General features: G+C 37.7%; 1 protein-coding gene across 2 annotated transcripts; it reads right to left on the bottom strand.

Annotated features, from left to right (window-relative positions):
- Positions 1-31,869: 31,869 nt before the first annotated feature.
- LOC149775530 (SH2B adapter protein 2-like) lies at positions 31,870-138,045 on the bottom strand. Of its 2 annotated transcripts, XM_089943824.1 has the most exons (7): positions 136,973-138,042; positions 93,374-93,475; positions 55,003-55,139; positions 52,277-52,329; positions 49,032-49,199; positions 42,235-42,428; positions 31,870-39,069 (listed from the first exon to the last, which is right to left on the bottom strand). In XM_089943824.1, exons 1-7 carry the CDS (start codon positions 137,693-137,695, stop codon positions 38,623-38,625), a joined length of 1,824 nt encoding a protein of 607 aa, XP_089799950.1. In that variant the 5' UTR covers positions 137,696-138,042; the 3' UTR covers positions 31,870-38,622. The 2 variants fall into 2 exon arrangements, with proteins under 2 accessions (XP_089799950.1, XP_089799951.1); XM_089943825.1 differs by lacking the exon at positions 49,032-49,199 and having other exon boundaries at positions 136,973-138,045.
- Positions 138,046-144,179: the final 6,134 nt, after the last annotated feature.

Raw genomic sequence — 144,179 nt, 5'->3', positions numbered from 1 at the left:
TCAGACTTCTTAACTCCGCTAAAATGTCCAACAGTACCGTAGCCGCTTGATTTTCACCCTCTTGTTTCTTTGCTGCTACTTCTTCTTCTTGTTGTTTTTTTCTTACCTCTTCTTGTTGCTGTTGCTGTTGCTGTAGGAGAAAAGCTTGTTCCGCTTCCTTTTGTCGTTGCATAAATTTCTCCAATTCTTCTTTCTGTCTCTGTCTAAAATTCTCCACTTGCGGTAATGAAGAATGAGACGAAGGTTCCGGAACAAATTCTTGCGAGGTAAGAAAATCCACAAAATCCCAATGTACCTCTTCTGAAAGTAAGTCCGGGTTCCCTTGGGCAGTCTCCACTGCTGGTGCACCCCAATGGATCGTTGTCTGAGTTTCCATCATGTTGAATCACTGTCGCATAGATTGACAGCACACAGGCGCTAGCGAATCTATATAGACCACATGACGTCACAGACTGCTCTCTTCGGATTGGATGCGGACTGACTGAATTTTGTAACGCGTGTTCGGATTGGTGAATGGACTCAATCCGTTTCAATCCTTCCTCTACCTATAAATAAGCGCAGTTCACTGCATTGATTCACCCGTTCTCGTCGCCTCACGATGTGGACCACAGTTGAATCATCTACCCTTGTGTCTTCCATGATGTTTAGGACGGACATGCTCATGTATGTCCGGTCCAAGTGGACTGTTGTTGATAGGACAGATACTAGTCTATGGATGAGAAGAGTTTACATAGAAAGACAAGGATGCCTCAAGAGGGTACTTGTGTATGGACCTGCAGTTAGAAGGAGTTTAAGAAGAAGAAGAAGATGTGACAGATGCCGTCTATGTTAATATTAATATTAAGATAAACCCAAAGGCCCTTTTCAGGGCCACCCACATTTCTCGAAAAGAGATAGCCTTTCGATTGCCTACCTCTTTATAAAAATTAAAAAAAAAAAAAAAATCCCATGTTCAATTCCCCTTGTCCCTAATTAGTTTTTTTTTCTAACATGTTCAATTCCCCTTTGTCCCTAGACAAACCCAAACTCTATTCCCATGTTCAATTCCCCTTGTCCCTAGACAGACCCAAACTCTATTCCCATGTTCAATTGCCTTTGTCCCTAGAATCGATACTTTTTTTTTCCATTGTTCGAATGCCTTTGACGCTAATCTCAATATTTCCTTTTTTTTCCTTTCTCCAATGTTAAATTCCATTGACGCTAATCTTACCCAGGGTTTTTTGCCCATGTTAAATTTCCATTGACGCTAATCTCGCCCAGGGTGGTTAATGTTAAATTTCCATTGACGCTAATCTCGCCCAGGGGGTGTTTGTAATGCTAATTCCCATTGACGCTAATCTCACCCCTTTCACTACTACTGCTAACATACTGGGTCTGCAATTTCTGCTCCCTCTGTTGTTGCTGCTGTTTTTTTCCTCCACGTCGAGACCTGGGCCTAATTCTTCGTTCTTCTATTTCTTTTTCTTCCCATATCAATAAGAGTGTTGTTCTCTTATGTTGAGCTCGTAAGCTCCAGCCGGAGGCTATCTTCAGACCTAGTCCGTGGATTGCGCTCAACGCCTGTTGTGGGATTAGTATCTCCGTCGCTAGCTCCATTGTTAGGTGTTACTCCTTCTGTGTTCGCTGCAGACTATGGTTAGACTGGAGACTACCCCCGGTTTTTAAAGTCAAAACGCGGACGTGAAGGAAAGCATCCCTACACGGTCTTCGAGTTGGAACGTTCAATGAGTGCCATGAGAGGGATAGAGAGAAGTTAAAGAGCATGAATCAAGATTCCTATAGCCAAACAAACCACAAAGGCATTTTTTTCTTCAAAACATAACATTTTTATTCAAAATCACTTAACACTAACAAACAACTATAACATCAAACATTTTTTTTTTTCTAATCACAAACATTCTTTTAACTAACACATTATTTTGGACAGGGCTGACAACGTTGTGAATGAAATTGTGATTTCCACTGTTGGAAGTCATTAGGCCATTGATGAACACTACGTTTCCTAGCTTGAGACAAAAGACCAGTATAATGGTCACAAAATCATCGATCTACTTTCACATCGTTTCTAGAAGAAGAACGAGGATCAAAATGAGTTACTAAATGTTCTAAGGAATAGCCCAGGCTGCGATGATGCAGAAAATACACACAATATTGTCCACACACCAAGGAATCTGTGCCTTGTAATTTCACATTATTGAATCGTGTGGTCTCAGCATTTCTTCTCATAAAGTCAATGATATCGTCTTCCAAAGGGGGCAATCCGTACGAATCGAAATATTCTACACATCCTTCTTGAGGAAAGTAGACGGCTACCCAGTGGGTTCCTGGGAGATGACTGTCGTCCGTGTTGATGACATAAGCTTGATGGTCTTGAGGTTTGCGATGAGGGAGTTCATCTTTAGCACAGACGACAGGATTCCAAGAAGCAGTGTACGAACTGTGGTTCAAAAGGTAATAAAGTTCCCAGGTATCCATTTATTTGTGTGGTTTTTTCTTCTTCACAGGTAATGATAAGTGATCAATTCGATCCTGACTTTTTGCTTGAAAATGTCTGCCAAGTAAAAGGCGTTTAGCTCCGACTTCTTACTCTGGTCAAAGAGAGATTCGATGCGACGGCACTCCACAGACGTTAATGGAAGAGAAGAATGCTTATCCAAGCCTTTATACCACTCATTCAACACGAATTCTATTTCGATGAGACCCCAAGCTTTGTCCAGATATTTGTCCAACGTTTCTTCTTGACTCAGCATCAGACATTTGTCGTGTTGAATTTGACTGGGATGATCGTTATGACATCCAAAGCACTCTTCCTTGATCAATTCTTTCATTTTATCTGCCAGGCCTGTAGCAAAACAGGAGACTAAATGGGCTTCTTGTTCTGGCCATCTTGACTTCATCATGATAACTTCTTCGTCTTTGTCTTGGGGTTCTTCTTCTTCCACGGTCTCCTCATAGTCCAAAGTTTCTCCAGAAGGTAAAGAGGGATAACAGTCTTCCATGGTTTCTAATAATCTATAATGACTTCTCTTAAACTGTTGATTTCTATGGTATTATCGAATTCGGCATACAGGATGACGTTCACCGTGTTATTTACGGGTATAGGTTCTGCAAAATGAAAATCCACACGAATCTGGCCGGATTTTATAGGGTGAAAATGCCCCTCGTCGCTGCCTTGGTCAGGAGTGAAATCAAAAGCCCACAAAGCATAGCCTCCTGCATATTTCTCATACGAAATACCGTGACTGGTGTTGGTCCCTAACTGTCCGGAGTGCTTCATACAGGGACAAGTACGACCTCAAGTAATTCCTGTCACCAAACTTAGGTTCGAAAGGCCTGGTACACAAGACCTTGCCATCGCGACTGACTTAAATCTTGGACACATTGTAATGTTGAAACTGGAAAGGATTTTCATTGTAGGTTCCGTTGAAGGCTGAATTCTTGACGATACCAATAATCAAACGTTTGGGTAGCTGTCCTTGGAACAGATGATCTTCGATCATGGATCGCTGTCCAGCAGGAATGGTGAACGTTTTCACTTCCACACGACGTATCGGATACTTAGCGGTCGTTCTGCTCAACGTGTGACTGATGTCGTTTCCCACTTTAGGCAACACTTCCACGCGACTCACGTAGAGTCTGGCTTCTTCGATTTTGGTTTTGTAAGTGGCATCAGCAGCAGCCATCAAATGGAAAGCGGCACTGCTACGATTCAGTCTCAGACGGATATCCACACCGTTCAGCAAATACTTCTCTTGCAACCACATGTCTAGATGCAAGCGATCCATCAGTTCTAAAGTGCGACTTCTAGCAATTTTCGTTCGTCGTTCTACAAATCCCGTTGTATTTTGATCATCCCGAGCAACTGTAATGCTGTTGAACTTAGTCGCTTTGTCATGTTTCCATACCACGCAAGCATCCAGATGGGTGTTCTTGGCTTCTTTTCCGTACGTCAAGAGATTTTCCAGGTATGCTCGATAGGTGTAAGTATCCATGCTGCTGTTGACTTGTTTGTTATTCAAGTACAAATCCACTTCGCTGAACAAGGAATGCATGAAATTATTGACGGGAGCTACTACATCATCATTGTCTAGGTCAATGTTGGGTGGTTCGATCACTTTCACTTTCAAGTACAGGTAACTGCTATTCAGATCGATGTAATCTTCTGGCTGACCTTTGATTTCAAACTCGATGGGAGCTGAATCCGTCAAAGAGGAGACGGGGTGAAATTCCACCCATTGAGATTCTTTCATCGTCATCATGGTGGGTGGCATGGCAAACAGATCCAGTTCCGACTTGGAACAGGCGCAAGACTCTCGGTGCATCATTTTTTTGTTGCAGTTTCTCAATAATCGAAAACGTCTAAGTCTCGAACGGTTCTTCTTTTCTTTGTCTTTCTAGCTTTAGACGTGTGAAGTCTGGTGAAAGGGTGTTTTCTTCGTCGTCTTTTTCTACCGTTTCCTTCCTGTGGCTTCAAAGCGGGAATGCCTGACTCGGTAGCATTCAGGGCATTTATAGGTGTTTCTCGTCGGCCTAAAAGGTCTTTACCCGTTTGCAGCAAGACATTTTTGCCTGCCCTCAAGAAGGCTTCTTTTGGGTTTTGTTTGTCGATGATAACATTTTGCAGAAATTCTTTGCCTTGTGTCAGTGCGGCATCTTTCAAGGCGTGCAATTCGCGTGTCACCATCGGTTTCAACACCGGAGCCACCGAACGAAAGGTCGATTTTAACATATCTCCTAAACCGTGTCCTCGCTGTCGAGCAACCCCTCGGTACACTGGATACATGACTTACAACTCGTGAGAGAACCGTTTTCGAAAATGGAGTTTCACCGTGACTTTTCCTTTGGTGAATGGAATATTTTGTCCCAGATCTCCTTTTATAGCAATGTTGACCGTGTCCAAATACGACTTACTGACAGGCAAATAATGAGGATGCACAAATTCCCGGTGGACGTGATAAGTGTTTCCACCTTCCTCGTCAGCGTTCGTGACAGAATCCACTTTGAAAGGAATGACACGCAGTAACGGTACGGAGGTGTGTCCCACCACGTTGTACTCCACCACATCGGAGTACACAAACATCAAATTCAGTCCTTGGTTCAGTTCTACCGGGGAACGAAATAACTTGCTAAAAGAATCGTTGTCGGAAATGACTGGTAATTCGTTTTCCTTGATCATGGCCATTCTCATCTCCGTGTCCCCACCCAACATGTCAAACAATTTAGGACAAAATAAAATGGACATGATTTTACGCCCCTCAGGAAATTTCGTTAGGAAGCGACGAGCTACTTTGTGGTATTCCAGGGTGACACTTTTTTTGACACTCTCCAAAGCTTTCAGAAACACGACATTAAACCTGGAAGCAATAGTGCTCACCAAATGTTGTCTACTAAAATAATAGCCTGTAGGAATGAACAAGTGATAGGTGGTCGACTTTTGAGTTTTTGTGTCAGGGGTTTTCTTATCATATTTGACGTGGGCATCCAAGTACTGTTGCAATGGCTCGTCATGAACTTCTACCGTAAAAATATTTTGATTGGGAAGGACATTGAGGACTTGAGTCGGGTGAATGATTTCTACCAAAGCCACTTCCCAATGGGCTTCGTGATCTCATTGGATGGCCTGAGGTAATTTGGCTGTGTAACAGCACAACGTGTTATTGGGAAACACCTCCATGGAACTGTCACTGGGTAAGGGTAAGTAAAATTGGTTGTTATTGTTCATAATTCCAGAGTCCTGTGGTTGTCCGAGGGGTTACTGGAAGTCAGAGGAGTGTCTCCACCCAACATGGGGTTGTTATTGTTGTTGGAGTGGTGACTGGCACTGGCACTGGACACAAGGTTCCCGTTGTTCCAGTTGGAAGAGAATTTCAGGGAGGGGTTGGGAAGCAGGTAACCGATGTAACTGCTTAATAAAATGGTCCACAATTGTTTGTCTCCTTGTTGCAAACTCAAATTGGCAATGGCTGCCCCGCTGACACAATACACCACGAAGATTTGGCAGAAAAAGACGATTTGCGTTTTAGGCACACGTTCTCCACACTACACCCACAAGGGTTGTTTTTGTAAATCTTGCAGAGAAGAACTAGGTGAAGGAGTGGTCGACGTAGCTGCGTCTGTGTGAAAGGGCATGATGGTCACTTCTTTTTATAGTCGATGACTTGCGAAGCGTCGATCCAAGAATCAAAACTGGGTGGATATCCTTTCCAACGTACTTTGACTTCTTTGACACGTCGTTTGCCCACTTTACGGGTTCTTCTGTGTTCGAGAATGCTTTCGATGTCGTACACGTCGTCTTCTTTCTTTGGTGACAAATTGTAACTCGGGCAAATTAAACGTTCCTTTGAGCACTTCAAAGTTCATGTCTTCTAATGTATAGACGGCAGCATGACGGCCATGCACTCGTCCAGTAACACGAAACAATTCGGTGGTCCAGTTAGATAAGTAACCTTTGTCGAAAGTGGGTTTGGTTTTTCCAATGCGTACCCAATCTCCTACCGCCAACACTTCACTTTTCTTGGGGACAGCCCTCGTCGGGGACGTACCAAACAGGCGATCAGACACCAGCACTTCGTTCTCGGGAGTCACCTCTTGCAGGCACGTCCAATGCTTCGATGGTAAGATTGGTTGCACGCTTGCACCAGGTGCGGTAAGATGTCGATGTACTTCAGAGTGTGGTGTTGCGTAAAATATTTTCACATGCGCTCTTTCAAGGTACGTTGAAAACGTTCCACGATACTGGCTTTGGTTTCAGGATTCTCGGTGGTAAAAAAATGAATGTCACGTTTCTTTAATTCTTTTTGGAAAGCTTGGTTCAGAAATTCGGTACCTTTGTCCGTTTGCCATCGATGAGGGTGACGACCGCTTTGTTTCAACACTCGTTGCAGGGCTCGGACTAACTCGCTGCTCGATTTGGAAGTCAAGGGCACGACCCAGGCAAATTTTTAAAAGACGTCGATGACACAAAACAAATATTTGTAGCCGCGATTGTAGCTGGCCAAATGAGAGACATCGGCTTAATCGGCTTGCCATTGACGATCGATGCCTTCCACTCGGGTGCGACTTCTGGAAAACTTGCGTCGAATGGGTTTGTGTAAAGTGTAGGTAGCTTGTTCTTGTAACAATCTTTGCACTTGAAGTAACGGAGACTTTTCAGTCGGGTTTTGGCAGCACGATACAATTTTTGAACTCCTGCGTAACCTGCAGGATGGGAGGGATCGTAGTAAATGCTGGCTAACACTTTTTCCCTTTTTTTGTTTCTTAATAAAACACCCACTCTTGTAGGATGCTACTCATTTTCTCTTGGGGTATTTTCTTGGATTGTAATGCTTTGCGTGTGCGACCGGCAATAGGTGTCGAGGAGGAGGATGTCTGAACATGGGATATCTTTTCTTGTTTCACTTCTGTCTACACCTTCACCAGAGGGCCTTTTTATCTTGCTCCCACCAGTCCTCCCAGCATGGTTCCCAAGACTCCTTTCAGCAGTGGGCCTAACAAGAGGGGTAAAATTCATCCACGTTGGACCAAACGTCTTCTTCTTTTGACGAAGGGGAATTTTCTTTTGAACCATTTGGCGAAGAACGTGACGATGTTTGCCTAAGCATTGTTTCTGGTGCTTGGCCAAAGGGATCGTGCCTTTCAACACGTTCAAACAACATTCGCACACGGTATCGATGACGGCTTTGGAGGCTGTTTGAATGAGTTTCTTTCGTAGGGGTGGAGAAGCTTTGGACAGGACAGATAACATGTCCCCATGTTTGAATAAACGAGGAGGCAGTCCTTTCCTTTTCTTTCCTTGGGGTTGTTTAGAAGAGGGATGTTTTCTGGAGGGTGACATCTTTGAGTCTTCAGGAGCACCAAAACACTGATACCCCTACTTGGTCAAACACCTTTTTTATACTGGAACGCGTCGCCACTGATTGTCTTTACGTCGTATTAACTTCAGGACAGGCATGACACGTCGTGCAGGGGTACGCAACGGACTAAATCGAGCCAGTTCTTGCTTGGACAAATCCAGAAAACTTTTTAACATGCCCGATCTTTCTTGAACTTGAATTTTGGGAGAAGGTACTTTGTGAGCAGCGGCCACTGACACTAAATTGGAGGGTCCTGCCACTGGGGAAGTTCTTGGTGTCATCAGCGGAGAAGTTCTTGGTGTAATCAACGTTTCCAAGTACTTCTCAGTTCTTGGTGCGATCAACGGAGAAGTGAATGAACCTGAGGCTACCGGAGACGCGGTCACCGCCGTTGCAGGTCGTGGTTTGCGAATGTAAGGTTGCGTATTGGCCGAAGTGCCTCTCTTGCGACTAGTTTTTTGTGGACGTTTCTTTTTTTGGGACTTTCTCTCTGCTTCTTTTTCTGGGGGCCTTTCTTTTTCCGGGTGGTGACTGGTAAGAGGAGGGTCCCGCCACTGGAGAAGTTCTTGGAGACACTGGTCTACTTGGGGACCTGGTCTTGGCTTTTTTCTTCTTCATGGAGCTTCGTTTGACTTTTTTCTTGGGGAGAACTTTGGGAGCATTAGGATCCCATCTTAAGAGAGAGCGAATGATGACCCCTCCTAGAGTACCGCTCCCTCCAGGTTTCAAAATGATTTGTTGTTTGGTTTGAGTGTCGATGCGGGGATCGGCCAGTTGGGTCAGAGCGACTTTGTTTCGATCAAAAAAGCGTTTGGTTTGATGAGGAATCTGAATGATCCCTTGCAGTAATTGACGTGCTGTCACCGTGAACCATCGTAAGGCTTCTTTGAAACTAGCTTCTAAGACACGAGCCCGTATTTGTGGATTTTTTTCTCGACTGATGCCATACAAGGCACGAATCAATTTGACAGGAAGATGCGACTGAAGGGACGTCATGTTCAAAGTGTGTGAGACAGACGAAAAGTGTGCGAGGAATTATAGATTTTTTTGGAGGGGTTAAGTCGAGGACGGAGACGTGTACAGGACAGGCCCTCTGTCTTGGCCCCAGTGGTGAAACAATTGGGTACGAAATCGCAAATCATCGAGGGTCGTAGGTTTCAAATCGACGAGTAAATAAGCGTGTGGAGTTTGAGTGGCATCGTCGTACGCCTGAGTCAGCCAAGGCATTCCTAATTGTTTAGCTAAGACATTCACTTGCGATTTATCTCGAGGGCTTTTAAACAAGACCACGTAATGCGCATTGAGACTGATGGTGCGATGAGCTTTACTTTGTTGAAACAAATTTTGGGTGATGTAAATGACATTGGCATTACGGTGATGCCCTTTGCGCGTGAACCAAAGTTTAATTTCTTCTTCGTCTTCTCCTAACATGTCGTCGAAAATGATCAAATGGGTTTGACGGGTGTCAGACACGATTCCGTCATCTTCTTTAGGATTGCCTTCCACAAACACGATGGAATCGCCTTGACTTTCTCGCAAGAGACTGTACGCCGATTGCCACTCTTTGTAACACCACACGATGCGTTGAGGTGGTCGATCGATCAAGTGATGTTTATGCTTGATCAAACGTTTGACAAATTCGGTTTTGCCTGAACCGCTAGGTCCAGCAATGAGCATGTTAAAGGGATGGCCAAGATACAAAGCCTCCCAAGTGGCACGATCTAAGTGTTCGTCGATGACTTTGACAGTGGAGGAAGAGGGAGCAGAGACAGCAGAGGTAGCCATAGTGTCAGGAATGTCACTTGTGACACGAAAACAGACAAGACAAGAGTTTATATACTTTTTTCAGAACACGTTTATTGAATGTTTTAAACATGAATACGAAAGACAAAAATACATAAAAGCCAAAGGCTTAAGTACAACGATAAAAGACACATGAACACCATCAACGTGGAATAGAAACAAGTTTCTGTACAACATGTTTTGGGTAATGTTCTGACCAGTTCTGTAGGGGGTAAGGTCACACAAGTGTCCTCCCGAAAGGGTCTTTCAGGCATGTCCACGACAGTCCTATCCTGGGTAACGGGTTCTTCTGGCACTGTCATTAACACTGATTGAAAAGTGACTTTTTTCCTTGAAGAACTCTCGTGCATACTGGGCCACTTCTTGGGTCCAAGCCTCAAAACCCCCTTTTTTCCAGGCAGGGACATCTGTCCAATGGAGGTGTAAGTCACAAGCTATACATACATCGTCATACACGTCTTCGGTAGCTAAAAGTTGACGAATTGTTTTTCCTGTAGAGGTCGAGAAGTATTCAGATGAAAACGCAAGGCTTTGAGCAAAAGGAGTCTTTCGTGACCATTTAAGGACATTTGGGTGGTAAGTACTGTTCGTAAAGAGTCCACAAGGAATCGGCTGGTAAACGAAATCCCAGAAAACAAGTCACTAAGACAAACACTATGCGTCGTCCCAAATTGATTGGATACCGTTCTTGTAATAATTGATGGTAATGATCCACGGTTTGAATATGGTCATTGAGTTCCTTCCACGGAATCTGTTCAATCACTTGTGACATAAGCCGTGGCATGGATTCCTGTTTTTATAGTCTCTATATTTCGGAAGCAATAAAGGTACTTTCTAACAAGAGATCTTAGTTCTTCAGTTGGGAATCTAAATCTTGCATACTGTAACCTACACTTCAGAGTTCTTTTAGAAGTTTCCTCTTCCGCTAAGCGGATTCCACGTAAAATATGTTGGTAATCCTTTAACTCGTCTTCCTCAATGCATTGCTCTAGGTGAATCTCGAAGTAACCAAAATGATGAACATTTCGTTCATTCACTAACTCAAAGTGTTGAACAAGGTCTGACCACTGAAACAATTTCTGACGAATCAGTCCTCTTATACCATTCAGGTACCAGTGGTTAAACATCTGGTGACGTAACGGATGTAATTGTTCTTTACGTTTGACTTGTATTTTGACCAGCTCTCGGTAAATGCGTTCTCTCAACTCCACAGGCAAAGCACGAATGTTCTCTTGTAAAGTGTCCATGAATAGGTTATACTAAATCCTCTTTCTGACACAAGAAATGTACCCTTTGCACAGACATGGTTTTAATTCATTGTCGAATCTAAATCGTGTAATCACTAATTTGCACATTACAATTCGTTCAGAAGTTTCCTCTTTCACTAAGTTGACATTGTGTAAAAGATGTTGGTAATTCGTTAACTCTTCCTCTGGAATTCGATGCAGTAATTTTCATTGTAGTACATAGAATCATCAATAGCAAACCAATCCTTTTTTAAACCAGTGGGTCGTTCATCAATGTCTGTCCAATGGAACACTTTCAATTGAATCAGTCCTTGTATAGCATTCAGGTACCAGTGGTTCAAACACCGGTGATGTAACGGATGCAATTGTTCTTTACGTTTCACTTGTATTTTGACCAGCTCTCGGTAAATGCGTTCTCTTAACTCCACAGGCAAAGCACATATGTTCTCTAGCAAAGCATCCATGAATAGGTCAGTCCGTACAATTCATAATCTTCTCCTAGAGCAAACGTAATCCACATAGTGAGTAATTTCTGACCACTGCCATTCAGGGTAACGTCCAAGAATGTCATTGAACTCTTTTGATGTAAACGGTCTAGAGTGATATAATAGGATGAATGCACACTTGACCCAGAGAAATCTAACACATTGATTTACTTTTTTCACTTTCCTTTTGTGAATTTCTCGGCACAAAAGTTCTACAGTTACCCATTGAGATTTCACTCTGGCAAGACCCTGCCAAACTTCCTTGTAAATCTTCTCTTGCAGTTCTTTAGGTAATGATTCAATATCGTTTTTGAAATGAAGTTTAAATACTGGTCTCGGTGATGTCCAACATTTGATTCCTAACCAATCTGGTTTCTTCTTCTTCAACGACGTGGTAACTTACTTCAATGTCTCGGTCCCACTAAGGGTAAGTAATGACAATTCGGTGACCATCGAGCATGTTCTACGTAGGCCGAATCTTGCGGTTCCCAGTGGTGAAGTGACACACCGCAACTGAAGCACTTGACTTTATCCCCTTCGCCCAAGTAGAAAAATCCGGCTCTGGCTAATTCTTCGGGGGTCGGTCCTCCCAGATACTTAGGCCATTTTCCTTTGAACGATTGAAGACGATTTTTAGAGTCACAGCATTCCGACAAACGTACAGGGAACGAATATTCGTCTTTCACAGGTTCGTTTTGATGAGGGTAGGGTGACATGGACAGGAGTTTGCTCAGGGCTGGATGACATCCGTAGGGGGGTAGACGTGAAGGTGGACATTCACCTTTAAAACGAAACCCAGTAAAGTGTCCAAGAGGACGAGCGGCATCGCTTTCGCATCCCCCAGGTTTGACACGCACAGCATCACTTTCCATGATAGGGGTAGTGACACTAAAGTTCCCATGATGCTTTACGGCATCACTAAAGTCACAACGTACAACATCGTTCCCATCGCAAGGCTCACAATCACATTCTACTTCAGAGGCCCCAAACTTGAATTGTGCCTGTCTGAACTTGTTTTGTGTTTCTCTGAAAGTATTCATCTTGTTCGCTTGGTCTTGGTAGTCACAATGAACAAGCGATCTTGACCATAGCCCCTTTTTATATTAGTCGCAATGCAGTCTTAAGCTTGTTCATCGTTCCTTTTTTATGTCTAGTTTTGGAAGGTACCGTCTCTAAGGTACTGTCATAATTGTACCGTAGTGTAATGGGTGGAAAGGCCATAGAAAGGTAAGGGCAGTGCGGAGACCATCGAGTATGTTTCAGAATAGCTGAATCTTTATAGATACATAGATCCATTCGTAACTTCAGTCCGCAAGCGAAACACTGTACTTCGTATCCCAATCCAGACTTAGGTCCCAAGTAGACAAATCCTGTTCTAGCTAAAACATTCGAAGAAGGTAATCGTTCCCTATACGTAGGCCATGCTTGAAACGTGTCCAATCGATGGGCACAATCACAATAATCAGGTAAGAAGACCGGAAAATGGTAGGGTTTGAATTTGGAGTTCTCACTGGATTTCTCACTCGATTCTTGCTGTGGCAAAGTCATACTTCTGGTGGGTGAGTATCCTCTTACAAACAATGTTTTATACCAACATGTCCATACGGTAAAGTGAAATGATTGGGAAGTCGCACTCACTTCTGGTACACGATTTGATAGACTTTTTCCAAGGATCGACTGACGATGTGGTGAGTGGGTAAACGTACAATCTTGTTGGGCCGATAGGTGGTCACTTTAAAGTGTTCATCTTCTCTAGACTGCAAGGCTTCTTTCAATACGTCAAAGTTCACCACTCGACTGGTACGATAATTCAGAGTCAATCCTTTCACTTTACACTTCGTGTGCACTTCTCCTTGTTTGTCCCGGTATTCGTAGCCGTAATTTTAAGGACCGCCACTGGCGAAGCTTAGAATCTTGTCGTCGGGGTGCTCGTCTGTCCAGGCTCCTAAACGGTCTCCTTCGCTGTCAGGGTGCTGTTGACTCGGGTGATCGATGTAAATGCAACTGTCAGTGTCAAAGTACAGGACACGTTCCCCTAACAGTTCTAAAGCTTCGTACAATTTTAAGCGAGCATGAGCTGTCACGTAAGCCGCAATGATGACATTTCCAAATTCGTCGGCTTCTACAAAGTCCAGATCTTCTTCGCAATTCACTAAGATCAAATCCTCTCGAACGACGTCCACGTGTTTCATAAATTTGGTTTTGTCGTGAATCATCTGGAAGAAGCGGGAAGGTTCTGTCAAATATTCCGTCTTGGGTAAACACGGTCGTTGTGCCATTTTACCTCACAAGTAATTTAGCATCACTTTGGCAAACGATCGCCTGCCTTCGTTAATCTCGATGTGATCTAAAGTAATGCCTTCTTGTGCCGGTATTTCTCTTTGAATTGTATTTGGTCTTCGGGAGTGTGACACCAAGAATTATAGCCGCTGGCTTCTTGCTTTAGTTTCAAAAAGGCATCCACGTAGTCTGCGAAAATGCCTTTCTGCGTGGGGTCACCCTTATGGTATTGTTGTGTCTTGGGAAAGTGACAAATTTCATACACTTCTAACAGTCGGTATCCCATGTCCAGAGCTTTAAACAATTCTACGCTGACCCAGGTTCCCGTCAAGGCCCGTTCTTCCTGGTGTGATGACAAGGTTGGTCTTGGTTGCACGTTTAAGCACAAGTACGGCACAAGGGAAACATCAGTTTGTCTTGGCAATGGTGAGGTAAGACGGGATGGTACAAATCCGTGGGAGGCAAAACTTTGCACTTGATCAAGCCTTCATATTGTCGAATGTTCCTTCCTCCGTACAAACTATCACTCGGGTTCAGGGGGCCCATGAACTGGTAACTTTCCACCATGCGTTTAAACACGGGATCGGTTTTCAAACGGTGATCGTACTCGTGTTCCCTCATTTCCACCACTTGGTATCCTTCCTGTTCTGACTTTAGGCGTCGCTGACAAGTGGCCTGGTACAAGTCTTCCATGGTTCGTTGTAAAAACTGATTTTTAGTGCCACGGCCAAGGTAACAGACGAGACATCCGTGAAATAAGCAACCGTTAAACTCGTACACGATCTTGGGGTTTTCTAAGTCCCAGCCATCGACCGATTGGGTTCCGATGGTCTTTTCGCCTCCTTCGTTGCGGGCATGCTGAATTCATTTGTCTTCCTTGTCGCACAAGTAATGTAACCAGCGTAGGGCTTTGACCGAGTATTGACGTTTGACATAGTTTGTCGTTTGAGGACTGATGACAGCCACGGTGTTTTCAGGCATGAATCGTTGCCGGTACACTAAGGAACACGCTTTGGCAATGGTGCAAGCTTCTTTCAAAGGATCGACCCCTCCGTGTTCCATGAACAGTTCTCGAAATTTTCCACAGCATCGACGTAAAATGTCCACGTCAGAACGACAATACTTTAACATTTCTTCCTGAAAGTCGAAAGGGTAGGAGGCATGGACCCGGTACCAAGTGTAGAAAGCTTCTTGTTGTTCGGTACGCATGTTGTCGGGGTCGTAATAGTGAGCCTCAGGCAAATGGGGTAGATCGGCGTGTTGATTGGCTTCGGTATTGAAAAAGTGTGGAAAGTACCCTTTAGCCATTTCTGTCATTCCAAACGTTTTAGGCATTCGACTCGAAGGCATGGCCAAGTAACTCATCGAATCTTTAAAGTGCACTTGTCCCACTTGCATGAAAATGATTTTGGCTCCGTTCAAAGTGACTTTAGGACGATCGGTACCATTCCGTATAGTATCTGAGAAGAAATTTTCCATCGTATCCGGAGAAATTGTGAGCCATCACTGTGGCATGACGATGACAATCTCCGTAACGTTCGATGTCCTCTTGGCTCCACGTCTTGTCGATGGAATCTAAGACCCATCGGGCGAAATCGGCTAGCGTGTTCGGTCCCCGAAAGATTTTTTCACGCCCTCCAAAAATCTTGCTGCAGTGAGGGCAATGACTGAAAATAGGTTCTTGAATGCACTTCTCACACGCTCGATGAGCCACGCAGAAATTAGGATTGTGAATGCCGGTCTCTTGCATGCATTCGAAATCGAAAAAGATGAAATTGCCTTTCTTCTTGTGACCGTCCTCTTTCTCTGGTTGGGTTTGGTATTTTTGCACGTAGCATTGGTGTTCCAAGTCCACAATGTGGTGACAAATGTGACATTTTTTCTTTCCTCGACATACGTGTGCCTTGACGGTATTGGTACATATGCCTTGTCCACACTAGGACACAATCTCAGGAGTTGACAAGGACATTTCTGCTGTGAACCTTGCGTCTTCAGATGTTGTTGGTAACAGGCAGGGCTGACAAACGTGCGCAGACAAGCAGGACAATGCACCCGTTCTTGTCCTTTGTTCAGACAGGGTGGAGAGGCCAAACATCCTGAGCATTTCGATCCACAATGTTTGTGTTGCTCTCGATTGTTATAGCCATAGTTACATTTCTCACAGTAATAACCTTATCCCAGGAATGCGGTGATACTGGTAATGGTATCGAAATGTTCATCGTGATGATAAAGGTGAATGTATTTTCCATCCTTAAAGTCTTTCCCTCGAAACAACAGAGGCCCACGCACTTCTTGAGGGTGCACTTTCCAGGTGTAGCGTGGACCTAGGATATATTGCAATTTTTGCATCTCAGAAATGCCACAGGGTTTGTCTTTAGGCAAACCGGATTGTTGTAACAGGAGTTCTGCTTCGTTTCGTTGTTTGGCTCGGTCCGATTGTCGAATAGTTTTCCAGGCTCTTTTCCACTCTGCCGTGTGGTTTTTGTCGACATAGGTTCGTCCCACCACGATAGCCCTGGCTAAACACATCTGGTCTTGAGAATTGTGAATTTGGACGAGGCTACGCTCAATGCTGCGAAGACCGTTCACCAATAACACCTTTTTGCGTTGTCCGGTCCCTTGAGGAGGAGAGACGTGGGTCATGTCCAGTGTGGCTTTTCCATCGGTGATGTCAAACTGGTCATTAGATTGTTGTACGTGTTGAATCTTGTCCATGACTTTGGAAGCGGTCAGTTCTGCAGGGTTGCTAAACTCAATCCAAGCAGGGGATTTAAAACCGTCGTGTTGTATGGAAAGTCTCAAGCGATCGTCTTCTTTTGGTTGACATTGTCGCTTGAGTGTGGTGAGCAAAGAATCCCCCATCTCGGTGATGAACCCTTCTGCTTTCTCTAACGGTACTTCGGACTTGAAATCTTTAAACTTCACCGTGTATTTGTAAGCCGTAGTTCTAAATTTTCTAGAGGGACGCTTTTCCGTCTCTTGAATGGAATAGTACTTTTCAGGGTTGAGTAAGGGTGGTGAACTTTGTTTAGAGGGTTTGGATTCTGGTTCACTCATGTCCTCTTCAAAATCACTGACATGAATTTGTGCCAAGACTTCAGCCCTGGTACGAGGCGATAGATCACGTTTCTGCCTCTTACTTTCTTCTTTCTTCTCAAATGAATTGGATCGTTTAATCTTGATAGCAAAAAGTCAAATGACTAAAGTTTAAACACCATGGACTAATTTAAAGTCATAGCAGACCAGCGTATATAAAGGGTATGTGTCTTGTCCTTTCACTATTCATTTCACTCTCAAACCGAGCGCAACGATGGAAGAGAATACACAAATCGAACGTTTCATCAGAGCGTTGCGAGGGGTCATTAGAAAATTTCTTCAGACCAGTCGTCGGACTACTCATCTTCCTTTCGAGATAAAAGTCAAGATACTTGCTATATCTCTCAGAAGAAAGGGCATTGGTCTGCAGAGTGTCCAGACCGTCAAAAAAGAAAAAAAGGGGCTAGAAGAGACAAAAGGCAAGATACATGTTATCATTGTCAAGAAAAAGGACATTGGTCTCCAGATTGCCCAAAGAAACCAGAGGGGTCAGAAGAAGAGAGGGATTCTTCAGAGGAAGAAGAAGAGGAAGAAGAAGAAGAGGAAGAAGAGGAGGAAGAAAGCAGACAGGTAAAGAAAAAGAAACAGGAGAAGAAAAGAAGGGAAGAAAGTGAGAAGGAGGAGGAGGAAAATACTGTGATTGTGAAGAAATTTTAAAAACAGAGAGAGTAAACAATGAGACAGAAGAAGTGTATGAACTTTTTAAAGTGTTATGTTGTGAATTGTGAATTGAATTGTAAAATTTGTACCAGAATAGAAAGTCTATAAAACGTAAGTGTCTTTGGGTTTTGATTTTAAAATAAGGACCTACACTCACACACTCATACACACGTACTATAGGGGTAAAATGTTTTTCTTTTTTTAGTTATTGGCAATTGAAAGTCTATCTCTTTTCGAGAGACGTGGGTGGCCCTGAAAATGGCCTTTTTTTGGTGTAGGGGTGAGTTTAAGCAATCAAGAAGTCAATGAACTTTTTTAAAGTGTTCTGTTGTGAATTGTGAATTGGATTGTAACAATGGATAAAAGAATAAATTAATGATACAAGGTAAATGTCTTTGAGTTTTGATTTTAAAATAAGAAGCTACACTCACGCACTCATACACAGACACGTACTATAGGGGTAAAATGTTTTTTTGTTTTTTTGAGTTATTGGCAAATTGAAATTGTATTTCTTTTCGAGAAATATGGGTGGCCCTGAAAAGGGCCTTTTTTATTTTGGTGTAAGGGGTGAGTTTAAGCAATCAACTTTAACTGTCTTAAGCCTTTGCCACGGCCAAGGCCTACTTCTGGACTGCGTACTGTTGATGATAATGATGGTGATTTGGTTGAAATCACTAAGGGTGGCACGGTAGACTTAATCACAGGGTTGGAGTGTTTAGCTCGGGAAGGTCGTATTCTCTTCGGTCGTAATAAAGAAGTCTGATACATTTGTTTCAGACTTCTTAACTCCGCTAAAATGTCTAACAGTACCGTGACCGTTTGATTTTCACACCTTTGTTTCTTTGCTGCTTCTTCTTCTTCTTCTTGTTTTTTTCTTACCTTTTCTTCTTGCTGCTGTTGCTGTAGGAGAAAAGCTTGTTCCGCTTCCTTTTGCTGTTGTATAAATTTCTCCAATTCTTCTTTCTGTCTCTGTCTAAAATTCTCCACGTGCGGTAATGAAGGAGAAGGTAACGAAGGTTCCGGAACAAATTCTTGCGAGGTAAGAAAATCCACAAAATCCCAATTCACCTCTTCTGAAAGTAAGTCCGGGTTTCCTTGGGTAGTCTCCACGGCTGGTGCACACCAATTTATCGTTTTCTGAGTTTCCGTCATGTTGAAAAAGTGTCGCATGAATTGACTGCGCACAGGCGCCAGCGAATCTATATAGACCACGTGACGTCACAGACTGCTCTCATCGGATTGGATGCGGGCTGACTGAATTCTGTAACGCGTGTTTGGATTGGTCAACGAACGAAATCCGTTTCAATCCTTCCTCTCGCTATAAATAAGTGCAGTTCACTGCATTCCTTCACCTGTTCTCGGCACGACAACATGTGGACCGACGTACTATCTTCAACGCTTGTGTCTTCTATGATGTTCCGGACGGACATACCAATGTATGTCCGATCCAACTGGACAGTTATCCACAGGACAGACACCAGCCTGTGGATGCGAAGAATCTATCAAGGATGCCTCAAAAGAGTCTTAATATAAGGTCCTGCAGTCAGGCGCAGCCTAAGGACAAGAAGAAGACCAATGCGGTGCCCTTTATGTTAATATACCCTTAATATTAAAATAAACCCAAAGGCCCTTTTCAGGTCCACTCCTATATCTCGAAAAGACCTTGACTTTCATTGCCTACCCCTTTTTATTTTAAAAAAATAAAATAAATAGAGACCCCCTCCCTGTTTCAATTTTCCCCTGTTCCATTTCCATAGGTTCAACAGGTCGGGACCTTATTAAAATAGGGTCCCGACCCTGTTCCATTTGACGCTCAACAGTCCCAAATTCCCATGTTAAATTCCCCTTGAGGCTATATCGTCCAGGGGTTTCCGTAATGTTAAATTTCCCATTGAGGCTATATGGTCCCAGGATGGTTTTTAATGATAATTCCCATTGAGGCTATATCGTCCCTATTCACTACTCATATACTTCGTCTGTGCCTTTGTTCACTGACTCCTTTGTTTGAATTTATTCACTTTCACGTGTTGTTTCTCATCTTCTTCCTCACTTTCGTCTCTTCTTCTTTTCTTCTCTTTTTCTCTTTCTGTGCATGTCGGGGTTCTTCCTTTTTGAAGGTACCTCTTTTTATTCCTGTTCGGGACCCCTCTCTTCCTCTTGCTCCCGTTGTTTCTTAGAGCAGTCTGAAGACCAATGTCCTTTTTCTTGACAATGATAACAGGAATCACGAATTTGTACATCATCAGTACTTACCCGTCAGTAAGTCGTTTTTTTGACATTGTCAACATTGCTAAAAATGAGATCTGAGACAAAATATTACATTCTCCAAAGCGAAAGTCACAGTGAAACTTTATTTTCGAAAACGATTATCTAACGAATTGTAAGTCATGCGTACAGTGTACCGATGCGTCGCTCGACAACGAGGACATGGTTTAGGATGTTTACTGAAATCGGCCTTTCGTTCGGTGGCCCGGGTTTTGAAATCGATGGTGACACGATGATTGCACGCTTTGAAAGATGTCGCATTCATGCAAAGCAAATAATTTCTCCAAATTGTCATCATCGACAAACAGAACCCCAAAGAAGCTTTCTTAAGGGCAAGCAAAAATGTCTTGCTTCAAACGGGAAAAGTCATTTTGGGCCAACGAGAAACTCCTATAAATGCCCTGGACTCTACCAAGTCAGGCATTCATGCTTTCCTGACACCACAGCAAGGACAAGGCAGAAAGAAGACACCTTTCCAGAGGCCTTCAAACCACCAGCGCTAGAAAGACCAAGAAAAGAAGAACCGACCGAGACTTAGACGTTTTTGATTATTAGTTTTTGATTATTAACAAACAGAGGGAAAAAGAAAGAAAGAAAATGATGCACCGAGAGTCTTGCGCCTGTTCCAAGACGGAACCGGATCTGTTTGCCATGCCACCAACATGATGACGATGCAAGAATCAAAATGTGTCGAACATTATCTCGTCTCCTCTGTCAAGGATTCAGGATCAGCTCCCATCGAGTTTGAAATCAAAGGACAGCCCGAAGATAACATCGATCTGAATAGCAGTTACTTGTACTTGAAAGTGAGAGTGATCGACACATCGATGTACGGTCCCGATATAAAGGAAGAAGACAAAGTAAACCCCGTCAACAATTTCATGCATTCCTTGTTCAGTGGAGTGGATTTGTACTTGAGTAACAAACTGGTCAGTAGCAGCATGGACACATATCCTTACCGAGCATACCTGGAAAATCTCTTGACGTACGGAAAAGAAGCCAAGAACACCCATCAGGATGCTTGTGTGGTATGGAAACCTGACACAGCAGGCAAATTCAACGATACCGATCTGAATACAGATAAAGAACCAGACCACAAAGTGGGATTCAAAGGACCCACACAAATTTGGAACTGATGGTTCGTTTGCATTTAGACATGTGTTTGCAAGAGAAGTATTTGCTGAACGGGGTGGATGTCCACTTGAGACTAAATCGTAGCAGTGCCGCTTTCCATTTGATAGCTGAGTCTGCCTATTACGAAAAAATCATTCATGAAGCCAGAGTCGACGTACATCGTGTGGAAGTGTTAGGTAAATTGGGAAACGACATCAGTCACACTTTGAGCAGAACGACCGCCAAGTATCCGATACAACGCGTAGAAGTGAAAACTTTTACCATTCCCGCTGCATATCAATCAATGATCGAAGATCATCTGTTCCATGGACAGTTTCCCAAACATTTGATCATTCGTATCGTAAAAAATACAGCCTTCAATGGAACCTTCCAGGAAAATCCTTTTGAGTTTCAGCACTTCAACGCGTCCAAGATCAAGCCAGTCGAGATGGCAAAACCTTGTGTACCAGGCCTTTCGAACCTGACTTTAATGACGAGAAGAAGAATTGCTTGAGATCGTACTTGTCCTTGTTTAATTCCCTTTGTCGCCAAACGTTCCCACGAACTTTTTGACTGTTATTTCCATAGTGGCTAAAGTATCCCCTTTAACTACTTTCATCCATTGAGTATACATATATTTGGAAACGCCAGCATCTTTACAGAAACAATATTTGTCTGTCTTAGCACGTGAATGTCAATATTTATATTTGGCATTATGAGAAAAATAAGAACAACGGTATCTCTGACACTGTTTCTTTATGACTTATAGATGACCGTTGCTTAAATTTACAGTAAGATTAACTTATTATTTTCTTCATAACATTGGCATCGACCCTTTTCTCATTTATGTCACCTTTACTTAAGCTTTTACTTTCTCTTTATCTGCTTTCTTTTCTGATAATAATATACCTAGATGAAATTGTAATATCTGTAGTTCCACTGATAATAACAAGACTGCAAAGCTGGGTGTATTTATTTACATTTTGCAAAGACAACGTGTCTTTATCGAGGCCCCGTATATTAGCATTAAACAATCTACCGGACCCCAGGGCCGACAAGGGGGTGGGGGGTGGGGCAGCCATAGATATATCCCCGGGGCCAGGGATGAACAACACTTATTAATAATATAACAGAAAAAGTTTGTTTCAACAAGAACTAGGAGAGGCCCGGGTATTTTTACCCCAGGGCCCGTGACCGCTCTCTACGGCCCTGCCGGCTCCACTTACGTACTGCAATCTGTCAGTCTTTTTTGTCCGATAACAGTTTCAGTCAAACGCTGCCCACTATCAGGCAGAGCTGTTTCATTTATTACGTATTACCCCTGGGATTCAAAGATTATCTGACCATAAACCAGGCAAATTTCACTAAATATCATGTGCAGGTTCAAACCGTTATAACTTCACGGTCTTTCACCCAGTTTTCATAAAATGTTCACTTTTATAGGAACTTCGACGAGTTGATTGATTCATATTTATATAGGGAGTTTTTTATTTATGAAAGGGTAAATATTTTCTTGTAATAAAAAAAACATCCGATTTTCTAAAATATTTCTTTAATACTTGAGAATGATATAGGAAATATATCAATACTTCTGAAGATGTAAAATCTTCTTGTGCGGCTTACATCTCTCTCTCTCTCTCTCTCTCTCTCTCTCACTCTCTCCGCAACTTTATTTGTATCTCGTCTCTTTCCGCAACTGCAACATTACTTTTTTCCACTAGCATTTGTTTTACTTGAAGAACAAGCGTTCTTAAGTAATTTCATTCTTGTATTTTAATTTCAATTCCATAGCTTTTAAGTTAGAACCAGATATAGACTTACTAACCAAGTCCAAAGTACTTTTATCCACACAAAAAATGATTTTCCACCGAATATTGGACCAAGATATTTTTCTATTTCTTGCTTTGTTAAAGAAGCCTATTCCTCAGAAAGATCATATTTTCTGGCAAGCTGAAGTTATTCCCCCTTTCTCAGGGAGTCTAACCGATCCTAAGTAGGATTTGAAATAAAGTTCTCCACTTTAGATGACACTGCAAAAACTTCTTGGTTTCACTAAAGGTTTCTAAAATGTGAAATAATACCTGGGACTTAGAAAATTTCAAACAAGGTGAATTTAAATTTTAAAGACAAATTCGTATCCCAAGGACGAGCCTCCAATTTTCTACTATGACTTTATGCTCGTAAAATAAGTAAAAGAAAAGAGTGAGAACCAACAAGTCTGTAAAAGTCATCAAGTAATTTATTTTCCAAAGAAAACAAAGTGAAATATGTAAAACAAATGTATAGTATTACAAAATAAATCCCAAATAATCCTAGAATTCCAAACATATGTCCCAATGATTAAAGTTCTGAACACACTTTAGTGGCATTCTAAAATAAATCCAATGCTGGAAGTGATGACGTTCCTGTGATGGCATATGTCATAGTGATGTGCCAACAGTTTTTTGTTGAATCACAATAATACAATCCAAGAATATATCCTTATTTGACATTTCACTATAAATCCATGTCTCTATTTCCAAGAATGTTATTTGTGAGCACTAAATAAATTTCAACCCAAAGAAATACTGGAAACAACAATAATACAATGATTCTGCTCGATCTTACAGCATGAATAAATAATATCTAGGAAAACAAGGTTATATAGTCCTCTACATTACCTCAGGTCAAGATTAACATTTTCTAACAAAAACACTATTATCTAATGGAAAATTTCATTCTTGAAGGTTCCAAATGTTTACTAGATAAAATCTTAGGCATAATTAGAAGGTCTGTTTCTAAAATTATAATATAAAATATGGTCTACAACAGGACTCTGCATTTCATGGCAGATCTCCAAAGTTCTGGACTCAGTCTGAGATAAACATGTTGTTTAAAAAGTAAAATCAATGATTCTGGGATAGAATTAAAAGGGGATAAAATTGGCAGAATCACCAATATGTGATATAGAACATTCAGCATGAATGGTTCAGAATTTTCCATAATAAAATCAGACTGGGTTTTGTTTGACCCAACAAATGTATTCCTTTCAATACATGACCATGACCTTGACCTCTTAGAAATAACAGCATTCAGAATAGGTCTGACTTCATTATGTTGCTTATTTTTTCAATTTGAAGCAATCAGAAATAACGTCCCTTTTTTCTTGCAATAGGAAAGCGTAGGAAGAGATAACGTTTTCTCTTCAGTTTTATTAGAAACTTGATTCCTAAAAGTTGTGGCAGATTGAGATTTTGTAAAAATTCAAATGAGGCTGTAATGGCTTTTTACCAAACGACTATTGAGTGGAAGACTTACTGACTCTATTTCTGTACATACTTGCTTCAGTTCTTTTGTGTCAAGCAGAAGATTGATCGCCTCAACTTTAAGGTTCACCGTACAATATGTCCCAAAACCTATATTCAAAGGACAAAAACACAAAGATTCCATAACCATTAAAGGCTCTGCTTTCTATTAAATTTTGTGGTTTGTGAGGGTTGTTATTGTTTGGGTGGGGTGCTCCCAATATTGAATTTAAACTATTATAGAAATCCAATCCAGGCTCGATTTTGGTTGGAAGTTAAATTAGTGAAAGATGGATGTAAAGCTCTGAGCTCCCAGTCAGCGATGCCGAAGGTTAGAAGGTTAAATACACAAAAAGCTTGAAGTTCAATGAATAACAATTAAATAATCAAATGAATCAAATTCCCAAGTACACTCTTTCCGCTCGATCCTTTAATAGTCTATTGCATCACTTGATTAGCAGTGAGATCGATTTCCACATGTTCTCTTATTCTACTCATCTGTGGTATTCTTCTGTCTCATATTTCTCCAAATTCCTTCTGCTCGTCCTCGACTTCTCTATACTTCTTCCCCTCCTCCACTTTCTCTTCCCGACTCCTTTCATCCTCCTCCACCTTCTCTCCACTGACTAGACTTGTGTCGACATCGACTGTTTCAATTAATCTCACTTTCGTCTCCAACTCTTGAAGAATCGGGACTCAATCGAACCCGATGTTCTGTGTCCCGTTTTCCAAATTCGCAATTCAAGCAGGTGTAAATTGTACATAAAGCATAAATAAATGCACTAGTTTACTACGACGTAATCTAACAGAGAATTGCAAAATTAATTCTGAACACAAGCTAATAATCCACATAATTCCGCCTCGCATCCAATAATTCTCTAGGTAGGCTCAAGCCCATTTCTCAAATACGCATGTAAATGAAACACTACAAAGGTAATTCTACATACTAAAAGATGGTAGTAATCAAGTATATATATATATATATATATATATATATATATATATATATATATATATATATATATATATATATATATATATATATATATATATATATATATATATATAATTACAAATATGATGCCGTAATATTCTGCAAAAATTGAGCAAATACCATATTGGCCTTTTGAAGCTTTTTCTTTCCTATAATCTGCCTCTAAGTTTTATATCCAAATTATGAGTGGCTCTGTCAGAGTAACCTTATTGCTTAGTAATCTTCCCAGGCGAAGCTAAATTTTTATTTAAGTTCGGAAAGTTATTCTTCTGATCGGCATTGTAATCACACCCTCTATCTCAATTCCGATTGGATATCGCTGTGAACCGATCCAATTAAACTTAACGGACAATGTCCCTCTCATTGTCTGTCAATGTGGATACAGAAAAGAACACGCCTCCTTCACCCCGCGGGCTTATCTCTGATATTAGGACTAAGCTGTAACACATAGGTGTCATACCACAAGCCTTTGTCAAATGATGTGAGCGGTCGCCTTCTGCACCTCAAGTTTCCGGTCTCTGGAGGGTCACGTTAACAATGCGTAAGTTTTATACTAGCCCGCGGAAATTTTAAACATAAAACACACGGCTGCAGTAAAAAAGTATCATCCCTAGTGAATAAATTTACATTACAATATCATGTAACAAAAAATAAAAAAAACTGACAAACGATTAAATTGAGAAAAATATATATTAAATCAGCTTTAATTAAATCAAATATACATAACACCCCCCCAAAAAAAAAGAAAATGAAAGATTTATACATAAAGCTTTCTTTTAACCACATACTAATTATACGTGAGGTTTAAAAGAACTCATATAAATTACACTGTACATGAAATAAATATTGTTATACACGGGAAATGCGTCTGCTATTAAAGTATCTTTTCCCTTGATGTGCCTGATGTCAAAGTTATATTCCTGTAACAAGCTCCACCTTATTAGTCTTTGATTTTTATTTTTCATTTTGCCGATGAATATAAGGGGGTTGTGGTCACTAATTACAATAATAGAGGAAGGAGCTGAACTATGGTAAACTTCAAAATGTTGTAATGCAAATATCAAAGCCAAACATTCCTTCTCCATTGTTGAATAATTCCTTTGGTGCTTCTTTAATTTCTTGGAAAAATAGCACACTGGATGATCAATACCACTTTCATCTTCTTGAATAAAAACTGCTCCAACCCAAACATCACTTGCATCAATGAACAGTTTAAACGTTTGGCTAAAATTTTGAGCTGTAAGAACTGGTGTGCTTTTAAGTATGGCTTTAAACTTGTCAAAAGCCTCCTGACATGTTTCAGTCCAAATGAACTTGTTTTTCTTACTCAATAAATTTGTCAGAGGTTCAGCAATTATAGAAAAATTGGAACAAAATTTTCGATAGTATCCGGCTATACTTTAAAATCGCATCAGTTGTTTTTTATTAACAGTCACGGGAAATTCAGAGATAGCCTTGACCTTAGCATCTATAGGTTTAACTTGTCCAAGTCCCACGATGTGTCCTAGGAAAGTTACACTAGCACGGCAGAACTCACTTTTAGATAAATTAATTTTCAAACATGCATGAGTGAGTCTGTCAAAGAATTTTCAAATTGTTGCAAAATGTTCTTTCCAGGTGTCGTTGTAGATGATGACATCATCGATGTAAGCATCACAATTGTCTAGACCAGAGGTAATCATATTCATGAGACGTTGAAATGTACTTGGCGACCCTTTCATCCCAAACGGCATTACTTTATATTGGTAGAGTCCATCTGGAGTCACGAATGCCAAAATTTCCTTTGCTCTTTCCGCAAGTGGAATCTGCCAAAATTCTTTCAGAAGGTCAAATTTGGTGACATACTTAGCATTCCCGATCTTATCAATACAGTCATCGATTCTTGGTAATGGAAGTGATTCTGTTTTTGTCACACTGTTCATCTTCCTATAATCAGTACACGTACAAAGTTTTGTCTGGCTTTGGAACAAGTATGCATGCTGAACTCCAGTCTCTTCTACTGGGCTCTATAAAATCATTCTCCAGCAATTTCCTTTTTCAAGTATTCTTGTTTGAGAGGTTCATCCTGTACGGGTGTTGGTTGATAGGTTTGTAATTTACAATTTCAACGTCATGGGAAATTTTGTTTGTCCTTGTAGGTACATCTGGAAATAAGTGCTCATATTCAAATAATAACTGTTTAAGTTCATTCCTTTCTTGCTCTTGCCAATGTGAAAGTTTCTGGTCCAGAACTTTCATAATTTCTGAATTCTTAAGATTTGTCACTCCAACATCAGTATAATCCAATAATATTCCTTCACTTAAATCTTCACTGAGTGGGATAGGTACAACTAAATTAACTGCATGTTTAACTGGCTATCTGTTTTAATATAATGGAACTCCTATAATTTATTTGGATCTCGGAGGCATTAATATTATAATTTAACTCACTCATTTTCTTCTTAACTTTGTAAGGGCCGTACTATTTAAATTGAAGAAATATCTGAAGAATGAGTAAGAGAAACAGAATTCCATTATTACAAAACTCAAAAGTTCTCCCCACTATAGTTCTGACAAGCCATAAATTTACTTCTGAATTCAATTGCTGAATGCCCAATTCAAGCAATATAGGCTGGAAAGTTCCAGACCTAAAATTTGACTCTCGACCCGAATCTATAGATTTGGGAAGGCCAAATTGAGCAAAAGACTTTATCAAAGCTTTTACTATTATTTTAGATTTTATATTCCTCAAGGGAATTGCCTCTGGAAACTTTGTTGATGCACACATAATAGTCAACAGGAATTGGTTACCTGACTTGGTCTTAGGTAAGGGACCAACACCATCTACCATAATTCTACTGAATGGTTCGTCAAAGGCAGGAATAGGTTGTAGATGAGCCTTGGGAATTTTCTTATTTGGTTTTCCTACCATTTGACAGGGATGACAAGATCTACAATATTTACAAACATCACTTTTGACTTTTGGCCAATAAAAGTGAGTTAAGATCTTGTGATAAGTTTTATTAATCCCTAAATTACCAGCCAATGGAGATTCATGGGCCAGACTAAGTATTTCCTGTCTGTAAGGTTTTGGAACTACAATTTGATAGTTCACTCACCATTTGTCATCAGCAGGTACCTCGAGAGGTCTAGATTTTCTCATAAGAATTCAATTTTTAATGAAATAACAGACAGGAACTTCAGTAGCTTCAGTTTCACTAATGACCTTCTGAAACAAACAGGAGATCATATGATCTTTTTCCTGTTAAACGACAAGTGATTGTTGTTTATCACCCTGATTAGGATAAAGAGAATGAATCGTTAAAAGAGGATCACTGTGATCAATACCTTCTGATTGATGCAAACAAGGAGTGAAAGTGACTTCATCAAAAGCCTGACCAATACATGTGTCAGCTAAAAGAATACTTTCCTTATCAACATCATTCTCACAAGCTTTCTTTTTCAATTGGATTGACTTTCTGATCCAAGCAAGGCTTGTCAGTTACAAGTGGATTAACCACAACCTTGTCTCCTGCTAGGTTGTTGTTTAGTAATAAATGAATGCCCTTAACAGATAAAACAGACTGTTCCGACTGTCACGGGTTCTGATGACAAATTTACACAATGGAGAGGAACATTAACAAAGACGCACTCTACTCCCTGAATAACGCTCTCATTAGAAGAAGACTTCTCAGAAAAAGACAAAGTACCAGACAATAAAAGACTGAGAAGCTCCTGTTTCTCTTAAAATTTTAATAGGGATAGGATTGGCCGAATCACCCAAGAGTGATACAGAACCATTCAATATGAATGGTTCATAATTCTGCATAATCAAATCAGATTGGGGTTTATTTTAAGAGAAACAGGAGCTTCTCAGAGTATTTTATTGTCTGGTACTTTGTCTTTTTCTGAGAAGTGGAATCTGTCAAAATTCTTTCAGAAAGATCATATTTTCTGACAAGTTGAATCAAATCATATTTTTTGAAAAGATCTAATTGTTCCTGGGTAGGATTTGAAAGAAAGATTTCTACTTTTGATGACATGTCAGAAAAGCTTGCCGATTTCACTAAGATTTAAAAAACTGGAGAATTCAAATCTCAAAAAAAGTTTTCTGAAATATTCTATCCAAAATTCAAAATTATCCCAGATGTGCACCCAATTTTTTATGTCCCTTGTTTAGTCTTGAATAAACAGTAACACAGAAAGGGTGAAAACGACAAGCTTTTAAAAATACAGTAATTTACTTCCCTGGAAAAATTCTGTAAAAATGAAAAAATATGAACTTACGGTTTTGTAGAATCAAATACAAAAATGATCCAAAAATAATCAGAGAAAAAAATTTTAGTAGTCCTAATAACATTTTTTTTTACTGATTTCATGTTCGAATCCCGAAGAAGAATCCAAGTTGGAAGACGACGATATATGCTACAATCGGCAGTGTTGAAATCTACAGTTCCATGTAGAAATAAGAATTATCACTGGTTTCTGATAGCTGAATAATTTTTTTTTTAAAAACTGTCCTTGTTCCACAGTATTACAGGAGCACATGCATTTTCCAGAAAAATAACACAATTAATTCATTTGAATCCAAGTAATTCGAAATAACTCTAAACCAAGTAATTTGAAATAACTCCAAACAGCACAACATACAACAGTGTAACAGCCCAACTTCTACTGATTAATTCTCCAAAACATGGGTTATATGGGCTTTCTAAAACATAAACAATGGTCACGTGATCATCTTCTAGAAGTTTATAGAAGCAAATACTAGTTACAGATCACGTTTACCCAGTGTGACCCTGACGAAAACCAATCATTTTTACTCTAAGAAATAAAAAATATATCTTAAAAGACAAGGTCCCATCATGACCTTGGAAACCAATTATTTTAAAATAAAATAGAACTTATTTATGAAGGTTGCTACAAAATTTGAAACAAGGTCAGGATTTAGATCAACACTTCGTGTTTATAAACTAACAGTCAAGATCAAACTATATTCTAAAAAAAGTATCGTTTCTAGTGAATAAATTTACTTTACAATATCACGTAATGAAAAATAATTTTTTAAAAAACTGACAAATAATTAAATTGAAATATATATTAAATCAGATATAATTAAATCAAATATATACAGAGAGAGAGAGAGAGAGAGATAGAATGTTTTTTTTTGGTTTAATGCCATTTTTCAGCAGAAGATAGGCTATATATGATGGCCAGTATAAATAGTGGAGGAAGAACAAGGGAAAACCCCTGAAAGAACCACCAACCCACAGGAAGCTACTGGCAAGCTTTCTCACATACCCACATTGGCCAAACTGGGATCTCGAACCCACACAGACAGAGGTGAGATGGCAGTGATCTGTAACTTTGAGCGCTTTAGACCACTTGGCCGCTTGAGGCTCCTGCCAGGATGCATTGTGTCAAAGTTGGTCCAATTCTTTTCAGTAGTATATAGGGATAATGTGTGCATGTTTTTCTCCTTTCAATAATGGCAGGCATATCAGATAGTGGAACAGTTTCACTGGTACATATTTAAAAGGGCTTATAGCTAGGACACTTTCTGTCCAAAAACTGATCAAAGCCTGTTAAATACATTTTGAGTAAATTAAAAGTTTTTATATTTTTAACAACAAGAGTTACATATCCGAAGGCAGATTGACAGCATTTTTATAAATCAAGAAACCTTCAGGCCAGAATGCATTCTCTAAAATGTGGTAAAACTTCTGTTCAAAGTTTGGGGGTGGATTGGCATCACTAATATAAATTTGTTTTTTGTGAAAGAATTTGTTAACGGGTTTTTCCTGTCTTTATTCTTTGCCAGGATGGTTTTTGTTAAGTTTGATTGTAATGAATTCAATTAAGGGTTTTTCATTTTTTATTTTATGCTAGGATGCCATCTGAAAAGTTTGATCAAATTCTGCTTTCAGAAGAGGTAAACGAAAAGTTTTTCAATTTTAGCAACAGTGGCTGTATACCATTGAAACCCTCAAAATGCTTTCAAATTGGGTAAAACTCTACCGAATGGTTATTTTGAAGATGTTTCAAGTTTTTACATTTTTAGTAATGGTGGCTATATTTGATGGTGAAGCAGCTAGCTGTACAAACTTGAAAGGCCTCTATGCCAGGATACTTTCGATAAAATTAAGCCAAATTTTGTTAAGTGTTATTTGAGAAATCATTTGAAGGCTTTTATATTTTTTATTAACTTTCTCCATATTTGGCAAATTATTATCATTTGCATGTCTGAATGGTCTTCAAACCATAACTCTGCCAAGTTTGATCACTTTTATTTCATACGATTCAAAAGGTATTATCTTTGACCTTGGCCTTGAAGATAGGACCTCTTATGTTGAACACATGCAAGTAAGGACCTGTGTCTACAAAGTCTTGATAATATATCATCTATGGCTTTAGATTTAAACAGCGAAAAACAAAATGTTACGTAAACAAAAACTGAAAGGACCTTCAACACAGAGTCCCTAAAGTATATTGCACCAAATTTCAGCAATGTATCTCCAATGGTCTAAAAGTTACATAGTAGACCAGGAAAAATGCTCAATAGATAACCTGAAATTTGTTGTTGGATCGTGACTTCGATGATAGAACTCCAGAGACGGCACAAAGAACACCCTACAGTAATGATTCAAAAGTACTGAAAGTTGCATCCATTTATCCCCTATGACGTATAAATAAATGTCCATTCATTATTGACAAGTGTGACGGATAAAAGGAAATATTAAAAAAAATAAGCAACATGAACATGTAATATTTGTGAGTGGCTTTGCTTTCACTACAAATGCTGAACAAAAATCTGGTGCAAGATAATTTATTGTACAACAAATTTACATCATAACAATCTTCATCATGATAAATATTAGCAGACAATCTCATGCAGTAGCTATATGATATCTAACTGCCAAAGTCAAGGTTACCCAAGGAAATGAACATCAATGTCACCTTGGCAACCTAAGCAATTATGGTACTCAGTAATTAATAATACTCGAATACCTTGTACATGCATATAAAAAAAAACAATCAGCAAATAATGAAATGGACAATTACAACTAATAATAAAAATGACAGCAATGTTGATAACCATACTGTGACACAGCATGTTTCACAATATTATGGGTATATTTCTTTGTCTTTGAAGCAATAACCACGTAAGGATAGTCCTTATCACATGCTCATTCATGCATGAAAAAACATTGAAAAAGGTACATTAAAAAAAAAAAATGAGCTGAAATATGCATTTAAACAAGTGAATGTGAAGTCAAGATCATATCGCTAGTGCTTAAAAATGTCACTAGCATAAATTGTGTAAATACCCCCCTCAAATTAGTCTAATTACAGCTCTCTTTACATCTGTAAGAACAGCTCAGATAATATTTTGTGAAACTGGGAAACACTGAAATGGCCATGGTTCTGATTATTATATGAACTAAGTTTGCCTAATTTGTACATTTATCTACTATATTATCAGCAAACAGTTTCATCTTAGCATTACCAACAGTAATTGTACTTGTGTAAATCTTTCAAGGGTGATTGTACAACAAATGATATTTTCTGATGTGGGAATTTACTTGACTGTAGTTTCATTTAACTTTTTTATATCTGGAAATTTTTTATCAATTTTTTGTTGTTTATTTAAAGCTGCATTTCATATCAAAACCTATTTTAACCAGTATATGAGCATGTTTTTGACAGCACCTAATAATGTAAAATGATGGTGATGCCACCAAATCCAACCAGATCACCCAGTTCGCTTTAATATTTTGAACACTCTTATGGTCTAAAAATAGTATTACTTGCATGCTGTGACATATTGGTTTTGATAACAAGACTGGCTTTTCAAAAACTGTAAATATGAACTGCATTCAGAGACCTGTCTTGATTATAATTTGTATTGGGACAACTACATTTATATAGGACAACCAGAATATATGTCAGATGACTGTCTTGATTATTTTTATTGGGACAACTACATTTATAGCAGTAGATTAAAATTTTGGTCAGATAACCGTCTTGATTATTTTTATTGGGACAACTTCATTTATATTGGAAGATTAAAATTTTTTGGTCAGATGACCGTCTTTATTATTTTTATTGGGACAACTACATTTGCATAGGTAGATTAAAATTTTGGTCAGATGACTGTCTTGATTTTTTTATTAGGACAACTACACTTATATTGGAAGATCAAAATTTAGGTCAAATGACTGTCTTTACTTTCATGACGACAACTATGTTTATACAGGTAGACCAGAAATTAGGTCAGATGACTGCCTTATTTTTTGTGTGACAACTACATGTATATTGGAAGACCAGAATTTAGGTCACACAGATATAATCTCTTGTACTGACACCTGGACATTGAACACACACCTCTTTGCAGTTGATTATAGGTAAGAAATCTTCAGTTGTAGAGCCACAATCTTGTCCTTGCTGGTTTGCTCACATCATGATATTAGCGCACCAAAAAAAAAAGTACTGGGAAGCCTTATCTAAATACTGAATCATCTTTCAAGCATTTCAGGTCCCTGCTACAGTACTCCATTTATTGTTGACTATTGTGTGCCTTTTCAAAATATTTTTACTACTAATCATTAGGAAAATACAAAATAATATGTATTTATTTCAATTTTAAATTTTTGCAAAAAACTTAATGCTATTGCAGCATTAATGGTATGGCCAAGTTACAAATACAAGAATATATTTGCAAAAATTATGTTATCTTTCTTGAACAGTATTACTAAACAACTTAAAATGAATTGAAACTGAACTTTTATGACTGAACATGCAAAGTGTTCAAGAGAGGGTGTTAAATCCTAAAGATTATAATTACTTATTAATGCAAGCTAAATTTGGCAGTATCATGTAGAACTCTTACAAATGACACAATCTCAAGTTTCATGACTGTAAATGCATTATTATTTAAAATGTGGATGTGAATGAAGGAAACATTACAACACAGATGCATAACTGAAGATGTACTCAAAATGTAGGCAAGAGAATTAAGCAAGAGGCTCAAGTAAGCCTGGTACTGCACACCTGGTTTTCACAACTTAATAGCTGAACATTATGAAGTATCATACTGAACTTAAAATCATATCAACTGTACCTACTTGTATTTTACCACATCCTGAAAAAAATCTGTAATCTATATAACTGCATAATTAATATGTACGGACTCTTGCTCGTAATCAAAGTCATCCAAGATCTTGATCTTAATCTGTCACACACAAATATAGATAGAGATTGGATACAAAATAGTCTTTTGATCTATACAGGTAAAAATTTCAGCCAAATGGATGCAAGACATCTCATTATTATATGCTAATTTCAAGTATTATACAATATTTCTATGACAATAATAATCTAACCTTAAGGTGGGTCAAGCTCTGACTTGAGTTCTGTCCTCAGAGTAGTAGATACATTATTACATCTTTAATATGTGTAGCTATTGCTATTAATATGTGTATATATTGCTACGAATCAAACTCATCCAACATTTTGATAATATAAGACTAATTGACAAGTCTGATCAGAAATGTAGCTGCTAGATTGCTGACTCCCTCAGCCAATCAAATATAAAGTCACATCAAATAATGCACATGAATCTACTCATAATCCTACTTGACCAAGAGTTTGACAATATAAGCCTGTTAACCAAATTTTATGAAAATCCCCATAAAAAGTATAGTCTCTAGAGACAGAAAAAATGTTATCCCTATATTAGCTGCAAGACCACCTCATCAATGTAAGCATAGGTTTCATTAAAATAATAATAATCAATCAACATTTTGATGACATGAGCCTACTTATCAAGTCTGATTAATCTTGAGGTCATAAATACAGTCTCTCAAGTGGTAAGAAACTAATTCACTCATAAGCAAGGCCATTTCATTAATATCCATAGATCTTGCTCATAAACAATAAACAAAAAACATGATACTGGACAAAGATTGTTCAGAGGTTTGCCTTCCAGAGTGTTAATAAGCACAGCTTATCATCAGTTATGCCTTCTGGAGAGTTAATAAGCACAGCCTATCATCAGAGTTATGTCTTCTAGAGTGTTAATAAGTACAGCTTATCAGTTATGCCTTCTGGAGAGTTAATAAGCACATCCTATCATCAGGTATGCTTCCAGAGTGTTAATAAGCACAGCTTATCATCAGTTATGCCTTCTGGAGAGTTAATGAGCACAGCCTATCATCAGAGTTATGTCTTCTAGAGAGTTAATAAGCACAGCTTATCATCAGAGTTATACCTTCCAGAGTGTTAATAAGCACAGCCTATCTTCAGTTATGCCTTCCAGAGAGTTAATAAGCACAGCCATTTATCAGTTATGCCTTCTGGATAAACACAGCCTGTATAAATAGGTAGAAAAGAAGGCAATGAACTAAATAATGTGCTACTAAAGCAAATAGCATTACTACATCTATTAACTACCAAGTTATTTCATCTACCCAATCTTATGCAATTTGATTTGCTTACTTATTATTTTTAAAAACATTAGATAAATTCAAAATTTAAAGGTGATGCAATATATTCAGTTTAATTTTCCTGTATTTCCTAAAATAAATCCAACAGATTTTGGGGAAAAATTATTGACTCTGTCAAGAAATTAAAGGAATTTTCAAGGATAATACTACTTCAAAATTCACAAGTTTTTCATGGCAACTCCTCAAGTTCATGGATGTTATACAGCTGTATGAACCAAGGATTAGACATATGTTCTCAAGATTGTCAACAAGCAATTGTTAATGGACAGATAACTCTAGAGGGTTAGAAAGCAACTGTTAATGGGCAGATAACTCATGAGGATTAACAAGCAACTGTTAACACATTAACCCCTAGCAACGACTTAACGGGGCAGGAGGTAGTAGCCTACTGCCGAGCTCTGTAGCATCATGGTCATGCATGATACACTAAAGTGGGTGGTATTATAGAAAGGTAGACAGATGTAGCTCTACAATGATACCAAATAATCTGGAATATCTAGTTGCACTACAAAATACAGATAAAAAACCTCATTTTTTGGACCCGACTTTTTTCTACCCAAAATTTGCCCGTGATTGGAATTCGATTTTGTGTCCAGATTTTAGACTTTTTGGTCTCAGAACTAAGGCAAACCAGTATGAACTGCAAACAGATAGATGCGCCTTTGCAAAAAGTAGGATAAGATGGGCATTTGGAATAAAGAGTGGTCTCCATACAAAAATAATGGCTCCATTTAGCAAAAAAAAAAGAAAGAAAAAAAAAAGAACTCCAACTTTTACCCTTCTGTTCATGCGCGAGTCAAATAGCCAATGAAAAATGATGTTTCTAACACAACTAGGCTGTATGTTATTGAAAGATCACTGTGGATTTGGTGTTTTCAAATCTATTCAGAAATAGCTTTCAAAATGTGTTTCCGAGTCGATTTTCAGGCGAAAATGAAAAAAGCTCCAGGGGTTAATGTGTTAATAGGCAGATACCTCTAGAAGGTGCAGATAACTCTAGAAGGTCAAAAGGCAATTGTTAATGGGCACATGCTGCATAACAGATGCCACATGATGGATTCAGGGCCATACCATAATCTCGCATGGCTTTGCATTCAGCTAAGCTGAAAATCATTCATGCTCCCCACATCATCCACCAATTAAAAATGTATTATCCAACAGTCCAGTTTTTAAATGAACTTTGTACATAAATATATCACTGTGTAGAAAACACAAATGTAGAGCAGAATCTTATGTTGTTTAGCACATAACCTATCAGAAAGGTGATTAGTACAAGACCAATCAGTAAAGATATTAGCGAAGGAGATCTGGTACTGTCAGCAGTAAGAATACAAGACCTATCAGACCTAAAGATTCAAGTACAAAACTTACCAATAAAGATATAAGTATGAGACCTATCAGTCAGTCTTTAGTGTAAGACCTGACAGTCAGTCTACAAGTACAAGAATTGTCAGTCTATAGGTAAGAGACTACCAGTCAGTCTATATGTATGAGACCTGTCAATCAGTCTATGAGATCTATCAGTCAATCTAAAGGTATTAGACCTGTCAGGCAGTCTTTCAGTATAAGACCTATCAGGCAGTCTATAAGTATGAGACCTATCAGTCAGTATATAGGTATGAGACCTATCAGTCAGTCTTTCAGTATGAGACCTGTCAGTCAGTCTATATCTATGAGACCTGTCAGTCTGTCTGTAAGTATGAGACCTGTCAGTCAGTCTATAAGTATGAGACCTATCAGTCAGTCTATAGGTATGAGACCTATCAGTCAGACTATTCAATCTAATTTAGTCTAAAGATACTTACAAACAGACTGATTTAATAGAAATAGAAAGCTGAATGACATTGGAACAAAATTGTATGGATTAGAAGTATATCTGTACCCACTCCAACCAAATCTGCTACAAAATCTTCCTACACTAATAAAAACATAGAGAATAAACTCTAACAAAAGTTCTATATGACACAAAATATCACAGACTTTTCTCTTAGATAAACTATTTCAAACCAGCTATTCAAATGGATATGAAACATCATTAATAACCCAAACTTCAGATTTTAAATAGCTCATGATTATAACGCTGTACCTTCTGAAAATGTTACCATAACACTCAGGCTGCATGACAATTACTATAACATATCAATAACAACCAATCTTCATAGTCATTACTGCATCATACCATTAACAATCCACACCAGTTCTTAAATAACTCTTAATTTAAACACTTTATCTTCTAAAAATGTAACCATAACAATCAGACCTTCATGGTTGTTACTAAGACATGACCTGTAACTGTTGTATTTGATGGACCCATTAAATACCAGTTAAATGCACAATGTTGAGCTAACACAAAAGACTAGCAGCTAGATTACTGAAAAGGATGACCATCAAGATGATAATTGAGCACTTGTCATTGGACCAGCCATGTGGACTGAAATCTTAGCTTGTTTTCCAGTCCAAGCTGCAATAATGAAGACCCTGAAAGATGCAATTCATTACATTTTGTAAAATCCTATTTAGCTTTTCATTATGTTTTATTTATATTATTATGGGATATCACTAAATATTGCAGAGTATATTAAAATTTCATTCATAATTTACAATTAAAATAACCTCCTTTTCTCTATTTTCTAATAATAGCTTTTTCCATATTCAGTCTAGATAAAACTGCCTGACTTAGTTGAACATTATCACAATAAAAATACTTACGGCCATTAAACATCATTTCAATTCATATATTCTGATTGCTTCTGAATATAATATACCTATATATATTAAATAAAAAGGCCTCTGTATATCTTTATTTCTTTATCATACAAGTTTACCTATGCAACCAGAATATGCCACAGAACACTGTCATTCATTAAAGTTAGGTTAGTGCAAATATGATTATAAATGTATACAGAAGAGAAATGTTATGTTTTTCAAAAGAGACCTGTAATTCACTCAAACTATAAACAAAGATACTCAGGACAGATCGGCATCTAACTGTAACTCTAATCTCCATAGTCATGGAGATGAACTCTGACTCATATATGTGTCCTCGGTGATGAAGATATTATACAAATGAATAATGATTTTCAATAGCACGTCCATGTAAACCTTGCTGACTTCCTTGACCTTGCTCTCGCATCACATTTTCAATGGATTCTGTTCTAGCTCTTACTGACCCACTTATCACAACAATATCACGATTTTCTATATTTTGGTGGCCAGTGGAATGACCCTGACCTTGTCCTGGACTGTGGTGACCTTGACCTCTTGACACAAGATTTGGATGTGAGTTTGATCTTTCTTCAAAACTGAGCCTTGGTGATCCCTGAAGTTGTGGAGTAGACTGTATGTCCATAGATACAACATAGTCTGTGAGGGTCACATCAGATGAACCTCCCGATTCCAGAGGAATGGGGTGGGTACGGAAATGCTCCAACATGTCAAAAATTGAATTAAACCACAAATGCTGTACTCTACATTGTCCATCATTATTAATCGTCATACGAAGGTGCTAAAAGAAAAGAAATAAATATTATATGTGTGACTAAGGTATAACAGCTATGAATGATGCATCTATTTCTATTCTCTAATCAAAAGCATTACCCTGCCTTTTCAAACATCATTTATCCATACTGACCAGCATCTCAAGATTTTATCATATTTGAAATCTATAATATAAAGATTTTAATGGCAGAGTAGTCCCTTGCTTTAACAAACAATTGTATGTCCATATGAATCATTCATTATAATAAGGTATTCATTTTAACAAAGTATTCTCTCAATGAGAAAATCTTTCTAATGAACATTACCCATAAAACAACCAAATTCAAAGTTCTCTTATTTTCTGCTATGGTTGGGCCAATGGTTATTATTATTCACACAAACTTTAAACCAGACATAAGCAGAACATCTGATCTAGAAGTCACTAAATGTAAGTCCATAAACAACTTTAAGCATTTTGTTTGATATAGAAAACGTTTTTTTAACTAATTTAAAGAACATAAACACAAGTGTTATGTTTTGACATTTTATAAAAAGTATTATCAAATTCTTACATTGCAAATTTAAATGAGGATGAATTGTTGTAATTTTACTCTGTTTAGACTGTAATAAACAAGTACCATATTTTCCGGCCTTTAAGTTGATACTTTTTTTTACTTGAAAGTCAGGTCTTTGTCTTATATTCTGAATTGACTTATATATGGATTATGTCATTGTAACTGCATCAACTTATATAGGGATTATGGTACCCAGTATGCTATTAAAATTGCTCTATAATCGGCATAATGGAAAACAGGTCACATAGAAGTACAAGTTCTTGCTAAATTACTATGTCAATAAAATCTTATGAACTAATATGACTGTGTCTATATTTATAAGTTTTGTCATTATTTAGTTTGCATTCTGTGTTTATTTTCTTATTTCTCAAATATGAAATAAAAGAAAACAATTAATGGTAAAAAAATTCAACGGGCTGCATAGCACACTTATGGTCTATACTCTACAGTGTACTGTACTAATTCAAAGCATACTGTTTGTTCTTAAAAGAGATATGAAATAATTTTGTTTTATTCATCCTTTTTAACCATTCCTCCTGATCACGTTTTAGCAACTGGTCCATTGATATTTGATTTTCCAGTATACTGTTGGACACACATGAGTGATTGTCGGCATAGCTTTTTCATTGATCTGATTGATCCTACAAAGGGATGTAATCCATATTAACTCCAGCATTCTATGATTATTCATAAAATACCATAGATTATGCTTTCTACTGAATCCCATAAATCATGTGTTTATAACTGTATCTGACAAAGTTTCTCAAATAAATATGGTTTAAACTAAACTAAAATCAGATTTATAGATGAAGTATTCATGGATCATCAATGATCCATTTTTAGTTTTGCATTTCAGTTTAAAGCAAATTGTAATGTCAACATGTCATCTATATTCATTCTTAACCAGCTGCCATTTCGGTGTCTGTCTTTGATTATACCAGTAGTTGATAAATTGGTCTTTGGTTTCCAACAACAATCAAAGCCAGTTGCTGCAATTGTTTAAACCCTGATATTGGCTTTGGCTACCGATACTAGTTACCATATTGCCAGTACCCCATTGTTCTTTATCATTATTCTGCATCAATTATGCTACCCATTTTTAATATCAAGTGGATTAAGAACCACAGGAAATGATGCCCACTCCCTTCTCTGGATGTAAATAATGAATTCAGCCATGGGCATTGTTTTCATTGCTACAGTACTGGCACATTTTATTGAGTTAGGTATGTTTTGATCAATCTCTTCAGTCACAATCATTCATATAAATATCCCCATACAAATCATACAACTTATCTCACAATGCCTCTCGTCAAATCACGCAAGTCTTACGCAGTGGCTTTTAAGTTGGAAGTTGTAAAGTACATGGAACAGAAAGGTGGGAATATGGCTGCTCACAGGAAATACAGTGTACGTGAATAATGTGTCTGGGATTGGCGTAAAGCTAAGGTTGCATTATGCGCTACAAAAAAAACCACAAAGAATGCAAATCGTGGCTGCAAAGCAAGATGGATTAATACTGAGGATAAATAAGAATATGTCTTGACACAACGCGCTGCGTGTCGTGGAATAAACTCTGTTGATCTCAGACTCAAGGCAAAAGAAATCACAACTGAATTAGGAATTGAAAGTTTCAGTGGAAGTGTGTCATGGTGTTTTAGGTTCATGCAATGAAGAGTACTTAGTACAAGACAATGCACTACTATGGCACAGAAACTGCCAGTAGATTTTCTAGAAAAATTTACCAATTTCCATGAGTACGTCCAAGACAAGATTAAGACTGACAATTTGGAAAAGACCGCCATTTTTCATTCCGATATGGAAGACAAAGACTTTGAGGGATTTTCAGATATTGGAGATGATTAAGTGAACTCTTATTCATTATTTTCTTAATTAAAATGTGGAACAGTTCTACTAAGGTAATAAAATGAATTACAACATCGATGTACTTTCAATTATAATTGACATGTTAAATAATATGTATTATAAAACTGTTCATTTGAGTAAATTTGATACTGCATTTCACATAAAAGTTTAATAAAAAGTATTTTTATTTATTTTTTGTTTGTAACTTTTCTGCTTTTTTTGTCTTAATTTTCTTCAAATTTCTGATTTCCCTATGGGTATCCTCATTTCCCTATTGTTAGCCTCACTAAGTTTATCTCATCTGTTGAATCTTGCACTCAAGACTGGTTTCAACTGGAATAATCAGGTTAAAGCTTTAGACCTTTAATTAACATGTACATAGCATGCACAGCCATGTGGCTCTTGTTGCAATGGATATCACAATTAAAACAAGCATAATATAGCAGTGCCTAGTACAGGAGTAAAATCACAAGCATGTTAGCATCAGTGATTTAATTTCACAATTGCCTGTAATATGGAATATCATACAGTGATACCATTAATATTCATGAAACCATAAGTTACTAGTATAAAATATGAAGCCATGTTATTGACCTGGCCTCATCTTATACTCTGAATTGATTTATATATGGACGAAGGATGGAAAATTAAAAAAATTAGTGAATTCGACTAATACTCCGCATCGACTTATGGGCCAGACAATACAGTAATAATGGAAACATCTCTCTTCAATTGGACTGTTAAATTAAACCAACCTTTGCTCTCCCTTGGAAGTTAAATGTTAGAACATATTCCCCTTTCCTTGTTTCACTCTGCCGAACAAGGAACACACCATGCCCTGCAGGTCCTGACTGCAGAACAAGATGGGCAGCCTCAAGTCGACCCAGTGTGCCATGGAACCATGGATATTCATGAAGAAGCTGGTCAATCTGCGGCTCATCTTGATGATCTGAAATATAAAAAAAAGCATTTTTTAAATTCTAAGAACTTGATGTGTCATAATCACTTAAAGCAAAAATAAAATTTTGTAACAGCACCAGAGTTTGGGCCTTCATTTCACTCTTCTCCTACTTGAATCTTATATTAGCCTGGGTTGTTGTTGATGTAGGTTTTAACGCAATTTTTCAGCACACGATAGGCTATACATGGCGGCCAGTATTAATGGTGGAGGAAGAACCCATGAAATCCACGGAAAGAACCACCGACCCTTGATAAGCTACTGTCAAGCTTTCTCACATACCCACATTGGCTGAATCCGAGACTCAAACCCATGCAGACAGAGGTGAGATGGCAGTGATCCGTAACGGAGAGAGCGTTAGACCACTTGGCCACTCAGGGCCACATATTAGCCTGGGTAAATATCACACAAATTGACCTTTAGTAAAGAACCATGCATTCAGTCTTCTCCTGCTTGAATCTTATATTAGACTGGGTAAATATCACACAAATTAACCTTTAGTAAAGAACCACGAATTCACTCTTCTCCTACTTGAATCTTATACAGTAAAACCTGGATTGAGAGACCACTGCTATGAGACCATCTGTTTTGAGAGACCAGAATCTCCATGCAAAGATTTATTGATTACACAGTGTTATGTCCTGTTTGGTGAGACCACCTGTCTTGTGAGACCATTATTTTCTGGCAGATGGGGTGGCCTTTCACTGTATTAGCATAGGTAAATATCACACAAATTAACTTTTATTAAAAGTACTATGCATTCACTCTTCTCCTACTTGAATCTTATATTAGCCTGGGTAAACATCACACAAATTAACCTTAAGTAAAGTAACATGCATTCACTCTGTCCAACAGTCACAACAAGGCACTGAAATTCTGGGTCTGGGAAAACATAAAGAAAGAAAAGACTACAACATTAACCCCTTTGTTTACGAATAAACAAATAGCAAATCTGGGACCATGTTCAGCAAACAGTTTACATCATACATTATTATATTATGTCATTCCGAATTTCTTGAAAATTTATTTTGTCCAATCTTAAAAAGAATTGCCGATTTATAGTGCTCTCAGCAGAGATTCAGGATGAAAAGTCTTGGACTCATCAAATCTGGGACTGGTGGGTCCCCGTCTATTTCTTAGAGTCTCTGGCATAAACTTGCAAGACCTTAACTTTCAAAAGGAATTAAAGGAAAACGAAAAATGACACAATCATTTTATTACATATCTGGATTAAATTCTCAGCCTGATAAGATCAGGTTAAAAAGAAAATACTTTTTTGGCACATTACTTGCTGGACAGTAATTCAATATTTTTTGACCAGGTAGTTGTGGCTTCCTCTTATACTCTGAATCAACTTGTATGTCATTCAAATCACTTTAAATAAACTTTTTTTCAAGGTACAAAAAATAAATGTGACAATGTTTTTTATTATCATTTTGGGGAAGAGATTGTATCTGAAAAATATAGGACATGACACTGAGATGGATTTTAATATAATTGCAAGAATGTAAATATTTAAATTTATGTACATCAGATGTAATTACACTACAGCAACATGTACAGGTAAAATATGTTGTTTAAATTTGATTACATATATGTACAATAGAATAGACAAGTTAGAAAATGAATAACACTGACAAAGACAGGTATTCCATTGCATTTTTCTTCTTGTACCTCGTGATTAAAATAAAATACACTCCAATATGAGAAAGTGAGACTTCCATCCTTCTTCATGCTATTTTGTACCTTACTGCTCCAGTTTAGTTGAATTCTTTGTCAAAAAGTCAAAACAGTAATAAAATAGTAAATGGTAACTATAAAATAACATACTATACTCCTTCAGTTTCTAAGATATATAATTTATATTTAAATATTTACATTTATATTCAATAAAGACTCCATTAAGTTTAACTGGGTTCCTCCAGACTGAACAAAAAGAAATTCCATACTTTTCCAAAACTTTTCCAGGGCTACTTTACAAAACTCAAGGACCACAATATCTATGAAATTAAACTGTTTATCAATCATAATTGTGTTTTTTAAACAAGTTTTTAATCAGTGCTCAGCGCTATATGAAATTAGCAGTTATCAATTTTTTTTAACTCCACTGTTAGAAACTCCATGGCTTTTCCAAAACTTTGCATGGTTATGAAAAATTCCATGTCTTTTCAAGATCCTTAAAATTATGTTTTGAAATTCCAAAACTTTTCCAGCCTTCCGGTAACCATGGCTACCCAGGGTTAAAAACCAAGAATAATCATTCAGAATACTGTTTTTTTCTTTGCAAGTACAATGACTGCTCCATTCCTCACAAATAATATTACCCATTATTTGTAAGTGCACATACACTCCCTGTAGTTAGGGGGCATTTGGTTTGATCTTTGCTCATGCTAGTTGTTACTTTGAATTGCGTATTTTGTTTTAAAATACCATGCTGCACTAAACCATTTGCAAACTAGTTTTTCCAAAAAATAGTTTCTTTACTTTTTCCTGTTCTGTGACTTAACAAGTGTATGCATGTCATTCTGGTTATCAAAATCTTCAAGAACAGGATGTTCCATTCTTTTAATACATGTATTCAAGTGAAATAATTTTGTGTTACATTACCTACTTGTGTTGCTGTGCAATAAAACACCAAACATCATAAAATAATAACTAAAACCTATTTATACCCCCTCTGCCTCAGTGATAGTTCCAGATTACATGGTGTTATTTTCAGAATGCAGAGATCTCAGGTCAAACTCCATCACTATATGATTCAGACCTGCCAACCCTGATGAGTCCATCTCAGAAAGGCAGTTGATTCTTTTCCGTAAGATTGACCAGTTTTCAGTAAGGTGTAACAAAATATCAATAACTGCTATTGCAAAGCTGCAAAACGTAATTAAAAGTTCAACACATGGGTGATAAACATTATGTCATACAAAAAAATTGGCATGTGATGTCCAATAAACATAATTGTGTCCTTTCCCTCCAGCTTTTATTCACAAGAATCTGAATACTCCTTTTTATTCTTCTGTGTTGATTATTAACACTTTTCTAGAAGCTTATTTTCCCTTTCGTCTTAAGGTGGTGCTCTACAATTTCATATTTTGCATAGGGTTACAATTTTAAAGAGAATTTCCCTGGGTTTCCTTACTGGTTATACTGGTTACTTAAAAAAGACATTGTATATCTTAGGTATTGTTCAAAGAAGCTTAAATTCCCTTTATTTTGGTGTATAATTGATGGGTGTAATATGGGTTATAGAGTATACAGCTTGGCCTTACTCCAGATGTGCATCTTTCAAAAACTGCTAGCTCCACTTGGTCATTTTCACTTCCTGGACTTCAGATGTAAATTGTTAAAAAAAAGAGCCAATAACTTTTTTTTACATTTTATATATGTAGTAATTCATCCATTGCACTTTCAAAAGCTGGTATGGTCTAATTGGGCAAAATTCATTTTCTCTGTTTTAATAGGTGCTAAAGATAGTGTACTTTAGACTAAAAATTCAGGCTGATTTTTTTACCATAAGGAAGCAGTCATTTTAGTTACCATCTTGTACACATTAGATCATATACAATTTCCGTAAGTACAATATCCAAAGAAATGTCTGCCACATTACATCAAAGCATTGAGGTGTGCCATCATTCTGTCCACTGTGCATGTTTCCAATGCAAACAACTTCAATTTACATACGTCACTCTCTCAAAAGTACATAATAACTGCTAAGCGCCACCTAAACATGCATAGCCTTCTGGACACCATTTTAAAAATTCTATAATCAAAAGTTTGATCAGGCAGACGCTTCGCATGAACAAACAGGTGCAGTTAAAAGCATTGAATCAAATAAAGGAGGTGGAATAAAAGAAAAATTAAAAGGCACAAAAATCCTACAAACTTAAAATCTAGTGACCTCAGTCGTATGTTGGGTGAACTCACTTCATTTGATCAACTGAACACTGTTATAAATGTTCTTATGTATGTAACATAAACTACCGTAAATTAATCGACTCTTTCATAACTGTGATCAAACATAGCATGGTGACCAAGGGAAATGAATACTTTGTAAAATAAACAGCTTGATTTCACAGATACGGACCATTGTGGGCAAGCAAGTTTCAGAGAATTCTTGAACTGGCACTTAGAGTTATCTTCAAAGATGATAAGAAGTTTGATTATTACTTGCAATGAAATCATGGCATCAATATTTTATTAATTGAAAAATACAGAACTGGAGTTTTGCCATAGACAATAGTCTCACAAAATAAATGTCGTGTGTTTTTGAAAAGAAAGTCACAAAGAAAAACAAAATATACAGGTAACTATTCAAAAAGATGGCCAAGATAGGCTGATTGTTTGTAATGCTTGAAGAAAGATATGCCATATTCAGCAAAGTGTACAAGTTTTGTGTATGAATACACAAATGACCATCAGTTATGCAGTATTGGCTGCAACTACAACTGTTCTGTAGTAATGACAACAGAAGGTGACTGTAACTGTTATGTAGTACTGACAATTAACAGTGACTATAACTGTTATGTGGTACTGAGAATTAACTGTGACTCTAACAGTTATGTAGTATTGAGAACTGACAGTGACTATAACTGTTATGTAGTATTGAGAATTGACAGTGACTATAACTGTTATGTAGTATTGAGAATTTTCTGTGATAACTGTTATGGAGTACTGAGAATTTTCTGCGACTATAACTGTTATGTAGTATTGAGAATCGACAGTGACTATAACTGTTATGTAGTATTGAGAATTTTCTGTGACCATTAACTGTTATGTAGTATTGAGAATTGACAGTGACTATAACTGTTATGTAGTACTGAGAATTGACAGTGACTATAACTGTTATGTAGTATTGAGAATTGACAGTGATTATAACTGTTTTGAAGTATTGAGAATTGACTGACTGTAACTGTTATGTAGTACTGAGAACTGGCTGTGACCACAACTGTTATGCAGTATTTAGAATTGACTGTGTGTGTGTGTGTGTGTGTGTGTGGGTGTGATTTGGATTTTTAACATAGCTTTAAAAAATTTTCAGTCATATTGCTAAGATGTCTGCAGTGTGACAGTTTATAGTGATGTCTAGCACTGGGGCATCATGCCGCAGACAAGTAGCATGATGTCCCACCCAGTCACATTATCCTGACACCAGGCCGACCAGTCCTAACACTAATCTCTTAATGCTGAGCGCCAAGCAAGGCAGCTGTTAGTACCATTTCTGTAAGTCTTTGGTATGACTTGGCCGGGGATCAAACCCACAACCTCCCACATACGAGGCAGACACTCTAACCACTAGACTGTCTCGTAAAAAGGTGTCCTAATGGCACACAGCTATTGGGTCATGTTCTTTATGCAGAGGATTTATTTAATCAATATTCTGCCTTTAAAGCTCTGCAATTCCATTATACTGTCATGTCCAACATTTTTATTGAAGTGTTCCTGGAGCAGTATTGATGGAATCTCCAGTTTTCATATTCTCTAGACTTCCAAATTTATTAAAGAGCTTGACAGATCATCAGATCCTTGTGGAAGTTAGGTAGCATCTTTAAATAACTCTTCATTTGGCTTCCAGCTGGTATTACCACTGGGGCCAGCAGAGTGGCTGCTCTTTTTGAGGGCTGGATCCAACAGGTTTTTCACAACTTATGTTAGGATTGTTACTGTTGCAGTATTGTAATGCCCACTGGTTTCTTCCTCTCTCTCTCTGGTCCAGTTCTGGCAAGCAGTGATCATTTTTTTTTTATTTGGAACAATCTCACACTGACTACTTGCATCAACTACATCAATCTAAAGTTGTGTGACTGCTAGAATAGGTATGTATGGCATCAAGCCTGTAAACTTGATTTAGACCAGTGGTCACAGAATGTCTGTACGGAGGAACTTGTTGAAGGCTTACTTTCACCAGCCAAGTCACATTCACATACTAGGTAGGAGATGCTGGATGCATTAAGAGTTGCTGTGGTGCCAGGGACGCTCAGGTCTTTCTTACATTTTACCCAGTGTATTTCCTTCTCTGTCTGGAGCAGAAGTGGTCATTACCCTGGTTATCTGCACATAAGATTTTCTCCTTACATGTCACTCCCATGTCCAACTGACCACATCTGGAGCAAACTGGATTCCTCTTTGTCATCTTTGTGTTGGCAAGTCTACATTTCAGGCCCTATCACTTACTGTCAATCACAATATTTTAGTAAGTATTTCACATAGTTCATTTAGCAAATTCATGACTTGACAAAATTGTTGGAGGTATTTTTAGTGGTTTTATGCTAAATGGCATGATTTGCTGCTGAATTCTTTTGGATGTTAAAAATATTATGGACAAAACATCACATTTTTTGTTAAAAACAACCTATATGGTCCATTTAGACACTTTGTTACCATAGCATGGTACTAATAAAATGGTTGGAACTAATATGTAATCCCAGCCCCAGAACCTTCATTCAGAATGTCTGCATTTATAAGAGATGGAATATGGTCTTTACGTTACAAAACTTTAACATGAATAATTACAAATTCACTGAATTTGCTATTTTGTTTGCTAAAATTATGTGATTGACAGTATCTGTCATGCAAAAATTCCACCAAAATCATTACCATATCTTGGACTGGCAAAGTCGCCCACTGGCGGGTTGACTGGCAAGTGAGATGTAACAGCCCCACTTAGGTTGGGTGAGTGACCACTGGGCCGTGGTGGTATTTCTGGGGGATTACTTCCCAGGCTCCCTTGTGAGGAACTCCGCTGCTGGGCTAATGAAGGAGAGTCTGAAGCATTGATAATAATTAATTAATTAATTACTAATATAATAATTAATCATGCACAACCTAGCAGTCATTAAAAGCTAAAATGGTGCTTATGTGAATCATTATGTATTTATGTATGTATGCATGCATGCATGTATGTGTGTGTGTGTGTGCATGCATGCATGTGTGTGTCTATGCATGTATGTGTGTATGTATGTATGTATGTATGTATGTATGTAGCAGGTAATGGAAAAGATGGGAGATGGATAATATTCAATAATGAAAAGACATTTGTACTAAACAATGCTCAAGAACTAAATGTAAAATAATTACCTCTGCAAATGAGGAACAACATACTGTTTACAACAGCCAAAAGTGACAGACATTGAGTGATGACAGAAAGAATGAATGCAGTCTTCAACTGGATCAATAGTGGAATTAATTTGTCAATCTACCAACACATCAACCATTAAATCAGTCTGCTTTGTTGTACAATTAGATATATTTTGTTTTAGTTTTGATAAATTTTGATCTTAAAGCTTGTAAAATTTATACCGAGGTAACTTTATGGATCACAATGACATTGGGCCAATTGCTACAATATAAATACTTGGCTCTAAATTTCTATTTTGACTTAAACCACAAGCTCGCTGTAAACAGTTACAGAAAAGCCTCATTAAGTTCTTACCTTTCTTTCTTGATAAAGTTACTGATGACTAAAAATATTTGCATCCGAACCAAAACTTGTTCCTGAGGTTTCATGACCATGGAGTCAGGAGTGAATGTGAAAACTAGTTTTCGTTGCCTGATATCTGACGGTTTTGTAATCTGACTTCTTACATGAAGATTTTTGTTCTTTCTCTTACAGTCAAGTCAGCACAATCTTCAAACAGTAGTGAAGTCAGAGTGACAACCTGTTTGAAAAGTATTAAAACTTTTCAAGACAGATTTGTACAAAAAGACAAGGATCAACAAGATCGCAATCTCTTCAGGTGCCAACCTGAAAAACAAACCTAAAACAACCACCTCTAAATATTCTCCAAATGTAATGCGAGTGAATTTTGGTTTTGACAACTGATATCACAATAAAGGGCTAGCAAACCACTTGAATCAAATTACCAGAGAATATCTCTGCAGAATGCTATGAATTTACTATTTTTGTGGGTACTGATATTTATGGGTACCATTTGATGTGCTTACTAAATTTTGTAGATTTTATGGTTGCTAAAAACCACAAATTTGACCCCCTCCCATACATGCCGATCCCTGGTGTGGAAAAAGTGTAATCCAGGTGGACAAAAAGTGTAATCCAAGCAGAAAAAGAATAATCCACATATAACATAATAAAATTCAATGAGCATTATGTACAAAATGATTTGTTTACCCCTTCTGGTCTTTTAACATCAGTTATGGCTACAAATTTTCATATATAGCACTTTGAGCTTTAAAAAGCAACAGTCTCTCATACTGCATTTCAAAACACTTTGTACCAGCTGAGATTATGAATGTTTTGCACACCAGCAGTGAACCAAGTGCTGGGTTACAGAACCTGGATCTGAATTCAGTTTTATTTTTGTTAACAATACTGAAAAATCTCTTATAGTCAGCATCAGAATGGTCAAGAACCAATATTCCTTTCATAACCTGACAATGATGAGCAAATATTTATCTTCCAGGTATTGTTCTTTTAGCTGGGAAATAAGGTGCCATTGCACATCAACTCTGTCCACATGAAGTACATTGTCAGGTAGAATGCCAACTTGACTTCAGCAGCTCTCTTTCTAATTTATCAGCAGCCTTTATTGCAGCAAGGTGCATAATATGACAGGGACAACCAGATATGTACAATGATGGAGACATTTTTCAAAATATAGAATGCAACTCCTTTATGAACTCCAGTCATCACTGATGCATTATAAACTGAATACCCCGTACAGTTCTGCTGTTAATTCGGGTAATGAAAAAAGAGCACTCTGACTTTGCCCTTTTCATTGTCAATGTCTCTTATACAGACTGGTTACAACTTTTTGTCATCATAATCACTGCTCCTGTCTGTTACAATACTAAATGACCTCATTTTCATGGCTTCTGCAATTTTAAGCAAATTATCTTCTGCTAAACACTTAACAATATTAGATGATTTTGTTCTTGCAGATGCATATTTTTCTGCAATTTTGGAATCAGGAAACATCCATTAAAACAAAGGACCAACATAGTCTTCTACCTTCTACTGCTAGGGGTTGTCCATGTTCTAATAAGAACTTGGTAAATAACACCTCTGCATTTATTAGTTCTGCTTTAAAAAAGAAGTTACAAGAAACCTTAGTACTGGAGTTAGTAAAATGAGCTAATTCAAGGTTTCTTTGTTTTACCATCATGACCAATATTAAAATCCTTTCCACATAGCCTGCAATGGGCATGAAGCTGCCCTAGAATAGAACGCTGTATTGTGTAATTCATGTATTCATCTTTGAATCGGTGTTTCGTCTTTTTCTAATCCATCTGTGAAATTATTTGAAAAACATTTTTGCTCTAACACATGCATCTACTAGAATAAATCTGATTTGACTTTTAGCACCAAATACCTACAGACTGGTTCTGTATCAGATATGAATTATAACAAAGAATCTGCAAGCAAAGATTAAAAATTAGAAAACCAGTCTGTTCTCTCCTAACTAAGCCAAACAGCTGCTATAAAACAGAAACCAAGGTCAAAAGTTCGAAAGTAAAACCAGCAAGTTTCTTGGAAATAGGGCAGCTGCTATAAATAGAACATAATACTGTTATGAAAGTGCATACAAGGATATTGACAAGCGTACTCAAATGTCGTAGTTACATAGAAGCCATCTTTTCTTGAATAAAGTCAGAAAGATTAATGGGATGTTAATAAAAACAACAAAACAAATTAATTCTTTTGGGATGGGGACATACCAAAAGTGTGTAATCTGAATACATTTACGTGTAAGGTGTAATTTAGTGAAATAAAGCGTAATGATTATGCCAAAAGCGTAATGGTTGGCATGTATGCCCTCCTATTATAAAAATTATCAGTACCTCAACAGGTTTGTATATAACTGAAAATAATGAAATTGACATACCTATTTTGTTCCTTTCTACAGATCCAGATGGTGCTGTGGGCAGCCTGGGTCTCCTGAAAGAAGAAAGCAATGGTTACAATAACAAAGGTTCTTTGGAACTTTGTGCCTGATTTGTGAATGACTCTTACCATCACATGCCATGATTGTGCAGAATACTTATGGCTGATGGGCAGTGACTTTGTGTCTCAGTCATTTAAAACAACTGTTCAAAATATCTCACAGCCAATGTGGGCATGTGAGAAAGCTTGCCAGTAGCTTCTCGTGGGTCGGTGGTTCTTTCCGGGGTTTTCCGGGTTCTTCCTCCACCATTAATACTGGCCGCCATGTATAGCCCTATCGTGCTGAAAAATGGCGTTAAACCCCACAACAACAACAACAAAATATCTCAGGAATCTGCATTGAAACAAGGTGACATATATAACAGCAACTTCAGTGTCTTTGGTATCCTACATCATTTTCACTAAACACTGGCTATGGTTAATTAGAAACAAAACTTCCTTCTATAGGATCATCCTGATAAATATGCTCAATCTGGGGTGAGACTTGGCTTCCAATTTTGCTGTAAGCAATGATTTCTGAAAACAAACATAGCACACACAATACACCAAATACATGCCAACCCCCCAACCCCACAAGAGGTATAAGCATAATTATCACTATTATAAGTGGCAAAAAAGTGTAATTTGGACATAATAAGCATAATCTATATATTACATGCCATAATTACAGCATGTATGAAAAAGATACATTTTTATGACTAACCTGGTACTGTAGCTAGTCAAAATTCTAGTCACAAAGGGCAAAATCCATATAGATTAGAACCAGAATACAAATACAATATATACTGAAAAACTGTTTATATTCAGCACTCACTTCAACTAGTCTACATGTGTAACTTTCACTGAATGATCATGAGCTGGAATTCTGCAATGATCATTGTCAGGTGTTCAGAGTGCTGTATTACATTACTCTCAATGATCATTGTCAGGTGTTCAGAGTGCTGTAATACATTACTCTTAATGATCATGGTCAGGTGCTCAGAGTGCTGTAATACATTACTCTCAATGATCATGGTCAGGTGCTCAGAGTGCTGTAATACATTACTCTCAATGATCATGGTCAGGTGCTCAGAGTGCTGTATTACATTACTCTCAATGATCATGGTCAGGTGCTCAGAGTGCTGTAATACATTACTCTCATGGATCATGGTCACATGTTCAGAGTGCTGTAATACATTACTCTCAATGATCATGGTCAGGTGCTCAGAGTGCTGTAATACATTACTCTCAATGATCATGGTCAGGTGCTCAGAGTGCTGTAATACATTACTCTCATGGATCATGGTCACATGTTCAGAGTGCTGTAATACATTACTCTCAATGATCATGGTCAGGTGCTCAGAGTGCTGTAATACATTACTCTCAATGATCATGGTCAGGTGCTCAGAGTGCTGTAATACATTACTCTCAATGATCATGGTCAGGTGCTCAGAGTGCTGTAATACATTACTCTCAATGATCATGGTCAGGTGCTCAGAGTGCTGTAATACATTACTCTCAATGATTATGGTCAGGTGCTCAGAGTGCTGTATTACATTACTCTCATTTCTTCTTTTAAAGTTTGTAATGCAGTGTTGATTTATCACTTTTTCTGATCTGACATGCTTTGAAGTTTGAAAAAATCCATCTACTCTAACATTTTCCATCATATAACATCGCAACTCACACCATAAACATTTCACTTAACATCTAGTGACGTTTTCTTTAAAAATATAGACTGGTTCACAGTCATCAATAAAATGAATCTCTTAGGCAAAGTTCGCTCTTGAAGTAACCCGTCTGTTTTATTCTAAATAGGTCATCAACAGTTGTTATAAATATCAAATAAGGAAAGTAAGCTTTTCTTATGCAGTAGTTCCCTTTTTATAAATATTCTCAAATTTGTGAGTGTAATTAATGAGATGATAATAAAATGACAAAAACAATTTTGATGAAAAAAGCGTAATGATTATGTCAAAGCAGCATGGTTGGCATGTGTGTGTGTTGCGTGTATGTGTGTAATGGCGTGTCAAGACAATACTGTCAATATGTCTTTAAAAGTTAAGTTCTGAATATGTATATTATCATTAGCTACGGATATACCAAATTCAGTTTGATTAGAGACATAAGAAATCAACCCAAAGTTTCAATATGGTATGTATAATTTGAAAGATGTTAATTATTTGATCAGTTTATTCATTTGGAGGGTAATCAAAATGTGCTTCATAATCTTTGGTGAAAAAAAAAAAAATCATTTCATGTTGCATTTCCAACCAATTAATGATTCCAGTATTCATGTATATCATCTGGACATTTTCAATGATATTGTGAAAACCAATTAAAGATCAGGATAATTTTGCTCACATATTGTCAATGCTTATAGTTGTCATTTATAATTTGGTGCATATCTTTACAGAAGCATGTAGGATGTGCCTACCGAACCCATTTGATATGGGCATTAGAAGTATCTTTCCAGGAACAAGGTGCAGAAGGCAAAAGTATTATGGTGAAGTCCCCTAGTGGGATACAATAAAAAAATGCAATCTTGAAATATAAGAATATACTGTCTTTATCAGACAGGTGTCCTGTATAAAGAAAAGTATTGATCTGAGGACAGTCATTGGAGATTCCAGATACTAGTCATCTGTTTATGGGTGTCTTTTACAACAGGCGTCACTTTATACTTACATAGGTCCCACTTGGTCATTTTCCACAGGATCTAATTGTGGACATTCAGGGCCGATACAACTCCCTAACTCTGTTAACCATGATCTCATCTCATTACGGTTTGGTGCTTCTATCACATGTTCAATGTTTCCTTGACCCTGAAAATAACACAAAGTCTTCAGTGAATCGATTTTAATTCATATTCTGGACCCGTAATCTGCCGGTACATGATGCAATGGCAGATCTGGGCTTGAGCAGTTTGTAGCTGGACTCTTCTTAAAAGTGAGTAAATATGGTACATAACACAGTGATCCCTTAACATAAAGTCTGCCACTGTATCACCCTGTTCATCTTATAGCACTGGTATCAGGTATGGTCCTAGATTCTGTTTTGTTTAAATGTTCTTGTTGTCACCACTACATGAAAGTGATCACATTATGCTAGTTATAAGTTAAACAGAACCAATGATAATACGATTTCACATCATTAAATACCTTATTTTGTATTTTTTTTTTAAATGTTTTATTATGATAAGCCCTAGTTTGAAACATTCCTCAAAACAAGGATACCTCACATAAAATATGGGTCACTTTCATGGTTTGAAACATATATTAATAGAAAGTTGTTGTTGTTGCTGTTATAGGGTTTAACGCCATTGTTTCAGCACAAGATATGTTATACATGGTGGCCAGAATAAATAGTGGAGGAAGAACCTGGGCAAACCACAGAAAGAAGCACCAACCCACAAGAAGCTACAGCAAGCTTTCTCACATAACCACATTGGCCGAGCCCAATGCTTTAATACAAGGTTACCTCACTCATAATGAATCATATGGGTCACATTCATGATTTGGGATATACCTTAATACAAGGTTACCTCACTTATAATGAATAATATGGGTCACATTCATGATTTGGGATATACCTTAATACAAGGTTACCTCACTCATAATGATTAATATGGGTCACATTCATGATTTGGGATATACCTTAATACAAGGTTACCTCACTTATAATGAATAATATGGGTCACATTCATGATTTGGGATATACCTTAATACAAGGTTACCTCACTCATAATGATTAATATGGGTCACATTCATGATTTGGGATATACCTTAATACAAGGTTACCTCACTCATAATGAATCATATGGGTCACATTCATGATTTGGGATATACCTTAATACAAAGTTACCTCACTTATAATGAATAATATGGGTCACATTCATGATTTGGGATATACCTTAATACAAGGTTACCTCACTCATAATGATTAATATGGGTCACATTCATGATTTGGGATATACCTTAATTAAAGGTTACCTCACTTATAATGAATAATATGGGTCACATTCATGATTTGGGATATACCTTAATACAAGGTTATCTCACTTATAAAATGAATCACATTCATGGCTTGGAACATCTCTCAATACAAGGTTACCTCATTTATAATATGGTAACTTTCATAGTTTGGAACTTCCCTAATTATAGGTTAAGTCACTCATAATATGGATCGCATTCATAGTTTGGAATATCCCTAATAAAAGGTTATGTCGCTTATAATATGGTCGCATTCATGGTTTTTAATGTCCTTAAAGGAAGCACAAGTCACTCATAATATGGGACGCATTCATCGTTTGGAACATCCTTAATAGAAGGTTAAGTCGCTTATAATGTGGTCGCATTCATGGTTTGTAATGTCCTTAATGGAAGCCTATGTCACTAATAACATGGGTCGCATTCATGGTTTGGAACAACTTAATAGAAGGTTACTGTATATACTCGCATATAAACCTGTTTGCGAATAAGCCAACCCACCAAATCGATGAGGTATAAAATCTAAACAGTGCAATACAAGCCAAGCCAAAAGTCCGAGACGACATCACAAGATGCACCCAGTAAGTTCTAACTGCATTTATTTAGGCAAACTTACATTAGCAAAAATTACCCATATAACCAGTGGCATAACTACTGTGGTAACAGGTACATGGGGGCCAGTGATGCTGATGGTAAGGGTTGATGAACCTGCCCACCCACCCAGGAAAAAAAATGAAAATAAAGTTACAGTAGAAGGGGGGAGTTCAAATAGTATGCTGTGGGGCCCGTGGTGAGATAGTTATGCCACTGCGTATAACTGTCAAGGTTTGAATGCACAATTATTACACAGAAAGAAATTAACTGAATTTTCTATTCTTCTTATTGTTTTTGCCTATTTCAGATTTGTGCAAAACTTAACCGGACGATGACAAGAACTGAGCATTCGCAGGTTGTTTAAATACTAGCTCCCCTTTTGACTTGATTATTGTTTGTACTGCATTAGACATTTTATATCAGTGTACTAGGAATTACATTTTGATTCTGTCTTGAAAGTGTTCATACCTCATTAAATATTATCCCAGTACGACAACAATGAACAACAATAGGGTTTGATTCAATGTTTGCAATAAGGCAAGTGAGCATATTTATATAGTGGCACTACCGCATGTACATTATAGGACACATGGTACTAATTATATGGAAGAACTGTGAACCAGTCTAGAAATGGGTTAAGAAATATTTACGGGTTTGGTGGTCCATAATTGGTTAATAATGAAAATTAAAATTTTAGTAAAAATATCTTTTGAGAGCTTATCCTATATGTAATTTTTAAAAAATATAAACAAATTTCTACTGATGCAATTTTAGCATTCTTACAGGCTCGCCTCTGGAGTACTCAATAACAAAAGTAGCACCTGATTCATTTGGTGCAGAATCAATAATGTGTTTCATGCACATGGATGTAAACAAAATGCCGTGGGTCATATGGTGTTCTCCACACATAAGCTTGCACCAAGGTTAGATGTGCATGGAGAATTATAGGTCTCATCATCAGCACCCAGAAATTTTAAGTTATTGAATTTTGAATATGATGGTGTTTCCATATGTTTACTACTGGAGTTGAATTAGTACCGTGTGTCCTATATGTGACCTATACCATAATAGGAGCTTGCTGTTTCCATGGTTACCATGTGTATCCAGAATATCATTTTGGTGGTTTTTGCATATGACAATCATAATGGAGTCTTTTTTTAATGGTTTGCATGTGATTTTGGATGTAAACAAAATGCCGTGGGTCATTTGGTGTTCTTCACACATAAGCTTGCACCAAGGTTAGATGTGCATGGATAATTCATGCACATGGATGTAAAGAAAATGCCGTGGGTCATATGGTGTTCTCCACACATAAGCTTGCACCAAGGTTAGATGTGCATGGAGAATTATAGGTCTCATCATCAGCACCCAGAAATTTTAAGTTATTGAATTTTGAATATGATGGTGTTTCCATATGTCTACTATTGGAGTTGAATTAGTACCGTGTGTCCTATAAGTTTGAAGACGTGCTGAATGAAGTACATTTCGCTGAATGAAGTACATCCTTTGGATTCGAATCATGGGTGCCACTGCACTAAACTTTAATGATAAATCCAAAATAAAATAATGAAGTTTCAGAAATAAAGCTTCAAAAATTATGTAAATAGCATAAAAAATGAGCTGTAGTTTACTCTAAGTGACCTTACACCCAGTTTTCCAAAAATACAGTAATCAAGCTAATATGGAGTGAAAGGCAATTACACATCAAAGTACAGGTATAGTTGCCTGTCAAAATTCACTCTTAACCCAAGCTGGTTTCAACATGATGGAAACTAAGACGATGAATTGGGGTGCACCAGCAGAGGAGACAAGAAGCGATGGTATTGCAACAGCTACCAAAGTCAACACAGTCTTACTTCCAGAAGAGACCTATTTTAATTGGGATTTACTCAATTTCCTTTCTTCTTCGCAAGAATTTGTTCCTGTACCAGCACCTTCACGACCTTCCCCTTCCTTACCACACATTGAGGATTTTAAACAGAGACAGAAAGATAAACTGGAGAAATTTTACAGCAGCAGAAAGAAGCAGAACAAGCTATTCTCCTTCAACAGCAACAGCAAGAAGAAGAGGCAAGAAGGAAACAACAGGAAGATGAAGCAGCAGAGAAGAAGCAAGGTCTAAGGCAGAAGGAGGACAGTGAAAGTCAGAGAGAGTACTCTTAGATATTTTAGCAGAGTTAAGGAGCCTGAAACAAATATATCAGACTTTTTTATTACGACCCAGGAGGAAAAGACCTTCCTGAGCCAAACAGACCAAACCTGTTATTACACCTGACATACCCACCCTAGTGATTTCTATCAAATCAACATCAGGAACAAGTCCAGAAGTAGGCCTTGGTCATGGCAAAGGGATAAGGCAGTTAAAGCTGATTATGTCCTGTTCCTGATCCTGATGAACGACAAGAACAAGTGCATTGCCCTGCTTATCAGCGCACTTTTTTCACCAACAAAATCTAAAGATGCAAGGTTATTTTCCGCACTTTTTCAATACCAAAACTCACGACTACGACCCCAACAACATGCGCACCAAACGAGAAGCTTTCTACGCTTGGTACCAGGCTTACGCCTTGGACCCCTTCGACTCTCAGGAATAAATGTTAAAGTATTGTCGTTCCGACGTGGACAATTTCGAGAACTGATCATGGAACATGGAGGTATCGATCATTTGAAAGAAGCCTGCACCATTGCCAAAGCGTGTTCCTTAGTGTACTGCCAAAGATTCATATCTGAAAACACACTGGATGTCATCAGCCCTCAAACGACCAACTTTGTCAAATGAACAATACTTGGTAAAAGCCCTACGCTGGCTACATTACTTGTGCAACAAGGAAGACAAATGGATCCAACATGCCCACAACGGAGGAGGCGAAAAGACCATCAGAACGTATTTGGTGGAAGGCTGGGACTTAGAAAACCCTCAGATCATGTGCGAGTTTAACGGATGCTTATTTCACGAATGTCCCCTTTACTACACTCAACATGGTACCAAAAATCAGTTTTTACAATGGACCTTGAAGATCTGTACAAGGCCACAGGTCAGCAGCAGTTGAAGTTAGAAGAGCAAGGATACCAAGTTGTAGAAATTTGGGAACACAAGTACGATCACCATTTGAAAACCGATCCTGAGTTTAAACGCATCATGGAAAGTTACAAGTTGGTGGATCCTTTGAACCCACGAGACAGTTTGTATGGAGGATGGACGAATGCCACCTGTTTGCTGTACCACACTGATGAAGAGAAAGGAAATGAAATCAAATACTTGGACACATGTTCACTGTATCCATATGTGTGCAAATATTTTCACTTTCCCGCAGGGCACCTGCAATTGCTGATGGAACACATCAACTTGGACAACATTCGACAATATGAAGGCTTGATTAAACGTAAAGTCTTGCCTCCCATGGATTTGTACCATCCCGTTTTACCTCACCATTGCCAAGGAAAACTGATGTTTCCCTTGTGCCGAAACATGCAACCAAGAAGAACCTTGTCAGCACACACAGGAAGAAAGCGCTGACGGAAACGTGGGTCAGCATGGAATTGTTCGAATCTCTAGACCTGGGATACCAACTGTTAAAAGTGCACAAATTTACCACTTTCCCAAGACAGAACAGTACCACAAGGGTGACAAGACACAGAAAAGCATGTTTGCAGACTAAGTGGATATGTTTTTGAAACTGAAGCAAGAAGCAAGCGGCTATCCTTCCTGGTGCCACACTCCTGAAGATGAAAAGAAATTTAAAGAGAAAAACTAGAAGCAAGAAGGCATCGTTTTAGACCACATGGAGAAAAATGAAGGAAAGTGATTGTTTGCCAAAGTGATGTTAAATTGCAACAATCATGTTTACCCAAGACGGAGTGTTTATCCAAACCTTCCTGGTACTTCCATACGATTAACGACAAAACCAAATACGTGAAACATGTGGACATCATTTGTGAGGACTTTATCAATTACGAGTAAGAAATGGACTTTGTACAAGCCAACAAATCTGGAAATGTCATCATTGCAGCTTACATGACACCTCATGCTTGCTTAAAATTGTACAAAGTTTTAGAACTGTTAGGAGATCGTGTCCTGTATTTTGACATGGACAGTTGCATCTAAATCGATCGCCTGGGTCACTGTTACCCTAAAGTCGGAGACCATTTAGGAGCCTGGACAGATGAGCACCCTGATGACAAGATCCTAAGATTTGCTACTGGGGGTCCTAAATATTACAGCTATGAATACCGTGACCCACAAGGAGAAGTGCACACTGAGTGTAAAGTGAAAGGATTGACTCACAATTATCAGACCAGTCAAGCTGTGAACTTTGGCGTACTGAAAGAAGCCTTGCAATCTGGACAGGATGGAAACTTTAAAATGTCCACCCATGAACCGCACAAGATTGTACATTTACTCACACACCAAATCGTCAGTTGACCTTTGGAAAAAGTGTATCAAATCGTGTACCAGAAGCGAGTGCGGCTTCCCAACCACTTCACTTTACCGTACGGACATATCGATATTGGTCAGATATAAAAAGATACAATGCCCAAGACTGATAGTTCATTGTAACTACCAAGACAAAGCAAGAAAGATGAATACTTTTAAACAGACATCATTCAAGTTCGGTGACTCTCAAGTGAAGTGCGATGCTGTGCCTTGCAATGAGAACAATGCCGTATGCTGTGACCTCAGCAATTCAGTACCACATCATGGGAACTTTGCTATGACTACTACAATACCTACCATGGAATGTGATGCTGTGTGTGTCAAACCTGATGGATGCGAAAGCAATGCCACTTGTTATCATGGACTCTTTACTGGTTTTCACTGTCAATTTCATCCTCCATGTGAAACCATGCAGCTACCTCCCTACATATGTCATGTAATCCTAAGTAAACTCCCGCAGATTTCACCATACCCTCATCAAAACGAAGCTGTGAAAGACGAATATTCGTTTCCTGTGCGTTTGCCTGAATACTGTGACTTTAAAAGTCAATTTCAAACGTTCCAAGGAAAATGGCCTAAATGTCTGGGTGGACCTACCTCCAAAGAATTAGCCAGAGCTGGATTTATCTACTTGGGCACAGGGAATCAAGTCAAGTGCTTCAGTTGCAGTGTGTCACTTCATTAGTGGGAGCAGAAAGATTCGGCTTACTTAGAACATGCCTTATGGTCGTCGCAATGTCACTACCTGCCTTTAGGGGGACCCTAGTCACTGAAGTGGCATACCATGTCGTTTAAGAAACCAGCTTGGCTAGCTAGGAGTCAAATGTTGGACAACACTGATACAAGTATTTTAACTCCATTTAAAAAATATTATTCAAGGATTACCAAATGAATTGCAAGAGAAGATCTACAAGATAGTCTGGCAGGGACTTGCCAGAGCAAAATCTCAAATGGTGACTGTAGAAAACGTGTCAAGAAATTCACAAGAGGAAAGTGACAAAAGTCACCAAACGCATCAGATTTCTCAGGATTAAGTCTGCATTCATCCAATTATTCCACTTTAGACCATTTACATTAGAAGATTTTTTTGGAATTCTTGACCCTAACCTTGAACGGCAGTGGTCAGAAATTACTCACTATGTCCATTACTTTCGCTCCAGGAGAAGATTTTAAATAAAATAAGGACAATTAAAAGTGACCCCATGTGGATATAAGTACTTACTGACATGATCATGGATACTTTACAAGAAAACATTTGTGGTTTGTCGGTAGAGTTTAGAGGACGCATTTACAGAGAACTGGTCAAAATACAAGTGAAATGCAAAGAATAACTGCATCCATCATGTCACTGATGTTTAAACAACCAGTACCTGAATGCTATAAGAGGACTGATTCAGATGAAAGTGTTCCAGTGGTCAGACATTGTTAAACTGGGCATTGGTGAGAAGGATTGGTTTGTTGTGACTCATTCTTTTTACTACAAGGTAGACATACTGCAAAGAATTCCTATCTGATTACCAAACTCTTTTATACAATGTAAACTTAGTTCAAGTACATGCTCTTTGACTTCTCTCTATTCCTCAACCTCAAATCAAACTACCATAGCGTTCCAACCCAATAAACAATCATATGGATGTTTTCTATTGCGTTTGCACTTTTACCATATAAAGTGAAACAGTCTCCAGTCCATTGTTGACTCATCCTCCTATGAAGATGTGTTCAAGACTAGCTAAGCTGAATGAAGCTTGCGTAAATTTACCCAAACCTGAAGAGATAGAGAATGTCAGGATGTTAAATGTGACCGAAGACCTGATAGAAGAGCTCTTCAGAGAGGAAATCAAGAAAAAGAAAGAAGAATGGACAGAGAAGCACAGACTTTAGAAGCAGAGAGAGCAGCAGCAGCAGCAGCAACAGCAGGAATTAGAGGATCTGTCGACTGCCGTGTAGATATGAAAGAGTTCTTCTCTTTCTGAAGAAGCAGACCCTATCCTGTAGTAAAGCCTGTCTCCAGATGGGGATGCAATCTTGGACAATAAAAGACCATAACTCCCTGTCCACAAAATACAGCCCTTTTCAGGGTTACCCTAATACTCTTGAAAAGAGATACTAGTTCAATTGCCAATTGTATGTTATTAAGTTAAAAAGACAGAAGTGTGTCTATAAGCACTTCGTTTCCATAGCCTGTCAAAATATAGTCTGCATATGTTTGTAATTAGCGTTTGTAAGCAAAAAGTGAGTGTTTTTTTAGATTCTGTGTGTTACATGTTTTTTGTGATAATATGGGTCTTGTAAGTTTTGGTAACGAGATGTTTTCCTTCATGTTCAAGCTTGACACATATAAAGGAAGCGCACATCAGTCTGGCTACCCATCGTCAATTGATCAACTGTGAAGAAATGAGCAGCATTCTCACCAAGCTTCTGGAACTTCAGATGCACCTGGAGTACACCCGGTGCCTGCTGGATGAACTGACCATGGAGGCAATCCAGGAAAGTGCCAGGGTTGAATAAGAGAAGAAAAAAGAAAGACAAGGAAGAAAGGATCCTACCTCACCTCATGCTGAGACCACTGTGTGAGGTAAAACCTATGGTCAGTACACCTCCACAGAGAGTACCAGCACCACAGTCACATACATCAACCACAACCTCTGCCGCCAGTACCAAGAGCCATGATCACCCAGATGTAAAACTGGGAGGAGTTGTGAGAGCAACATCATCCCCACGTGTGGCATAGGAGATGGAGGGAAGCCTTCACTATTCCAGAGATGGAAGATTGGGCTTCTGAGGCCAATCAAGCTTCCTCTGCACTCCCAACCACAACTGTGATTTGGGAGTAGGCGATGTGTGCGTGGAGCCCAGCCTGGGAGGTGTCATCACTAACAGGTGCATCTGAAGTTCCAAAAACAACAGCCCTTTTCCCAGCTAAAAAGATCTCTAGAAAAGAGAGACTGATCAATTGCGAATTTGTATGAATGTGAAGTAATGTGATAATAAACACTCACTCCTTTACTGATGTGATAGTGTATGTATGTGTGAGCATGTTTTTTGCGGATAGTAGAGTGTGTGTTTGTATGCATTCACATACATTATTGTGATAGTAGTTGTGTTTTTTTCTTCCCTTCACTCCTGTGTGTGGATAGTAGATTTGGGATTTGTGAATAGCAGATATTGTTTTTTCCCCCCCTTCCCTTCTGTGTAGATAGTAGATATTGTGTTTGTAGGTTTGTGTTGATAGTAGATATTGTGGGTTATTTTTTCCTCCTCCCCTGTATGGATAGTATATTTATGATTGTTTTTTCCTCTCCTCATATGTGGATAGTATATTTGGGGGTTTGTGGATAGAATATAATTGTTTTTTTCTTCTTCCCATATGTGGATAGTAGATACGGGGTTTGTATGAGTTATAGTAAGTTGTGTGCATAGTAAATAATGTGAAGTGAGTGCAAGGGATGTTTTCCTTCACGTCCACCGTGTTTGACACATAAAGTCAAGCATCCTTTATTCGCACCATTCTACACAGAATAAACCAAGATGGCAATGAACCAACTTGACAAAATGAAGAAATTGCAGGAAGTTGTGGATACCACAGACGTGGTAGAAGGGTTACTGAACAGAATAGAGAATGGTGGCTATAGTCACACATGTTGAAAATGGAAAGGAATAATTTAAAAAAGGCAAAAGAAAAACTAAGAGAAATGATAAAAGAAGAAAAGGAAGCTACAGAAGACAAAGAGAGGATGACAGCATGGAATGCTAAGATTGAAAAAGAAGAGGAGAATGAACAGAGAAAAAGAAGAATAGTGGAGAAGGAAGAAGAGGAGGACAATAAAAAAGGAGAAGACAAAGAGTGTAGGGCTGAAAATAAGATGGGTAGAGGAATAGAAGAAATTAGAAGAACAAGAAGAAGAAAACCAAGGGCCCTTCTTCAGAGCCACTCATATGCCTTGAAAAGATTAGCTTTCCTACCAAAAATTTGTTTTGGTCAGTAGTATAGTTGTGTGTGTGATAGATTGATGTCCATCAATCTATGTCTGTATGTATGTATGTTCTAAGTGCTATATACGTCTATGTCCTGCGAAGTGTTCTAGGATTTTTTCCTGCTCTTTGGCCTAATTGAGGTCAGCCCTTGCCTCATTGTTACCAATCTTCAGTAGCGTGACGTCACCTTAACTGTTCCATTCCTATTGCCCCATACAACAACTTCACTTTCCCTTGTTTGTAAACAGCCCCAATATTCGCCAAGTTAAATTCCCATTGTCCGTAAACGTGCCCAGGGGGATCTGAAAAACCTTGTTTGTAAATGTGCCCACAACCTTTCTGACTGGGATTTCCATTATATGTGAACAGACTCCCTTCACTACTGTCCCTAACAGAGGTTAAGTCACTTATAATATAGGTCATAGTCACAGTTTGGAATGTTCCTAATAGAAGGCTAAGTCGCTTATAATATGGTTGCATTCATGGTTCAAATGAACAAACTGATAGAGTTGAAGCACACTTAACTGTCAAAACTATGCATTAACTTTTAATTGTACACAACTGAAAACCACCTACATGTAGATCTTGTTTAGTTCAAGTTGCTGATTTCACCCCAATGAGGGTTGACATAAGGGCCAACTGCCTATTAAAAAGTCCATATTTTGGCACCAACATGTGTTTGCAAGACTGCCTATTAAAAAGTCCATATTCTGGCACCCCCAACATGTGTTTGCAACACTACATTTCCAAACAAACGGATCCTCAGATATGTGACTTGCAGGTTGTTAGTGTCATTATTTATATGAAAATGATTACACATCATATTACTCATGTCATCTCTGACAATAACATCAAAGCTGTTATTGAACAGGAATCCAACATTAGCAAAGTGAGACCAAACGAGTTGGGTTGCAAGCACAAATGAGTTATTTAAAATTAAATATAACTGAGCTATCAAGCTCATTAATTACAAATTTCCAGGGAACCTTGGTGAGCAAATACTGTGTTATGGAGACAGAAAAATAGGCACTTTCAATAGGAAACTGTTTAGGATGTAACCTGTTGCTCATGGACATCACAGGCTCAGACTAGATCTTAACCTATCAACATATTATGTTCAACTGAAATAACATAATGTTTGTTTTAAAGAATTTTGCAAAAGAAAAATTATGTGACACATGGTCTGAATTTTACTAATTAAGCTGAACTTTTCCAACCCCTGACACATGTCAAACCTGTTCATGTTCACATAAAAAGTAAAGTCTGGCCTATGTTTACAGTAATTCTGTGCCATTTTCTAGGAAGCACTTTTGAAAGGATTAAAAATATATTCATGTACAAAGGAATGCATGCATTAGATATGGGTCAATGGAATGCATACATAGTTCACTGTGATCTCAACCTAAAGGTACCCACACCAAAACTGCCTACCCTTCTGCACATGAGATTCTCATGTGAGATCTAACTCAGGTTAGTCTCATGTGCAATTTAACATGCAAATTAGGTAGAACTCACATGAGCAAATAGATTGTAATAAGAAAATCACATGTGCAGGAATTGTTAACAAGAGCAATATCTTGCTCACGTGAGCAAAAACAACAAAAAACAACTATAGTATTTAGTTTTTATTGAATACAAGAATTAAACAGAGTAAGATCAATATTCAAATCTAGTAATCATAAGCATATAATTTGAGTTCGATTAGTGATCTTTTAAAAAGGTAAGACAACTAGAGTATGTATGTATGTATGTATGTATGTACCTGTTATATTAATACATCACATTTATTCTAAACACTTTAAGGTCATAATGAAAGATACTGCTGGAAATTTGCTTGACATGAAGACCATTCTTCACTGTTCCAGAAAATTCGAAGCAAACAAAACGTGTAATTGACATTCCTGCTTCTGAATTTCATTATCTGCCAGTCTGCAACAATATTTTCACTTGGAGATTGTTCTCTTCGAATCAATGCACTTCCTGTTGACCAATGAATTTAAGTTAGCAGGCTCAGTTTTGAACTGTTGAAAAATGAAACCTGAAATGGAAATGAAAAGTTGGTAGAAGTGTTTTTTCTTCTGATCATAGCATTTGAGACATTATGTAAGGTTGATTTTAAAAGATTCGTTTTACAAGGTAAAGGCAAAATACATAATTGTAGTTTGGATTAGATGGCACTTTAACACACTGTGAAAATAGGAGCCAACTGTTTTCCCAAGGACACACTTATGCAGCCAACCCAGTCTGAAAATTCATCCTTTGGACTAAGAGTCAAATAGCTCTACCAATAGAATTACCATAGTTCAGTAGCAAACATATGAACTGCACTGTTAATGAGATACCTGCAAGTCATGTTGCATATTCCAAATTTGACTACTTCTGGATAAAGATGCCAATGTGTACCCGGGTATTCTCCCATAGATAATAACCTGGGTAATAAAACAAACAATTGGGTACCCGTTAAAAGAAAAGTGTTCACAGGGGCTCATATGGTTGCTTACAATTTACTTGTCATACGTGGTCTGTATAATAATACAATCCTTTCTCAAGTGACCTATTTAAGAATCAACGCTGATATTTCAAGCCTGACCATCCTAACTTCATGCCTGTCCATGGCTCATGTGCCAATCTTCTCACGACTTAAAACACTCTTGTTTTCAGATCCTGGTGACATTATCTGGGTCAAATAAATTTAAGCACAATATGAATGTCTGGTTTAACATGGCTACTGTAACATGCACTTCTTATACCACCTTGTTAGGACAAAAAAATGAATGAAATGGACAACTATACAGATTGAAATATAAAGATAAAAAAAAGTTTGCTACTTAATAACAGTTTTGAAAAAATCAAATAAAAATTGATGCATTTGTAACTTCTGCATGAATTTTACATCAAACAGTTCCAAGAAAACAGACAGGTTCTTGAATGTGAAACCATTTGCCCTAGATTCATTCTATTATGATACTACACACATAGCATTCCAGCTTAAATAGAAAATAAATGGCACCAGATATCATTTTTAAAAAAAGAAGAAAAAACAACAACAAAAATAACCCGGGATGTATCAATGCAATTGATGGATGTTATGTAACTGAAAAATGTTAGAGAAAAGAGATTTTGTTAAACTTAAAAACATGTTGCACTGGACTGTCGTTATGGGATGAACCATATGGCAGGTTGAGGATAATACAACAATCAACATTTATGGACTTTATGACGATTCACGAAAGTTACTGTAGACATGTACACTAGTCAAAATGACTGTTATGCACAAATAATTTATCAATTTCTTTTGTGTCTATTCTCATCCATACTACTAATCCACACGAGTTCAGCTGATTTGTGACAAAAATTATAACTGCATACACATTTTTCATACAGTTTTCTGTAATAATGGCATGTAATTTATACTTGTGCTCAGATTATGATTTTTGCCACTTATGTTAGTAATAATTATGCTTACAGCTCTTTTTGGGGTTGGAACATGTGAACCTACAGCAAAGCATTTAATACAATTTCCTTTTGATTGTATACTCTGGTAACCATTCATTAGGAATGATGGGTACACATTAGAAATTTCCAAAAAATTGACATCTCTACTTCTGGAACAGTCATCTGGAAGATTTCTCCAAAACTTTTAGGATACATTTTTCCAAAATATGTACATTTGCAATATATAAAGAAATTCAAAATCTGGTTTCCAATTTTTATATGTAAAAACAAAAATGTATTGGGGGTCAAATTTTAGAGCCTGAAATGCATATGTTATCATGTGTATTACATCAAAAGATTTGAAGCGTCTTATAGTTATACATACCCTTTACTGGAGTTGGAATTTCCTCTAGCATGGCAATGCAGTTTTGTCTGACTTCTTCCTGTTGCTGTCAATGTTTTGCACTTCTTTCAATTGCTAACTTTGTTGTGTTCATTAAATTTTGTGACCTTCATGAAATTTAATCTGTAAAAAGATAAAAATTAGTATAATTGATCTTTTTTTTAAATCTATGCAGAACAGAAAGAATGCACTGAAATGAGAAAACGATTTGGTTGGCAAAGGAGTCCTAGTCTACAAGTGTATATAAGCATTAAGAAAAGCTGTAATCCTTATCCAATTAAATCTCTATTTTAAATTTACCAATCAAAATATTTGACAGACAGGGCAAATATCTTTTAGGAATAAAATCATGAATTAAGCTACTGCATCTGGTTCTCACTCGTGTATGCTTATCTTCATCCACCCAGTCAGCAATAAAATAATATGAAGAACATTTATGTTTGTACATATTGTTTCAATCGGTAACGCAAGTGCTCCTCACTGAGGCGTGCGCATTATTATTGGGGGTGGGGGTAAGAGCCAGACATGGTTGCACAGTTGAATTGTGGAAGGCTTAAATATTCAATGATAGTGTGGTGTAGGTATCATTTTTAGAAACAGGAGGCTGAATTATTATCTTTAAATAAAATCTGAAACAAACCCTTGGCTCAATTTTAAACGACCATGCAAATTTATGCTTATGCTTATAATGTCAATGATTCAGGCTATCCACTTTGATCATTCTATATGTGAAAATTGTAAAAAGAAATGAGAAAAAGTAACTTACCTCTTTCTCGGCAAAGAACCAATCTTTCATACTCCTTGAATCTTCCCTAACAGCACGTCGACGTCTTCTGTTTCGTACTGGGCATTAACATCAGTACCGACGTGGACATCTTTAGATGTTGGTGTTGGTTTCTATATTTTAATAATGTCCACACTCTTGCTGTCAGAATGTTTTAAGAGCAAACATGTTGCAGGAGAATATTAAATAACTTTCTTCATAAACAGCGTGGCCCTTGCTAAGAGAACATGGCCCGCGCGTAAATTTCTGTCTGATCGGATTAAAAGTGCTATTCTACATGTACACTGTAGGTCAACATCCAGCTTCTGTTGAGTTTATCTGAGGCACCATAAAGGGTACATTATTATTAAACACGTTGTTGTACGCATAGGGGCTTGTATCATTGATTACAATATAAAAGTCAGTCATACATTTAGTATAAAAATAATACTTTTATTATTTTATACTACTGTATGACTGACATTTAAATTGTAAGCAACGATGCGAGCCCTTCTGGTTTTACACTCCTTTGTACACATGTACTCGGGTATTTCTTAATGTTATATTTTATTTATCAAATAAATGCTATTTATTATCTTATGTTTCATAAAAACTGAGCTATAAGTGAATTCATATCATTAATAAGTTAATTAATATAGACCAAGTTAATTTTGATGTTTTTACAGTAGCTTGTGCCGAGCCATGCCCCATAGGACACTCTAACTGTTCTAACAAGCCGATTCTTCCACCGTGTTATATAACCTGGGTCACAAAAAAGTTAACGGAAACGTCAGCGATTTGTTTTGTGATTATTTCAATAGGAAATTTCTTTTATAAACTTTGAAATGACACGATCAGAACATTTAAAAGGCTGCAAATAAGCAAAATTTTCCAATGCCAAGAATATACACGTGTAAAACAGTGCGAAACAGCTACACAACCAAACACGACTGGATTAGGTAGTTTCTTACGGATTTATTAAATTTTATGTACAGTACATGTTTTTTTTCTTTTTATATACTGATAATGTACATATGCATAGGAAACGGGGTTGGGGTGAAACCTCGATAATAATTTGTCTAATACGTAACCTGTTCGACTGTTCAGTTGGCGTTTGAATTTTGGCGGACACACGACAAAATGTTTAATGTTACCCTGTGTATTTCTTTGATGCCAGGCATTCAACGTCGGTGGACAATGTTTTATTAAACACGTTAATATTATTAATCTTTTATGGTTTCTGCGTGGATTAAACATAGGTCGTTTTATAGAATATGGGGAGGGGGGCGTCAAGCGTACGTACGCGGGGGGGGGGGTGCGTAAAAAAAAAGTATGCATGCGTGGGGGGGGGGGGGTCAAGTTTTGCCAGTTTTTGTGTACGTACTAAATGGACGACCCCTAAGCCGAATTACACAATTCAGTAAGTATAAGATTGTATTGACTTTTTGTGCGAATGTTAGGCATGGAAGAAAACGACGTAGTTTATGTAATTCTCCAATTTTTCTGGAAAGTGACTTGAGAGTTTATTAGGCCAAAAAGAACTGTGCATCGGTGGTTTTTTTTTTCCAGATATGTGGCTATGTATTTGTTTTACAATTTTATGGTGGGGTTTTATAAGTTTGTGAATAAAGGAGCTGCATCATATGTTTATGGAACATAGGATTCATTTTAGGGCAAAAGTTTTATTTCCTTTTTATATTTGTAAACTGTGTATTTTGGGGAGAGAAACATTTCACCTTTTTACGGATTACTTTATTAAACATTAACCACGATCAGTATGCAAGTTATTAACTCTATTCTTTGACAGCTGTTAAAGTTTAATGGGTAGTCTGGTTATACGAGACCTTAATTCTGAATTGTTTCATTTTATGAACAGTGAAATGAACCTTAATATGTTCAAATACAAGGAGCCTGTTGGGTCAAAATAAGATTAAAACTCACTGTGAGAAAATAAGTTGAAGATGTTTTAAAATTTAAAAAATACAACAAAGCAACATGAACAAGTGCAAAATAGAAATTATGTCTATTTGACAATAATTGAGATGCTTGACATTCAACATTTACACAAAATATTTAAGTCCAAATTGCTCATGTGATAACTCACATGAGAAAATCCAACTTTGAATAAATTTGAAATAAGTGTTTAATCAGAATCAAAGTCCAAGTTTCTCATGTGATAACTCATGTGAGAAATTAGAACTCTGCCTTATTTTCAAACATGGTTGTATGTAATGGAAAAGAATGTTTTCAAAGTTCTACTTTCTCATGTGAAAATTTAGATTCTCACGTGAGCAAAATCTGCTCACGTGAGAATCAGGTTAGTTTTTCCTTGGCTCACAAGATCTAACAAACTGCACACATGAGCCTGCAAAATCTACCCAATTTGCATACATTTCTAACAAGGTTCTCATGTGCAGCGTATGAGCAGCTCATGTGAACTGGTGAGATTTTTCTGTACGGGAAAATACCCAAAAACCTTGCTCCATGTCGTGATGACAGTATAAAGGAATTAACACGTGCAAAGTATGCCATTTTTACTACAGGATTCAAAAGTATGTAGCAAAAACAACTTCATCTGCTATTTCACCTATAATGCTGACCTTGTTTTTGGTATGAATATTTTGCTTTACATGTTATGATGGATGATGCATCATGAGTGATAAATGTCTAGAAGCATGTACTTTTAACTGTCAAAAATGTACATAACATGCAACCATGTCCGCAAGCATATACTTTTAACTGTCAAAAATGTACATAACATGCAACCATGTCCCCAGGCATGTACTTTTAATTGTCAAAAATGTACATAACATGCAACCATGTCCCCAAGCATGTACTTTTAGTTGTCAAACATGTACATAACATGCAACCATGTCCCCAAGCATGTACTTTTAATTGTCAAAAATGTACATAAAGCAGCAGAGGGGGCGAATCGGACATTTTGTCCAATCGTTATTTTGCTTAATTATTACTTTCTGCAACTCAACGATCTAGTGTCGTCAGCGCCTGGTAAAAAAAAAACGACGACGTCGTTGGGGGATCGTCCAAACGTCATTTGGTTTAATTAACACCTTCTGCGCGTCGATCCCCAGCGTCGTCAGCGTCCGGTAAGCACATCGACGACCGCGTCGATGTCATCGCCCCCTCTGCTGCTATGATCTTACAAACAGAGTGATCACTAACTCCTCCTCTTGCAGATCAATTAGGTTATTTGACTGATCGGTAATTCTAAAATTAATTCTCGTTAAAAACCGATCATGGCATCGCATATAGACCGGATTAATCGGACTCTCAACGATTAAAAATCCCGGAGGGGCTGTTGGTGAAAACGAATAAAGGATATACCCCTGTTGAGCTTGATTTGATTGCTTGGTATTTACCTGGTAACTCCCTTCGATAACATCACACACTAGATTAATCGCTATCACCGATGCGATATTTACGTTGTACGGGGCGATATGCCTACCACCATCTCCGTTATCGTGTTTGAGGATATTAGTTGATGGACCGAGAAAATCATTAAGAGATTTTCTTAGTTCTGGTGCGTTGTATCCTGAAAACTTTAAATCGGGTAAATCGGCTTCTGTGATATTATACTCGGTTAGGAGTTTTTGTTTATTACCATCGCTGTTATCGGATATTGTTTTAACGATTCGTTCATTGATATATTCCATGTCTGATATGAGTTGATTTAACACCTCAACGTGTTTTCGTGCTTTTGTTTGCCGTAGCTGTTCTAGTTGTGAATGGTAAATATAATTAATCTCGGCAAACGCATTAGTGATATCATCTAAATTAACTGTTAATACGACGATCGATTCAGGGGTTTTGTCATACTGAAAATACCACTGCATGGTGTCCATGTCTTGAAATATAAACCTGCTGGGTAATGACGTGTTTTTCATAATAGACAAATTATCTCGATACCCGGGATTAATCTCATGATACGATTTCTCATTCGTGTGCAAGTCCGCGGGTGGATTCTCAGGCCAACCTAGTATGGTTCTTATTGAACTGTTATAAATATCAACCATATACCCCGGTGTGTTTATTTCAATCGTTGACGATAACGTCGGTTCATGAACCGTAATAGCGATTTTTGATTCTTTTCCTGTGATCGATTTTATCCTGCGTTGAAATTCTTTATTGATTTGTTCTATTTGGTATGACCCAGTTGGTATTGTAACCTCATTCCAGTCTGGGGTCCCATCGGGCTTATTTGTCCATGCAAAAACCAGCGAGTTATTAGGTTGTTGTCCGTTAAATGCGTCTGCTCGAATATTAGGCCAACTGTGATATACTCGCAATTTTGCCAGCGCTATTTCCTTTACTGGAACCGGCGATGGGAAGTTCACACTGAATTCGGGTTTCGTTGATGTTATCGATATCATATTTGTTTGTACCGGAGTGGTGTTCTCCGCGATCCGCTGAAGTAATTGAGACCCTTCGGGGTTCAGCGACATTATTATTATTCGTTGTTTTTAGTGTCTAATTTTAACAACCAGGTGGTTTTGGCTTCCAGTTGAAAATCCTCGATTTTTGACATCGCGGAGCTATACAACTGGACCATCGTGGAGAATTCAACATCGGATACGAACAAATTATCAATCGATAACGAGATCAACCCGGATAATTTCGAGTACGCGTCGGATACTATTTGATGTTTTACTGTATACTCGTTGAGTTTTTTCTGAAAACACGATGATATCTTCCTAGTGATTGCGTTGGCGACTCCAGCAATTGTTGTCATTGCGGAGACAGCGATTGGAACAGCGATCGGGGCTATCGTGGTCACCGTGGATAAAATAACACCGGCGCCAGCTACTATACCCGACACCGAGTACACGACCGCGTCGATGGCGGTTATTTTACGACGGTATTTTTTTATTTTTGCACGGTATTGTTCGGAAAGCGTTTTCAAATTCGCGGAAAATTCTTTTGCGGTATCGAATCGATATTGATGTGACGTCGGTGATACCTCTGATTCAATTTCCTTGGTGGTCATTTTTATTTTAAAAGAGCTAGTGTTTTTAATTACTTAGATTCGCTACAAATTCCACATACCATGTAATGTCTGCCCTAAATATACTGCTATCAACGGCCTTAATCACAAACCGTTCAGTTGCGTCCTTGTCTATAATTGTTGATATTGTATTGTTAAACCCGGATGAACTCGACGATGATATACTAAACTGCATCGCCGAAATCAATGTCAATCGATAAATACCCTTAACAGTTGCGGTGATATCTACTGTATTCTGTGTAGGAGTCCAATCGAATGATCCATGCTGAATTGTGTATACTGTGTTGATGATATTCTCATGAGGGATTTTTATTCTTTCGGATTGCTCTGTTTTCAATAGTGATTGTCTAAACGCTTCAACAATAATTTTGATTTTTTCTATTTCCTGTCTATACGCAGTGATATCATTTATAGTTATTGTGATTTCATCCGGTTTGATATTTTTTTTACCAAAGAATTTATCAACGGCGTTATCAATCTTGTTAACATTTTTTCGTAACAAGGATAAATTGGCTGACATCGCCGTAAACTCCAAAATAGCATTTCTTATTGTTTCAAGATTTGGTTCGGTTATCGTCGTGGTTCCAAAAAAACTACTGATAATGAATTGCATACCGGTGACAGATACTTGTACCCCCTCGAACTGAATTGCTTGTATGTTAAATTTATTATACAAATTTTTTAACGAATCCGACATGGTTATATAATTGTCGCCAAGTGTACTTATTTTTCCATTTATCGTCAAGATGGATTCACCCGGTTTGATTCGTCCGTCGCTGGTATACAGCGCGATAGTGTCCTCGGCGGCATCACGCTGTCGTATTAAAACGTCATTCAGTGACACATTACTGGATTTCAATTTACCCTGGCGGTCTTGAAATACAACTATTTCATCTGGGTCAACACTGGTTAAATTCAACGTATCAGCGATTTCATCCTCAATTAGTTTTTTTATGTCATCGGTGGCGGGCGTTTCCGTGGGCTTTTTCAGCGCCGAAACCGGTCGTCCCCAAATATCAATCATTATTATTGTAAATGTTATTCTCTAAAATCCGTTGAGCTTCTACGACTCCACTAGTGTATTCGTTTACAACCACATGAGGTGGTTTTCGCGATGATGAAATCGCCGCAAGTACGTTCAATACCTCGCGGCCACATATCGGTGGGTCACTTAATTGCTGTGTTGGCAGCGTGGAATAAAAAACCCGGGCTGAACACGCCCGGGCTGAACACGCCCGGATATACCGCATGAATTCGTTTGGTGGGGCTAACCCGTATGAATCAAAATAGACGATCGCACGCGGATCAATTGCGTATGCAACCCAATGAGTTCCCGCTCCGGAGGACCCATCGAGGTTAATTATGCCGGTTTCAGTATTCCTTGGGGCCGCCGGTAATTGATCCCTCATAAAAACACCTCTGAAGTTTTTTATCGCTAGCGCGTTTGCGGCATCTATTAAATCAAAATTAGACATGGGAGTCATTAACTCCCGAGTCAATAAACGGTTCCCGGTAGTCTTAGACCCTTTCCCGAGTACCATGAATACGGGGTTCCCGGTAGTCTTAGACCCTTTCCGGCCACGGGTCGTTTTTTTTTGTAGCCTTTCCCGGTTGCCTTCTTTAATGCCATTCCCGCCGCGGTACCAACGGCTCCTAACGCCGCCGCCTTAGCCACTGCTGGTGCGGCCGCGGCAATCAATGCCGGAATCGCAGCTAACAGCGGAAATATCCCACCGGTCTTTTCCATGTTTTTAATTGCTGCGGCTGAAAAATCTATTTGAACACCCTTTTTATTCTTCATCGCATCATTGAAATGTTTTATTTGACGCGCCGTCAACGATATCTTATGATTACCACCCGCCATCTGTGACGGCTTCAGCGTTATTGTGGTTCCGCATTGTTTAGCCGACTTTGATCGTAATTTCTTGACTTGACCATCAGTCAACTCTACACTGACGACACTATACGACATTTTATTGTAAACGCGTTTATGCTTTCAATTACATGTTTTCCACTGGCGCATCAACGATTCTCATTCGTCCACCAACACCTTCTAGCAGCATTGATTTATCGCTGAGAATGACAGCAACCGCTCTATAATTAACACCACCCGGGGCTATACGGGCTCTGAAGTGTATATCAACGACGGACTGTCTCGTTAAATCAAGATGTTCCAGCGAAAAATAATAAATCGGATACAGGTTTTTAAAATCAAGTTGTGATATTTGCAAACCGGTGTCGACGTTTTGATCACGGCTCATATACGACAGCAATCGATGGTATACACGTGCGACATGGTTGTCACCGTAATTAAGCTGTATATCCTCGGATGGTTCCTGTTGTCCGTTTATTCTCAGCGAAACATCCCTGACTCCTAATTGATCAAATATCATATGGCTGCGTTCTTGACTGCCCAATCGTTCCCTATTCTGTAGCGCTATGAATATATGACGCGGGGCTGAAACACCCTGTTTTGATGCTAGGTGCCATGTAAACGTATCGGCGACGTTATCCTCTTTAGCATCAGTTGTTACCGTTAGCCAACTCAACAGCGATTTTCCCCCCTGTTCCATAAATGCTAACAATCGTGCTTCCGTGGTAACTGATGGAGTCAGCACCGGCATCCACAATGCCATTTTAGTTAAAATGACTTTACCGGCAGCGACGCCAGCAGCATGCCATATTGCATTGTTATCATCGCCCCTTCGCGTCAGCGCGATTGTATGCTTAGCCCCATAGACAACTTTTCTGACATTTCTGCAGAATCCAAATATGTGATGGAGTGGAATCGCGCATGAAAACTGTCGGCGTGGTCCTTGCAACATTCCTACTCGTGCTGCGAATCCTAGATTGTAATCATTGTTGGTGCTTTTTATAATATTGAAATTAGCGCCTGGTTTTGCTCTGCGGTCTGGATTGGCTGCTTCAGCTTGTGGGTCAAATGCGGTATCTTTTTCCACTAGCACGTTGATGTACTGAAGATGATCAGCGTTATTGGTGGTGTCCTTCGAAAACATCATAGATGGGCCCGCCGATCTTGTATAATCATCCGAGTATCTCGCCAACCCAATTATCGTTGTTGCAACATCAACCTCGCGTTCTATTGATTCAATTTCTCGCCCGTCAATAAGATATCTGGCGCTCTCAAATAACGCCATGATACCGTTGTTGACGAAGCCAACTCGAACACGATGGTCATCTGCGTATGGTGCATTATCGGCGGCATTTGTCACGAGTTCTCCCTCGATTTCGATAAACGCTTCACACGGCAGAAAATATTTACTGGTATCTTGGACTTGAAGTTCAATTCGCGATCGTAGGTCAGGTTGCGCTGCATAATAAGAATAATATTGATAATCACGGACAGAATCATCCCTGTGCACTGGGGCGTCCATATCAAACGCGGGATCAGCGGTACGCGCAAACATTTTATTATTTATCATGTTGATGTTTTCAATTGCGATTTTTTCGTCGTAAATTCTTTGAATTTAAACCACTTCCCGCTATCGCGTTCATGAGCGCGTTGGTTGCCGCATCGGCGGATGGCTCAGCCATTGATGGCTTCGTCGCCAACGACTGAGTCGTCGCCAACGACTCTAGTTTTTCTTCCACGGCGTTATTTATTACTTTACTGACATTTGCAGGCATCACTGTCGTTGATGGCATTACCGGTGGTTTCTGTTTTTTTCTCCTGGATTTCACCAATGACATTAGTTTGTCTCGTGCGGCAGAAAACGCCCTTCCGGCAACATCTCCAATAGCGCCGATTCCCTTATCACGAATAACATCAATAGCCTTCATTCCTAATTGTTTGGCTAACGGCGCCACTTTTGGAGCCATTCTTGTAAATAACCCCGCAATGGTGCTACCGAGACCATCTCCATAGTACGCGCGGTAAACAGGCAATCGCGAGTTTACCACGTAGACGAGTACTGGTTTATCGTGGTTGTAGTGTATGATCATCCTTATTAAAAACACCAGTTTTCCAATTAATCATCCACGAGTTCGTCTATGAGCGTTCGATATGCATTAATGTCCATAATACCGCCTGCAAATAACCGCTTGCAAATATCAGCGGCTTCATTGATTATTTCCGGAGAGTTATTTCCGGCTCGTTTTCCTCCGATTAGTACCTCTAGCCGTGATATATCACTGAGAACACTACCAGGACAGGTAACGCCGTAGGATTCTTTACCAACAGAGTATCCTTTTCCTTTTTTTGGTGTTATACTCTTAACTTCCTTGTGGAATTCATCGTAATCGGGATCACCACGATGTGGTAATGCTTCTTTATGTTTACTCGCTAAATACACTATTCTTGCCCAGTCCTTTAACGACTTTATATTTTTCTCGTAACCGCTATTGATATGCTTCTTATCTCGTATGCTCTTAGCAAAATTGTTGGCAGCAAAATTAATTAATTCTTCCCTGCTGCTGAAGCCTCTAATTTCATCTATTGTGCTCTTCTTGAGTACAATACGGGGTATATTCCCCTCTTTTTCTTCCGGTATTTCTTCTTCTGGTATTTCCTCTTCTGGTATTTCTTCTTCCGGTTCTTTCGCAGTAGCACCTAGTTCTTCCTCGTCGGCCATTGTAACATAAGGTTCTTGTGGTTCGGTTATAGCGAGTGGTGGTGGCCTCCGTGTTGTAGCAGCCGCTATTTTTGCAGGAAGTGTTTCTAAAGACCTTTTTGTTTGTTCGGTCTGAGCCGCTATCTTTTCAAGCGCATCGAGGACGGGCACAGTTGCCGCCGTAACATCTTTGGTCGCTTTAGTTACCGGGGCAAAGAGTTGTTCGCTTCCAACAGTAAAATCGGTTTGTAGTTGCTGCCGCGTTTGAAGTTGTTCTCGGACCCTGTCTCGTAACGGTATAAACTTTTTAAGCGCTGCTAGCCGCTCTCTGGCTAGCCGAGTAGTAAGTGATTCGCCTACCATTATTGCAATTGCGAAGCAATTTCTAATTTCTCGCCGAGTGTGCCATCGGAGGCTCCGTCTATAATCCTTCTAATGTTTTTGATCTTACTAGAAATCTCCCGGCGTCGTTCATAAACACGTCCGAGTTTTTTTCGTATTATTTCAACGGCAGTAAATAGTCCAATGAATGCATTTGCGTCATTGTGGTACAAGTTTTCATTAATCGTATGTTGTAATCGTTTTATAAAAAAATACTCGCGGGCCAGGGTAAAACGCCCCCGTTTCGACTGTTCGTTAATAATCTCATAATCGGATAATATTTTTTCACTGTCAAGACCATCAGATAATTCAATTCCTTGATTTTTTAATTTTGAAATCTCGGCTAATATATTATTGATGTCTTCGATATTCATTATTCTTATAAAACATCTTGTTTTTAAATAAAAAAAAATGAAAACCCCGTGTATCAATTCCGAGGTGTTCATACTTTGTTTTCTTCCGGAACGGACAATTTATTGTCAGCGCCGGTGGCCTTGTCAGCGCCATAGGCGCCGGTGACTTTGTCACTCGCTGATATTTACATATGAAAATCGAATTCTGTGTCCGGTCCTTTTTGAGATCGCTGTTTGATATACTCGTTCTGCAACAAATCGTACTGAGGCCCTACAAATGTCGAAATATTTTCCTGCCGCATGCATGGAGTGAAATGTTTTTTCCTCGTGCGTTGATGTATTAAACGATTTGACACCTCTTGCTTGATTTGAACACTTACCAGTTTGGCCTTTTTTAATATTTTCGCTCTGAGAGATAGCTTGCAGATTACACAGTCTGTTATCTTGACAATTAGAATTAATGTGATCAATAACGAGGCCATCTTTGATCAATCTGTTAAACGCTTCATATACCACCCTGTGAACAAAATACGTCTTCTTTCCAGCACTAAATTGCAAATACCCCCGATTATTCACGGTACCAACCGGCTTCTTCAGTTTGCGGTTTCTAACAATGCCGTCGCGAGACGCCTCGTAACTGACGAGCACAGGATGCGGCTGAAATTCTTGGTCCATTTGTATAATAATACTACTTGTCTAATTTATTATTTGGTTTAATTATGAATCTTTCAACGTAGTCTTGTGGGGTTTTGATGACGAAGTCTGCGGTAGGGTCAATGACGGCGTTTTTAATTCGCTTGTCATAATAGCGTTTTAGTTCCCTGTATCGCTTTCCGCCACAATTGATACACAACTGCGATTTTCCTCTTACACCGACGTGGCAAACCAAGCACGGGAGAGGGCCAAGAGAACCATTACGAACGCTTTGTAAATGGTATCCGCAGAATTCACCTCTACATGATTTATTGCACGGGGTTGTTGACCCAATCATCAACCATTTGCAGTGATTCATTATACTATATTCTTTCATTTAAATACTTGTTTTAATTATATGGATGAGTTTGAGAGATTGGCAGTAATTAAGCCCTGGAAAAATATTAAGTTCAATCTCGATAGAATCCTCAAGGACACACCAAAAGCGTTAATAAACGATAAAACCCTGTTGAGTAAAATACGCGATTGTATCAATGAATTCAAGCGTGATGGCGCATCTCACAGTTGGTCAACATTTCGAATTGATGGCATTGTTGATGCTACCATGAACGACAACCGCGCAGCAACGATAATATCACAACTTGACGGTAAAAGATATTTCTTCAGAGTAAATTTCATTGTCCGGGTGAAATCAGGCGATTGGATCATACGTGATAAATTTGAACCGGTTCTCAGCGACAAGAAAACAGTCATTGTCAGCCGCGACTCCAAGCCGGGGTTGTTAACCGGAATTGACAGACCATACTATGAACGAGCCTATCCTGAAACAGCAGTTGTTTATGGAATATACCCGTTAAATAAGAAACCTGATATCGGAAAACTAAAACCGATGAAACAGTCAACGGGGATAAATTGTGTAGCAGAACGAATAATAGAGCATTTTACAAATGCGTGTCGAGGAAACAAATTGACTGATTTACGACGCAGCAAAATCAACCAGTGGGAACTAACCGTAAAAGAGCGAGGAGCAACCATCAGCGACATAGCGAGATTAGAAACATCGCTGAGATTTCCAATAACCGTTACAACGATAACCGGTGAAGTATTATACGAATCAAAGTATAAATCGAAGGGAGCCCCAATCAAAATTATTGATCATAACGAACACGCATGGACGCCCGCGATCACAATATTTCCACGGGATAGAACAGTAAAGTATATACCCGAAGAATTCCTGGGAGAACAATTCTCCAAGGACGGTTTTCTCGCGGAGAGGAAACTATTTGATGCTATTGCCTACTTGTGTAAAAACGACCCTGTATCAGTGTGGTTACTTCGCAGCGCTGAAAACGATGCGGATACCTTTGATCAGTTTGTAAGACCAAACGGCGAATTATATCGTACTGAAGCATTTCACAACAGGATGAAAAAAACCGCCATGGAATTTGAAGAGCATGATGAACAACTGCTAACAAATTGTTTTACGATTCCATCGATTGTAGCTCATGTTGCAGCAAGGAAAAATGCGTGGAGACCAACGCGCAAGGAATTTTTACCAGATGTACAATCCAGTTGTTTGGAATACTATCACGGTGGACTATGGAACACTGAATACAACCGCGACGCTATGATCTCGGTTGATATGGTTGCCTGTTATCCAGCGAGTTTTCTCGGGTATGGATCCGCCGCTGAGTATTTCAAACGATTTGGACACCCCAGACATGAAATGACTCGTGTTGCTATTAATGGACCACTGCCTGATTTTGATTTAACGGGATTCGCTCGCATAGTATCTTTTGAATTCGCGGCAGGACTCCATCGCTGTTGCTATATTTGGATCGGTAGACACATGTCTGAAAAGAAGTGGCTGCCAATAGCGCTGCTACGGTATATGATTGATTGTAGCATGCTAGTTTCGTTGATTGTCAGTGACGCGATTATATCATACCGGGCGCAGACTGAAGTCTGGTTACCAGAACCGGAGCGTCTAGATAGCATAATTGACGAGTCCAGAAAAAACATTGATGCCGACGAGGAATATATCATCGAATGGTCCAGGAGGATATTCAACCAACGAAACCACGAGGCAAAAGATCTCGGTAGACGAATAATTGGTAAGTTCACACAAGGTGGAAAAAACTGCGACTACAAACGATATTGCTCACGGCTGATTATAGATGACGCAGAATATGATTTCGTAATCAAGGACGCAGTGGCAAAAAATAGATACGTGAACTGCAAAACAGCTTTCTTGTCCAATGGAACAAAGTTGGGTACAGTTGTTTCCTACAGCGATGGAGACAGCCCGGCGTATCCACATTTGAGGGCGTCTATGCTGGGTTATGCCGCTATCAATTTATTCTCGATGATAAATAGATTCCCCGATACCGCGGTTAGAGTAGCCGTTGATTCATTTTATATTGACGTAGCGTATAAGAAAAACGTAACCGAGTTTACTAGTCCGGACGAGAGTTGGGGTACATGGAGAATTAAAGAAGAAATACGACGCGATTATTCCCCGTCAGTAAATGTCATCGTTGAGAACAATTACCTACGCGGTAATAATTTATCAGAATGGTCTAATGCACCATCGTGTTCTGATCCAATTTGTAGACACAAAACAGTTTATTTAAGCGGCTGTGGCGGGTCTGGAAAGACGACTCGGGCAATTGAATTATTTCAAACGCGGGCAAGTATAATCGTGCTTACACCGACCCATAGACTAGCGCGAGAGATAAAACAACGAAATGTTGACGCCGTTACTTATCACAGCTTTTTTCGATACAGCGGCGGTGAGTGGACTCCTGATCGAATGGGGGAAAAATTTATTCCCGACATTATCATCTGGGATGAGATATGTACTGTTTCGTTAGATACTTTACAAATGTTTCTTGAGTGGTTGCTGCGCGCGAATACAGCAGTAATCATGTGTGGGGACCATGGCCAACCACCACCATTTGTCGGCGAGGGTCCACATAATTGGTTGAGCGGGTTCGTGGACTATTATGAAGAAACCGATACTGATTACCGGGCACTTGATGAACAACTGCGCGATGTTAAAAAATTAATCAGATTACAGCCGGATAGAATTCAATGTGAAATAATTCGCGAGGTGATTCCGGAAACGCCGTTAAATGAATTCTGGGAAACATGGAAACCAAACGATTTAATTGTAGCGAGCAGAAAGATAGTCAGAGACACACTTCAGCGGAGGTTGTTTGCGTTGCATAAGGAAAAGTTTCCAACGCGTCCAGTGCCGTTATGTTATAGACCCGCGGACACACGGCGGCAGAACATTGAAGTTGAAATCCCGGCCCCGACAGCGTCAGGGACAAAAAAACAAATTCTCGTGCTGAATGATATCGTGCTCGTTGATATTAGCGTCGTCGAGGACGCGCTACGTGCTGATAAATCCCCGTGGACGCTAGGATACGCAACAACAATACATTCCTCGCAGGGACTAACCATCACGGACACAATTGTTTGGATAGTTGATAATCGCATCGAATGGTCGAATCTAGTCTATCTTGCAGTGTCCAGAGTACGAAGGATAAATCAGCTTCGAAGAATTGTTATTGACGGAGTCACTGACGAAGCCGGCGACAAAGTCACCATCGATGCAAGCGTCATTGATAGAAAACTCTCGGGTTACCGCCAACAGGATAAAAAAAAACAGCGGCGTTTTGATATTGATGCCGAATTAATAATCTCGCTACGACAACAACAGAATAATCACTGCGCGAGTTGCAATTGTATAATGAGTTGGCGTTATTCGGATAAAGACACTCGCCAATTTACCGTGGATAGGATCGATAACAGTCTCGGTCATGTCAAAAACAATGTGAGGTTGACCTGTCTTGAGTGCAATAGACGCAACGGCGCTAGTTAAGACCACGTGGGGGCAATTGAGTATCGTTAGGTATCACTTGTAGTTGCTCGCGTGTAAATCCGCGCTGAGGAGCAGTTGAATCCAGTCTATAGATCGGTGGTCTACCAGTTGATCGTGTTATCGTTGATATGTTATGTGTGGTAACACTCCAAATAGGATCGGTAGCCCTTTTTTTACCGCCTTCAAGCTCTCCTGGTTCATATAGATATCTAACAGTGACATCGCCAAGAATCGGCTTAGAAACGCTATTTATTTTTGATCTTTTGGGTATATACTCGTATTTAATCGCGTCGCTGGGCTTCATGTTGATTACTCGGGTAATCTCGTTATTTAACGCTGCAATTACACCTGGCAACCTTTTAACCCATTCACGAGATCGTTTTTCTTGGATAAATTCCTTCGCGTATTGATATCCAAATAACCGTTCAGCGAGAGTCCGATTGAATCGTTCAACAATTGCCTGATCACGATGTAGCGCAGTATGACCTCGTCGTATCGCGACGCTATGATGTTTTAGCGTTGATAAAACAGCGCCGCGAAATTCACTACCAGGATCAACTTGTAATAGATTTGGCCAGCGCAGAGGGCCTCTTCGATAAATTCTTTCAAACGCAGCGGCTACTTCAGTTGCCGACTTTGTTTTTAACGGCTCCGCTTGTTTGTATCGACTCGCAACATCAACTACGGTTAGCGCGTATTTGTAACCGTTGTCATGCGGCAAAAATAGTATATCAGCCTGATGAACTTCATTAGGTACGCTGACATCAAAGCGCGAGAAGTTGATTTGTTTAGGCGGTGGTAGATAGATTTGCCATATAGCCTGTTTGGATAACCAATTAGCCGCAGTGGTCTTTGTTACCTTTGCAGCGCTTGCAAGCTTACCAATTGCGGCCTTCCCCTTCCAGTATCCTCTCGGAGAATAATAGATGGATTCCATGTTGTTATTATAAACGCTATCGTTTTCAATTACCAGCGCCAGAAGCTCCGCTTCCAATCATTAATTTACCTTTCATAGCCGATTTTACCAACCATGAGGCCAATTTTTCTTTGACGGATTTATCAGGAATAGCATTTAATGCGTGAATTAATTTTACATCTGCGATATGACGCTGTTGCAGATCGCTACTTTTGTAAGCAACATCATGAGCATGACACGCCTTATCGATGGCGTTTATTGGATACTCACCGGGTTTGGGCTGATTTTGATCATTGAGTCTAATATCTAATCGTGTTCCGGGGCCACAGTAGTTATATCCTGGGAGGTGTTTTTCTCCTGGATACTTTGCCCATGGTGTTCCGGGGAGTTTTGCCAATTTGGCTGCGATGTCACCTCCTCGCTTTTTTTTAAAACATCTCCGGGTCTAATAGAAATAAATCTAAATTTCTTTGTACCGCATTGTACACACTTGCCAGTAAGCGCCGATCTGTTATTTCTTGTCGTAACGGTTGTCATATCATTTGTGCCAGTACGTACTCTACACTTCACACAATATAGATCCATAATTTATGTATAGAGATATGAATATAATTGATTTTTCGGCGACTAAAACAAGAGAACCAGTTAAGCATGTTGCAGCGTTACCAAACTCGATCCGGATGATTATCATCGGACCATCTGGATCCGGCAAGACGCAATTGTTACTCAATTTAATAATGAGATGGATGAAGTGGGATAAGTTGTATTTGGTTGCTCCTAGCGTAGATGATCAACGATGCTACGAGGTGTTGAAAGATTTCAACGAGAATGCATCAGCGATCGCTAAAAAAAATGTTATTGAGTTTATTACGGATATCAATGATGCACCGGGTATTGATGCTATTGATGGCGACGTTAACAATCTAGTCGTGTACGATGATGTTATGTTAGACAATCAAAAAAACCCAGCTAGGATATTTTCCAGAGGCAGGCATAAAAACACTGACGTGATATATGTCACTCAACGATACACTCAGATTCCAAAAGTAATTAGAGACAACTGTAATATTCTTGCTGTGTTCAACGGCGTTGATACACACACGCTACGAAATATTTGGCAGACATGGTGCGGCGGTGACATGGACTTTAATGTTTTTCGAAACTTTTTTAGTCATGCTCAGTCGACCCCACATGGATTTGTAACAATAAATTTACATGATCCTCGGACACGATATCGTATCGGACTTGACCAAATATTCGGTTAAATTGTAAATAACCACTTAGCAGCAGGGGGGGCGATGACATCGACGCGGTCGTCGATGTGCTTACCGGACGCTGACGACGCTGGGGATCGACGCGCAGAAGGTGTTAATTAAACCAAATGACGTTTGGACGATCCCCCAACGACGTCGTCGTTTTTTTTTTACCAGGCGCTGACGACACTAGATCGTTGAGTTGCAGAAAGTAATAATTAAGCAAAATAACGATTGGACAAAATGTCCGATTCGCCCCCTCTGCTGCTCATAACATGCAACCATGTCCCCAAGCATGTACTTTTAGTTGTCAAACATGTACATAACATGCAACCATGTCCCCAAGCATGTACTTTTAGTTGTCAAACATGTACATAACATGCAACCATGGCCCCAGGCATGTAGTTTTAACTGTCAAAAATGTACATAACATGCAACCATGGCCCCAGGCATGTACTTTTAGTTGTCAAACATGTACATAACATGCAACCATGTCCCCAAGCATGTACTTTTAGTTGTCAAACATGTACATAACATGCAACCATGGCCCCAGGCATGTAGTTTTAACTGTCAAAAATGTACATAACATGCAACCATGTCCCCAAGCATGTACTTTTAACTGTCAAAAATGTACATAACATGCAACCATGGCCCCAAGCATGTAGCTTTAACTGTAAAAATGTACGTAACATGCAACCATGTCCCCAGGCATGTAGTTTTAACTGTCAAAAATGTACATAACATGCAACCATGTCCCCAAGCATGTAGTTTTAACTATAAAAATGTACGTAACATGCAACCATGGCCCCAAGCATGTAGTTTTAACTGTCAAAAATGTCCATTACATGAAACCAATATACCATTTATATCCCTTACTATATCAAAAAAATAAAAACATAACACTAAAATAGTGATGAACTTCAAACCTTGATATAGGAATGAATTCATTTTTATTCAAAAGTTTGACATACTGTGTGTACATGTATGCAAAATTCAAATTTCAGACCCTGGATTATTTACAATTAGTATTATTTACAACTAGCCATTTGTTCATGACAAATTCTGTGCAGCTAAAGTGTGTGTGTGTGTGTGTGTGTCTTGGATTTTTTTACATAGGTTTTACAATTTTAGTCATATTGCTACAAGGTCTACAGTATGGCAGTTTATAGTGATGTCTAGCACAGAGGAATCATGCCGCAGACATGTAGCATCACATTATCCTGACACCAGGCCAACCAGTCCTAACACTAACATCTTAATGCTAATCGCCTAGCGAGGAAGCTGTTAGTGCCATTTGTATGTATCACTTGGCCAGGGTTCAAACCCGTGACCTCCTGCATCCAAGGCAGGGGTTCATAAATTTCATCAAATAAGTAAGGACAGATACTTAATTTGAAATAAAAACTAATTTAAAGAAACATGCAATATAAAGGAAAAAGTAAACAAAAAAGAAAATGGAAAATCATGCAGTGCAATTTGACATGATTCACTGGTATACTATTTATTTACAATCCATTACATGTACAAAGACAGTGACTGAATGCACAAGGGATGGTGGGCAGGACTGGCAATTCACTCATCTCCGGCTTGTCATCTTTCTTATTAGCAAACATTTATTGTGCATAATAAAAAAAAGTGGTATCAATCTGAAATGCATTAAAGCAAGTTAGTTTATGCATGGAAAATTTGAATGAAAACAAGGAAGCACTGTCTAAAGGTCAACATTTTTCTACAATTTTCAAGAAATTAAAATGAATCGCTCAACTGTGAATCACAGAATAGACCTGAAATAGCAGCCACCATAGCTCAGTCACCTGACTACATCCTGCAGCCAATCAAATTTGTGTCATAAAGTGAAAATCAAACTTAAGCCAAAGCTTTTTCAAGTAAAAGACTCAAATCAAATTTGGTTTCAATTCATGAAGTTCTACAAAACATATTCAGTGGAAATAAAATTGTGACAAAAACCTAAGGATGACATAGCATGCATGTAGATGTAGTCCTTTGTGGCAGCACAATAAAAAAAAAATTGTTAACTTGAATCAAGGTTGATGCTCATGAAGCACATATGCCCCACCAAAGTGCCTGAAAACCAACATGTATGTAAAACTTGGTCAAGGCAAGACAGACAGATAGGCAAATGCAGGATTATCTGGCCTACCACTGTGCTTATGAAACACTGATGCCCCACAAATGGGTCTAAAAACTGAAAAAAAAACAACTTAATGAAGGTGTAATAGACAGATGAACAATAGTAAAATTATGTTACCATTGTGTTAATGGAACATGGATGCTCCACCACCATGAATTACATGTAGAAGTTGAGGTGTGATGAATGGATGAAAAAAGGGATGGATTATATGCCAGAGCTCATAGATCCAACACCAGTTTTTCCAGACCCCACACCAGCTTTCATACTCGACCACTGTTCATAGACCCCACACCAGTGTTCATAGAACCCACAACTATGTTCATAAACCCCACACAGTGTTCACTGACCTTACAACAGTTTCCATAGAAAACACTGGTGTTCATAGACCCAACACCAGTGTTCATAGACCACACACCAGTGTTCATAAACCCCAAAACAGTGTTTACAGACCCCATAACAGTGGTCAGAGACTCCACAAAAGTCTTTGCAGCCCATATAACCATGCTTCTAGACCCTACTCCAGTGTTCATAGACCCCACACCAGTGTTTACAGACCCCACACAAGTGTTCATAGACACCATACCAGTGTTCAAAGACCTTAAAACAGTGCTCACAGACCCCACAAAGATGTTCACAGACCCTACACCAGTATTCTTAGACCCCATCAGTGTTCATACCCTACCACAATAATGTTCACAGACCCCACACAAGTGTTCAAAGACTCACACAAGTGTTCACATACCCCACAACAGTATTCACAGACCCCGTAACAGTGTTCAAAGACTATGACTGCTACCAGTGTCTGAAAACTGAATTAAATGCAAAAATAACCACCTTATGATGGACGAATGGACAATGCTATAATTATAAGCCCTATCACGGTGAAGCATTTAAAAGGCAATGTACTATACACAGGCATAAAAGTTGGCAGATGCCAGTGTAGTTCTGCTCAAACTCATTCAACATTCTCGTGTAAAGCTCCAAGCTAGGTCATAAGATGGGTTAAAAAGGCAAACTAATTGAAAATTCAATAATTTTGGTCCCCTGCCTGTTGTGGTAAGTCACTCAAAGTATACAGTTATGAAATCTAGCTGCCGAGTTACTAGGCAGACATGGACAGTAATCACATTTCATATCTATGATTAAAGGGCATTACAGTAACTGTGCAGAAAAGGGTAAGATTGTTGTTGTTGTTGTTGTGGGGTTTAACGCCATTTTTCAGCACACGATAGGCTATACATGGCGGACAGTATTAATGGTGGAGGAAGAACCCAGAAAACACTAGAAATAACCACCAACCCACGAGAAGCTACTGGCAAGCTTTCTCACATACCCACATTGGCCGAATTCTAGACTCGAACCCACGCAGACAGAGGTGAGATGGCAGTGATCCGTAATGGAGAGCGCTTTAGAGCACTCGGCCACTCTGGGCCGTGAAAAGGGTAAATAATTAATCCAGTGAACTTGTCCTTGAATACAAAAACCTTACTGACACATGAGATGCCATGAAATGGGGAAATATAACTGTACCATGGATAAACCCAAGGCTTAGAATGCCTTTAAAGATAAGAAGCAGAACATGAGCAAACATTCAATATATACATGTCCCTTTGACCTTGAGGATAGGCTCCAATACAACATATCCTATTGTGATAATATGCAAGGTACCAAATTCTGTGTATTTATCTTAAACAATTCATAAGCTATATAAATTGAACATACTATGGACAACTAAAATAATACCCTATGACCCTGACCTTGAATATAGGACCCCCAATGTGGAAAATGACAAATATAACAAGTTCCATCCCTTAACCTCAAATGGTTTTAGTTTTAAAGAATAGAAAGGAAAGTGCAATGGAAAACTCGCTACAAAGACCAATGACCATGACCTTGATAGAACTCCCATTTTGACACGTGTCACACCCGACTGTGATGATGTATAAGTATTCCATTTTTATAATCTCAAATAGCTCTTACAATATAACAAGGAAAGGAAAGTGTGATTGGAAACTTAAAATGCTAGCTAATGCACATGACCCTGAAGATACCCACCCAATTTGGTATATAAGTACATTATAATGATAACTGATAATTATATGAAGTTTTATTCCTAAAGCTGAAAGGACACTTAAGTTATTGGAAAGATATAGTACATAAAAAATAATTATACAAATTCTCATCTCTTAATCTCTAGCAGCTCTGAAGAAAGACCAGAATGGTAAGTATGAGTGAAAACAAAAATTGTGACTCTGATCTTGAAGATATGGTACCCAATGCAAAAAGAAACACATTAAAAATAAAGAAAAGTGCTTTATCAGATGCACTTGAGAAGGTCAATGATTTCACTTCTGTCCAAGCTGCAAGATACAAACACTTCAGTTACCTATATCAGTCAGATGCTGGATGCCACAATGTCCATTCTGAAGAAGTACACAATCAAGGATGGCCCCCGACTTAGCTTGGCAGCAATTTTGTGTTCACAGGTTTAGACTTTGGGGAAGATGATTTGATCCGAAAGACCAGAGAGGAAGTGATAATATACTTGGTCACACATCTTGAGATGCAGTGATGCTTATGATGGTCTGTCTTACTGGTGTATGTAGGATAGCAGACTTCAAGATATGGCCAGCATCACAAGACACTTGACTCTGGTGATGATAACATGGCAATTTTGGTAGAACATTTCAAGCCAGTGCTTGTCAGAGCAAGTGTGGATGATAATGCAGTGGAATTGGAATTGGAATGGGGACATGTTCAAAAGTTTTGTCTATAGCAATTACATAAATCTATACTTTGATTTGGGAATGCTCTGGTAGCCTAGTGATTAGAGTATCTGCCTTGGATGCAGGAGGTCACGTGTTCAATCCCTGGCCAAATCAACCAATGATTGATAAAAATTATACTAGTAACTGCCTTGCTAGGCACTCAGCATTAAGAGGTAAGTGTTAGGACTGGTCATCCTGGTGTCAGAATAATGTGACTGGGTTTGAAATGGTGCAACATGTTTGCGGCATGATGTCCCAGTGCTAGACATTACTATAAACTGTCACACTGCAGACATCGTAGCAATTTTAAAGCTACATTAAAAATCCAGATCACATACACACTTTGATTTGGCACACAGTTGTAAAATCCTGTGCTGCTGACTGCAACAATATTCTGGCATTGATTGACCTTATATTTACAATCCCAGACCCCTCTGCTGAAGCCAAGAGGAATTTGTCAGAGATTAAATGGTGAAGAGTGACTTGAGATCTTGTTTGCGACCTTGGGTTCTCTTTGACCTACTTTTCATAATGTGCTATACAGATGACATTCAAACATATGATCCATCACTAGCAATATATTTGTGAAATGTTTCCGGGAGATGTGTAAGGAGACCAGAACCAACCCCATATGGACCCAGAGTGCAGGTGGAGGAGGAGAAAGGAAACATGGATTCCTTTCTGGAATTGGATCCAGACTATCTTGAGAAGCAAAGAGTTGACTGATGATTACTGATTTAAAGCATAATGTATACTTCTGAACCATTTTATTTCCTATGATAAATGTATTTAATAAATGAAATTGTTCTTAAAATCTCGATATGTGTGTGAACTTGCTTTGTGGAAAGGACTAGTAAAGATTTGGCAGGACTAGTAAATTTTTCATTATACAAGTCCTTCTGGCTACAAAGAAATTTGTGTTAAATTTGAGCCCTTGGGTATACCTACTGCAACTCTGATCAACATCACAATTCTGCATGCTTTTAGTTAAACTATGATAAAGTTAGAAATGCATCAATACTGGCCCCTCCCCCAACTAACATCATTCTCTGAACAGTGAGTCAGAAATGCATCAATATTGACCACTCCCCCAATACCATTCAATAAATAGTGAGTTAGAAATGCATCAGTACTAACCCCTCACTCAACACCATTTAATGAACAGTGAATCTTCCAAAAAGGACAATATTTTGGGCATATTCCTGCAGGACCACATTAAGTGTTTGAGCTTACTTCAGCCTGATTACAACTGGGATCTTGGTTTAATTCTGGCATGACATATCTTCAAAACATTACAATGCAAAGCTTACTTGCAGGTTACCTTCCCTTACAAGCTAATTACTTTAGAATACTTTCATGCAATGTGCCTTCCCTTACAAGCTAATTACTTTAGAATACTTTCATGTAATGTACCTTCCCTTACAAGCTGATTACTTTAGAATACTTTCATGTAATGTACCTTCTCTTACAAGCCAATTACTTGCGAATACTGTGACCTAATTTACCTTCAGGACAAAAGCATTGTCATGGTCTGGCATTTCCAGTCCAGTGGTTTTTCTGGCTTCTGAGATGAGGAAACAAAACAGCCCATTCTTTGGTTTTACCGACTGAAAATAAAGGACACAATTTTAGTTACATATACTGCTGTGCATGTACAAGAGAGAGACAGACAAAGAGAAAGAACCATTTCCTTTTAATGTTTAATATAGTCAAACCAGACTTGAAAGGCCACAGTTTTGGGAAATCAACCATCAATAAAGACCAGACTTGTGCACACTCTTTTTTGTGTCTGTAGTGCCATGTTCAGTATCCACTTATGTCATATGCAAATACACATGTATAAATAGTTGCCTATTCAATCATGATGCTTTCCACAAGGAAGTCTGTTTACTTAAAAGGCAACATGATGTAAATGTTGAAGTAGAGGTCCAAACAATAATCTCTTTCTACAAATGTAAATTTTGGAGCTTGTTTAGATTTGCTTGTGTCCACAAATGTAAATAGTCATGAAACAACTGTCAGTTCAAGTCACGGTTTAAAACTGACCAATACAGTAGCAGAAAGTGAGACTGGTCCGACTTCAAACGTCAGTTATGTCGGGAAGAAACATACTAGGCTAACCAACATATTAGATCTCAATGATGAACAACTTTCCTTGAAATTATTTGTAAACAGGTTATTGCCAATTTCATTGCATTTATCACTTGCCATTTAACCAGCATACAGAAATGTTTAATCCTTCCCATATTAAACCTAATGATTGAAAACACACGAGGAAGATGGGTAGGTCAATTGTAGAAACTGAAAAATGAATGGCAAGTGAAATTCCGAATATACAATTATCTCAGTTAGACATAATTTATTTTCCAGATATCCTATATATTAACTTGACCTAGTAAGCATGTACCTTCCAGATATCCCTATCAGAGTTGATGTTAGAGATGAGAAACAGGTTCCAGAAAATCAAGGCAGAAAATGAATCTTGATACATTAGAGCTATTCTAAACATCAAATGAGCTGTTCACAACAGGTTCACGCTGCATTAATGCACCAGGGTTCAAAACTAACAGACGTCCATTAGTCCGCGACTAATAGTTTTCCTCACCGACTAATAAATATGTTCCAATACAAGTCTGCCTGACTAATAAAAAACGAATGCATGTAATTATTTTAAAGTATACTTTTCTCATATTTTTTAATGAATTCCATAACAGAAATGCAGACAAATAACTTGCTAGTTTTAGTTACTGAACTTGTTGTAACAGCCGTATGTAAATCCTGATCACCTAGTCGCTCACCAGTTATTATGTACTTTTGAGAGAGTGACGTATGTAAGGTGAAGTTGTTTGCATTTAAAACATGCACAGTGGAGAGAATGTTGGCATACCTGTATGCTACATTAATGTAATGTGGATGATATTTCTTTGGATATTGTACTTTTGGAAACTGTACATGATCTAAGCACACTGCTAACTAAAATGACTACTTCCTTGTACTAAAAAATCTGCCTGAATTAGTCTAAAGTACACTATCCATAGCAGTTATTAAAACAGGGAAAATGAATTTTGTCAGACTAGACATTATCAGCTTCTGAAAGTGCAATGAATGAATTACCAAAAATATATGATGTTAAAAAAATTATCGGCTCTTTTTTATACAATTTATCTCTAAGTTCAGGAAGTGAAAATTACCAAGCAGAGCTAGCATTTTTTTGAAAGGTGCACATCTTGAGTAAGACCAACCTGTATACTCTATAACCCATTTTACACCCATCAATCATATACCAAAATAAAGGGAAGTAAAGGTTCTTCAAACTATATCTAAGATATATAAGGTCTTTTTTAAATAGCCGGCATAACCAGCGAGGAAAGCCGGGGAAATTCTTTTCCTTAAAAATTCTAAACCTATGCTAAATACGAAACTGTAGAGCGCCATCCATTACAAATGGCATGCAAAATATTATTGTTGCACTGACCAGGATCACAGATAAACAAAGAAAGTGAAGAGAACAACGTGGTGATTAACAAGGTGTGGAAAATCCAGTCAGAATGCTGAAGACTGACAATAACGAGGACAAAAGGGAATGCGACAAACAGTATGATAAAGTAGGAACTGAACTTTTTCTAGAGAAGTGGAAATGCGGTCGGCCGTGGCTTAACTTTAAGCCAGAAGTAAATACCATGTTCTTCAGCATCTGTAGAGAACATTCAAAAATGGAGGATGAAAAAAAAAGCACATCTGTAGTTGGATGTACCAATTTACAATTGGAAACAATAGTATACCATGAAACCAAATCACAAATCCATCAGAAATGCATAATCATGAGTTGATAATTATCAAAACCCAAAGGTCAGTCATCTGCAAGTAAAATCAACATGATGCTAAACAAAAAAGTTTTTGGAAGAATGTCAGTTTTGTTTAGGAATGTACACACTGTAGTAGGCCGTGTAGTGATTATACATGGATGGTCCAATTGGATGCAGGGGCCCCAAGTGGTCTAAAGCGCTCTCCGTTACGGATCACTGCTGTCTCACCTCTGCCTGCGTAGGTTCGAGTCTTGGATTCGGCCAATGTGGGTATGTGAGAAAGCTTGCCAGTAGCTTCTCGTGGGTCGGTGGTTCTTTCCAGGGGTTTTCATGGCTTCTTCCTCTACCATTAATACTGGCCGCCATGTATAGCCTATCGTGTGCTGAAAAATGGCATTAAACCCTACAACAACAACCAACTGGATGCCAAAACAGGGACTGATGTTGGTCAGACATATGTCATTGACAAAGAGGCACAAGTGTTTTCAGAATGTATTGCACAGTGTCCAAAAAATAAACTTTAACAAAAGATTAAATCAGCACCATTTATTAGCATTATCACTGATGGTTCCACTGATAAAGGCTTCCGTGAACAAGAATTTGTTTATGTGAGAATTGCCATGGGTGGGCAAATATGCACTTCATTTTTGGGTATGACAGAAGTTTCACGAGCTAATTGTAATGGGATTTTAGGAGCTATTGATGATGCATTTGCAATGCCTGATTTGGTTCTGGTGGATCTGCTGTCAATACTAGAAAAAACAATGGTGTTATTGCTAAATATAGAGAATTGCAGAAGGTAGTCCCTACTCATGTTGGTGGAACTAGATGGTTGGCACATCGGCAGAGGGCTTTGGACAATTTGTGGAAATCATGTCCAGCAATAGTCAGCCTATTCCAGATGTTGACTAAAGCTGATCAGCCTTCACCCAGAAGACCTGAAGCTACTGGGAAAGCAGCTGGCTATCTAAAAATGTTGCTAGATCTGCATCTTGTTAATTATGCCCATTTCTTGACAGATGTCATAAATTTACTGTCAAGGTTGTCATTGTTTCTTCAAAATGAGTCTGGTTTGGTGTCTGAAGTGTACCAGAGAGTTCTTGCAATTATTGGTGTCTTGGAACAGTTGAAATTATGAGATGGACCTAGGTTAAAAAAGTTTCTGCAGGATATTGGTAATGGACCTATAAAAGAATTCCATGGTTTTGTACTAAAAGAACAAAGTTCCATAACATCAGTGCATTTATCACTTCATGCAAGAGAAGACATGATCAACGGTTTAGCAAAACACTTGGATGCCTGATTTGACAAACAGTAATGTTATGTACTGAAAGCCACACATTTTGCAGATTTTCATTCATGGCCAAGAGATTCAAATCATATTGGATTTGGTGATGAGGATGTACTGGAACATTTTTTCCCAGTAATGACAATGCCTGGCTTCTATCCAGACAAGGATGAAGAGGAGTGGCAACTCTTGAAAAGTTTAATTTATGCTTGTGGCTGTTAGGTAGAGAACTTACAATGGTGTGGTGTTAACAAGATATTTCAAGGTCACACTAACATTTTTATACTGGTGGATATTGTGTTGACCCTTCCAGTCTGATCTGCAGATGCAGAGCAGGGATTCAGTGAATTGAAAATTACAAAATCTGATTGGATATGCAGATTGCATTGCAGCGTATTGAATGTCTTTATAACGATTCACTTTTTATGATTATGGTCCAGTGCCAGCTATATATTTATGGAACTCTTGTGGACCGAGACAAAGAAGACCACTGTATATGTACACACCCTAGTAAAAGAAGACCACTGTATATGTACACACCCTAGTAAAAGAAGACTACTGTATATGTACACACCCTAGTAAAAGACTCTGTATATGTACTATTCAGAATAATATTAATACTAATAATAATAATAATGAGGACTTTGTATAGCACCTAATCTTTAGAAGCTCTAAGCACTTTACAACATTCGACAACACCTATAAGATAAAAAAACACATAATGATATGATTACAAAAACACACACCATGAAATTAGATAACATAAAAAAAAAAAAAAACATGCTGAGAATATTTAAGGTAGGAAACATTATTAGGTCTTTAAGTTTGCTCTTGCAGTCGAAATAAGTGAGTTTTGAGAGCACTCTTGAACGTGATCACTTTGTCTTTGTGTCTAAGTTCAGTGGGCAATTCATTCCACGTTGCTGGGCCCTGGTATGCAAAAGAACACTGTCCATATGACTTTGTTTTCATAGTGGGAATAATGAGTATATGACTGTCAGAAGAGGAGCGTAAGTATCTTGATGGTGTGTACACATGGGTGAGGTTGGATAGGTATGTTTGACTAGAGTCAGACAGTGAAACGTAGTGCAGAGAACAAATTTTGGGTTTGATTTTGGATCGAATGGATAGTCAATGTAGGGTACAGAGTAGCGGGGAGAGGTGATCTGATCAGGGTACTCTAAGTATGATCCGAGCAGCTGTGTTTTGAACTTTTTGAAGTTTCTGGAGCAGATATCGAGAAGAAAGAGACAGAATTGAGTTACAATAGTCCAGTCTTGCGTTAAGTACTATTGAACACACAAGTGTTTTAGTGGCATCAACAGAAAGATATTTGCAAATTCAGCTGATGCGTCTCAGCTCAAGATATGCAGCCTTGCATATGTTCATGACATGTTGGTGCAATGTGAGAGTACTGTCCAGAATAACACCATTGTTTCGTACTGATTGTGTGAATTTAATGTTGGTGCTGCTGATATTTATTGTTTGAGGTAAAGGTCCTATGTGAATGAGAAAGTCTTTGTGTTGTGATCAGAATGGCCTTTGTTTTATCATCATTCATCTGCAGCTTGTTACATGTCATCCATGACTTCACATCAGAAATGCACCTCTCTACACCTTGGATGGTAGTATCAACTTCAGTTGGGTGGCTAGATTTGTATATTTGGGTGTCATCAGCATACAATTGGTGAGACACTGGATGATGATCTATGACACTTGAGAGCGACTGAGTGTACAGAATGAAAAAAACAGGTCCAAGAACAGACCCCTGTCGAACACCACAACATAGATCAACTAGGCTTGAGTGTATTCCATTTGCAGATACAATTTGTGTCCTGCTGACCAAGTAGGACTTGAACCACAGTAAGGCTGTATCATGAATGCCAAATACATGCTGGAGACGGTGAAGTAATACATCATGGTTATTGTGTCAAATGCTGCAGACAAATCAAGGAGGGTGAGGACTGTAATCTTTCCACTATCCAACGCAGAGAGAATGTCATTGACTACTTTTAGAAGAGTAGTTTCAGTACTGTGGCAAGGGCGATACGCAGGTTGTACATTGCTAATTTAAAATGACTGTTTGAATTCAGATGAGATACAAGCTGGGACAGAACAACCTTTTTCTAAGATTTTTTATATGAATGGGAGATTTAAAACTGGGCGGTAGTTCTTTAAATCGTTATGGTCTAGTGTTGGTTTCTTCAGCAGAGGCTTACCAATGGCACTTTTGATAAATGATGGGAATTCCCCGGATGAGAGAGAGATGTATTAATAAGATCAGTTAGTGAAGGCAATACTGGATCTAAGCACTCAAGCATCAGTGATGTTGGAATTGGATCAAGTTCACATGACTTTGGTGCACTCTTCATCAGAACTGTATGTACAAAATCCGTAGAGTCAGGTTCAAATGCTGCTAATGGTTGCCGCTCAAATTCGGTATCCCAACTGTATGGTGACGATGAGTCAATTGAAATTGTGGTGTCAAGCTTATCTCTAATGGTTTGTACTTTGTCACAGAAGAAATTTGCAAACATGTCTGGAAGGTTGACTGGAGAGAAGGTAGTTGGAAGTGGTGTTGATTTGTTCCTTGACATTGGCTTGTTAGTAATCTCGAAGAGCTTTTTTGCAGCTGGAACTTTCCATAATCTTAGTAGTGTAGTGGGCTGATCGCTGCATGGACTATATTTGTGACATTCTTCTTAGCGGCTTCATAGATTTGCTTATGAATAGTGAGTCTGGTGGAAAGCCAAAGCCTCTCAGCTTTACGGCGGACTCTTTTAGTAGTGTGAATCTGGTCCCTAACACTGCTATACCATGGAGAAAACTTTTGAATTGATACTCTGCAGTTGGTAGCTGGTACATGTTTGTCAAGCAATGAATGCAGGCAGTTATCGAGTTGTTCTATGGTAAGAGGTAAGCAAGTTGTTAGGTTAGCTTGGATGTTGTGCATTAGTTTGGTTCTATTTATCATACGGAGGTTTCTCTTAGTAGCAGATAATGGTGGAGGGTTAGGGACTGACACATCAAGATGGCATATAATGCAGAGGTGATCTGATGCAAGGTCATAGGATACCAGGGAGGACCGTAGAATGTTATCATCAGGTCTATGAAGAATCCAGTCTAAAATGTGACCATGTTTATGGGTGGGTTGGTCAACTGACTGTTTGAGGTTGAAAACATTAATGGAATCTATGAGTTTTGATGTATTTGGGTTTCTGGGACTGTCAAAGTGAAAGTTGAAATCTCCAAAAATAATCAGATTGCCAGCTATCGAATTTCCATAGTCCAGGAGATTTGGAAAGTGCTCCAAAAAGAGATAGTCAGCCAGCTTGTTTTTTCTACTAGGAGGAGGGCGGTATAGACAGAAAAAATGGACTGACCTTTGCTCCACTTTGAGCGTGGTTTGGACTAGTTCAAACGATGTGATCGAAATTTAATGTTGTGGTGTGGTTAAAATGTTTTATCATGGGAGTTCTTTGTGATGACAGCAATTCCACCTCCGCAAGAATTACGGGGGAACGACTTGATGGAGTAACCAGTGGGTGTTAGATCCACACACTTGGGCTCATCGCCTGATGTTTTTATCCATGTTTGTCAGGAAAAAGACGTAAATATTCGGGTCATTGATAAAATTAACTATTTCTGTGCACTTTTCCGGTGGTCCTACTGACTGGGCATTGAATAATGCAATACACAGAGGTATCTCCTGGATAGTTGACACAAAGGTTGATGAATTAATAGGGATTTGAATTAGGTTATCTAAATTAATGGTCCAATTTTTTAAAAATTGTTGGGTCAAAATAAGGGGATAATTGGAATTCTTTATCCTGTTCTATGCCAGCTTCTGTTTACATTTAGATAATGATGAATGTAGTCCCAGTTCGTTTAGTCTAGAGCACAATGTCATGTGGAGAGCCAAGGAGTGATCATTTAAAGCAATTAATGAGGGTCCATTGTAGCACAAACGGGTTGAATGGTGAGTATCACATGATGGCAGTTCATTCAGAAACAGTGGAGCAAGACAGCTGAGAAAAAGTCTAATTGTTCTCATTTCCAAAACAAGGAGATGAAGAAACACATACGAATTTAACAGCCAGGACATAATGAACACACTAACATAGATAAAAACAGGCAACAGGCACAAATATCATGAAAACGGCAATAAAAAAAATGAACAGCTGCTTCAGATGGAGAATGTTATGATTTGAGACAAACTGATCACAAATCAATATAACTTATGTGTATAAATCTCTATTGTTGTGTTACGTACATATATTCTGAGGACTAATGGATTTTGCTATGGACTTTTGTGTCTTTTGTCCTGTTAGTCTGCTTGACTACTTAATAAAAAAAGTTAATTTTGAACCCTGTGCACTGTGTGCTTCACAATAGGTTCATACTGCATTAATGCACGGTGTGCTAAAGAGTAAATTCATTCCTGATGGTTTAAGAAGACAAACAGGAAAAGGAGTTGTAAACAAAAGCACTTGTACAGGAGAAGTTTCTAAGAGACCACTTGTAGATGAAAATATCTTAAATATTCAGTTCTGCATCAATTAATAAATAATCTTTGCAAGCATCTTCTATTTTAAATTCATTTCAAAAATGCTTCTGATATCTGATTTGATCACTGACAATACTCTAAGAAACTTAAACACCTGTAACTATTTTGTTAAGATACATTTCTTTTATGTTGACATAAATATTTCAACCCTTGAATATCCCACTCACAAGCTATCAATTTGCTAGTGGAAAAATGTCATTTGTTAGCTCAGAAAATATCAAGTAGGCTATCATATGCCAATATTTTTCACCAAAAATATCGTGATTTTCTATCTACATGTGCTTTGAAATAAAATAATTTTTTTGCTAATAATCAATATGACTAGTGTTTTCAGTTTAGATGGGAGTTGCAATTGCCAAGAACATAGAATAAGAATAACAATAATAATGTACTTATACATCTTGAATGCATGCCATGTGCAGGCGAGAGGCATATTTGGCACATACATACCCATCCCTTTCAGCATATTGTCAACTGCCCTAGACTGCATGATAATTAAGGGCAGCATAATGTCCCCAATCAGTAGATACATTATTAGTATGGGCAGTATTACAGTCTGAATCAGTAGATTCCATAAGTAATGGAAGTATTCCAACCCCAATCACCAAACTCCTATTATAATATTATAAGCAAGGGTAGCATTAAAGTCTCACTCAACACATACCACAACAAATAAGGACAGACTTACAGCCCCAAACAATAGGCAGTATCATAAAAGACAATATAACAGCCCCAATCAAGAGTCACTAAAATAAAAAGGCTGTGTTACAGTCCAATCAACAGACACCAAGATAAAAGGTAGTATCACAGCTCCAATCAACAGACACCAAGATAAAAAAGGCCAAATTACGACCCCAATCAACAGACACCAAGATAAAAATGCACAATTTCAGACCCAATCAATGGACTATAAGACAAAATGGAGTATCACAGCCCCAATCACAAGACTATAAGATAAAATGGAGTATTACAGCCCCAATCAACAGGTGATAAGATAAAATGGAGTATTACAGCCCCAATCAATGGACTATAAGATAAAATGGAGTATTACAGCCCCAATCAATGGACTACAAGATAAAATGGAGCATTACAGCCTCAATCAATGGACTATAAGATAAAGTGGAGTAATACAGCCCATAAGATGGAGTATTACAGCCCAATCGATTGATTGTAAGATAAAATGGAGTATTACAGTTCCAATCAACAGATTATAAAATAAAATGGAGTATTACAGACCCAATCAATGGACACCAAGATAAAATGGAGTATTACAGCCCCAATCAACAGAATACATTATAACTACTGGAAGCATTGCAACCCCAGTCACTAGACTGCATGGTAATTATGGACATCATTACAACCAATCACCAGATTCCATGATAAGGGCCATATTACAGCCCCAATCAATGTATTCCATACGTAAGGGCAGTATTACAGCCCCTATCAGTGCATTCTAAAAGTAAGGACAGTATTACAGCCCCTATCAGTGTGATCTATAAATAAGGGCAGTATTACAGCCCCTTTCAGTGTATTCCATATGTAAGGGCAGTAAAACAGACCTTATTAATGCATTCCATAAGTAAGGGCAGCATAATAGCCCCTATCAGTGCATTCCATAAGTAAGGACAGTGTAACAGCCCCTATCAGTGCATTCCATAACTAAGGGCACAAGTAATGACAGTATTAGAGCCCCAAACACTAGACTGCATAGTTGCAAATTCTCATTTTAAGTTATATAAATTATTACATGTTTGCAAACCTGGGTGAAAACAGATTATATAAATCATTAAATGTTTGCAAACTGATGATTTTTGATAAATATAAATTAATAAAAGTTATCCTAAAACCACTGAAACAAACTATTTAAAAAAACCCACATTGCATGTGATCAGTGGTGATGTCTTACAAACTTGAAAATGTTACACTATATCCATTAAATACGTAATTCCCCAATGCTTATAAATACTCATTGAATCAGGTCTGGAATGTTGATCCAGATGCATGCAGGCATTACTTACAATACGCCTCAACCATTTCCTTTTACCAAACAACGGTGGCCACATGAATTCTGTCTTTTCTGAGGAAATACAAGATGCAGATGGGTAAGGTTAGAAAGTAAAGCTAAAGCTGGGGTGGGCAAACTATGGCATGCGGGCCACATGCGACCCACCAAGGGCTTTCATGAGGCACGCTAAGGGTTTTCAGTGCGGCCCAGGAACAAGTCATCATTCACACTGACTCTGTTTATGTTACTCTGTTTATCAAATAAATGTGCTTCTTTTGAAGTTTAGGTTTAAGTTTTCAAATATTAACAACATATTAACAACTGAAAATTAATTAGATGTTATTTAGAAAAACCTTTTGTTTTTGCTATTTCAAATATTAATTATTTTACTTAATGAACTATGTGGCCTGCGACAAGGTGTAAATTTGTGAATGCAGCACTTGCACTGGAAAGTTTACCCACCTCTGAGCTAAAGCATTTAGCAAATGAAATTACCCACTGCAAATTATTTGTGATCTGTCAGGTAACAACAATTCATGATACAGTAGACATACAAGCTGCAGGTACTTTATTTTATCTGGGGCACTTCATATATTTCTGCTGCAAATGCTTTACAAAATTCTGGTAATATATTATCTGGAGGTAATGAAAACTAGTGTCAGGTAATACACTATAAACATACCTCCGAGATAAAAATATTTTATCTGATGTAACTATATATATTACCATAATTTTGGTGAATTTCTGAGCAATAATCAGCATCATGTTTTATTAAATATCTGGGAAATAGAAAACATCTGCATTATCTGCCACTTTTATTGATAGCAAATATAATGCTATTTCCTGCCAATATAAACTAGACTTATCTATGAAAACTACAGCTGTATATATTACCCAAATTCTGTGATATTTTTCTAGCATTTTACTTTGCATCACCAAACCTGAAGACTAATATATCTATGGTAATTCATATATATATATATATATATATATATATATATATATATATATATATATATATATATATATATATGTATATATATATATATATATATATATATATATATAAGCTGGAAAACTAAAGAAAATCATGTAAGACTGTATCTAGTTAACTCATGAACCTCTGGAGGTTTTGTTGTTTTCACCTGAAATGCAAGTGAAATGCAAGAAGGAAACACTTTTTGGGGACTATTTCTGAATACATTCTAATACATCGACTTCCTTGAGATTTCCGGTTAACCTAATGCCTAGTTATGTTAGAAACATTGTTTTTCATTGGCTATTTCACTCTTGCATGAGCAGGAGGGTAAAAGTTGGAGTATTTTTTTTTTCTTATTTTTTTTTGCTCAACGGACCCATCATTTTCATGTCGAGAACACTCTTTATTCCAAATGCCCATCTTATCCTAATGTTTGCAAAGGTTCACCTGTCTGTGCAATTCAGATTGGTCTGCCTTAGATTTGAGGCCAAAAAGTCTAAAATCCAGCCAAAACATTGGATTCTGACAATGGGCTAATTTTTGGTTAAGAAAAAAAATTATGTTTTAACCTCTGTATTTTGTAGTGCAACTAGAATGTCCAGATTATTTGGTATCATTGTAGAGCTACATCTGTCTACCTTTCTATAATACCACCCACTATGGTATATCATACATGACCTTGATGCCACAGAGCTCAAAAGTAGGCTACAACCTCCAGACGTGTAAATGAGGTGCCAGGGGTTAATGAGTTAAATGTACATGATGCAATTAGTGAGGTAATATATAGATCTCTCTGTGTATACAGACAGTAACATACTGTACCTGAAATCTTGTGAATTATCTTTTGTTTTAACCATAGCCATAACCTACCCCAAAACCAAATTTATGATAGACACCTGCCATGAGTTTTACAAACATTCTGGTGATATTCAGTTACCTCAAGGTAATGCTAATCAGGTTCTGGTAGTTTCTGTGAAGTTTGCTTGCCATCGAAATATCAACTTGGTGTGATCAGCTGTACTGAGGGGCAGGAACATGCACTATATCAACGTAAACTGCAAAAATCCATTTCAAGATAGTAACTAATTTATAGGCCTTTTCACGTGCACAATTTTTGAAAGAAAAATATTTAGTTTTATGTACACAAATAATCAAGTAAACAAAGAACCGAATGAAGCAGTTCCAAATATTCACTTGTCACATAAAATGTAACCATGAATTTCTACTTCAATTATCATGTACTGATGACATTATACCTAACAGCACCATGGCAACCGAGTTTAACAACAAAACATCATTTCCATGTCTATTTCATTACTATGTGCAACTGTTTAGAAAACAAAATTAATGACACAACCTGCCAGTAAACACAGCCATTTTTGCTTTCTTTAAACCTAAAAATCAATAAGATTTATTTTCTCAAGCTGAGAAGCTAACCTATCCCCTAGTTTTCATTATCTTATTTTAAATGGGGAAGAGAAAAAAAAATCAAAAACACCTCCTCGTCAATTATGCAATAAAGGCACAAAGTTCTGAACATGATTCTTAGTAGAGACCTTCCCACGGCATGCTTGGATGAAGGGAAATGAACATGGGAAAATTACTCATCTAACTGATCTTATAGGGAGTTTTCTTATTTGTAGCAAGCATAGAATGTTTATGTTTTCCATGTACATCTTTATGTACATTTTGTAACTTTTAATCATTTCAAGATGAATATCATCTACAGAAACTTTACAGTCATCTTTTCCCTGTGCACAGTTAGGATTAATTTAGGCAAAAATTAGAAAAGAAACCTCTCCTCATTTTTCTGGATTGGGAAAGCATGGACAGGGATATATTTAGTCCCAAAATTAACCTAGGAAAGCCCAAGCTCATTTTCAATAGACTATCCATATCTGGTTCTCACAGATGGAACAAAACTATTAATGCCATATGCCATATTGACTTTCATATGGAATTTGTTATATATTCCAGTAAGATTTATTGAGTACGTTTCAAATAAAAGAGGACAGTAATTTAAAATTTAAAAGCAGATTGCTCTTAAAATTTGTTTTATTACTGTGAAAGGGTATTTGATGACGTCATTGGAGTTTCAAAACAGTCATTCAAATTATTTCCATTCATGTTAAATTTAACACCCATTACTGAAGCTACTTTGTTTGTGTGTTGGTATACATTTTCCTATCTATTTAAAGCTTGGTGTGCAATGTTCATTAAGAGGTAATGTTTTTGACAATGCAAATGAAAATATTTTTGAGGTCATCTAATCAGAGCAAAAGGATGTCAGATTTATTCAGTTGCCTGGAGCAACTGTATTTCTGCATTTGAAATAAAGAGTACATTCCTCTGATCTTCAAATTCTAATCTTTATTGGAAACAAATATTAAAATTCTGTAAACAAGATGTACAGTACACAAGGCCATGCAAAAATTACCAAAATTTGGCATCTGTAAAGTAGGAGTGTCCTAAGATGATAAAGGCCTGATGGGTTGAACTTAAAATCCAGGACTTGTGAGTTCCAATACACATACTATATGTTTCTTTACCCAATACACATACTATATGTTTTTTATCACAAGTCTGGCATGCTAATTACTGGATCACATCAGTTCTCCACAACAAAAAGATGAGGGAGTATCACTGGTACTGTACTCACTGACCTGCATGGCTTCAGGTAAAAACAAAGGCAGGTCTTGATATTTGTATCAACTCATTAACCCCTTGAGGTTTTTATCATTTTCACCTGAAATGCAAGTAGGAAGCATATTTCGGGGGCTATTTCTGAATACATCTTAATACATCAACTTCCAAGACATTTCCAGTTAACTTAATGCCTAGTTGTGTTAGAAACATTTTTCATTAGTGATTTCATTTCATGCCTGAGCAGAAAGATATAAGTTGGAGTTCTTTTTTATTTCTTTTTGCTTAACAGACCCATCATTTTCAGATCCATACCACTTTTTATTCCACACATCCATCTTATCCTACTTTTTGCAAAGGTTCATCTGTCTGTGTGCAGTTCAGACCAGTCTGACTTAGATCTGAGGCCAAAAAGTCTAAAATCCAGACACAATTGGATTCCGCCCACAGGTAAGATTTGGGTGGAACAAAATCAGGTCCAAAAAATTGTGTTTTTCCCACTTTATTTTGGAGTGCAAAAAGAAAGTCCAGATTATTTGGTATTATTGTAGAGCTATGTTTGTCTACCTTTCTATAATACCACACACTTTAGTGTCTCTTAAATGACCTTGATGCTACAGAGCACAGAAGTAGGCTACTACCTGGACCTAACATGTAAACAAGGTGCCACTGGTTAATGAGTTAAGCCAAGCATCATGTGCATATATACAAGTACTGCATCTAGTATTGTGCTTGGATCCAGTAGAGCACAAGTGCAAACAAATTAACCACAATTTAAAATGAACAATAATGATTCCGAATGGTCTATAATAACTTGTTCATATATTTACAACCACAGGCTCTGATATAAGGTTGTAGCCCAGGAAGTGACAGTGTTTCTCAAATATTAGTTTAAAACCAAGATAGCCCATGTAAACTTTTGAAAATTGGAGTGGGCTTATTATGGGAAAAAGCATTTATAATTTTAAAAAATGTAAACCATAGGGATGCATTTATCTAAAAGCATTAGCTTGTTGATGGATCCACAGAGTCGATTAAAAATTCCAACGGGCTGCTAGAAAATCGTGTCCCAGGCAACACATTCATTTATACTTGGTGACATAAGTTATGCAAAAGAAATCTCAGTAGCCCTATAGGTGAGACACATCAATGTTCTGCACCTGAAATATGTAATACATTCAAATTCTAAGCAGAAGGGATTTGTTTTTGAAAGCAAAACTAACAATATGTTAACCTGTGATTCTGAAAAACAATGTCACAGTCTTGACTACCTAATCAGGTCTTGGGACCCACTCAAGGTAACAAAATATCAAACCTAGCCTTGGGACCCACCCAAGGTATCAAAACATCAAATTTGGTCTGGTTTGGCTCAATATCTTGTCAAGATATCTTTCTTCAAATGCAAGTGTGATGCAAGGGCATATGGACAGTGAATTCATTCTCATCCATGTGAAAAAAGAATCTTGTCTTGCTCTCCTGGTGACAAGTTTCTGCCACCATATTAAAATTTGATGACTGAAAGAAGACATGATTTTGGTCTTCCATAAAAAAAGCTGAACAAATTTTAAGGGGTGTTTGGGGTTCTCCCCCAATGGGGTCTCAAGGGGCAGTGCCCCCAATCTTGGGGACCATGGGACAGAAGGCCCCCAGCCAAAAAAAAACATTTTACACGAATAAAAAAAATTGCTCCTGGTTTAACTTATGATCATAAAATAAACCTTAAAAAAGTCATTCGAAAAACTAATAAACTTACTATTCAACTTGACTTCACAATATTTATTATCACACGAACATGTTGGTTCTTGTATTGGTGACATGCAACGCACATATTCTGACAGAGGGCTACATCTGTTCTCTCATGCAAGAAATCTTTCTCCTTATAGTAATTAACTGCACTTTTTCCAGATGCCTTCTTAGCTTCAATTTTTCCATATGCAGCTTCTTTTGTAGGTGCTGTTCCAAACTCTTCCAACCGCGATTACCGTAATTCAGATCTTTCTTGCAGAGGTCACAAAATGCCAGTCCTCTAGCATTCAGTTTTCTTATAAACTGAAAAACTAAATTTCTGTCAACTGTTTGCTCCAACCATTCCCATTTCCATGTTTTTTTAAACCTTTATCTAAACTTTCCTTGTCATGGTCTCTCTCAACAACTTGGGATGCCATGTTTTGCAAGCATGCTTCTTCTTTCCATTGTCATCAGTTTCCATTACACAAAGATTCATTGGATGACTTTAAGCCTTTGACCATCAGAATACTCTTTATGAGAGTCATGTGCTAACTAATATATGGAACAAATAATTTACAAGGGTCGCTGTAGAATGCGACCGGACTGTTTTTTTAAAAAAAAACTGAATTGGAGATGATATAAAAAAACGGACTATATCAAGAAAAATCTGATTCAAGCCAGGAGAAAAGTGAATTCAGCTTTAAAACGGAGAAAAATCATGTCTGTGAAAGGATGTGGAGACATACCCTCCCATTTGCTGGTTGATTCATTTGTTCAGCTAATAGCTCTGTCTCAGTCTCACTAATAAGACAAAGTTATTAGTTCAACAAATGAATCAACTAGTACCAACATGACATCACAAGAAGTCTTCTGGTGAAAAACCCATGTCGATATGACTTCCTTTAAGAGGAGTGTCAATGGCAATATTTTAAAGATGGCTGCAGTGGCAGTCATACTGGATATCAGATCAGTACTAACAAGTCATTATAATAAGTTTTTCAGTATATACCCAACATTGACATGACCATCCATTCAGCTGGTGCAGAAATTACATTATTATCAAGATGGCTGCTGTGATAGCCACATTTGCTTTCCAAGCAGTACCAGTTTCATTTAGGACCAACCAGACCTTGGGATGAATCTGTGTGTGAAGTTTCATTGCAATCCTACAAGTAGTTTAGATAAAGCAGCAAAACCAATTTGTGCTAATTGATGGACATGAGACAATAGATGACTGACAACAAGCCATCTCAGAAGTTATCCTGGTGTATGACTAATATAGCTTACAACTCCTTTTTATGAATACTTCAGGTAGTTGGCACTAATACTTTTTCATATGCATCACCAGGTACCACTCAATGATGTCATTTGAAGCCAACAAAAGGCAACATCAATTCAAAATTTACTATATGGTAGCCCAGATCCATTAATCTGGTAGCCTCTAGACCAGGCATATGCAGCCTTTATAATGGCCTGCAGGCAGGATCTAGTCTGTAACCTGGTTGCATGTACCAATTTACTTCATAGGGTGTGACTTCACAAATCACACATGCCTTTCATAGACTAAGCACATGTAATTGTGTGATGCCAGCTGGTTTCACATATTGGAGTTCAAACAACAATTATGTTAAAGTATTTTTTTGTTTAAAGGAAAATTCCTTTTGGTGAATGTGTAAATAAATTGAACAATTTGGCCAGTGATGACACTGTAACTATAATCTCGTATTCAGTGTTAAGTTCAAACTTAAAAAACAAAATGATTGCTTAATGATGGAAACAAAAGAACTGCTTACGTTATGATGGAAACAAAATTATATTGCTTACTTATGATGGAAACAATCTGAACCTTGAGGATTTACCTTCTTCCATCATTTTCCAGTGCGAAACTTAGCAAACATGTATAGTACCTAATGGATTGGGGTCCACAGGGTCAAAAATACCTTGTACCCAGTTGCCTAGTGGCTACCAAAAACTGGGTCTGAATTTTCTTGATCAAGGCATCTGATTAGGATATCTTCATTCAATTTTTAAAGATAACAATCTGGGAACAACAACTGAAATTCTGACCTACTCAAATCAGACAAGGATGATGTGGGGAAAAATGATCTCCAAATTCAATTTTTTTTCTTCTTCTAATCTTAACTATTTGTATGAAATTTCATTTGCCCAACAATTACTTCTAGTTTTTGTCCAGGCTAAACGGGCTAAGAAAGTGCCCCCCAACCCAACAATGCAAATAGTTCATGGTGGTTAATAATTATTTATTACTCATACAAGGAAAATAAAATATCTGAGCTAACAGTTTCATATGAAAGTGCTTCCCGTTTCCTCTGCATAATGTAGCCAATAATAAGTGATGTTGAGAAACCAAACCACCTGTACCAGGCTACTTAATTTAAAATCGAAAACATGTAATGGCTATAAACAAATTCTAAATTATAATTTATTATTAATGTATATTAAAAGTTTTCCTTGTATTTTTAATCCAAGATTTTAAAAAAGTGTGCAACAGGAATTAGTTCTATGTACATGTGGTTCAAGTGCATACAAATCTAGTAATAACCAAATGCATTTAATTACACTTTATTCATGTTTCCTTTTCTTCATTAAGCCCAACCTACAGTTCCAATTATCAGCACTAATGTTATTCAAACACTCTAGGGGCTCCAGGTGGCCTATCACTGCCATACCACCTATGCCCACATGGGTTCGAGTCACAAGCTTGGCCAATCTGGATATGTGAGAAAGCTGCCAGTATCTTGGTCAGTGGTTCTTACTCCATCAGTTATACTGGCAGCCATATATAGCTATCATGCACTGAGAAATGGTTGTAAGTCCCCAAGCAACAACAAACCCAATAAATCAAAAGGCAGCAGCACCTTGATCAGCTGGACACATAATTAGTTCAACACTAGTGCATGGCAGGATTACATATAGGAATATATGTATAATGGGACTAGCTGGCAAATTGCACTTCCTGTCCTGCAGTCTGCCACTGGTTATTTGTCTAAAGGCATGTTTCAGAAGAAGAAAAAAAAAATCAATTGAAACAACTAAAATACACCATTTGTTGCCAATGCCCCAATAGCAAAATACTGTGCTGATTTGCCTACATAGCCACCCATTTTCTGAAAATAGTAAATGCCCTATTATATAGTATTTCTCTCAAGGGTGAGGGGTTTATCCGCATCAAAATCTTTACAGTTGCATAACTTTTACTAACACAAGAAAACTCCCAAAAGTATTAAAGAAAGGATTGCAAGCCAAATACAGGTCATAGTGACCTATTTTTAACTGATGACACCAGTCATGATGTCTGAGAAAATGATGCATCTTATAATGTAAATCATGTGTTGTAGCCAGAACTGAATATACAGATAACCTTCAGCAAACAAACAGGGCTCACATTCTCCGACCAGATCAAAAAGTGAGGTCAAATTAGCAAATACAGGGGTCCCAAGCACCCTTCCCTGTTTCTTGCTTAATCAAGAAATCTCATCCACATATCACTGGCACTTGTATTGTGGACTGATCAATTTCTGAAAAAAATATTCACTTTTTCTGCATTATATGCATAAAATAAGTAGTTTTCTGTTCAGACAATGGTTTCTGCAACCTCCATGTCCACTAAAATAACCATGTCCAACTTTCAGTTCATGGTCACTTTAGGAACTAACCATTTCAGTTTTTTCTAAAGGGTTTTGGGGCTGGCATTTTCTTATTGGACAGGATATATTTTCTTCCTCAAGATGCTATGTTCTTTTTGCTATAGGTCAGAGCAAGATTGTTTTTTTCAGCTATTTGTGAGCCAGAAATATACACAAAAATCTCAGCATACTCAGACCTACCAAAAATAAATGGTACAGTACCAGTATGTCCTGTAGATGACATTGAAAATCCGTACTGTGGTGTGGCTCAACAAAGACTCATGCAGAGTATATAATGCTGGAAAAGAGAATATTTATTGTAAAGATTATTAAGTCCAGTACCCATGAACATGTGGTCATAATCATCGTTTTATGTCAAGCAACCATTCTTCCCTAGAATTTACTCTGAACATCGGAATTTGTTTTTCCTCCCTGTAGCAGAGATTTGGATGATGAATGATGGGTTACAGACCATCTCAGAAGCTATTCTGGCCTATGACCAGTAGAGCTAACAAAAACTTTGGTTTAGAAAACATGCATTTTTAAAAGTCAAAAACCATTTCTATTTTGAGGCTCTATGAAAGCATGTGAACTAGTCATATGGTCATGTACTAAACCACAATATATATCACCAGAAACAAGTTACAATATTGCCTAAAATTCATATAAATTTGCATATAACTCATACAAATTTACAAAAAAAGATGCTAACTTTACTCTTCTGCATTTGTTTGTAGGAAGTAAATTTTTTTCTTTAAGGAGAAAAGGGTTGTAACAGTGAATTTTGAAAGATGGCAACACAAAACTGAGTGAATCTTGTTGTGGTCAGTGTGACACATAACAATAAACATTGATTTACAGGCTAGGCCATCAATAAATCGCTAGCCTGCAATGGCTTTCATGTTCCTGCTGGGGCATGATTGATTTTTAATTCACATAATGGTTAGAGATATAGATGAGGCCAGGTTAATGTGGGTTACTAAGTAGAGACAATCCAGAGACAATTTATGCCATTGGAAATAAGTGTCATAAAAAAAGATTATCCAGAAATAGTTATTAAGGAAACACAGAAATATGAGCTTTACTCATACCTGCCAAGGCTTGGATTAATATTTGCCAGTCTGATAAAGTTAATTATGACTGGCTAAGCCAAATAAGGAGTGCATGTTTCAATGTTTTAAGTATTCTCCCTTGAAAGTTTAGCCACTCTCAGTTTCTGCAGGAAGGCAAGAAGTTGACTCCAAGATTAGTAGAAAGCACTTTCCTACTAAAATTGGACAAGAGATGGACATCTTGACGTTAAGGAACTTAAGGAACGAAGAGATTTGGCTGCACAGAAAGGAGTGAGTCTCAAGAAGGTACAAGGTATTGTCTCAGTCACATACAATCTGTTCATTGATAAATTTGCAATTGTTTATTTGAATTTATTTGTTTAACCCTTTATTTCATACAAGCGCCTTTGGACACCTGTTAACTCCATTTGCATGGAAGCGTCATTTGACGTCTCTACTCAATTTGTTCATTGATAAATTTGCAATTATTTATTTGAATTTATTTGTTTAATTGTTTGCATTCATTTGTCTTGAATATTACATGATTCATTCATTTGAAGAATGCCATACATTATTCCCTTGATAAGGAGGTTCAAATTTACTCATTTGTATGTACATGTAATAGGAATCATGTAATCTAGGAATTTCATGCATTACTTTCGATGCAAATTTGTGAGAACTGTATGACTATATCTGGATTAAATGAGATGAATCATGTAGACTAAGAACTGATACTACTATATCTGGAAAAGTTATGCCAATAAATTGCTAGCTGGCAAATATTTAGTAAAGACAAGAAGTGAATTCCATTAATTCATTTCTGTACTTAAGTTGTGAATTATCTTAACTGACCATTGATGGTATTAGCATTTAGAATTCCTGCTGACCAACATTTAGCAGACATGATTTTATTCCTTCATCAAAGAAACTAAATAAAATGTGCAAGGGTGATTTGGGGGTCCTACCTCAATGAGATCTCAACAAGGATGGGTATCTTTTATTATTTCAAGCAGCTCCTTGTATTGGCTGTAATTTGTGCCTCTGATATTCAATTTCTCTGTATCCAGCTTTTTTAGAAGTGCTTGACTGTCGCTCTATACTCTAATAACTGCAATTAGTGTCATTCAAATCTTTCTTGCAAAGATCACAAAATGACAGTGTTCTGGCATTATGTTTTCTTATAAACTGAACAACTACATTTCCATCGACTTTCCACTTGAGCCATTCCCATTTCCACACAATTTTCAGAACTTTATAGAAACCTTTAGTCTTGTTCTCTCTCAAAAACTTGAGACACCATGTTTGGTAACCATGCTTATTTCTTTCCAGTTTCGTTACATGATGAATCACTTAAACTTTTGACCAATCAGAACAGTCTTTACAATGATCGCATGTTAATATATCAAATGAATCCACACCCGACAGTTTTTTAAAAACCAGAGCAAAGATGGTATACAATACGGACTACATCTCGTCAGGAGAAAAGTTGAATACTGCTTTAAAAATCATATATCTGGTCTAGTAAATGTATTTCTTTTAAAAGGAAATATCTCCATATATGCACCACACCGTGGGTAAAGACAGCTGACAACCAAGTTATGGTTGATGACTCAAAGATGCTGGAGAGAGAGTAAGAGAAGGAAAAGTAATATAGCAAATATGACCTGTCACCAACATTGACTTAGAAAGAACTGGACACAATCAGGTTATGCAGGCAAAAGAGTTTGATCATTTACATGACTGAAATTTGTTTTGTCTGCATAAACAGAATGGTTAATTGCATTTTCCTATAAACTGGTAATTTATTGCTAAGAGAAAGTGTGTATCACTCATATCTCATTCATGTTCAATTTTATTTTATGTAACTGATTATATTCCTACATTTTAAATACAGGTGCTCATGTTGTCCTGTTCTATATCTCTGCTCAGATATCTCTTTTTATTCCATCCATTAATTCATTTTCATTTTATTATTTATTCAAACCGGGCAATAACATCATGGCTGATCATCCTTTAGATAATGATAACCAAACCCAACAACCTAACACCTCATAACATTTGTTTAAAATTCTTAAAAGAAGCCATTAAAACTGATATAAATGTACCTTTGAATAAAAAGGTCTGAATTTTCTATTTTAAAAAAAAAATCCACTTACAAAGTTCTCTGGCAAAATGCCACTTTCATCACTCTGACCATCATGGTATACTAAATTATTTAAGCTCCTACTAATAAACGCCATGGCACCTGACTAAAGCTTGATACACTGGAGTTTTTAAATGACTGCCTTGGCCCACTGTAGTATCAAGTTTGCATCAGATGCCAATGTAAAAAAACAAAATCAGCTTCCTTTGTGATAAGTTTGAGCTAGACAAACAGGCAAAAATGTTGACATACTGGCAATCTACATGTTGAGCTTTGAGTAGAAATGCATACAGATATTCTCTTATATAACTTGGCCCAAGGACAAGCAAGTCACAAAGTTTTCCTCTGTACTGCTAATTTCACTGTCAGGACAAGTGGATGAGTGGTTTCTCCAAGTCCTTGTTATGTCTGGTTTTACCCTAACATCTACTTTCAAGGTAATCTGACTGTGGAAATTTGCATTGAAATAGCTTAACTGTTGTTAGATTTCAATATAAAGGTCTGGTAGTAAAATTCACTGCAAAGGTGAGTTGAAGGTTACTATTAAAAATAATTCTTAAAGCTGATGTTCCCAATGCAAACTAATACAAATGAAGCAAAGATTAATCACATAAAATTTTCATTGATGACACATACAAAAGAGGAATTGGGGAAGTTAAGCTCTTGTCAACATTACATGTCAGAGACAACATGTTGGCACACTGTGATGCTTGACTGGACTTAATATTTTTTGCACCACAAAAGATAGTCATATAGAACAGAGTTAAGGCTAGCAGTCTACTTGACCTAATCCAACTGGCAGAATGCTTGGACTGACTATACAAATATGTCTAGGGCAAGCACCAAATGATCCACAGATAGAAATTGTACCTCAACTAACAAAAGTTCTGCAACAGTACACAAAGAATTTTTTTTAGACACCGAACTGTTTAAAACCAGATTTCCACTGTTATGCATGAAAATCTGACAGGGACCACTTGGTCATATTCTGGCAACCTATGTTACTATAACTGCTAATTGTATCAACGAATCAGATGAAGTCTTATATCTTTGTGTTTAGAGACTGAACAGTGAAGATGAAAAGCATAAATGGGTACCAAACGATTTGATTCACTTGTAGAGTTTTGAAAACTGCATTTCCATTGGCTAATTCAAAGGTCACTAGAACATGATCCTGAAGTGGTTGTCTTTAGATCTTCACATAGGACAGGAGATCTGGGTTTTAATCAGTTGTTTAGACACAGGCCCCAGACTGGTGACTTAAATAAACCCACATGCCGTGACTCAAATTCCACAAGCGTGGGCTCCAATTTTCAAATGCCCAAACTTTCCCCATTTCTGATATTGTCACACAACATTGCAATATCTACAAATCGAATACAAATTCAATAGGGATGAAAGGGTTTTGAAGGTAATGCAAGTGTCATTAGTGTTCATCACAACATTCACTAGGAACTGGATGGTCCTGGTGTTCAAACTTCTCTGCTAGATTCAATCCTGGTCAGAATTGAGCTGATGTATGTCAATGTGTTGTTTGCAGTATGTGCAAAATATCAATAGCACCCCCCTTATCGTTTTCTTTTGATGGCGTGCATCACAAAGTAAAACTGTCAACCAAGAGTTCTAAAATTTGTTTTTCTGGGGCTTTGCTGATAGCTAAGCACTTCCTAAATTGGCTATAAAAATGAATTCGACTTGAACATGATTCCGACAACTGAAATGATCATGCTTTGCATTTATATACTGTATGCAGTAAAACACAACTTCAAAGAAATGTTGCAACTGTTCACTTGCCAAAAATATAATGCATATGGCTTAAACATTCTCATTCAAGTCAATGATATGTAATAACTTTTGATTCTGTACATGTATCTAGCATCTCTTTGATTTACCTATAATAGGTTGTTCTATTTCCTATTCCTACTGATGCAAATTAGCACAATGGGCTCACCCACTGTGTCAACCAGTTCAGTCATATGTGAAATGGTGGTTTAGACCTGACTTCTCTGACTTTAATTGCCGCTTTTTAAACAGCCCAATGTATTTCTGTTTTTGTCGTTGTAGGGTTTAATGCCATTTTTCAGCACAAGATAGGCTATACATGGCAGCCCTAATAAATGGTAGAGGAAGAAACCGGGAAAACCCCTGAAAGAACCACCGACCCATGAAAAGCAACTGGCAAGCTTTTTCACATACCCACATAGGTAGAGCCCGAGACTTTGAACCCACGCAGACAGAGATCCGTAATGCTGAGTGCCTTAGACCACTAGGCCACTCAGGGCACCTGCCCAAGGGATAGTTTTATATCAGCTCTAATCATGACTGTTTACTGTTTATACATGCTACATGTAACAGGGCATCTTGCTTCTGCATGACATCATCAATCCATCAGGCAGAATTGCTGAGCAATCAAACCAAAAATAGATGGATGCATTATCAACATAACCTTATGGTCAGTGAATGGTACATTACTCAGTTTCATATGGGAAAATAACTTTTATTTCATAGCATGCCACTGTGACCAAACACTGTTCTGACAAGTAAACAACCTGAGATTTTCTGTGCAGGACAAATTATTAATACATCAAATAGTCCCCATTTCATATGTACTATATTACCTCTTTATGGACCTGTATAAGCCATAAACACTGGTCACAGATGACGCACACATAAAAAAAAAACACCTTGTTATTCAGATAAACAGAAAACAATTCTTTTAATGTCTCTTGGATGACACACCTGCCTGCAATTTATGAAAAAATTTCAGAATTTTTGTCCATGAATAGTTACCTGGGAAATGGTTCAAGGCTCACACACCTTGGGTTCCTGAGAGTGGGTTTGATGTTAAAGGTACAAAATTATGTATATATCTGACAAAGCCATTTTATTTAAATGAACCAAATTTTAAGAGGCCATAGCAAGAAAACACAAAATACAGTAAATCCTTACCATTTTGAATTCCTTAGTATTAAAATAACACCCACATTGAGTCCCAAAATCATTTGTTATAGCAACAACTGGTGTATTTGTAATGGATTTCAGGATATTTCATGTTATGGCACCTAGATCACTATGATCGGGGAGGGTGGGGTGAAATAAAATTAGTTTCAAATATGACAATATAAAGTTCAAATTGTGGCAAACCATCAAACTTGCTCTAAGTTTCAACCAAAGCTTTTAAGTATAACACAGTTTAATATTTTAAAAAACCAATAACTAATGTTTCCTGAATTCTTTTTTGGATGCCTCCATATAATAAACATGTGCCCGTAATGGACAGCAGGTGTTACTATTTTGCTATTTAGGGAGTTTGTAGGGGTGCCATGATAGATAGGCCAGGCTGCCTAATATAATACAGTGATACAATGCATGCAGATGAAAACAGAATTAAGCTATGGTAGTATTTGCAGTAACATTTACTATGCAAAGGCACCCTAAATTTATAACTGCAAAATGACCCCCTCCCATTTTTTTAAACCATAAACCACAGCTGGAAACATCTTCCAAGTCCTTCATGACTATCTATGTTTTCACATTTAATAGTATGGAAAGGCAGGAAATATATTAAATTGTTGGCAAGTAAATACAAACAACTGTTTGCCTACCTGTTTCAAAAACATCAGATTTGTGATCAAGGGACTGCCCAGGCCAGATGCCTAGGTCTTGCCTTGGGAAAAGCACCTTGCTCTCATCTCCTCACCATGATATAGCCAATGACATACATGTTAAAACTGCCTTTAAAATCATCAAAATTAAAAACTATTTGTCTGCCTATTAGCCCCAAAAATAAATCTAATGACAACATAAACATAATGACCCTTCCCACCTCTGGAAACCATATTGGTGACAGTTGGTAGGTCAGGGGGATACAGCTTTGTTCTCATGAATCAATTGTTTTACTGATTTTTATCTATCTGCTCCATCTACCATGTTATCCAGACAAAAGCCACAAACTAACTTGCCTTATTTCATTGCAAAGAGTCAATTATGAATCATACTCATCTGCAGACTTTTATTTACCATTAAATGTCATTCTCTTTTTCATATACCAGTACATATGCCTTAAAATGGGGCATGTTAGGTATGCACCAACTTGACATGTCAATCAATACTGAAAGACTGGGCAAATATTTTGGGACAATCAATCAACCTAATATTAAATTCTATAGCATTTGTAGACCAAAGAACAATGAAAATCAGCATGTTATTCAGTTTTGTCAAATATGTTCTCTAAGTTTCAAATTTGTCAATTTCTATGTACTACATCTAACAATGCCAGTACTATTTGATACTGCACACTTCAGCATGTATGTCTTACTTTTTTTTCATCAAATTACATGTGCATGCAAAGTTCTTAACAAGCAAACAAAAGCACTACAAATAGAAAGCTACAAGAGAAAATTATAATCATCAGGTCATTAAAAATAGAAAGCTATAATAGAAAAGTATACTGGTAATCATCAGGTCATTAAAAATAGAAAGATATATGAGAGAAAATTATACTGATAATTGTCAGGTCATTAAAAATAGAAAGCTACGAGAGAAAATTATACTGATAATCATCAGGTCATTAAAAATAGAAAGCTACGAGAGAAAATTATACTGATAATCATCAGGTCATTAAAAATAGAAAGCTACGAGAGAAAATTATACTGATAATCATCAGGTCATTAAAAATAGAAAGCTACGAGAGAAAATTATACTGATAATCATCAGGTCATTAAAAATAGAAAGCTACGAGAGAAAATTATACTGATAATCATCAGGTCATTAAAAATAGAAAGCTACGAGAGAAAATTATACTGATAATTGTCAGGTCATTAAAAATAGAAAGCTACGAGAGAAAATTATACTGATAATCATCAGGTCATTAAAAATAGAAAGCTACGAGAGAAAATTATACTGATAACTGTCAGGTCATTAAAAAAAAAAGATAAAGAGAGAAAATTCTATCAATTATCAACAGGTCATTACATGTTCAGATAGGACAGCAATCCTTTCATCCATTTTTGGAAGGATAAAAATGGAACTCTGCAAAAAGGAGTTCCATGTTCAATAATCTGAACTATTCACTACAAGTATAGTGCAAGCTAAATGACATTTACAATAAAAACAAGCCCTAAATTTTCCAGTAATTTAATGCAAACTGATTTCACGGCATCTATTGCACGTTTCACTTTATTTTAAAAAGTTCACTGAGTATATTATCAGAAGTCTGGTGAATATTTTTGTGAGAAAGCTTTTCTTACTGGAGTTACTGTCACTGACCAGTTAAGGTTTTAAAACATTTATGGATCATCAAACTGGTTTTTGTTGCATAATTTCATTTGGAAATGGGAAAAATCTGGAAATTGAAAGTCCCTTGGGGCAGCTTTGACTGAAATTAGTTTCTGATGTTAACATACAGAGACTGAACAAGAGAGAGTCATGTTCAAATGTGGTAATCAAAAAATATGTTTTGCAACTACGTGACAGGTGATGTGTAAGCAGGCAGTGTGGGCAAAACTGCAAAATAACCTTAACTAACAACAGAGATAATTATATCATAAATATTTCAACATTCTTTATCACTGCAGTTATAAAGTCAGTATTTGTGATGACATGTGATGACAGCACAGCACTGGCCCTCTGGCATCCTTTCTTCGCAAGTATGATTGCAATAACTTAGGAAAGATTGCAGTAAAACAAAAAACTATAATCTCAATGCCAATGGCTTTAATACTCAAATGAATTTGTCTGTTTTCATAAGACAATATTATCATGTATTCAACTAATTCAAAAATAAAAACCAGATAAGAACAACAAAATTAACCAAACATGTCTGATATGGCCTGATGTCACCATGACCTATCCATCGTTAATACACCCACCCTCCTTTGGACACATCCAAGACGATTATATATCAACAGTAAAACGTAAATGTACATGTTGGAATATTTTGTTTTAACTAAGGTTCCTCTTGGTTCAATAATGGGCACTGTCCCGATTAGAAATAATATACAATGATACAAAACTCTTAGCAAATAACTCCTGAACATTTTCTTCCTAAATGTTTTTTTTTTAGAGTTCAGACATCATTACAATCACACTATAGCTTGTTCCACATAGCATCACAAATGATACCTGCATCTTAGTGAATTTTGAATTCATTTCGTGCATAGAGTATTTCAACACCATTTAAATCAACATAGAGCATAATACATCTCATGAAAACATCATGATTGATGACAACTTTTTATGCTGCCATGAATTGTGAAGGAGTTGATTTATTTACTAAGGAGTGATGAGCTTTCTGATTCGGCTATAATTGGCCATGATGTAGTTGCTTCTGTTTGATTCCTCTGCAGTATCAAATATGGACTTTTCCAAAACTCAAGACGAATTTGGCAGATTACATGAACACAGTCCAGGTTTTTTTCAGCATGTATCAAATGACAAGTGTTGTGCTGTACGTCAAAATGAGTTATGTTTAAATCATTTGTTCTTGGAAGTAATTTGGTACTTTTACCTACATTTCAAGATGCTTACTTGAAAATTCAACGAAGAACGTACACAGATATCATTCGCAATGCTGGACAGAGTGAACAATAACATAAAACAATAGCATGGCACAGACTCTGATATCACTGCAACTCCAACTGTTGTATAATGTAAAAGAACGCTTATATTTATGTTTGTAAGACAAGTTATCTACTATCTGCAATTTAGACCTAGGGAAAAAGATGTAACAAAACACACAGCCTGACTTTTAGGTCGTATACTTGTGACACAGTATGTGCCCTGCCTGAAGCACAAAGTTGACATTCCAGTGTGGTTCATTTATAGCTATTCACAAATAAACAAGCACATGTACAAAACCCCGTATCTTCACACACAAACCCCTCTCAATAACACCAACACCTAGGACAACTATAGATTAAACAAGATTTGGAGAGGTCTCAGTTATGTAGGACAAACTGTACAACTGAATTACCATCCTGTTATTAAGATCCTGCAATTCTCATTGGCGGAAGTCACACAGATACTGGGTACTCAATACAATCTTAAAATCTTTACCACAGAAAATAAACAGTTCAAGGACATTTATGATCAATACCATTACAAATGCCATTGCTAATGGAACCAAATGAGGCTTTTGTGTCATTTATATAATACATGTAATTATTTTCCAAACTCTAAATTATACAAGCATGAAATGATAACTTATTAATTATCAAATACCATGCCAATACATAATGTGATGTGCATATATTTATAATAAAGGTCATACAGGTCATGTATGCATACTTACTCAAATTAAATATAAACTGGTGTTTCAAAATTTAATACTAATTTTGTTTTTAACCAGTCTATTCAATTCGGATTACTGAATGCTCTGCACTTTAGGACACACAATACTAATAATATGGAAAAATGGGAACCAACCTGGAAATGGGTGAACATAAAATAGAGTATATATGGGTTTGGCTGACCAGGATTGGTTAATAACGTAAGTTAAGTTTTAGGAAAAAGAATCTTTTGAGACCTTATCCTAGTTGTAAGCAAAAAAAATGAGACATTGTTTTATTGATGGAATGTCGGTCCATTAACAGTCTTGAGTTTGGAACACTTATTACTAAAATTAGCACCTGACTCTTTGGTGCGGAATCGAAAGCACATGTTTCATGCAGGTCCAGAAAATGCTGCAGCTCATATCCTTTCCTCAACACAGGAGCCAACATCCAAGTTCCATCAATACCGATAAATATAGGCTTGATCATGAGCACTCAAATATTTTAAGTTATTGAATTTTCAATATCATGGTGTTTGTATAGGTTTACTATGGGAACTGAATTAGTACTGCGAGTCCTTTAACTGTTATCAAGAAACTTCCAGATGAAAATGATCGATCGGTATGGACTTTTACAATGGTTGCCAGGTACTAAACTGGGTCAAGAAAAGAGCATGTCAAGTCTAGCCATCACAATATAGGGTAGTACTAATTTGCTTATCAACACCCGTGATTTCATTGTGACATCACAGAGCACGACATTCAATCAAGATTGTAATGGATCACACCTTTAGATTAATCTGTCCAAAATGTACACATGCTTTAACATTTTGCCTTGTGCACTTATTGGGATGTGTAAATAATGACTATCCAAAGGAATAAGGATATGAGGAACAACATAAAGTGAATAAATGTCATTTAAAGTTATGAAAAATCAGATTTTAAAATATGGCACCCATTACTGGAAGAGTGTGTGGAATGTCCACATGACTAGTATGACTTTTACTATAATATTATGTAAATGTTCTTCATTTGGCTGATATTTCATTATTTAAAACTAAAAACTGAACCTTTCTTATTTATAAAGAAATAAATTCAATACTGCTTTCCTTGGCTAAGAATGGGGGGGGGGGGGGGGCGGATACAACCCTATATGATGCCAAGTGGCCATTACCTGTAAGAATATTTACTAGCTACAACATTTATATAATAGACAGGGAAACGAGTGGGATGCCAACACCCCAACAAAATATTTATTGGAGGGAGCCAGTAAACATAAAACACATTCACTCAACAAACGAGAAAAATTTGGAATATTCAAGTAAAAAATGACTGCTCTTCTGTCAATAACAACATTAGTCTTATAAAATAAAATGTACTTCACACAATAGCAAAGAACTAAGAAATGAAGTTCTTGTTTGTTTTGTTTTATCATCTGAAATTTTTCCAAACATTGGATTTGTCCCAACCATCATTCAAAATTCCCATTTCGGTGAAATGTTGGCATAAGTGACATGTGGCAATCACGTGATTACAAATTTATAGCTTTAATTATCATGTATACCATATTTAATTTTTATTATGTGTTGGTTTTGTCCATGATTATATATATATATATATATATATATATATATATATATATATATATATATATATATATAAATAAATTTGTATTGTGTGATGTGTGATTGACCTTTTTTTATCCATAACTGAGGGTAGGAGTTGGACCTGCACTCTAATATTATGTAGGTAAACATGTTTACTAGGTTTGAGTTCTAGACAGAGCCTTGATTCTGACCTTAGAATTTCCTGGAAACATGCTGGTAAATCATCTGTCTGTAAACAGCTTCCCATATAAAAATATGTCAATCCCTTTTCCTTTCTCATATTTAGCATTTTTATATTAAATCGGTTTCTTTATTATTATGATAAGTTATTATCCATTATTCCCTGTCCAACAATGAGTCATGTTCTGAAGTTTCTTATGGAGTTTTTATTTCATATATTTTGCCAGTATATATATTCATCCGGGAAATCTAATTAATCAAAGTAAGTAACAAACAGAAAAGTTCCATTATGCTGATACAAATGTAGGTGAGGACTTGCAAATAATAATTTACCATTTTCCTTGTGTCCACAGGGGGGTGTATCCTTATGTGTTCAAGGAACAATTACAAGATGCCCAAGTAGGCCTAATATCACTCACCTGGGTAAACGATATATGTTAGCTTTGGAATACAAATCCGTGTTGAAACTGGAGTCAGGATTTGTTATATTGGTGATTAATGTTATCTTCTTTTTACAAGCTGGATTCATCTGGTTCATGTTTTAAAGATATGTTTTTTAATCTGCTTGCATTGTCCTGTAGCCAGATGGAAGTAGAGTATGTCAGTTTCTATTCAATGATGTGCATGAACAGTGGTTACAGGTATCCAGCACATATGTGACCATGACTTAAATGATTTCGTAAGAATTTTTTGAAATTTTCTTTTAGTGAAGACTAAAAAATAATACTAATTATTTGTCTAAAACAACAACAAAAATTAGTGGCACTAACTATATAAAATACCATGAAATGATGCATATGCATGTACATGTGACAATATTAAAAACAACTTGTTTTAGACATTAAATATTGCATCACAGTAGAACAGGTCTTGAAATAACATCCCTTCATTAATAAAAAAAACTAATGGTCTCTCACAACAGGTTATCAATGAATCTGCACATGTAGAATCTGATCTCTCAAGAGAGGTGGTGCTTCAGGACCAGTCATATTTGTATTACTGAAAATTAAGTGGCTTTGGGCACTTTCTGTTTAGCAATGACAGTAAACTGTCCTGTAAAAGGATACTGCCATGGAACTGTGTGCATGAAAATGCCAAAACATCTCATTCACATAATTATGTTGTGTTTTTGCTAGATGCAAGCCCAAACTGTTTTATCTTATTACAACCACAGCACAGTAAGTTCATTCACTGGACTGAACACACTACTCTTATCCATATTTATTTACTTTGAGTGTTGTTTGTTATAGTTCTATTTTATAATTATTTTTTCACCATAAATTACAGATTGTTTGACATTATTGACTTTAATACAATAGGTGTATCATTTTGCTAACTGATCTCACTTGTTCTAATGATACGTACGCATCCAGTATTCTATATTTCTTTATTTTAATCCATTTAAAAATTTTATTCAAAGGGCAGATAACTGTCTTGGAGACAAACTCATTTAAAGGTTGTTATGCTTAGTAATGGCTGCGATATTTAATGGCATCATTTGTATAAATGTAAAAGGTCTTCATCCCAGGATGCTTTCTTTTAAATTTGGTCAAATTCTATTAAGAAGTTATTGTCATGAAGTCATTTTTATGTTGATCTATTAAGACTGGCCATACCCAATGTAGGATTGGCATCATCTGAACAAACTGAAAGACATTCATGCCAAAATGTTCTCACTAAAATTTAATCTGTGGATTCTGAGAAGAAATGATTAAAAAAGTTTTTACTGTTTAGTAATGACATCCAAATTTGGTCAGTATTATTTAAGCAAAACTGAAAGATCTTCATGCCAGGATGCTTTTCAACAATTTTCTTTTCAAATTCTGTCGAGTAGTTTTTCAGGAAAACTTCATTTTTAAAATTATTTTTAGCAATGACAGCCATAGCTGATGAAGATCTGCACACTTTCAACAAATCTGAAAGACCTTTGTCCAAGATTCCTTATATATCTGTTTGTATTTTTTTGATACTGTTTAATGTTTTAACTATTTTTTTATCACAGTGGCCATGTTTGACAACGAATCTGATTCATGTGATAAAATGTTAAAGAGACGCTTTCTGTTAAACCTGGAAATTTTCCACTGAACAGATTTTGTGAAGTTCCAAGCAGCTATTATAAACAGGCAATGCATGCTGTAAAACATACTATTATTATACATGATGGATTGTCTTCACATCTTGGTGGTTGTCACATTTGGCCAAATTCTATTCAGTAAATGGCAGACTGGCAAAACTTGTACAAATATGGAAGTTCTTCATGCAAAGATTTTTTCGGTCAAATTTAATCAAACTCTGTTCAGCAGTTTTTGAAAAGACATTTAAATGTTTTGACTATTTAGTAATGGTAGCCATATTTGATAACAGATTGGCATCACATCAGGGAACAATGACCTAATTTCTATAAGTAAGGATTATTCACCCTAACAGGGATCTACGTTTAAAATTTAATTCTATGTACCAGTCAGTTAAATTGAATGTAAGACAATGAATATGTATGACCACTCTGGTGGTCTTAGCATCTGCCTCGGATGCAGGAGGTCGTGGGTTCAAAGCCCCGACCAAGTCATACCAACGACTGATAAAAATGGTACTAACAGCTGCCCCGCTTGGCACTCAGCATTAATTGGGTAGTGTTAGGACTGGTCAGTCCGGTGTCAGTATAATGAGTCTGGGTGAGACATCATGCTACATGTCGGCAGCATGATGCCCAAGTGCTAGACATTACTATAAATTGCCACATTGCAAACATCATAGCGATATGATAATTTTTTTTAAAGCTACGTTAAAAATCTGAATGACACTCACACTCTGAATATGTATGACTGTATATATATGTATACACAGCTTGTTGCTTCACTCTTTCTATATATGAAAACATTATATATATTTATATATACATTCACACATCCATATACCATGAATGTAGCTGAAACATGGTCTACAACATTAAGCATATAACAAACGAAGAGGATCATTAAGTTACTTTCATTTCAAGAATTTATAAAACATGATTCAAGTGTAAAATAAGACAGTTTATGAATTCGCCTTTCTGCTATAAAAAGAATCTGATGTCATTTATTGAGAAGACCTGGCATGCACAACCATACTGCACAGAACAAAAGTGGGATGTACACAATAGGATGCTTATGCTGAAGTATTGTACCCTGTGAACTCGGTTGCTCTGCTCATCACAGCATGTACAAAGTAACACTCGTAGATAAACTATAAACCAAATAAGTGATTTATCAGCTAAATTAAAGTTGTTTTATTGTTCAGTCTAATAAAAACAGCAAATTTAAAAAAAACCATTCAAATGTAACATCTGTTAATTGTCTTAAGTTGCATCACATATTTCCATTCCCGGTTTCAGTACTGCTCCGTTTGTAGAGCATCCGCCTCAGATGAAAGACGTCACGGGTTCAAACCCTGGCTGAGTTATACCAAAGACTTTTGAAATGGTACTAACAGCTGCCTCGCTTAGGGCTCGGCATTAAGAGGCTAATGTTAGGACTGGTCAGCCTGGTGTCAGGATAATGTGACTGTGTGGGACATCATGCTACATGTGTGTAGCATGATGCCCCAGTGCTAAGCATCACTATAAACTGTCACACTGCAGACACTGTAGCGATATGGTTGAAAAATTGTTAACTCATTCGGCCCTGATCCCGCCTGTAGACATGAGCCAGTTTCTGCATTCATTCACCGATCCCGCCTGTAGGCGTGATGAATGGGTGTTAGATACAACGTCTCTGATTGGTTAGAAATGGGTTTATTCCAAGAACTAAACAACTATTAAACCAATCAGAAATGATTTTACTTTCATTTGTGGAAATTTGAATTGTTCAGAAGCCAAGGGATACTGTTTGAGGGCGGTTTTGCTACATGTGTTCTATTTATGAAAAATCATAAATGATGGTGGATGTAAGAGTGATTTTTGATGAGAGCAAAAATGAGGAGTTTCTCGGGTTCAATCTTGAAAATATTGATCAAACTGAGGAAAGATATGTTCGGCAGTTGGATATTTTGTGAGATTTAGATTTGGACATAGAAGTTTCTGAGACTGAATCATCAGAAGATGAGGATGCTGACATCGATGATGATAGACTACTTGCGGATAAACATTGTACACAATTTTGTAAATACTGTATAAATAAGTTGTGAAAAACTTGGACAAATAGGGAAAAAATACATCACTCTGTAGACAAATTCATTTGGAATAAATGGTACAAATTTTGTGGACTTTAACTGGATATAAGAAGAGAAATTAAGGTAACAGTGAATGCATGTGCACGATGTTTTCAAATTTTTTCAAACAGGTAAAACTCTAGGGCACAAGCAGCTAGACGTAGCTTAGTGCTTCTTGTGCACAGCAGCAGAGATACTGATAACAGTACTGGGGCCGAATGAGTTAAGTGATGTTAAAAATCTAATTCACACACACACCAGGTTTCAGTATAATGTCCTTTATATCTTATGTATATCTAATTTGCAAAAGTTTGTTAGTTTCTTTTCTATTGTTTTTTTTTTATTATGTGCTACTGTAATGTAACACTCTATGTTGGACTTGACCCTGTCCAAAATCAAGTTCATTTTCTACTTGATCAGAATTATTGATTTCTTTTAAAAATTCTTTCAACAAATAACACATACCAAAAAAATATTCTCTATGGGTATAGGTTTAATATTAGGATCAGCATTAACAGCAGTAGACATATTTATTTGGGTCTTCGTCAAGGTGATTGGACTTCCTCTAAATATATATACCATATTTTATTTTTTTGTTTTACTCATGTTTGAAAGATTATGTTTGGAACAATCTCACATTTTCCAAGGGTAAGTTCAATTCTCCAGTAAGCTTGTCCAGGGCAAGCATGTTATTTTAAAAATCTTTGTAAATCCTGGGACTGTATCTGCAAATCATGTTTTTGTAAGATAGGGATATTAACAGATTGTCAAATTAAAGGTTTTGCAAGGTGGAAAAGGACAGTATGATGATTTTTTTGTGTGGAGGTTTTAATACAGTTCAAAAATTTGAAAAATACTGCAATGTGTAATGATGAAACATCTTTATATACAAAAGTCAGTGAAACATGAATAATGGATCAAATTTATACCATCTTCGTATGGCCGAGTTCCTTAACTCATGATGTATTCCATCCGGGATTGATTCTGCTACATCAGCTGGATCCAATAGATGCTCCTGATGGCCCAAAGATTTTATTTCCAATAATCCCAATTCAATGCTAGTAAATCTGCCATGCCAGGACTTCTCCCTCATTACACTCATAACCTGAATGTGTTACTAAACTGAAACCGTAATTTTACCTTTGGCCTTACCCAAAGTAATATTTTTCATGCCAAAGCTTGCCACTGCTTAGAAGTGCATGAAATCATAATAAGATAGGCTGAACTCGATACATTCAGACAAAATTATCCCTCTCACCTGAATAGGACAAAGTCTGCAAATTTGGAGAAGCAGGTGTATAAAGTTCAAAACAGTCCCTAGAAACTACAAGAACTGTGTTTCTTTTGTACATTATCATGTCATTGATTACAATGCTGATAAAATACTATTAGAAACTTCTAAAAACAGCAACGCTTTTCTTACATTGCATTTCTACAGCTGTTGTATAACATAAAATGCCAACAACAAAAAATATATTAGCTGAAAATCTGAAAACATTTCCATACCTGAGGCCTTTTTTCATACCTCTAACAATATATGAAATATTCAACACATTGATTAATTTTACTAGTAATGGACCTGGACACACCTAGTGAGCTATAATTTGCTTCAGTTTGGGCTACAGCAATTAAATTTTTCACTTTATATCATAGATCAAGTGTGAATTTTCAGCATAAATTCTTTAGAAAGTAATCTCATTCCTGATATTTATCATCATCAAATTATCACCACAACAGTGTGCTTACAGTATGTCACAATGTGAATAAGATGAAGTTAGGTCTGATGGTTATTGTTTTACCCTGGATGTAAGCAAATAACAACCACCAATCAGAATTAAATGTAATATAATTCACAGCATGACTCATCAAAATTCAACCCAAGCTGACAAGATACGAAGCAACAGAAAAGATTTGCATAAAAGTGGTTAATAAACTAATGATCAATAAAGTATATAAATCATGCGTGAAGAACAAATCTGGAGTTACTCCTTTATGTTGATATTATCAGTGGCTAAAAATGGATGGAATAATTAGCATGGGAGAGACTTCAAGCCACCTTCTGTTATTTTGCAGGAGCAAGCAGATGTTGTCATAGTGGCTTTTGTTAATCTGACAAAAATGAGTGTATATTCCAGAGACAGCTGTCTTAAATGAGTCTTCAATTTAAAGAATAAAAAGGCAAACAACAAATAATTACTCATGACTGCCAAAGATTAAAGTAGCCTTATAGGTATATAAAGAAGGAGACTGATAATCGTAATGAGATGATAAAGGACCTAGAGCTATAAGGTGCTCACTTTTTCAGATCACTCATACATCTCAACTCTATCCATGTGGGTTCAAGTCTTGGCTCAACCAACAAGGACATGTGAAAAAGCTTGCCAATATCTTCCTGCAATTCAGTGGTTCTTCCTTCACCAAATATACTGTTCACCATAGATACAGCCTATCATAAAACTGTTTTTCCCACAAAACTAAAACACAGAAGATAAGTCAAGAACTCTGCATGTTGGTCTGGGTTTGGTCTCTAGAAGCACTGACAAATTTAGGTTATTTAGTATCAAGCTAATCTGAGTAACATGCTATGACCAAGGACTCATCATGGTATCCAACCCAGGCCTGTCCAGTTCTATGATTCAAACCAGCACCCCTTTGACAGGCTGATCAATGAGCTACCACAGCTATGAGCTTCCATGCCATCATGCACTGTAATTTTTGTAATTTTCTGCTCAATTTTTTTTAAATATAAATATGGAGCATTTTAATATAAATGTATAAATGCCTTTATAAGCTAACATTTATAGCAGTTTTAATCACACACACCCGAGCTATTAATATAAAACTGAAGTGTACAAAAAGTGACAGGTCTTACTGTAAACCCCATTGCACATGATTTTTAACACAAAATTATAGCACATAATCTAAACACTGCTAATGCTAACACCTCCACCAACAAAAGTACTATCATAGCATCCTAAAATGCGTGACAGATTAGGTACCATAATATACATTTGGTGTGTGTATAAATTTTAATGTAAGATGGAAACACTGCGAATCTGGTATGAAACCAGAGTTAGAACTACATGTACAAAAGGCTCATGATTCAATACATGTACACAGTGAGTGTTCCAAATATTTTTAAGTACTATGTCACAGTGAATGTTCTAAATATTTGTTAATACTATCTCATGTTAAGAGAGTTACATGTACTTGCATGTGGGGCTGTTTGATCTAAAAAGAAAGTTGTTGTTATAGGGTTTAACACCACTTTTCAGCACAAGATAGGCTTTACATGGCAGCTATTATCAATGGTGGAGGAAGAACCAGGAAAACCCTGGAAAGAACCACCAACCCATAAGAAGCTACTGGCAAGCTTTCTCACACACACACATTGGCCAAGCCAGAGACTCGAACCCACGCAGACAGAGGTGAGATGGCAGCAATCTGTAACGCTGAGTGCTTTTGACCACTCGGTCACTTGGGGCCCCTTGAAAGAAAATATACAACTATGGGCAAGTAAATATTCATAATTCACTTGCAATTAGTATATATATATATGTGTGTGTGTGTGTGTGTGTGTGTGTGTTTGTGAAAACATTTTGCCTGAGCATTGGTACACTAAACATACATTGTACATAAAGAGACACTGCCCAAATCTATAACAGAATGAGGAAATGAAGAAAGGAAGTTCAACAAGCTGCATTACAAAGATAATGCAGGAATCTACCACACATCATTACTGGTATGTTCACTGACATATATCCCCACACCATCGTATATAACACCCATATCAGACCCTCTCTTAATGGATGACTATCAAGAGTCTATTCAAGAGCTGAACATTTATGAGAGAAATTCCCCAGGTTTATTTGGGAACTTCATAACCAACTAAAACTGTAAATGTATGCATATTATTAGTATGACCTGAAAAATGAAATGAAAAAATAGTAATGAACAGATTTTAAAAGAATCAATCCATCCTTTGGCTCATTTGTATCACAAACAAAGTGCAGACCAATGCAAAACAGAATCACTTCAATAAAAGTTAATGTAAGAACAAAGACAAAACATCCTGGCAAAGAATGATCCAGGGGCAAATTAAAAAATATAGTTTTTATGGGCAATCTCTTGGAAACAATCCTCGTACATAACAAGATCTATAACAAAGCTTTTTCATGATGTGGGATGACTTTTATGTCAAATGTTGACCTACTTTCTAACCTTGTATTTTATTGTGAACCACATGTAAAAATCCCACAACTTGGTGAAGACAGGATTCATGCTAGAGCATCCCCTTTGTAATGCACTGTAACGGTCCCATGGATTAGAAAGTTTCTGGTGATATATAGATGCTGCTATACCATTATAATGCACTGCTCTTGTGTTAGGGTAAAAGCTGCTTCCCACTCATGCATCAGCAATCAAATTCTTAAGTCAACAGCCACTGAGTACACAGGTGTTCTGTTCTGACAGGGATCAGTACTAAAAAAGTGAGTATTCTAAACAATGTAACACAATTGCTCAATAGAAGGGGGATAATACTTACTGTCCGGATAGAAAGGTTAGCCAAAATAAATTTATTAATTAATAGCAAGAGACCTGATAACACTGGTCAACAGTGAAATCATTACTGACTTGAAAAGGCCCTAATCTGTAGTATTTTGGTGTGCTGAACACGAATATAACCGTGAAAAATTTGTATTGGCTCTCGTTTTGAAGATATTCATATACCTCATTTTCTATGTTTCACTGTGTAAATTTCTCCAGTAGGACTGCAGCAACATCCGGAATAATGATGTAACATTGCATAATACCATCATGCTCACATCATCCACAGTTGATTGCATCATTTTCTGATGCAATGCAATACTAATGCCATGCGGCTGCTGAAGTAAGTTGACGTCAGCAGTGTACTATACATGTGTAGGCCTATTATACTAATGCCAGGCGGCTGCTGAAGCTGACGTAAGCAGTGTACTATATAAAGCCCAATCAGATAGGTTCAGCATTTAAAATATTTTAGACGTTGTCCGAGACAGTTCAAGCTACTGTTACATAAAACTTATTATTTTATCCATTTACGTACAATAAAGAACAGTAATGCCTCGAAAGTGTGTTAATACCGCGGACAATTTTTGCTATATTTGTGGGGAAGTGACATTTGCCAACCAGAAGAAAAGTATCAATTCTCAAGTGAAGAAGGCATATCATCTTTACTTCGGATGCAAGGTTGGTGACCAAGACAAGCCTTGGGCTCCGCATATATGCTGTGCTACATGTACAACACAGCTTTCACAGTGGTTGAATTGCAAAAGGTCATCAATGCCGTTTGCAGTCCCAATGGTGTGGAGAGAGCCAAGCAACCACCTAAATGACTGTTACTTCTGCTTGGTGCCTCCTCTTTCCGGCGGAATAACGAAGCGAAAGAAGTCGAGAATAGTCTACCCAAACATTCCGTCTGCATTGAGACCAGTTCCACATGGTGAGGGACTTCCTATTCCAGAACCTCCAGCAGAATATTCTCTTGATTCATCTGACGAAGACAAAGGTGAGTCGACCTGTTCTTCTCCTGGTCCATCAGCATGCAGTGATCCAGATTTTCACTGTGGTGCATCATCAACCCCACACAGAATAACACAGGAAGAACTAAATGACCTGATTCGTGATTTGGACTTATCAAAGAACAAGGCAGAATTGCTAGGATCAAGACTCCAACAATGGAATCTTCTAGAAGAAGATGTCACAATTACTGCATATCGAAAGCGCCACCAGCAATTGGAGCCTTTCTTCAGAAAGGAAAGTAATCTGATATTCTGTTCCGATATTGAGGGCCTCATGAATGCTTTAAAAATCACTCATGACCCACAAGAATGGAGACTATTTGTGGACTCTTCGAAACTGAGTCTCAAGGCTGTGCTTTTGCACAATGGAAACATTCTTCCATCTATTCCAGTAGCGTATGCTGTCCACATGAAAGAGACATACGATAACTTAAGGCAGCTACTGAATTCCATTGAGTATAACAAGTACAGCTGGCACCTCTGTGGTGATTTGAAGGTAGTTGCCCTTTTAATGGGACTGCAGCAAGGATATACAAAATACATGTGTTTCTTATGCGAGTGGGATAGCCGAGCAAGGGAAATGCACTACATGAGGAAGGAATGGACTCACAGGCAGAATGTAGCCATTGGAGAGAAGAATATCCAACACCCAGCTCTGGTTGAGGCTCAGAAAATCTTGCTACCACCCCTTCACATCAAACTAGGTTTGATGAAGAACTTCGTGAAAGCCATTGACCGGACTTTGCCAGCATTCCGATACCTGCATGAAAAATTCCCTCGACTCAGCGAAGCAAAGATTAAAGAGGGAGTTTTTGTGGGTCCTCAGATTCGAGAGCTTTTCAAAGATGACCGGTTCAACAACTTGCTGGAAGGTGACGCGAAACAAGCATGGAATGCTTTTCGCCTAGTTTCTACAAACTTCCTCGGAAATGTTAGGGCAGAAAACTATAAGGAACTAATAGAAGACATGTTGATGAAGTATAAGAAACTTGGCTGCAATATGTCTCTAAAGATTCACTTCCTTCATTCCCATTTGGATTTCTTTCCTAGCAACTGTGGTATTGTTAGTGATGAACACGGCGAACGTTTTCATCAAGATATCGCAACAATGGAACAAAGATACCAGGGAAAATGGTCCACTACAATGCTGGCTGACTACTGCTGGACACTCCTCAGAGATGCTCCCGAACAGCTGTACAAGAGACAGGCGAAGAAATCTAAGATGTAGTCAATGACTTGATTTTTTATAGGTAGGCTATTACAGTTGACCTTTTACTATTGGAATGCATTTCGTTATGTAAACATTAATTTCTTGCAGATTACAAAAAAACTAGAGCCAATTTTGCAATTTGACTGTCATATTCGTGTTCAGCACATAAAAATTGATAAGAATTGACTAATTTTATTTCAGTAACATGACTTTTGTAAAAATTTGTTGTCCAGTGTAATCAGGCTGAATAACAAAGTGGACACTCCTTCCAGAATTTCAATCCCTTTCATCCATCTAATATGAAAACACTATGTGCCATGGCACAATCAAGTAAAACTTAAAACTAAATAGGATGTTTTCCATCACGTCCGTGTGATGGATAATTTCAATCCTATTTTACTAACGAAGAGTATCCAACACCTTTTCCTATATGTTATGGCAGATTTATTCTGCAGATGCACAACATACACGCGTATACAGAACATGCATGTAGACACATTATTATTTTAATTAAAGGGATCTTATTGGTAGGATAAATAAGGAATAACAACTCAAAGAATTTGACCTAGAAGGCCATCCAAACACAAACATATGCACAACAACAAAACATCCAACATATACACACCTGGATATTTGACTCTGGCAAAGTCACACAACACTAAAAAAAAATCTCTTAGAAAAGGGGAGAAACTTGTTCCATAGCCATATCTAACGTATGGAATAACAGTACAACCCTAAATCCAAGCTACTATGATGGAAATCAGGCCCACTGTAAGCACTGACATAGGGAAGATAGTACATCAAGTAGCTTTATGGGATAAAGAAACTCAATGACTTGATGGATAAAAAAATATAGCAACCATGCAAAAATTTTACCGTATTATTTTTATACACCTCCACTTACACACAAAAGGGAGGACAGGGGGAAACCCACACCAAAACACACTTTCTGAAAAACAGGGTGTCACTTCTAAGTTCTAACCAGCTATATGTGCTGGGATGGAGCTAAGAGGTGTCAACAAATCCTGCCAGAATCTTGTCTTTACCAAGTAATTTTCCAACACCTATCTTTATAGTATGTCCTTGCAGTTACCCTTGACTATTACACAAGCCTGATCAGAAAAAAGGTGACAACCTGTTGGTCTAATACATGCTGCTTTTCACATTAAAAAGCACGAAATGAACAAGATTACAAGAAACAAATATCACTCCTCTCCAAAAGATCATACAAACCTTGGGAGGTGTGTAAAATTCCAGCAAACAGTTATCTATAGAGCTCAGCAATACTAATCTCGTTTTCTCCCATCTTGATTTTCCTTTTGAATCCTCTCCCACCAATACATTTACAATACCTTCCTTTTTTATTTCACCCTGAGGTGCATATCTCAATTTGTGCTTGGATTGTTTTTCTATCTTAATCTTTGGCGACTTGGTTCTTTTATCAAACGATGTGTCTCCCCCATCCTCTGAATTTTGTTTTATACTGTTCTTTTTCTTGTGATTTCGCATTGAAAGTCTTCTGAATAAATTTCTACTATGTTTATCATGACTAGGCGGGGTAGCATGTACACTTTGATCATTTTCTGAATAATCATCGTGAAGATTTCTATTAATGTCTTCTCTAGTCACGCCATTTTGAAAACTATTTACATGCGAGTCTGCACTGTCTGAGAATTCGGCCCGAGCAAATGGTCGAGAAGATTGTGTCTCATTTTGATTCTCAAAGAATAACGTTCTTTTGATTTGTTCGTCGAAGTGCTTTAAGAAAAACTCCACAAATTTTCGAGCAAAGTCCCCTGGGTCTCGGGGCCTGCTCTCTGCCCCTGAGGAACTCCGAATGTACACAAGGAAGTGTCTGAGAAATTCTTGGGCCGCCAATTGTCCCTGTCCATCACAGAAATCCAACCAATTGGGACCATTTATGGACCCTACTATATCCCCGTTAACTGATGCCATTAGGGAAATGCCATCAAGAGAAACATCGCCTTTAACTTTATGGAAAATATCAAACTGGTGTCCACTAGAAATTCACCTACGTACTTTCATTGCAAAAACGGAAGACAAACAAACAGATCAATGAACAAATGCGCAGACAGTGATGCGCAGTAAAAGTGTACACGAACAGGTAAACAAGTAAACAAATATATAAAACACAGACTTTTTAGCTACCTCGCCCAGAAATAAAGAAACAAATTAAAATTTGAGAGTATTCAGAGTTGCTTTGATTTAAAACCGGTCCTGAAGAAAATCAGACATCAGTTAGTTTCGAATGGCTTCATAGTCTCTATTCTGATAAGACCTCTGCGGTTTCATACACGAGAATGTGCGACCGAAACAATCCTCGGATTTATCCGTTAGGCAGGTCGTGTTGCCTTCTCGAACTTACGGAAATGGCTGAAGATATTCCGATCGAAGAATGCGTCATTTTCGAAGGAGTGAGTCTCAGCACATGAGTCTGACGTATTCTCAATAAAGTACGGTGAAATCTCTGACAATATGAAATCACCCTATCGGTTTTATAAATGTTCATTCATAAAACGTCAGACTCATGTGGTCTCAGCCTGAGTTGATATGTTTTGCTTGTTCTTTAAAAAGAAAAAGAAATTTAAAAATGTGCTCGGTTTAGACGCAAACAATTGAAATTTATCTCAGCAAAATTTATCATATACTAGTTCACTGCACTGAAATTGATCTAAAGGATTGACGCTTGATATCTCACCAGGAGAATTCATGCAGTAGTATAAGGGGCTATCTTGGGGCCAAATTAGTTTTGAATGGAGTCACTGGGTATTAACTTTACGACAGCCATCTTGACCATATAGGAAAAAGGGGATCAAAGGGAACTTAACACTGGCCCAAAGTATTAAAATGATGGGGTCCTTATGTAGTCAACAAAAAAGTAAAGTTAAAAATGTCAATAGGCTGATCAGGAGTACAGTATTATAGGGTCAAATGAAAATATAAGGTCAATGGAAAAGTTGCCACATAAATACTAACCAACACTAACTAATACGCTGTCTGACTGACCAACATCCACACCTACTAACCAACACATGGCAGGAAGTAAAGAAAGGGTAAAATACAAGTAATACCCCCTTTTTTTTCAATTTCCCTATTCCCAGTATGATTTCCATATAAACACTCATAAACAAAACTACCGTCTACAACTCTTTTGACCCATATAATCACAGAAGAGAAGCGAAAGCAGAGAAAGGGGCGCGTAGGTTTACGCCTATACACACAAATATACTTATATAAATAGTATATGTAGATGGGGCGTTATACTGACAACGGGAATTAACATAACTGTCTCCATTTTGAAATTGGTGTTGTTGCCATTGAAAGAACAGCTGATATTGTTCGCCCCCACTTCCACATTGGCCGTTCTATGGATAACATGAATTTTATGGTAAAATATTTGCGAAGTATGCGACACTGTTTTCCCGCACAAGTACATCCACAAACTAACTTGAAAATATTGTCATCAATAAAGGTGCCGCAAATCTCTTCAAGATGTCAAGGTCCATAAAGCTGAAGTCCAGGCAACACATACAACACAACAACAACTTTGCTCACCAGAGATATGAATATAATAATCAAGATCAGAAATCGTTTTAATGCACTAGCCAGTGAAGATGGGGAGGACGATTAAACAGATGAAAGTACATAGACTAACATCAAAAGTACATACACTGAAGCAGCAAAGAAACTCATTGGTTATAGAGCGAAAAAGGAAAAGAAATAGTTAACATCAGAGACTTGGAAGAGACTAAATGAAAGGAGAATGACGAACGACGAACTGCTGAGTACTAAATCACAAAGTTTGTTAGAAGGACCACATAAATATTATCAGCTGAAAGTTTAAGAAGCGAAAAGAAGCGCCCTGAAGAATAAAATAACCTTTAGACGAATTGGCTAATGAGACAAAATAAGGTGCAGCAAAGGGTGAAATAAACATGGTACCTAAGATTACAAAAGAAGCTATGTGGACAAAGATCGCAAGTAGTGAATGGGGATACCCTAGGGACAATGGGAATTACGATTAAAAACACCCTTGGGTCAATCTGGGGACTATGTAAATTTAACATTAACCACCCTGGGTCACTCTAGGGACAATGGAAATTTAACATGGGCAAAAAACCCTGGGTCACTCTGGGGACATGGGAATTTAACATTGGAGAAAGGAAATATCCATGCTAGGGACATTCTACGGAAAAAGGCATTCGAACAATGGAAATTTAACATGGGAGATATTGCTGGGTCACTCTAGGGACAATGGGAATTGAACATGGGGAACAGAGTTTGGGCCTGTATAGGGACAAGGGGAATTGAACATGGGATTTTTTTTAAAAAAAAAAAAAATTAAAAAAGGGGTAGGCAATGGAAAGTCATTCTCTTTTCGAGAAATGTGGGTGGCCCTGAAAAGGGCCTTTGGTTTTATGTTAATATTAACATAGACGGCATCTGTCACATCTTCTTCTTCTTAAACTCCTTCTAACTGCAGGTCCATACACAAGTACCCTCTTGAGGCATCCTTGTCTTTCTATGTAAACTCTTCTCATCCATAAACTAGTATCTGTCCTATCGACAACAGTCCACTTGGACCGGACATACATGGGTATGTCCGTCCTGAACATCATTGTTGACACAAGGGTGGAAGATTGAACGTCGGTCCACATCTTGAGGCTCCGAGAACATGTGAGTGACTGCGCTGAACTGCGCTTATTTATAGGGAGAGGAAGGATTGAAACGGATTGAGTTCATTGACCAATCCAAACACGCGTGACAAAATTCAGTCAGCCCGCATCCAATCCGAAGAGAGCAGTCTGTGACGTCACGTGGTCTATATAGATTCGCTAGCGCCTCTGTGCCGTCAATCTATGCGACAGTGATTCAACATGACGGAAACTCAGAAAACGATTCACTGGGGTGCACCAGCAGTGGAGACCGCCCAAGGGAACCCGGACTTACTTTCAGAAGAGGTACATTGGGATTTTGTGGATTTTCTTACCTCGCAAGAATTTGTTCCGGAACCTTCGTCTCATTCTTCATTACCGCAAGTGGAGAATCTTAGACAGAGACAGAAAGAAGAATTGGAGAAATTTATGCAACGACAAAAGGAAGCGGAACAAGCTTTTCTCCTACAGCAACAGCAACAGCAACAAGAAGAGGTAAGAAAAAAACAAGAAGAAGAAGAAGTAGCAGCAAAGAAAACAAGAGGGTGAAAATCAAACGGTCACGGTACTGTTGGACATTTTAGCGGAGTTAAGAAGTCTGAAACAAATGTATCAGACTTCTTTATCACGACCGAAGAGAATACGACCTTCCCGAGCTAAACACGCCAACCCTGTGACTAAGCCTACCGTACCACCCTTAGTGATTTCAACCCAATCATCATCATCAGAAGTAGGCCTTGGCCGTGGCAAAGGCTTAAGGCAGTTAAAGTTGATTGCTTAAACTCACCCTTACACCAAAAAAAAAAAAGGCTCTTTTCAGGGCCACCCACTTCTCTCGAAAAGAGATAGCCTTTCAATTTGCCAATAACTCAAAAATCAACAAAAACAACCCATTTTTCCCTTATAGTACGTGTCTGCGTATGAGTGCGTGAGTGTAGCTTCTTATTTAAAATCAAAACTCAAAGACACTTACCTTATATAATTAATGTATTCTTTTCTCCATAGTTACAATCCAATTCACAATTTACAACAGAACACTTTATAAATTTCATTCACTTCTTCTGTTTCTTTTTTTTACTCTCTCTTTTTTTTTTTCAATTTCTTCACCGTCACAGTCTTTTCCTCCTCTTCCTCCTCACTTTCTTCCCTTCTTCTTTTCTTCTCCTGTTTCTTTTTCTTCACCTGGCTGCTTTGTTCCTCTGAAGAATCTCTCTCTTCTTCTGAAGAATCCCTCTTTTCTTCTGACTCCTCTTGTTTCTTTTTTGGGCAATCTGGAGACCAATGTCCTTTTTCTTGACAATAATAACAGGTATCTTGACTTTTGTCTTCTCTAGCCCCTGTTTCTTTTTTTTTTTTTGACGGTCTGGACACTCTGAAGACTAGTGTTCTTTCTTGTTACAGATATAGCAAGTATCTTGACTTTTATCTCGAAAGGAAGGAGAGTAGTCCGTCGGCTGGTTTGAAGAGAATTTTCTAATAACCCCTCTCAAAGCTCTGATGAAACGTTCCATCTGGGTAGTCTCTTCCATCGTTGTGCTCGGTTTGAGAGTGAAATGAATAGTGAAAGGACAAGACACACACCCTTTTATATACGCTGGTCTGCCATGACTATAAATTAGTCTATGGTGTTTAAACTTGAGTCATTTGACGTTTTGCACTCAAGATGAAACGATCCTATTCATTCGAGAAAAAAGAAGAAGAAAGTAAGAGGCAGAAACGTGATCTATCGCATCGTACCAGAGCTGAAGTCTTGGCACAAATTCATGCCAGTGATTTTGAAGAGGACATGAGTGAACCAGAATCCGAACCCTCTAAACAAAGTTCACCACCCTTAGTCAACCCTGAAAAATACTATTCCATTCGAGAGACGGAAAAGCGCTCCTCTAGAAAATTTAGAACCACGGCTTACACCTACACAGTGAAGTTTAAAGATTTCAAGGCTGACGTACCATTGGAGAAAGCAGAAGGGTTTATCACCGAGATGTGGGATTCCTTGCTCACCGCACTCAAGCGACAATGTCAACCCAAAGAAGACGATCGCTTGACACTATCCATAGATCACGACAGCTTGAAATCCCCTGTTCGGATCGAGTTTAGCAGACCCGCAGAACTAACCCCTTCCAAAGTTATGGACAAGATTCAACACGTGCAACAATCTAATGACCAGTTTGACATCACCGATGGTAAAGCCACACTGAAAATGGCCCACGTCTCTCCTCCTCAAGGGACTGGACGCAGAAAGGTCTTATTGGTGGACGACCTTCGCAACACCAAAACAAGTCTAGTCCGAATTCACAATTCTCAAGACCAGATGTGTTTAGCCCGAGCCATCGTGGTGGGACCAACCTATGCCAACAAGAACGACACGGTAGAATTGAAAACAGCCTGGGAGAATATTCGAAAATCGGACCGAGCCAAACAACGAAATGAAGCAGAACTCCTATTACAACAAGCCGGACTGTCCAAAGACACACCCTGTGGCATTCCTGAGATGCAAAAATTGCAAGATGTCCTAGCTCCACTCTACACCTTGAAAGTGCACCCTCAAGAAATGCGCGGACCTCTGTTGTTTCGAGGGAAAGACTTTAAGGACGGAAAATACATTCATGTCTATTATCATGATGACCATTTCGATACCATTACCAGTATCACCGGATTCCTGGGATATGGTTATTATTGTGAGAAATGTGACTATGGCTATAACAATCGAGAGCAACACAAACATTGCGGATGGAAATGCCCAGGATGTTTGGCCTCTCCACCCTGTCTGAGCGAAGTCAAGAAAGAGTACATTGTCCTGCTTGTCTGCGCACGTTTGTCAGCCCTACCTGTTACCAACAACATCTGAAGACGCAAGGTTCACAGCAGAAATGTGCTTGTCAACTGCTGAGATTGTGCCCTACGTGTGGACAAGGCCTACGTACCAACAGTACCAAGACACACGTATGTTCAGGAAAAAAAAATGTCACATTTGTCACCACATCGTGGACTTGGAACACGAATGCTATGTGCAAAAAAAGACAACCCCCACCAGAGAAAGAGGACGGTCACAAGAAGAAAGGCAATTTCATCTTTTTCGATTTCGAATGCATGCAAGAGACCGGCATTCACATTCCTAATTTCTGAGTGACTCATCGAGCGTGCGAGAAGTGCATTCAGGAACCTATCTTCAGTCATTGTCCTCATTGCAGTAAGATTCCCGGAGGGCGTGAAAAAATCTTTCGAGGACCGAACACGTTAGCCGATTTTGCCCAATGGGTCTTAGACCCCATCGACAAGACGTGGAGCCAAGAGCACATCGAACGTTACGGAGATTGTCATTGTCATGCTACAGTGATGGCTCACAGTTTCTCCGGATACGATGGACAGTTTCTTTTGAGATACTATACGGAACAAGGCACCGACAAGTGCAGTTTAAAGATTCGATGAGCTATTTGACCATGCCTTTGAGTCGAATGCCTAAAACGTTTGGAATGACAGAAATGGCTAAAGGGTACTTTCCACACTTTTTCAATACGGAAGCCAATCAACACGCCGTTCTACCCCATTTGCCTGAGGCTCACTATTACGACCCCGACAACATGCGTACCGAACAACGAGAAGCTTTTTACGCTTGGTACTAGGCACACGCCTCGGACCCTTTCGACTTTCAGGAAGAAATGCTAAAGTATTGTCGTTCCGACGTGGACATTTTAGGGCGTTGCTGTGGAAAATTTCGAGAACTGTTCATGGAACACGGAGGGGTCGATCCTTTGAAAGAAGCT

Source organism: Sinohyriopsis cumingii, chromosome 19 (genome assembly GCF_028554795.1).
Source record: "Sinohyriopsis cumingii isolate HCF-2022 chromosome 19, ASM2855479v2, whole genome shotgun sequence".
Classification (NCBI taxonomy): domain Eukaryota; kingdom Metazoa; phylum Mollusca; class Bivalvia; order Unionida; family Unionidae; genus Sinohyriopsis; species Sinohyriopsis cumingii.
Note: the sequence above shows the minus strand (reverse complement) of the source record. Positions and strands in the feature narration are given on the sequence as shown.

Bases quoted from the DNA above. Each gene is read 5' to 3' on its own strand.
- LOC149775530 (XM_089943824.1), bottom strand. From the start codon at position 137,695: ATGGCATCAGTTAACGGGGATATAGTAGGGTCCATAAATGGTCCCAAT. The intron at 93,476-136,972 runs GTTTGTATGATC...CTTTATTTTCAG, and splicing joins AATTTTACACACCTCCCAAG to TCGGTAAAACCAAAGAATGG. The intron at 52,330-55,002 runs GTAAGTATAAAG...TTCTTCTTTCAG, and splicing joins AATGACCAAGTGGGACCTAT to GAGACCCAGGCTGCCCACAG.